Below are 137,669 nucleotides of genomic sequence, written 5' to 3'. Positions count from 1 at the left end.
TTGAATCCCAAGCATGGCTTTAGTGGCACTTATTTGTGACCTAACAACTCTCCTCTGACCATATTGAATGTGAAAAGAGCTTATCTGAAGTCGACTCCTCACAATGTCGGGTGTCTTTGGAGTTGTATCTTAATGTTCTGACAAATCAAATAACTTTGTATGATGATATCAAACTAGCTTGTGTGTTTTTAAAAAAAAAAGAAGCTCTAAGTAGACAACCAACTTTTTTTGGTATATTTCTATACCAAAGAGTTTGGCTTTATTTTTTCGAAGGCATTTAAACTTGCTGAAGTGCTTGCTATCCTCATTCTTTCACAATAAGAGGGACTTATTGCTGAAAGCGCAACACTGCGGTAAATTCTTTTTTTTTTTTTTTTTTAATGTACAGATTTTTTGAATGTGTGTGTGCGTTAAAAAAAAAAAAAAAAAAATCTCAACAATGCAGCATGACAGAAGAAAAAAAAAAAAGAAAAAGTGAATGACCAAACCACATAAGGAGCACAGCCCATGCTCAAATCTTTATGGAAACAACATCTTTGTATGATGTATTTGTACATTTTTACACACAATTCCTCTCAGGATGATGAACTGTTCTCAGGGAATTAACCAAAAAAGTGTATTTTATTCTTTTGGGAATCATCCACTGACTGACTCAACAAACTCTGTTAAGCAATGGTGAAGAGACGTATGTAACCGATTCATGTACTGATATTAGCAACTACCTCTTGAGTTATACATAGTTGTGCATTTCTTTTTGTTTTGTATATTTTTTGATGAGCTTGTATGATTAACTGTAGGTCTCTATTGTACTGAGGTGTTGTGTGAGAAGTTCCCTAGTGTTGCCACAGACTCCCTGGTCTTCCTTCCCAGATTTGATGAGTTTCTTTTACTGCAAAACTTTTTTTTTTTTTTTTTTTTGTTTACAGCAAAAGCCTACCTCATATGTGCTGTTCCTCCACAAACTCCTTACCTCCTCCCAGACCCCCTCTACCTCCTCCATGCAGTTCTTTGTTCATTAATATTGCCACTTGTCGCACTAGAGTCACGCCGCGTTTTTCAACGAATCAGCCCTGAAATAGCTCGTCACTTGTGACTCCAAATATCTTACAATCAAATCACGAGTTTTCAGAATGGGCGTGTTTGTCTCACACATCCAGGGTGAAGTTTTTCTGCCAGCTCTGTGTTATACCGTCAGTATACACTCATCACTCAGCTGCAGACAGCCAGTGAGTTTACCTCAAGTTTGTTGGGCTAGCTATAGACGTGTTAAATATGAAATATTTAACATATCCGTGTGAACACATTTTGAAAAGACATGGACTGTTGTTTTTTAGTTTGTAAGTATTTTATCATAACCGTTTTTGTAACCACTTCATGTGATGGGCTTAAGGTGGAGAAGAATAGGATTGTACTTCGCACAAGGAGTGCCTATCTCTATGTTTTGTTTGTCTGACCCTATTACCAAATAGATATTTTCCTCTCTTTGGGCTCCATGGTAATGGCCTTTGTCAGCCATTTTTACAGCCTCAGATAATCAGAAGTTGTGATGCCCCTTCTTGTTGAAAACTACATTTGTAGTTTTAGAGCGGCATTGTTAACAATTAACATGAAATCAGTAGATTTTGTACTAATGGTGGCATTGCATAGACGTCATTCTAAAAAAAAAAAAAATATGTCGATGAAGATGAATATTGTTAAAAGTACTTTTTTCTAAAACTAACTCATGAGATCAAAGATTGATTTTTTTTTCCTCCATCTGGCTGCAGTATTACAGTTCACTCAGCAGAGAGATTATGTTGCAGTAGGCCCACATATGGAACTGAATGCTTTTGATGCCAGTTATGAACAAAATACACAACCGCGGTAAAATATAGTGATATTATTGTTGTTAGTAGCTTTATATTTTCTTCCAATCAATGTATCTACTGATTGATCCCTTGTTTATTGTCCTGTTCAGTATCCGACACAGCCGAGAGAATAATCTCCTCAAGGTAGTAATAATGAAATGGTTATCATAGTCAAGGCTGCATGTAGGATAATAGTCAGGCGGCTTAGCTAAATAAAGGGGACACGCCGGACAAAAGCACCAAATTTTTTCAATTTTTGGTAGGAGCCACTTCATCAAGATTGTGGATCGGAGATGGCAGCCATATAAAGTCTATGAGGAATGCTATATCTTCTAAGCCACTTAGAAGGTCAATCTGGGTGTCAAAATCTACATTTTCTGGGTCAAGAAATCATTTTAAGCTATTGAGAATATCACTATCACGATTATTTGATCAAATAGATGTGTTCATTTTCACCCAGACTGGTAGGTCTGCAAGTGCTGCAGCAGGGAATCCTGAGTTGAAAATGTTTGGAGTCTATGTTCACGGGAGAGTGAGGATTAGCTGCCATGTACACTGCTAAAAAAAAATCAAGGGAACGCTTTCATCTCATGTCAGATCTTGATCAACAAATTATTCACAGTGAGTCATCTAGTGATATTCTCAATAGCTTTAAATTATTTTTTGACCCAGAAAATGTAGATTTTGACACTCAGATTGACCTTCTAAATGGCTTGGAAGATATATTGGTTCTCATAGACTTTATATGGCTGCCATCTCCAATCCGCAATCTTGATGAAGTGGCTCCTACCAAAAATTGAAACCTATAGTGATGGAGAGCATGTGGAAAAAATGTGGTGCTTTTGTCCGACGTGTCCCCTTTCTTCTTAAATCTGGTCCTAAGCCGCCTGACTATAACAAATTGTTAGAATAAAGTTATTCACATTTCCCCACTTGTCTTAAGTTTTGAAGCCTGCAAACATGAGACAACACAAGGCTCATCCATGCAGACGGTTTTACTCAACACCAAACATTAGTGAACCTGAATGCACCAGTTGTAACTCAGCATAAGTCTCAAACAAGAAATATCTAGAGTGGTCACACATTTATAGTTGTTATTTCCAAACGACTACACTGTGGCTTCTTCATTTTTGCATTTACGCCAATCTGAGAGTCGACACTGGTGCATTTCTGCCCCGCAAGTGGTGTTAATGAAGAAATTAAATGTCCTGTTATGCAGTGTTCAAAGGCATTGTAGAGATTATATCACTCACATGACACCGTGTTAGCAAAGATTGTGATATTTATTGCGATATACTGGGATAAATCAGATTAACTTTTTGAAAAAGATCTTTGTTTTAATCTTTGTTACTATTATTAATTAAAGGATAATTCAGGTTTTGTGGTCTTGTTTGCTTTGTTTAGTTTTTTTTTGCCTCAAAACAGAGAGCCAGAGTCACGACGTCACATCTGGGTTCGTCTCCGTTCTTTTAGTTTCTCAAAAAAATCGGCGTCCACTACAGCCAACACGTCCTCATGCCGAAACAACAGAATAGGTCATTTGCCAGTGACCAAATGTTATATTTCATGTTGTGAAACGATCAGTTTTAAAAACGTTATGGTCGCGTGAAAATTAACTACTTGATTAGTTTTAGGGGGTGAATTTCCTATGTTTGTTTGACCCATCCAACCAACCAATCGTCCTCCTTTTGCAGACTTTAAAGCTCTTTATACCTGACTTCCTTATTATAGCCACTAACAAAAAAAAGTACATATACGTTGTAATAAGCTGCTTCTACAAATGACCTATAGCAGTCTGCTTCAGCAGTTACTTTAGAAACTGAAGCTTTCATAACATACTTAACTCTTTGATGCAAAACATATTTTAACCCCTTCTAATGCACAACATGGTCAAAAATGACCCGCATTCATTTCCCATGTTATTTAATGCTTGCTTTGTGTTTCTGCCCTCTATCTTTTGATATTAACTTATTTTATGATTGAATATTCCAAGTATTCTTTAAATATCTTGTTTTTGATAACAATAGACCATTATTTCCATTTTGCCTCTCATACTTTATGAAGAAAAAAAGTTTTTGTATTATTACATAGCTAACTACTTGGCTAAGTAGCTTGCTAAGCTAACTACTTAGCCAAGAAGTTAGCTAAGTTGTTATCTTAGCAAGCTACTTAGCTAAAAAATGGATATGGGCCATTTATTACCCATGTTGTGCATTAGAAGGGTAGTGATACAAAAAGGGATTTTATTCAAAAATTAATAAAGAAAAACATAAAATTAGGATGTATGATGATTAAAAACAAACTAATTGAGGGAAACCTGGAATACTGAATGATGAAAATAATTTATTGCAAAGATATAGAACATAAAAACTCTATCGGGTCAGTTTAGACCCATGTTGTGCATCAAAGGGTTAAACGATAACTTTGTGCATAGAAGAAAACAGGACTGTTGAAAAAATACAGCGGCATGAGTACTTAATTCATGGATGTCCATAAAACTCGCCCATGCTTTCGTCTAAAGTATTTTTTTTCACTTTTAGTCATAAACTTTGCCGTATTAAAACTAGCTGACTCTTGGGACTTGCCTTCTGACATTTAGCCCGCGACTAGTAGGGCTTATGGGTTTGTTAAAGGTCACGAAAAATATATATACATATTAAAACTACCGTCCTTATCCTAACATATGAAGCAGGTAACACAACATACTGTTGAGATAATGCTCTGTTCCACTTTTTTAGTAATTAGCTTAGTTCCAAATGTCGTTGGGAAGTTTCAGGAACAGAACTTTGAAGTTTCGTTTCACTTTGGCTCTCAAAAAGTAAAAAAAAACAAACAAACGCAAAATAAGGTTTAGCTCTGTGAAAAAAAAGTATTTTCTTTTATTAAAAAGTATTTAAAATTGGGTCGGTGTTGCTTCTATCCAGTTAGAAACACATCTCCAAATTGCCTTGTTTAAAAGTAGTGCTTTAACATTTTAGAACATATGCTGACATGGTTTCTGGTTGAGGGTTAGGTGAGAAGATTGATACCAGAATAACTTCTTTCTGTTTGAATACACAGCTGCAGTTAGCTTAGCTTAGCTTAGCTTAGCTTAGCTTAGCGCAAAGACCGTAAACGGTGTGTAAAAGCTAGCTCTGCTCGGTCAAAAGATAAAAACAAATGCACCCTACCAGCACCTTTCAAGCTTTAAAAAATAGTGAACATGTTAGCATATTAGTGAATATATAACATGTTAATTAGTGTAGCACTTCCTGTGAGCTTTAGGTGCTAGAAGGCAGACCAAGCTAGCTTTTTCCCCTCCCTATGTTCTCCGGGTCCTATGTTCCCTGCTCTGGGAACATAGGACCCTTTTTCAGAAAAAGGGTCCTTAGTGTAGTGGACCTTAGCTAGTTAGTGTTAGCTTGAAACATGCAGGTTTGCCAACCCTGACCTAATCTTTCCTTGTTTAGGCGGTCAAACAGCCCGTAGGCCTACATAGGACTATTTACCATGGAATTTGGCAGTAGTAATGGAAAAAGTAACAGACTGGGGAACATAGGACCCTTTTTGGGAAAAGCGGGGAAAAAGGGACCTATGTCCTACGCTCGCTTCCAGCCTTTGTGCTAAGCTAACCGGCTGCAAAATTCTCCTATAATCCAAATTCCTGGGTTTTATTTTATGATGACTTTATCCTAATTTAACAAAAAAATATTATAGCCTAATTGAATGAGAAGTTGTGTAAACAGTGCCCACCTTTTCAGATTTTTAAGGGCCAACAAAAGGCTAAAATAAAACCATGCACATCTGGTCCAAAGACTACTTTAACGCCTAAGAATGATATTGAAAATGACATTTAGACCTTTTTATAACAAAGACAAAAAAAAACCTGAATTATCCTTAACATGTACCAACAGCCTCAGACAGACAGGATGTACTATGCCATGATCCCAGACAGGGAAACCTCAGCAGCCAGTCTCACTGCTCCCTCATGTGGTTGTTTAGTAGGTTTGTTGCCTTTGTCAGCTGCTCTGTGCTTTGCCTTGACTGGAGAAACAATGTATTCTAGTGGATGATCATTTATGATGTTTATTTTTTTAACTGAACTGTATTATGTCGGATTCATATTGTGTTTATGTACATGAAATCATACTGGAACATCGGACCTCGAAAAGGACCTATAAATCCAACCAAGGCAGTTAAAAGTGCAGATACCTCCTTGTATTAACTAAAAACCTCACATTTCTCATGTTTTTTTTATGTTTTTACTCTCTGTATCGTGGCCAGAGGGAGTCTTCTGTGCTCTCCTTCTCTGGAGAACGTCTAGAGCCAAGCACTGATTGCTTTTGAATGGGGAAAAATGTTCTTCTATGTGCATATCACTCATTATTTTAGCCCCAATGTAAGTGTACTGCCTTTTTTATTTCTGTGAATCTTGGATTGGATTTTTAAATATGTCTTAAATGTTTTACTTGATTGGAAAATAAACCTATTATATTGGCATTAAAGTATGTATAATTTCCTACTAGACATTGAAGTGGTTTTAATGCTTGCTTGGATATTCTTTTTCTATTTAGTTCAGATTGTTCATACACAATTGCACACACTTTTTTACTGCTACTTCTGAAATTCCCAACTCTGAGACTCATTATAGCTAATTATAAATAAATCATATTGAATTAGTTATGAATCGCTCTCGTTTTTACGTTTACAAAGAGACCCACAGAGGTATAATATGTGTTTATTTTCAATTAGGTTTTTTTATTAGTTTCATTCCCGGTTGGTGGGTTAACACACAAAAACAATATATTACAAAAATCCAAACGAATTAATAAAATCAGACATTTAGAGAAAACTTAACTGACTCCTTTATTACATTAATCTGCAACAATTTTGATAACCAATCAATGCCAAACACTTGCTGGTTCCAGCAGCTACACTGCAAAAAAGCCAACTTGTATTTTTTGGCCTAAAACAGTGATTTAATTTGGTAAAACTTGTACTGGTAAACTGGTAAAATAAATTATTGACATTTAGGGCAATAATGTAAGTTAGCACAACAAAGGAAGCCAGTTGTCTGCTCAAAAACAAGTTGGTGAGTTGTTGTTACTTATATCTTTAAGTTGGGGTTCACAACAAGGGACAATAGTTCTGATAACTCTTATTTCTTTGTTGTGAAATTCGGTCATTAGCGAAAGCTAGCAGCTAACTGATGCTAGCGGCTAACTGATGCTAGCGACTAACTGATGCTAGCGGCGCTGCTTGTTACAGCTACAAGAGTAGCCATTAGCGTATCAATGCTAACTAAAAATTGTGGTCACAACATTAGCTGACATTTCATAGCGGCGTTACAATCGTGCCAGAGAAATTCAGAGTTGAGCAAACTCAAAAACAAAACTTAAAATATTTAGTTTAATTGTCCAACTTAAAATTTTATCGAAGTTTGTTGCCTTGAAATTTTGAGTTCACCCAATTTTTCTTTTTTTGCAGTGTAGTAGTATGGTAAAACTGGAACAGATTTTGAATACTTTTTTTAATGGCATACTAAGAATTTTTTACAACATTTTTGACGTCTCTATTCTATGAAAACATTGTCATTTTTGGCATACTATAAGCTGACCGTTACAGTGACCATTATATTTTGGAAGTCTCATTTTTATTTTTTTTTATTTTTGGATAGCTTACTAGGCTATAACTGTTTTATGATACTTTTTGATTGCATACTGTACTTCCCTACAAAGTCTAACTGCAGTAACTACGCAAAAGATAAAACTGAGAAAACTGCTTTAAAGTTTTTTAACTGGCCAGCCAAATGGGTTATATCTAGATTAGTGATATGATATTCCTACATGTATTGATGATGTCATTTTTATGCTCAAAAATCATGATGATTTATTTGACCTTTGACCCCAAAAACATAGTTACTGCATTGCTGTAAAAGGATTTAATAGTAATGCAGAAACAGAGTAGGTGAATAAACATTTTCAAATGTATTTTGTTATCAGTTTATTTAAAAGTGTTTAACAACTCTATTCAAACATGTGCATATTTTGGACTAAATATTATAAAGAAATGTTATATTTTAGTCTTAATATAATTGTATCTCACTTTTTACTTAATCACTATCTCAATAACAATTTCACAATCAAATAAACTTTCTATTATTCTATCATTTTTATGTTTAAATTAGTATAAGTATCCAAAGCAGACTGTGGTAAGTGCAATTACTGCTTGGTTTTTAGTTGGATTTTGTGGAACACACCAACTTTTCCAGAATTTAATTGATAAATTATGCAGTTTAATGTCTCAGTGTACTCTGAAATTAATGCACATTTGCAACATTTAAAATTCTTGATTGAGCATGATAGTGTTTTGTAAGTTAAATAAAGATTCAAAATCACATTTTATGTTGGACTAAAGGACTAAAAAAAGACACAAAATGACAAAAAAAGACACCAAAAGACACAAAATGACCAAAACAAGACACAAAATGACCATAAAAGACACAAAATGACTAAAAAAAGACACAAAATTACCCCAAAAAAAGACAAAATGACTTACAAAGACATGAAAAGAATTCAAAAATGGACAAAATAGCCCAAGACTCCATAGAGTTAAGTTGTTAACCCATTTCTTGTTCCCTGAAAAAGGCCTACTTGTATAATTCTGAAATGTACATTATTTTTCAGTTTTGGTTAAGCTTACCTTTTTTTATTTACCTCTGGCAGTTCACCACTTACCTTTGGACCCTTTCAAGCTGTTCATTTGACTTGAACTGCTTGAATTTCAATAAAAAATTGGAAAAATTGGGGTGTATGTTGTATCCTCCTCCACCTGAGCCTCGTTCTTCAGGTGGGTTTCCTGTAAGAAAACTACTCCTGCAGCCTGCAAGGATCTGAGGTGAGCGAGCACTTTGCCTCTTTTAACTGACTCGTTAACGCCATTAACATTCCATGAGCAGAATGTTATATCATCCCTCCTGTTGTTATTATTATTATGCATTATGCAGGCTGGTTGCAGGCATCCATCCTTAGACTCTCTCCCCACTCTGTTGTATGTGTAATTATGAGTTAAATGACACTCCATCTGCCCTCCCACCCAAGACACAGATAAACAGAAAAACAAAAACATCAGAAATGCGTTTTATTCCATACTACCACCTTTATTAACAGAGTATGATTGTGCCATTTTAAGCCATAAGAACCCAGACCTAGTTATCCATAAAGGAAAGTTACGGGGGATATATCACAGACCAAGTGAACCATGCAGAACACATTTATGATGGTTTTTTTTTAGTCTTCTTTTTTGTCATTTTGTGTCTTTATTAAGTAATTTAGTTTTTTTCCTGTCATTTTGTGTCTTTTTTTGGTCATTTTGTGTCTTTTTTAAAGTAATTTTGTTTTTTTTCTGTCAATTTGTGTCTTTTTGGTCATTTTGTGTCTTTTTAAAAGTAATTTAGTTTTTTTCTGTCATTTTGTGTCTTTTTTTTTTAGTAATTTTGTGTCTTTTTTTGTCATTTTGTGTCTTTTTTAAGTAATTTTGTTTTTTTTCTGTCAATTTGTGTCTTTTTTGTCATTTTGTGTCTTTTTTAAGTAATTTTGTTTTTTTTTCCTGTCATTTTGTGTCTTTTTAAAAGTAATTTAGTTTTTTTCTGTCATTTTGTGTCTTTTTTTTCTAGTAATTTTGTGTATTTTTTTAAGTAATTTCATTTTTTTCTGCCATTTTGTGTCTTTTTTTTTTTTTTTTTTTGCAATTTTGGTCATTTTAATACTGCCTCAAGCAACCCCCAGGTAATTTGAGTTTGAGACCCCTGTTCAAGAAGATTTAAAGTGTTTGTTACACGGGTGTCACCGTGGGTTCTTATGGGTTAAGCATTTTTAGGGATTTTAACATTTGACCATTTTTTTTTTTTAAATCGACATGCTCTAGTATGGCAAGATATGTTGTTTTTCTGTCATTTCTGGCCATAATATTCTCCAATATGTATCAACAGACCATAATTAACCCATTTTTAAACATTTTTCGGCATTGTAAAATTTGACCAAGAATCTATATGCTACAATATGTATTTTTTTGTTTTTGTTTTGTTTTTGGACATAGCAAAACATGTTGTTTTTCTGTCATTTCTGACCATATTATTCTCCAGTATGTATCAACAGACTTAAATTGATCCATTTTAAACATTTTTAGGCATTTTTGATTACATTTTATTGATTTAAATTAAATGACAGAAAATGGTGCTATTATGGTCTATTAATGCATAATATACTATAGCATAATAGGTTGAAAAGTGACAGAAAAATAACAAAAAAACTAAATACTATAGTGTATAGTGTACTATTATAGTGACACACTGTAAAATGTGTTTAAAAGCACTTTTGGAGATAACATGCTATTATTATCATCCTGAATTTACTATTCTAGGGCTTTTTGAGGCATTTTTGCACAAAAGGGACAATGGCCTTTTTTTATTTTTTACTCCTATCAAAATACTAGATTATGGGGTTTGATCCATTTTAAACATGTTTAGGCATTTTTGATGAAATTTGATTGATATAAATTAAATGACAGAAAATGGCGCTATTATGGTCTGTTAATGCATACTATACTATAACACAATAGGTTGAAAAGTGACAGAATAATACCATGTTGTAGGATGGCCAAAAAAGTGATACTATAGAATGTTGAGGAACACTTTACAATAACCATCTAAGTGATGTTTATAGATGGTTTATAAACCAATTATCATTATTAACCATTTACAAAATTCTATACATATTTAATCTTTAAATGGTTTCAAGCAATTTCTTAAAGGTATATGAATAATTTTGAAATCATTTACATACTTAATATCATGTTAAAAATGTTATAATGAGTGTAAAGCTAATAATTATGTTTGTTTATGGTAAAGTAATCTATTTGGCATTTATAAATTATAGTTCAACATTATTACATTTTCTATTCACCATTCTAAATGGCCTATATACGGTTTATAAATGATGATTAAACATTAATAAACTATCTGTTTACCATTTATAAATGGTCTATTTACCATCTATAAATGATGGTTATTGTAAAGTGTTACCAATGTTGATTTTGGGGGGGAAAAGAAAAGAAGAAGGTAACACTTTACAATAACCATCATTTATAAATGGTAAACAGATTATTTATTTGTTTATTAATGTTTAATCATTATTTATTAACCGCATATAGACCATTTAGAATGGTAAATAGATAATTTATTAATGTTTAACTAACTAAATAATTTATAAATGGCAAATAGATGGTATATTAATGTAAGTTTATAGTTACTTTTCCATTAAGAAACAATTCAATTATAATTTTGAGTTTAATAATAGTTTAAGTAACATTTTTAACACCATATTAAGCATGTTAATGATTTAGAAAAGATTCATATACATTTAAGAAATTGGTTGAAAACATTTAAAGATAAAATATGTAGTAAATGGTTAATAATTGGTTTAAAAACCATCTATAAACACAACTTAGTTGGTGATTGTAAAGTGTTACCAAGAAGAAAAACACCATTTTTTGCAAGGTCCAAAAATTGAAAAAAGTCAGGCTTTGGCCTTTAAAAATGCTGTGTATGTGTCTTTTATATGTTGTTTTTCTGCTTGTTGTCCAGTCATTCAATGCCTTGCCTCTTTGTATTCTTTGACCTTAAATGAATCTTTATGGATTTTAAGCCGTGTGACTATTTCATAATCACAACACCTACCTGTCATTGAAAACTCAAAGTTAGAGAAAGGAAGAAAGCAAGGTTATAATAGTTTTGGATTTTTCATTAGTTTTAGTTTTAATTTTGTTGTGAATTTTTGTTTTCAAATTCATTTAGTTTTAGTTAGTTTTTAGAGTGAGTTTGCTAGTTTTAGTTTAGTTTTTATTTTTTGAAAATGCTTAGTTTTAGTTTAGTTTTTATTAGTTTTAGTGTTAGTTTTAGTTTTTTTGTAATGGGCTATGTGTTGGGTGCGAGATTCAAAGTGGTCATAATAAATTTTGCCTTTATTTCCTTTGGTTTATCATCTCAGCCCCAATAAGGTTATTAAATGTTTTGAATTTTGGTTCTAGTGTAAACATCCCAGTCTCAGTAAACATATTCACCATGTGTTGCATGTTTAATAGAAACACTGAATTATGAATGAAAAAAGTTGACAAAAACGAAAACTAAGGACATTTTCACTATAATTTTAGTTAGTTTTAGTTTAGTTTAGTAGTTCCACGAGTGGATCAGTCATTGCTGCATTAAAAAACTTCATATCAGCAGATGTATGATGTTGTGTTATATGGAAAAAATATGTATTTTGCATGTTTGAGGAAAAAGGAAAAGTTAAAAATGTTGTTGTTTGATGTTTTTGTTAGTTCAAGAAAAACAAACTGTGAGCAACAAATTGCACAAAAAGACCTGATGTATCAAATATGATACAAATTAGAATTCATATATGCAATTTGTTTATTTTTTAAAATTCGTCAGCAAGTTAATAAGCACTCGGTTTTTAAAAAAATTGAATTTTCTGGCAATTATTTCATGGTTCAGGCCTTATAGGGTTAAAAACTCTAGTTTTTATTTTTATTTCAGTTAACGAAAATGTTTTTGCAATTCTAGTTTTCGTTATTTCGTTAGTTTTCGTTAACTATAATAACCTTGGAAGAAAGAGGACAAGAAAAGAGTGAAGGGAATTGATTTTTTTCCCACTCAGTTCTTCTTCTGCTCCACTAGGGGGCAGCCTAGTGCTGCTGTATCCTCCTCCCCCTCAGGCCCATGAAGGACACAGCCACAGCAGATTAATCACCTCAACACATCTGACTCACCAAAGAAGCTGGTGTTTCTTCACAGCCCTCTCTCTATTCTCCCGCTCCCCTTTAATGGCCCAGCGCCTTGCTTTTTTATAACCAGCTGTCTCTCTCTCAGTCTCTTTGCTAAGCACATCCAGGCTTGAGGGGGTCCATTAAATGAACGCTCTTTGTTTACAGTTTCCCTTTGTTACCCACCATCCTTTTCCTATACGACTCCCCTTTTTTTTCGTATGCAATCTCTGGAGATGACTTTGTCAAGGTCAGCTATTTTTATGGCATGTGATATTGGAGGTATCACGGGGAGGCGGCGATAAGAAGAAGAAGACAGGGGAGAACGGATAGAGAGAGCTAAAGGATAAACATCGCTGGGCCTTGACTGCAAACAGTGCACTGACTGTGTGTTTTAAGGACGTCGGAGGGAAGCGGGCAGGCCGGAAGAGAGGAGAGGAGTACATTTCTTCTTGGGCTTTCTCTCTATCGTCCTATTCCTCATTCCTAAACTGCATGTTGACCTTTGTAGTACCGCCTCCAGGCTGTATGCTTTAACCTTTCCAGTGAGATAGAGGGGGCCCCTGCACTGGGAATACAAGATAAATCACAACTGCTGTCTGTTAATGCGACAGACAAAAACACACAGTGGCATGCAGGCATCGTCGTCCGGTCTCACAAAACCATCCTCGACCCCCCAAAACACACACACACACACATACATGTCTTTGTGTAGTTGTGAGGACCACCACTTCCCCTAGCCCAACACACACATTTCAGGGTTTACCATCTCTGTTAGGACCTTCCCTGAAATTCATACAGATGATTAATTAAGGCCTTTAGAGGCTATCCTAGCATTTTCTTTGTGAGGACTGGGAAAAATGTCCTCACAACTACAAATGTCCTCACAATGTTGGTATTCTGCCATGGGTTGGTCCTCACAACTATATGAAGACAAACACACACACACACACACACACACACACACACACATACATGTCTTTGTGTAGTTGTGAGGACCACCACTTCCCCTAGCCCAACACACACATTTCAGGGTTTACCATCTCTGTTAGGACCTTCCTTGAAATTCATACAGATGATTAATTAAGGCCTTTAGAGGCTATCCTAGCATTTTCTTTGTGAGGACTGGAAAAAATGTCCTCACAACTACAAATGTCCTCACAATGTTGGTATTCTGCCATGGGTTGGTCCTCACAACTATATGAAGACAAACACACACATACACATACATACATGTCTTTAATAGTTGTGAGGACCACCACTTCCCCTAGCCCAACACACACATTTCAGGGTTTACCATCTCTGTTAGGACCGTCCCTGAAATTCATACAGATGAATAATTAAGGCCTTTAGAGGCTATCCTAGCATTTTCTTTGTGAGGACTGGAAAAAATGTCCTCACAACTACAAATGTCCTCACAATGTTGGTATTCTGCCATGGGTTGGTCCTCACAACTATATGAAGACAAACACACACACACACACACACACACACACACACATTCTTGTACTTCTATCTTTGTGAGGACCCTCATTGGAACAGTGAATTCCCTTGCAAGGTTATAATAGTTTTGAATTTTTCTTTAGTTTTAGTTTAGTTTTATTAGTTTAATTTTTTTGTAATGGGGTATTTGTTGGGTGGGAGATTAAAAGAGGTCACAGTAAAATTTTTGCCTTTATTTCCTTTGTCTGATCCATCTTCATTACGTATGAAAAAAGTTGACAAAGACGAAAACGAAGGACATTTTCACTATAATTTTAGTTAGTTTTGTAACCACACAATACAGTTTCAATTAATTATCGTTATCATGTAACCTTTAACCCTTAAAACAAAGTCTGGAATCTAAAAAAAAGCCTTTAAAATAGTGAGGACCGGCCGAAATGTCCTCACTTTGCAAAAATGTCCTCACTCTGTTGGTTAAAAACGTGTTCCGGTCCTCACAATGTAGGAAGTACAAGAACATGCATGCACGCACGCAGATGGCCGTGTCTCCATAAAGATGTTCACAGCATCACTGGGCTATTACATCTACAAGTGCACCCTGAATTATTCATCCTTCATTAAAATGCACTATGAGTAATGATAGCCAGGAGTGTGTTTTCGGGTATTTTTTTTTTTTTTTTCAGTAAAACACAGGGGTCATTAGGAGTCATTTGTGGTCAATTTTGTATGATCAACCATGCTCCAGAGAAAGACAGAAAAAATCCCATTTACTTTCTGTGCATCGGGAATTCATGTTGAAAGAGATCAAAGGGGACAGACAAAGAGATGAGAGAATCGACATCTTCTCGTCTCCATTTGGCTCCCTACGAGAGGAGGAAAATTACTTTAAAGCTGCAGCCTTGATGAAAGAAAAGGGCGTTATGGCTGATGTATTCCTCCAGAGGTGGAATCAACAGTATGAATGACTCAAAGGCAGGGAGAGAGGGGAGCGAGAGAACATTTGTTTGAGAGAACCTAATGGGGGATTTTGGTGAGGAAAGAGAGTGCTATTTGACAGCAGTGAACAAAACAGCGATTCCCCTGTCAGGAGATGTGACTGGTTCAACACTCAACACTGTTATTTCCGGTGTGTGCATAAAAAAATATGCAGCAGATGTCATCAGATAGTGAGCTCATTTGCAGTGTCAGTCTGGGGATTTTTTTTTTTTCTTATCAGACAGAGCTCCATCAAGATGTCTATCGCAAAATGTGATTTGGTGTCATATTTAGCCCCAACCTTGTTTTTCACAGGACAAGTACAGAACAGGTCATGAAAATGAAATAGCCTCCAAACGTCCCATTAGTTTCTCTCACCTCTCCTCTAAGAGACAAGCAGCACTGTCATTTTTCTGACAGAGCTGTCAAAGCATTGAGCTCACCATCCTAGTTACACATAAAGCAAATAGAAATGAAAACATTGTCAGTGAAAAGACTCATGGGGTAACGGAGACGCCACGAGCAGGGTGAATCACTTAGCAAGCTGTGCTCCTCCATTCTGCAGCTGCCACCCACAACAACACATCTGCCACTGGGAAAAAAACATCCAGATAGAAAACAACATCCAAACAAATTGCTACATGACACAAAAGATCACTTCTTCAAATTGAAATTCATTTGCAGTCGAATCGGGGCTTGTCCCCCTGGGCACAAGTGTGTGACTGTGGAAACCCACATACAGGTGGCAAATGGTGCAGGCTATGCACACACACACACACACACACAGATAATACACTTAGTTCCAGTAAGGCCATTAGATTTCTTAGTGTGAGGCCACCTATGATATCTCTGGGCAGACACATGCCACTGCTGGGCAAGATCCTAATGCGTACCAAATCATCACTTTTCAACCAACAACGCCTTCCCAGCTCAGCCAGTTACTGCCATTCCCCTTTTATTGCATTTCCCCAGGATTTCATATTATAGATGCTGAACTCCACAGAAAGGAGTCAAAGCTCATTTCTACAGCTGAAATGTCTACAGAAGGAAAATCATCTACCGCAGGCTGAATATTGCACCAAAAATTGCTGCTAGCTTTGTTGATATGAGCCACATGGTTACAAATCATTCAATTATTTACACAGAGCACGCCAGGAATCTGTGATTTGCTTTAGGGAGGCTGGATAAAATGGTTTTGAATTATTGAGTTTCTGACGTTTTTTTGTTTGAAAGCAACAAGTGGTTCTGCAGTCTGCACAGTTTACTTTTAACTGAAACATAAGGACTGTTTACAGTAAAGTATCTACTATTTTACATCTACTATTTGGATTTAATATAACTGTGTATGACATACTATACAATGACCTTTTTATGACATATTATACTGCCCTACATGTTTGGTCAATTTGTGTCTTTTTGTGGTCATTTTTGGTCACTTTGTGGTCAATTTGAGTCCTTTTTTGCTTAATTTTATGTAATTTTTTGGTCGGGTAGCAAAAAAGCATCTTCTCTAAAAAAATCTAGCAGTCTTCATTTTTGTCTTTTTTGGTCATTTTGTTTCCTTTTTGATCAATTTGTGTCTTTTTTTAGTCATTTTGTGTCTTTTTTTTTGGCATTTTGTTTCTTTTTTGGGCCATTTTGTGTCTTTTTTGGTCAATTTGTGTCTTTTTGTGGTCATTTTTTGTTTGAAAGCAACAAGTGGTTCTGCAGGCTGCACAGTTTACTTTTAACTGAAACATAAGGACTGTTTACAGTAAAGTATCTACTATTTTACATCTACTATTTGGATTTAATATAACTGTGTATGACATACTATACTATGACCTTTTTATGACATATTATACTGCCCTACAAAGCCTAACTAAGTTACTACATGTATGGTCAAAATTGAGTTATAACTAAAAATGAATCCCTTGATGTCTGTTTTATCTTATGACAAAGTTTTAGATTTCAATTTTGCTATTTTTCAAAGAAATTATTATGTAAAAACCACAAAATCCAACTCAAAACCAAAGCAGTAAATGCACTTACCACAGTCTGCTTTGGAGAAATATACCAATTTAAACATAAAAATAATAGAAATTATAAGTTTATTTGAAAGGGAAATTATTATCTAGATAGTGATGAAGTAAAAAAAGTGAGATAAAATTATATTAGGACTAAAATATAACATTTCTTTATAATATTAAGTCTAGAATATGCACATAATTACAAAATAAATTTGAAAATGTTTATTAACTGAAAACAAAATCTAAAAGCTGAAAGAAGACAACAACATTCTAGTTACTGCACTCTGTTTATCATTGCTATTAAAACCTTTTACAGCAAACCCAGAGTGCAGTAAATGCATTTTTGGGGTCAAATGTCAAATAAAGCTGAATAAAACAGTTTTAAATGATTTTTGAGTTTTCTGCTGTTTTTGCTGGAAAGCAACAAGTGGTTCTGCAGTCTGCACAGTTTACTTTTAACTGAAACACAAGGACTCTGTTTACAGGCAAGATATCTATTTTATATCTACAATTTACATTTTGTATAATTGTTTATTTATTACTGTAATGTATGTAAAGGTTAGCTTTCATATCATTTGCAAATGAAACCAATTATAGATATTTAGAGGAGTGATATTTCTACTCTAGTTGTGTTTTTGGGTAGAAATAACAAACAACAAATACAAATACTACAAACAAATACAAATGCACTAACAGACCAAAATAGGGCAATTTTTTCGGGCATTTCCTGTCATTTAATTAAAAAGAAACCCCAACTAAACACTATAGTGTATTTTTTTGGACACACTGTAAAATGTGTTAAAAAAAACTTTTGGAGATAACATGCTACTATTATCATGCTGAATTTGCTATTCTAGGGCTTTTTGAGGCATTTTTGCACAAAAGGGACGACGGCCATTTTTTTTATTTTGCTTCTATCAAAATACTAGATTATGGGGTCTCACATACTGTAAGACAGTATTTTTTGTTTTTATCTTTGGAAATAAAATAGTTTTACATGTCAGATATTATCATATTATAATATAACTTCCTCATGTATTTTTTGAATATTTTTTTATTATGTTTATTTTCTGTCCGGACCGTGTAGTACATACTTGAAGTTTACATTTTATGAGTGAAACAGGTGAGTAATCCACAGATAATTTTGCATGAAAATAATTGTTAGCTTCAGCCTGACATGCAGGTTTCTGCTGCTATCAAATGTTCCATTTGTGTGTCTGTCATCACGTTCACCCTACTTGACTTTGTTGTCCTGCTGCTTTCATGTTTGGTATTCCTCGCAGAAAGATGCTTGAGATCCTGAAAGCCTGTTCTTGACCAGGTAACATCCCCTCGGAACATCACACGGGGAGCAAAAAAAGCATCTTCTCTAAAAAAATCTAGCAGTCTTCATTTTTGTGTATTTTTTTGGTCATTTTGTGTCTTTTTTTGATCATTTTGCGGTCAATTTGTGTCTTTTTTTAGTCATTTTGTGTCTTTTTTTTTGGCCATTTTGTGTCTTTTTTGGTCAATTTGTGTCTTTTTGTGGTCATTTTTGGTCATTTTGTGGTCAATTTGAGTCCTTTTTTACTTAATTTTATGGAATTTTTTGGTCGGGTAGCAAAAAAGCATCTTCTCTAAAAAAATCTAGCAGTCTTCATTTTTGTGTCTTTTTTTTGGTCATTTCGTGTCTTTTTTTGATCATTTTGTGTCTTTTTTTGATCATTTTATGGTCAATTTGTGTCTTTTTTGGTCATTTTGTGTCCTTTTTGGTCAATTTGTGTCTTTTTTTAGTCATTTTGTGTCTTTTTTTTTTGTCATTTTGTTTCTTTTTTGGGCCATTTTGTGTCTTTTTTGGTCAATTTGTGTCTTTTTGTGGTCATTTTGTGGTCAATTTAAGTCCTTTTTTGCTTAATTTTATGGAATTTTTTGGTCGGGTAGCAAAAAAGCATCTTCTCTAAAAAAATCTAGCAGTCTTCATTTTTGTGTCTTTTTTTGTGTCTTTTTTTGATCATTTTGCGGCCAATTTGTGTCTTTTTTGGTCATTTTGTTTCCTTTTTGATCAATTTGTGTCTTTTTTTAGTCATTTTGTGTCTTTTTTTTGGTCACCAAAGTACAAATGAGAGGCTGGGCACCAAAAATATCTCAGGAGATTTGGAATTGAAGGAAAACTCAAAACTAGGCTTGATGTTGGCAAAATTCAGAGGTTAAGATGCTGAGCCTTAGACTTTATTACTCTATGGTGCACATTTTAGTTGACTAAAATGTAAAAATAACATAAAATGTAATGTTGTATGTAAGCAACACATTTTTATAATTCAGGAATACAAATTGCTTTTGGCCTACCAACAATCAATGAAAATTCAAATGTAAAAATAATAGAAAATAAATTTCATTTGGTATAATTTTTGACATTTTTATGCCATTTTTTATGCACTAATATAGTATTTGAATGACATTTTCAAGACATTTTTGTTTATAACATACTTACTATGACATTTTTATGGCATTTTGTCTAACATACTATACTATTTCTGAAGTTACTATGGCATATATTTATATATATATATATATATATATATATATATAATATTTCTATGGCATACTATACTATTATAATTTTAGGATATTTTATACTATGACATTTATTTTATGCCAGCTTCAATATTGCATAGAATATTATGACATTTAGCTTTACATTGTATGGCATACATACCTTTTTTTTTATATATTTATAGGTGATCATAATATGACATTTTGTTTTGACAATTTGATTATATAATATACTATGACATTATAATGGCATTTTTTATAACATAATGTACTATTCGAATGACATTTTCAAGGCATTCTTTTTATTACATACTATACTGTGACATTTTCTGAAGTTTTTACGGCATATATATAGAAATATATTTTTTTTTTTTTTTTTTATATTTCTATAGCATACTATAATATTATAATTTTAGGATATTTTATACTATGACATTTATTTTATGCCAGCTTCAATATTGCATAGAATATTATGACATTTAGCTTTACATTTCATGGCATACATACTTTTTTTTATATTTATAGCTGACCATAATATGACATTTTGTTTGGACATTTTGATTATATAATATACTATGACATTATAATGGCATTCTTTTTATTACATACTATACTGTGACATTTTCTGATTTTTTTACGGCATATATATATATATATATATATATATATATGTATATATATATATATATATATATATATATTTATATATATATTTATATATATATTTAATTTTTTAAATATTTCTCTAGCATACTGTAATATTATAATTTTAGAACATTTTATACTATGATATTCATTTTATGGCTTCATAGACATGCATGACATTTTTATTCCATACTATATTACTTTTACTATACTTTTACATTTTTACGATACTGTAATACCGATATTACAGATTTTTTTTGTTTGTCCCATGCCCCTTTTGCTATCCTGCAGCCAGCCACCAGGGGGCCATCCAGATGTTTTGTCTTTTGTCTTTCGGGGGACCGGTCCTGCCGTCCATCTTCATATGCAGCCTATGCTCAAAACTCACACATTTGAATGTCATGGTGGTGCTAAAGGGAAACTCAGGACATCATGAAAGTTATTAGAATTTATCCCGAGGGGGACATTAATGTTTGTACCAAATCACATGGCAATTCATCAACTAGCTGACAAGATATTTCAGTCTAGACCAAATTGGCTGACCGGCCAATAGACTGACTGAATGTCTGTTTTATGGTTAATCAAGCTAATTAAATACGTGACAAATCAGGGTACTTCATCACACTGGTGCAAAAGTAATATAAAAATCTTGCCTCAAAGCAGTCCTGCTCATTGATTTGTACCACTGCCATTAAGAGCATAAATACCACAGTATATACTGTTGAAGAATCTTTGACAATAGATGCACTTCTAACATCCTATAGTACAGCTATTCTCAATCTTGGGGTCCCGACCCCAATTGGGGTCGTGAGATGATTTCTGGGGGTCGCTAAAATCATTTTGGAAGTCAGCTCTGTCTCCACTGTGTTAAAGTGTTCATGTGTTTTAGTCTTGTTGGTCATTTAATGTCTTTTTTTGGTCATTTTATGTCTTTTTTTGATCATTTTGTGTCTTTTTTTTAATCATTTTGTGTCTTTTTTTTGATCATTTTGTGTCTTTTTTGTCATTTTGTTTCCTTTTTGGTCATTTTGTGTCTTTTTTTGGTAATTTTGTGTCTTTTTTGGTAATTTTGTGTCTTTTTTTGATCATTTTGTGTCTGTTTTTGATCATTTTGTGGTCAATTTGTGTCTTTTTTGGTCAATTTATTTCCTTTTTGGTCAATTTGTGTCTTTTTTTAGTCATTTTGTGTCTTTTTTTTTGGTCATTTTGTGTCTTTTTTTGGTCATTTTGTGTCTTTTTTGGTCAATTTGTGTCTTTTTGTGGTCATTTTGAGTCCTTTTTTGCTTAACTTTATGTAATTTTTTGGCAATTTTGTTTTTTTTCTGACTAATCCCAAAGTAGCACAGACAGGGAGATGTTTAAGTTGTTCTCTGCTTCATTATTCATCCAAAATGTTGATGTCATGTTAAATTGGGGGTCGTGACTCAAAAAGGTTGAGAACTACTGCTGTAGCAGACGGTGTATCCATAAATCGACCACCCCTAGTGTATGTAATGACTTTTAAAGTGCATGTGCTGCTACTTGTTTAATGGAGAGAAAAAAAGTGGATTTACATGATTCTTAATCTGGGATCCTGAATTATTAAAAGCGCTGGGAAATGAGTGGAGGAATAAATTTCCTCCTTCACAATTCTGTCCTTGGCAGGTGCTATTGGCCTATAATATCAGTATGACAAACCAAAGTCACATTCAGAAAGCCATTTTCAGTCCACAACGCAATCCCGGCCATTAATTGCCTAATGAACAAGATGTTATCCAAGGATACCTTTCCAATGACCACTTAGGAAAAGAAGGAAGAGGACTTAATATGATGGAAATAAGTGTGACAGACTAAACGGTCCCTGCTGAACGCACTGACGCATGCTCTGACCTTCCCTGTCAATCTGGAGGGCAGACAGGGTGGCCATTTATGTTGTGGCGGCAGCACTCGGCTGCAGAAACAGTTTTCATCATTACTCCCTGAAAACCTTGTCAGAAACCCAGAGCTGTCTGCCTGCTGCTGCCGCCTGTGGGAGGGAAATAACAATAAACAATGAAAAATCAGAGAGTCAGGAGGCGTGGAACATTCTCAGGACCTTTTTGTCAGGCTGTGCAGTCTCCCGTGTATCATTGAGAATTCTATATACTTACGGTCATCTGGATTTCTGGGATCTCAGAGGGGCATTTCAAAAACTCGGCATCCCGGCACGCTGCCAGGTGGATAGATGGAGCGGCGAGCCAGTCAGAAAAATAGCTGCTCGACATGCTTACAATCTTGATTTGATTAACAATTTAGCAATTACCTAATGTATTCCTTTAATCAATTAGGAGAGGCTGACATTTCCGAATAATGCAAGTCATAATGCTCATCATTTTACTTAATGGCAGCGGTAAAACGAGTTACCACAACATATCCTGTCGTCAGTTCATTTGTTACCTCAAGAATATGGAACAGTCGAATGAATAAGAACAGGCAGAAGTACAATTATGACATTTTTAATGACATTATTTGTAAAACTTTGCATCAATGTCAAATTCCATGAGCTCATACTTTGTTTTCAATAGGACAGCCAAGCCTTTGGAGTCGTTTTTAATAAATGTTTCCAGGTATTCAATCACTTCAGCTTGCACCGCTAGATTCAGCTGTGTGGAAAATGACAAGCAACGCTGGTAGAATGCCAACGAGTCTCAGGATTACGTCGTCCCCGTCAATCGTTATAATGTGTATATGTGTTTTTTTTCTTTTTTTTTCTTAACAAGTCATTGACTAAATCCATTACTGTACAGCAGAGATGTCATCACTAGCACTGGCCCTTTTATTTTTTTTTTCTTTTGTCTCTGAAATCCCTGGAATAACAGATCCAATATTTAACTGGGTAGTGTAAGAAGACAGGGGCAGTGAAGAAGAAGTAACCTACCAAGTATGCTTGTCATTTCACAACATGGGACAGAGTTAACAGACAAGAAAGTGTCAAGGGGCCAAATGTGGTTTTGTCACTTTGTGACAAGAATCTGGAGACAATTAGTGGCTCCGCCCACAGGTTATCATCAACAACACGCCCCTGGTTCGCTCAAAGTCCCCTTCAGGGAATATGAGTGAAACAACGAGCTAAGGTGAGACATTTACTATGGTAACATACAGGAAGTGCCTAGAAGCTGCTGAATACTCTTACATCATATTTACTGCAGTCGTACTGTTATATATACATTCACAGGTCGCCCGTCTCTGAGGTTTAAAATTCATTCCTGCCCATGGAAACAGCAGTTGAGAAAACAATCTTGCCACTTGGTAGCTGTTCTGGAGCTTTTGACCATATCACATGATCTTCCTCAGCAGATAAGAGTTGCGTTTATGGTTTTTCCAACCTTCTTTGGACAGAAACATGCCGACTTTTGGAGCGTGTCTATGTTCCCCGGGTCCTATGTTCCCCGGTCTGTTACTTTTTCTACCATTACTGCCAAATTCCATGGCAAATAGGCCTATGTAGGCCCTACAGGCTGTTAAATGCACATATACAAATAGGCCTACACTGTAAAAAAAATCTGTTTAATTTACGGTAAAATACCGGCAGCTGTGGTTGTCAGCAAAAACTGTAATTTATACAGAATAATCCCATTACTTTTAGGATAATTGTTTCATCATGGTATTTCTCCATTAACTTTACATGAAAATTTTATATTTTTACAGCAAAACTGTGTGTTTTCTACAGTTTATGGCGGTAGAATTTAAAGTTTTATACTATTGTTTGATTTACAGTAATTAAAAGTATCTACTACGGTGATGTACAATGTTTAATTTTACGACCTATTTCTGATGCAATTTGACCGTTTTTTACTGTAATTTAAACAAACATTTTTTTACAGTGTAGACGACAACAGATTAGGTCAGGGGTGACAAACCTGCAGGGCTCAAGCTGCGTGCGGCTCGTTGGCTGCTCTGTTAATTATGTCACTTTATCTTGGACCATGGGATCCTTTCAATGAATGTTGGTTCAATCAGTAGTAATGACCCAGGAAACATCATAGGGATGACACCCTGACTTCTGGACAACAAAAGCCTTGGTGCTGCGTCAACAGCTGCATTAATTAATTTAATGTTGGTAACGCCACATATTAGACAAGTATCAGCTAGCTAGCTAGCCCACCTGGTCTCTCTGCCTCACTCCTGACACTGGGAGACTACTTCGCCGGAAAGAGAGCCGAGACAGCAGCTCCGAAGACAAACAAGCTAGCTAGCTAGCTAAGCTGCCGTCCGCTCTCTTCCCAGCAAAGTAACGTAGTCTCCTAGTGGCGGGGAGTGAGGCGAAGAGACCGTTATACTAATTGATTATGCTGGCAACAAAGCCGCTGTTTGGCTAATTTTGTAGTGTAGCATGAAAGCATGGGTGAAATTAGCCAGCTAAGCTAGTTAGCCAACTGCTAAATGAGCAACATTTAAGAACTTAATGGTTCTTCCATACTCTGACAGCATAGGAAAGCTAAGTTTGTAGTGTAGCATGAAAGCATGGGTGAAATTAGCCAGCTAGCTAGTTAGCCAACTGCTAAATGAGCAACATTTAAGAACTTAATGGTTCTTCCATACTCTGACAGCTAGATACCGCTAAAGTATCGAGGCAAATAGCACCCAATCACGGCAAAGTTGACCCTGCTTCCAGGTTTGGTTTTATTTATAATGGGTTTGAAAAACAACAGATCAGCCTGGTTGGAATTGTATAATCTTCCTTTTTTTGAGAACTTTAAGGATGCTATCCTTGTTGTCTTAAAAGTTGACAAGGAAAATAAGCAAAGAGTAACTGCTGAAGATCATATTATGATTGAAAGCTCCAGTACAGCTACTACTGTACCTTTTGTGTTGAGATGGTTTTATTCACGGCCAATTTTAATTTTTACCGCCATCCCGGATGCAAATATCAACATTTTTTGTCAAATATTTTTTACATTTTTTTTAAGTCTTCATTGCTTCAGGATTATTTCAACCTTTTTCTTCCCATCAAATCAACTATTTTCAGTAATTTTCTAGAACCAAGTGACATTTTTCAGCAGTTTTGCCTTATATCTTAGTATAAACAAGTATTTAGGACTTAATACTGTCATGTTTAAACCAGAATTGTTTGTAGCCTGGTACCAGTTATGTTTGCAACATTTGCATGTTTTACTATGTCTTTCATGGTGACTCATCACAGCTACTGATAGTCCACCACACTTATTGTCAGCAGGAGTTTGCTTACAGAGGCTCTGTTCCAATTTCCAGAATGAGTCACCAATTTTTTCCTACTTTGAGCACATTAGTTTACAGTTTCATTGTTCTTACCCACCAAAAACCACCACATTGTCCCCAGACGGTATGTACAGCTGGCCCCATGATACTGACAGACAAGAGACTGAATCTCTGATTGATGAGAGAAATGAACCCTACACAGCAGAGTTTGAAGCCCCCATAGCAGTTGACAAGAATCTGAGGGCTGAGTTGTTATCTGCTACATATTTTGTCCACAGGAGGGGCTACCATGATACAAAGTACTACAAAACTTCTTGTTCTTGTACAAAAACAAACATTTTTGTAGAAATCCTGCATTTTTAAACAACAACTGATACAGAGTGAAAACTGCAGACCGCGTGTAAGGACGGACATGAATAAGGACTTTGACAGTATACATTGCTTGTAGAGGCTTTGAACATAATAGTAGGCATGGTAAAAAGTTCTTCACAATGGCAGAACTTTGGCACAAGAAAGGCATTACAGAAGAAAACGATGAGTATTCGACAAGGTCAGCATAGATGAGTCCGAACTAAATATCACTTTTATACATCGGTTCATAGTAAACCATTTGGCACTGACTACCGTTCCCTTTGTTGTGAGATTAGTGTTTGTTTAAATCATTTGAAAGAAACTCAAGCCACTGACGGGAGGGACCGATGGGGTCAAACACACATGGAGGTAAGACAAAAGGGCATTGACATCAACAGAAAAACTACATCTGGTGTTACTGCCACAATAGAGTTTCCCCTTCTGCACAGGTGTAAAGTGTGTCAGAGGGGAATGTGTGTATATGTATATGTATATGTGTGTGTGTGTGTGTGAGTGTGTGCATATATGTGTGTGTGTTTAAGTCCACTTCTAGTGTGGACCAGACTTATGTTTTGACCCAAACCTGCTTGGATCTCTCTTCAATTTACATACTTTCAAGTCCTTCCTTTCAGCTCCCTTTCAAAAAGTGAACGTCACAGTGAGGTGACACTGCTCAGGCATCTATATTTCCACAGGAAACATCCATCTACATAAGCAAGTGGGTTCAAAAGGAGTCCTGTTTTGACTGCTATAACCTCAGTCTGTGGTTAAGTCAGTGGGGTTTTTTTTTTTTGACCCCGTCTCCCCTCCGTGGTTTTAAACGAGGGGTGCGTTTGGGTTTTTTTTTCCGTTCAGCGTTCATGCCATGGTTTCCTTTCCTGGGAGTCTCCTATCGTTGAATGTGTGCATGTTAATGACCTCCTCTGTCTTAACGATGACGGGCGGCTGAGGCTTCTGTTTGAGACGGCGTTGGCACTTCAGAGACACCCGCAGCTCATCCATCATGGCGCTGCAGAATGATCGCTGCAGAAGGCAACAGGAAGGAGGAGAGGAGTTAGATTTGGCACCATGCTGTTTGTCACGCCACACAAAAGCGATGAAACCATACTGTGCAAAATACAACCGTCATTATTTATTTTCATTTTCCCACAAGGAGTGTGCATTCATTGTTAACATTATGGTATGGCTGTCCATCTCAATACTGACTATTCTATTGTTTTAACCCTCTGTCACCAAAAGCACCAAAGGATGACTTCTTCACCACATCCACATATACCAAAAAAAATGGAGACAAGGTCTATATATATAGAACTGGATGTAACCCTGTTATATGTTATATTTGCAACCTTTGTTCACATTTGCAACATTTAAAATTCTTTATTGAGCATGATAGTGTTTTGAAAGTAAAAAAAAGATTCAAAATCACATTTTATGTTGGACTAAAGGACTATTAAAGACACAAAATACTAAAAAAAAAATCACAAAAACACACAAAATTACTAAAAAAAGACACAAAATGACCAAAAAAAGACAACAAATGACCAAAAAGACACAAAATTAGATGACAAAATTACCAAAAATAACACAGAAGACACAAAATGACCAAAAAAAGACACAAAATGACCAAAAAAGATACAAAATGACAAAAAGACACAAAATGACCCAAAAGACACAAAATGACCAAAAAATACACGAAAGGACCAAAAAAGACACAAAATGACCAAAAATACACAAAATGACCAAAAAGACAAAAAATGAGATGACAAAATTACCAAAAATAACACAGAAGACACAAAATGACTAAAAAAAGACACAAAATGACCAAAAATAACCACAAAATGACCAAAAAGACACAAAATGACCCAAAAGACACAAAATTATCAAAAAAAAAAGACACAAAATGACCAAAAAGACACAAAATGACCAAAAAGACACAAAATGACAAAAAAAGACACAAAATGACCAAAAAAAGACAAAACAAAAGAGACAAAATGAGCAAAAAAGACACAAAATGACAAAAAAAAAGACAAAACAAAAGAGACAAAATGAGCAAAAAAGACACAAAATCACCAAAATTGTTATGCTTAACACACAGGACACAAATAAAATAGAGTCCCACTAGAATAAGTTGGATGACAGGATCACACACAATCACAAGATCACATTTATGTTGGATTTTCTTTGTTTCTTTTTGGTTCAAAATGTTGATCCAGTAAGTCAGAATAAAAAAAAAAATATTATTAGGTCATATAGGTGAGGTTGTGCTGGGAAAAAAAATCCCAACGTGGCATTTAAAACATCTTTTAAGTGGTGTATACAGGCAGAATGAAAATGATTAAAAATGGACAAAATAGCCAAAGACTCCATAGAGTTAACATATATCTTCTTAAGGGGGGACACTGTGGGTACATAACGAACATGAAACTTCCCCAGTTGATTCTGAACATAAAAAAATAAATTGTATTAAAAGTTAAAAGATATGCAAATGAGGCATTATCTTATTAAGACATTTTCATGCTTTTCCTTCATTTATGTCTTTGTTCTTGCTCGATCATTTCTGTGTTGTATTTTATCTGTTTGTGAGGCACTTTGGTCGACATCTGTTGTTTGTGTGCTCTAAAAATAAACGTGACTTGACAACATTTGTGCTCATTTGCATAAATTTCCAATTTCCATCCAACAAAGGATAAAGCCGGTTCAAAAATCTTGTTTCATTTTGTTGACATATTAGAGTCAGAAGTTTTAACTCAGGGACTAGGGAAAAATCTCTTTTTTTATCACTCCAAATAGTAGAAAATACTGTCAACAGCCATTTAAAAAATACATTTTCATCATGTTTTTAGGAATAAACTCTTCCATTAATCAGGCTATGTGTGATTTATGAACAAACCCCCTCTGTAGAAACCTTCAGATTATAGATAGGACTGAAGATGGAAAATTTGGTGAATGTCAGTGGAGATTTATGGCTCAGAGTATACTACTGGTGACGAGGGTATAACAAATTTAAATAATTCATATCACCAGGAAACATCCTCAGTTGATTAATTACATTGAGACAAATGTTTTTTTGTATTACAAGTTTTCTGAAATTTGCAAATGAGGCAATACATAATGCAAACTTTTGTTGAATTTCAGATAAATCTACTGACACAATTTAGCAAAATAAACACCTAAATGTGTATCTTAGATGGATTATTTCTCTGGGGGATGAGTGTTAAAGTTATTTTACTTTAAATCAGCTGTTCCCAAACTTTTTTAGCCGCGCACCCCCAATCCCCCACACCTTCAAAATAAAACCAAAATGCAATAAGCTGTTTTATAGACATATTAAAGGCGGCATGTTTAATCATGCTCCAATGACCAGTTTTAGTTTAGTTTTTTTTTTTTAATGGGGTATTTGTTGGGTGCCAGATTCAATAAGGTCCCAATAAATGTTTCCTTTATTTCCTTTGTCTGATCCATCTCAGCCCCAATAAGTTTATTAAGTCATAAAACCAGATAGATGAAATAGATTTAATATCAACCAAAAAGGTTTACGTATGAAAAAAGTTGACAAAAACGAAAACTAAGGACATTTTCACTATAATTTTAGTTAGTTTTGTTACCACAAAATACAGTTTCAGTTAGTTATCGTTTTTTTTTTCTTTTTAATTCTCTTTAATTTTATTTCAGTTAATGAAAATGTTTTTTAAATTCTAGCTTTCGTTATTTTGTTATTTTTCGTTAATTATAATAACCTTGCTACAGGGCTCGGCTAACTGGAAACGGTTGTAATAAGCTGCATTGCAAGTGACACATTTTATAGCGTCTCGAAAAATAACCTAAGAAAGAAAAGTAAGAAAGATCCACAATTAATTGAAATATATATATTTTTTAAAAACACTAACTAGTGTCCAACCTCTTCGTTTGATTCCTAAACATTATTTTTGTAAACTCAGGCCTTCATTTAAAGGTCTGATGTGTCCCAGATTTTCCCCTTTTCAGCTTTACTGTCATTCAAAAGTCTGAATGCTGTTTCAGAGCCTTTTCTCACCCTGCCAAGAACTAAGAGAAATGTTCCACACTTGCAATTTTCTGGCGTGCAAGCAGAAAATGTAAAGATATTGAATAAAGGAAAAAAAATACATCCACAGATTAAATCCAAAAATATTGGTCCCTTCTTCTAACGCATCAATCACCCCCTCACAGAGTGACACATTCCGTGTGTGTTATGTAATCAATAATATGGGCCTGTTGTCACTACATTATGTATGTGGTGTGAAATCCTATAAAATGTCAATATGCTTCTGCATCAATGTTGCCAAGAAAAATTCCCATACATTCACTCCGTGATTATGCAAAATCTAATTCAAATTCTTCGAGGGTGTGGGAGGAGAGGAGATATAAAAGAGGACGGAGAGCAGTAACATATGAAGCTATTATTTTTTTGTTTGTGTATGTGCGTAGGTGTGTGAGATGGATATCTGTAGGTGGCTTATGCACCAGGTATTTTTGTTTTTCTCTCCATTTTTACATATATTTGTCTGGCGCATGAATGAGATATTTTGTATACTCGGTGAGATGAGTGATTACAGAAGTAGCGAGGGGCAAGACGGGGTGAGGGAGAAAGAAACGATGAAAAACAATGGGAGGGGATGATGGAAAAGAAAAGGAGAATGAAGGGGGAGAAAAAAATCTGGTGATGTTAGGGTGAGGGAGGTTGGCAGGGAAAGAAAATAGAGAAGGAGAGGCTTGTTGTCTGCATGTAAATTACTAGCACCTTGGCAGCCAAGAGATTGTGGCATTTGCAAATTATCTGAATATTGTGACCCAGTCTTGCGGCTCTTGATTAATGATTGCTGAGATGTGCTCTGAAACATATGCAGTCCGTAAAAAAAAGGCCAGAAACTAATTACTAGTGCAATAAAGTAACACGCCACTGCGCTGTGCTAATTCTGTAGAGGTAAATAATTAAAACATGCTATCAAAAGGACTTTCACAATTATGTGAAAACATCACTGCATGAGCTAAAGAGTACTAAAATACATACTCCACACTGTGATGAATCATGTGCACTCAGTACTAAAATAGAGCACAGATAGAACAGTCAGAAATATATTCAGTTTCTTGCTAGAAAGAAACATAACCAGAGGGGGAAGAAGAAAAAAAAAAAGCAAATATGCTGCACTGTATGCATGGTGAGTGTCGCTTTCAGTGAAATCTGGAGATTAAAGGATAAGTTCACATTTTCTTCAAGTCCGTATGAGCAACATGACGTGCAGTTTTAGGGCGCTGTAGTGATTCCTCTCATCCGTACTGGCTTGCAGAAATCCCATTTTGATGTGATTTCAAATGAGAGACAGGGAACAAAAACTACAGTCCTTTGTCTTTGCAAAAGTGCATTTTGAATTGAGGTTTTTATGAGCTAGCCAAATCATTAGCTACCAAAATTACAGTCTTTAGAGCACAAAATTATGCCATTTATTAATATCCCTCCACTGCAGCTCAACAAGGAAACACTGTCACATTGTGCCTAAGAGTCTAATAGAAAAACCACTTCATTTGGCTAATGCCTGGTTCACACTATAATACTTTTTTATTATTATTAGGGCCGGGACTCGATTAAAAAAAAAAAAAATCGAATTAATTAGAGGCTTTGTAATTAATTAATCGCATATAAATATTTAACCTGAGAACAGTGAGAAGTAATTTTTTTCACATGGATTTTTAGTATACCATTGAATAATGACTGAATACATAAGCTTAAGCAACAAAAATATTGTTTGTTTTTGTTCAAGTCCAACAGACCAGTGCAGTTTTTGCCATTAAGTGTAGCAATAGCATATTTAGAAATATAGTACATTTCATAAATCCAGGTAGCCTATAGGTAGGTAGACCTTCTGTAAACTAGAATACTTTAGTTTTTTAAGTAAAACACAATCCACGCTAGCTACCACACTAGCCGCTAGCTGCTATATGTTTAGCATTGAGGTGATACTTGAGGCTGGATGTGCTGCGGTGATATGTGAATTCCTTGTTGCATAGCAACACAACCATGCTCTTATGGACGCTTCCATCCGTTGGTTTTTAGTAACTAAATGTCCCATCATCCACGGGGCCAACCAAAGGTCTCATCAGCTTCTTCCTTCATGTTCACTGTGGTTTGTTGTTGTCTCAACTCATCAACGCTAGTTGGTGCTCCAGTATAATCGGTCCTCCTGAAACTCATCCAGTGAGAAACGTTCCGCGGTGCAAAAATAAGTGCGATTAAAATGCGTCAATTTTTTAACGCGTTAATTTTTGTGTAATTAATTAATCTTAATCAATGCGTTAAAGTCCCGGCCCTAATTATTATATATTTTTGGCCATTTTTAAGGCTTTTTTATTGATGTTGTGAGAGAGAGTGAAAGGGAGAGACAGAGATACACGCTCTACCTAAATAACTGGCTGTATGTGATGGTTGGGATGGACAGTGGGTTGCACAGGTAGACAGTCAACTCGTGTATTGTGCTCTTATTGGCCCTCATTTATCAAACGAGCGTACGACAGAAAGTGAGCGCAAAGTGGGCGTACGATCATTTCTACTCAATGCTCGGCATTTATCAATGTGGACGTGAGCGGAGCAGATCTCAGTCTGCTCGCAGCTCAATGCTGACAGCACCACTGATTTCCTTCCTTTTCACTTTTTATGCTGCAAAACAAAACCAGTTTGTTGTGTTGCAGCTGTTGGACATCAGCGTTTCACTTTCTGCCTCTAAGAAATTCCTCTTCTTTTGGGATTAAAACTTACATTAAAACATTTTTTACCTCCTGGCTGCAACTAAAAAGCTGTGAAAACGTTTAAGTCTGCTCCAAATGTAAAGTATTCACCGAACTTGTTTGAGTTTATAACTATAACTACTTTTATTTCATAAAACTCCGTCGCTGAGTATTTCTGTAAAATGTCTATTTCCTCCTGTTGTTATTTGTAACGGTGCACTTTGCTAATAAAGTTGACTTTAGGGGGAAAATCCTCTTTTTGGCCGTATTGCGTTCGGTGTCGTAAACTCTCGAGACAAGCCGTCTGAATCAGGTATATATTATATATATACTATATATATTAGGGTGTAGTATTTAAATGATGCTCGTTTGGAGCCGCCACATTTATCAACAGCCGATACGATCGGAGATACGATTGTTTGATAAATCACACATGAACCCTGTCGTAAGACGAAATACGCTCGTTTCTACGCTCGTTTCTACGCTCGTTTCTACGCTCGTTTCTACGCTCATTTTCTACGCTCGTTTCTACGCTCCTTTGATAAAGCTGGGGTCCCAAACAGGCTGTCCTAAAGGTCCAGAGATTTAGCCTGCTAGATACCTAGGATGGACTGGGATTTTAAATGTGGTTAACATTGTGAACTCAAACAAAAATACTTATTTCGGCAACAAATCCACATGGTTATGTTGAGGAAAAGGTCAGGGTTTGGGTTAATAAAACTAGTGGCTGCAGTTTCATTTAAGATTTGAATAAAAACAACAAAAACTACTGGAATAGTTACATACAGGTGTATCTCAATACATTAGAATATGATGTAAAAGTCCATTTCCAGTAGTTCAAGTCAAACAGCTCCAACCAAGTATTGAGTCATATAGGCGGCATACTTTTCAGAGGCCAACATTTCTATATTAAACAGACTTTTTAAAATTGGTCTTTTGTAATATTCAATTTTTTTGAGACACTGAATTTTAGGTCTTCATTAAATGTAAGCCATAATGATTATAATTAGAAGAATTAAATAAAAATTAAATAAATTAAGACATGGAATGTTTCATTATGTGTGTAATGGATCTACATAATGTGTTATTTCCACTTTTTGAATTGAATTACTGACATAAATAAACTTTTCTGTGATATTCTAATTTATTGAGATACACCTGTAGGTTACGCAGATTGTGATGTATTTACATATGGCGAGTGAGTTGGTATGGTAAGTAAAGCTGAAAGTCTGGTGCCTGTCCAACCACGGACTGTGTCACTCATGATACTGCACCAGCAGCAGCCCCTGCTTATGCTTAATGATGCTGAAAACACATCAATGTATTTGTGGTTTGGAGAAACGTACAATGCCAACATTTTTTCTGGCGACTGGGCGTGTGAACCAGGCATAACTCAGATGACTGAGAGCTCAAATTAGCTTCAGCTCATGGGATCTCTTCACAGCCAGTATGGACAGAAGGAACAATTAAAGCGACCAATGACTCATGTACAAACAGGCTAATGAGTATTTTTTCCCTAAACTCATGTAAAAAGGAACAAAAATGCAACCTAAAAACACACTACAAGAGTAAAATACAGCATGGTAACAACAAATGGTAACACTTTACAATAACCAACTAAGTGATGTTTATAGATGGTTTATAGACCAATTTATTAACTATTTACAAAGTGCTATACATATTTAATCTTTAAATGTTTTTCAAATAATTTCTTAAAGGTATATTAACCATTTCAAAATCTTTAATATAGTTAATATGGTGTTAAAAATGTTATAATGAGTGCAACTAACACTATTAATAAACTATTAATTATAATTTAATTGTTTGTTATTGGTAAAGTAACTATAAACTTACATTAATATACCATCGATTTGTCATTTATAAATGATGTAGTTAGTTAAACATTAATAAATTATGTATTTACCATTCTAAGTGGCCTATATACGATTTATAAATGATGATTAAACATTAATAAACTATCTGTTTACCATTTATAAATGATGGTTTGGTAACACTTTCTATGAAGAGTACATCTATAGTGCATTATGAGCGCATTCATAGTGAATTATAATGCTCATTATAATCAATCATAATGCATTATGACTGCACTATAATGCAGTAACGCCAACAATGAAACATCATGATTAGCTATACTGCATTATAGATGCGTCTATATGAACCTCACTTTACTTAAAGCATACATTGATCATTTATTTATACTTATGGCATCCTATGAGTCCTTATAACAATTGATTGTTGAGGTGTGTGCATAGAGGGGTATGAGTAGTTGTAATGTATTATAAGCCTCATCAGTCAGCCTGTAGTTTATAACCAGTCAAGAGCACTCATAAGACACTTGGATTTATAAGTCATTATAAGCTATATTTATAACTGTTGATATAGTGCATCATGAAGCTTTATATGTGTTTATGAGTGCAGTCATAATGCATTATGATTGATTATAATGAGCATTATAATTCACTATGAATGCGCTCATAATGCACTATAGATGTAGTCTTCATAGAAAGTGTTACCGTAAGAGATCTGAATACTTTTTCCACCACTGGTAACAACAAATCTTTAACACAAGGAATAAATGGCAAATGAATTGTTAGCATGCAGCACAGAAGACTCTTGTACCTTCTCCAGCTGGGCGTTCTGCTTAGACTTGTAAAGCACCTCCCCTACAGCCACAAACACTGACAGCACCAGTCCGGCAGCCAGCACGATGAAGATCCCGCCGATGTTCTGCACCCCCAGCGCGCTGGCCTCTTTGCTCTCCTCCTCGGGACATCCGTTCCCTCTCCACCACTTTTCCTTCATCATGTGCAGCTTCCCCTCCTCCTGCAGCTGCAGAATGGCTATCGTGATCTTGTCTCTGTACGGAGAGCCTGCGAGGAGACAACACCAGATTAGCGAGCGTGGATAATAGCAGCATACGATAAAACCCTGATTATGCGAATCGCGAAGTTATTGTTGAGTTTATGAGTGTGTGTATATATATAAAACCAGTGGTGGTGGGTGTATGAAACACACTCATGTGATCATATAACCTGTCATGTTATTGTTGGCTGCTTAGAGGGAGTTTTTTGTAAGTCCTCCTTCAAATCCCACTAATCCCTATATTCACAGAGAGATTCCAAATTCTCACTCCTCTCTGCAGTGTGTGAATTATAATGCACAGGGAGTTGGCAACAAAGACTTGGCTTTGTGTAGCGGAGCTGCTGTTGATTCTGACGAATTAGCTGCTGTTTGCACACGCTTTCGTATGCCATAAATGGCGCGCATAAATAGAAAAAAAACAGAGGAGCCCAATGGAGTCTACATTACATGGGTGCATATGTGTTTGGGATTAAATGTGGGTATCTGAGATAGGGTTGCTCTATCAGGGTGTTTTTATGCATGTTAATGTCATGATGAGTCAAAGAACCCAAATCCGCAGACAGTGGGAAGGCGCCAGAATTAGCGACAAGGCATTAAGGCGCAGCGGGTGCTGGCTTGATCAAAGGAGGAGTAATCGTTGCAGAGTACCCGAGTGGGGTCGTGTTCCTTTCCCATCCTCAGCGTGTGTGACACAACACACGGGCGATCGAGCCGCGGCGCACACTCTCTGCCCAAAGCAGGCCAGGAAAGATTAATACTTACTGTGAGCGTTCATGTTTCATTTATAAACTGGTTTAAAAGCTTGTTAGTGTATTTATATGATTACAGAACTCATACATAATGAAACCTGGTTGCACATTTCCATTTCCATTTAATGTGCTAAGTCAGAGTGACTTAAAAGGGATAACACACTTGTAGAATGTAAAATTTTTATAATGACAAACATAATAGAAATCATTTTACGAAACATGGGGAACATTTTGTGCTGAAACTCCAGGGGTAGAATGAACTCAAAATGGCCCCAGGTAGCAGGTAGCATCGCTTTGTCTGTTGCTCTCATACAGTTTTGCCTGTCAGCCCCGTTAGATGCATTCCCCCTCTGTCTCATTTATCATTTATCTATTGTCATCCATCATCCTTTCATCTCCGCGTCTCTGTGTATTTACACTGACAAAGAGGACATTTATACAAAAAAACTCTAAATTACACAAAGTGCATCTGATTTTTACTATAAACAGCATATCAGTGCTTTCTTCTTTGATCATAAATAGTCTATTTTTGTGAGAGTACCTGCGGCGGGAGTACGTGCTCCTCTTTGTGACATGCACACTCCAGTACATACATTCAGAGAACGTACAGTAGATATGCAAAGCGCCCAGTACGCAGCCCTGTATATGCATGTACACGTGCATGTGTAAAGCATATGCTTGCTTCATTTGAAGATGAGAAATCTATCAAGTATCCGAGTCCCCTGATTCCAGCTCCCCTCATATTTCAAATGATTAATGATGGCCTAACAAAGCAGGCCTTGGATAAATGCTAATAGGATGGGTCCTTAGAGAGGAGGATATGGAGAGCGGAGCCCGGGCAAATGGAAAAGCGCTGTGCTTGACACACTGTGCATACACAACTACCTGACAGATGTTCAACACCAGAGGACATCCATCACTCCCACACTGTCTGGCCTCATGTATTAATGTGATCACAGATTAAGTCGATAGCCGTAGATGACGCATTTGCGTTTTGGGAACAGGACGTGTGAAAACCGTCAAGCACTAAAAGGTTAAGACGTATTATAGGGCTTGCTCTGGTTTATGGCTGTAACAGCCCTACAGGGAACGAGCTGCTAAACAGTGTTGAGCAGGGCAAAAGTTATAGGCTGGAGGTTGGCTAGGGGTGGAGTCAACCATTGTAGACATTCAGGGCTCAGCCATGTGTGTATAAAGAGAACTGGATACAGCACTGGAGGCTGGGCGCCGCTCATTTCTATAAAAGCTGCACAGTGATGCATGAAGCCAAAAGTTTGACTTCCACGCTTTAAATTACTCTGATCTTTTAGGGCTCTTTTGCATCTGTGGGGCCCATTCAGCATGCAAATGAAACACATTCTGATAGTGAAACGAGTCATTTTGAGTGGATGTGATGTTTAAAAAATGGATCTGCTGATTTTTAGATGTCTATTTCTAGGGGTGTGACGAGATCTCGTGCCTCGAGATCTTGCGAGATTAAAATCGACAATATTTCTCGTTGTGTTAAAAATCTGTCTCGCAAGATTTGTGAGCTATCCAAACTTCTATTTGTGACCTGTGGGGGCAGTAAAAGGAAAAGAAGAAGAAGAGGAGAAGGAGGGGAAGCAGCAAGTAAGTTCTTATGATGGTACTGCATTACTGCATTCTACTGTATTTTCTGTAGTCAAAAGTGCCTAAAAAAAGGACATAATTTAGGAAGAAAACAGCCCCCCGTGGAGCCTATATCCTATTCTATGTCTTATTGTTCTCCAACTGTCTTCGTCATTCTGAAATCGTAACACAACAAATGGTGAGGATGAGTAATTTTTACTCTTGCCAACTAAACAGAGGCACAAACTGTCTGATGTAACTATTTTAAAGTTACATAACATGGGAAAGGTAGGAATTTGGCATAAACAACATGAAACCTATTTTGGTTGTACAATGCTGGAGTCGAGTTCACGGAATGAATGTTTAGCTGGCAAACATTTGAATCAGTGCTTGAATTGTAAATCAGTATGGCGACAGCTAAAATGCCGTTCTCCAGTGGAGCTGCACAATAAATTATTTCAGCATCGACATTGCAGTATGTGTGCACATTGCAATTTCAAGTAAGGCAAATTACCTCAAACACGTCATGCACACAGCATTTTTTCAGCCTGATACAAAGTAAAAATTCACGTTTCTCTTCTTCCAGGACCAGTTCAGTGTTTCCCATTGCCTACAGTATAGGTAGGCCCAGCACATAATATTTTTACACCTCAATGGACAGGGTCCAGGGAGTCCGCCTGGGGGATTAAACTTGCTAGGAGAGGGACATCTGCTTGGCGTGGGAGGATTTGCTCTTAAAGCACCACATTGATGCATTTTACTTTAAAATGTACAGATGCCCCCGAGGGTGACATGAAGGCTGAGGTCTTCATGGTGTGCAGGACAAGGAAACAAGGAGAAAAGCCACCATTTAAAAAAAAAAAAAAAAAAAAAAATCCTATTCTTCCAAGAGGGACTGCTGGCATGAAAACAGAACTCACTTTGAATTAGTGAAGCAATTAACTATCTCAAGACCTCTTCTATTAGAGAGGAAACATTTCAGACACTGTGATCAACTTTATTTCTGAAATATTGAGCCATGAACATCAGCGTTAGAGATTGAAATGAGTTAGAGGGCAGTAATAAGTTTGAAAGCGGACATTTTTAATCATCGTTTTTTAATGCATTAAAATACTAAACCACTTATCACTGAATTAAAGTGATTTGGGGTGTATTTTGTAGTCATATATTTGATCCACTATATCACCACATGAATGGAAACAGAGCGGATCCACGTACTAGGTCTTTGTGTCCATCTCAAGGGCATCAGTGTAAGTACATCTGCACTTATGGGGCCACAGTGGGACTATATATCACTGCATCACCTCAGCTTTGTTACAGCCACGGCAATCATGGCATCCCCGCAGATCCATAACTGCCCCATACTCATCAGCAGGAGCCCGGTCCAGATGTGGATGGCCAGAATTAATCCTCCATATTTTGATGGCCTTCATATCACTCATGATATATGTGGCTATTACAGCTGGTTGCAGTGCTCTCCGTGGCCTCGTCATGACCACTCTAACCTCTGTGACACCAGGATGGGAACCATCCCCGGCTCTATGCTAGGGTCCCCTGGAGTGTCAAGGTTGTAAGCTGCACGATTATTAACTCAGACAAAGAGTGCTTTATATGCAACAAACTGTTACCATAATACAGGAAGTTGAAATGGTTTTAGCTCCTCCGTCTCATCACGGGATAATGGCGCTTTAAAATGTCAGGATGCGATATTTTCCGACAGGAGCTGGGTCGAATAAGCAGGTGTGAAAAGTTCTTAGTGCTCGTTTTATACTCTCTGAAGTGCTTTGTTGTTGTGGTTTAGTGCTCAGACACAATTCAGACGGTGTCAAGTAAGTCAGAGGGAATTGCACTAAATTGACTTTCGAGTTGCTTTCTGTGATTGTTTCACTGTCTTGCACTCACAGCGTTATGTGACTGCAAAGTAGGCTACAACACACCATTAAAAGTATTGTGATTTCTTAACCCAGGTTGGCTTCTCTTCTCTGTAAATAAGCCTAGAATAAAACCAACCCCTTGCTGAGGCAGAGCTCAAACAGCGCCTGGTTCTTGAGCCCCGGGCACATTTTAACCTTATCCATAAATTCTACCTCTTCAGCCATTCGGTTTTCATTAAGATAAACCTTTTACACCTCGCGCTGTTGGACCATTATACCGGTGACCCCATCAATAAAGGTCAACCTTTTCGTTCTCAGAGCTTATCAATCATCCACACTATATACCTTTATCTGTCACACAGTATCTGCAGTGTTTCTCTCTGACCTAAAGCTTTTCAAATGTTTTTATAAACACATCAGGCAGCACACAGGCACAGAGAGCTTTGAGGTCATTTACCCATTGGCGTTCCCACTCCGTAGGCTTTGGAGTCAATGAGGCCTCCGATCTGCGTGAGGTTGCAGTTGCGCTGGGTGACAAACTCGATGGTGGTGGACTCCATGAGGAAGGCGTAATCAGAGGTGAGGACGCGCTGGATCCCCTCGTCCACGTTTTTGACCATCACAGACTGCCTCCTGCTATTCATGAACTCCCACATCTTGTCATAGGTGGAGATTTTTGTTTTCTATAAGACACCAGAGAAGTATTAGAGCTGTGTTACGAATAAATATAGTGGCCAACTCTAAATTCTGCTGCTATGATAGTCTACACTGCAAAAAAAGAAAAGTTGGGTGAACTCAAAATTTCAAGGCAACAAACTTCGATAAAATTTTAAGTTGGACAATTAAACTAAACATTTTTAGTATTGTTTTGGAGTTTGCTCAACTCTGAATTCAGATTTTTGTCAACTCAACTGTAAGTTGTACTAACTTATAATTTTACATTGTAATAACTTTTATACCTTACTTCTGCTAAATTCTGCAATGTGCTGAATTGTAACGCCGCTATGAAATGTCAGCTAATGTTGCAACCACAATTTTGAGCTAGCATTGATACGCTAATGGCTACTCTTGTAACTGTAACAAGCAGTGCCGCTAGCATCAGTTAGCCGCTAGCATCAGTTAGCCGCTAGCTTTCGCTAATGACCGAATTTCACCGATTTCCCGCATTTCACAACAAAAAAATAAGAGTTAGCAGAACTATTGTCCCTTGTTGTGAACCCCAAATTAAATATATAAGTAACAACAACTCACCAACTTGTTTTTGAGCAGACAACTGGCTTGCTTTGTTGTGCTAACTTACATTATTGCCCTAAATGTCAATAATTTATATTTCCAAGTTTTACCAACTTAAATCACTGTTTTAGGCCAAAAAATACAAGTTGGCTTTTTTGCAGTGTAGTGTCAGTGTGACTTTTTTTTAAATATGCAAAATACAAGCCTTTTTGGGAGAAATACTTTCATATTTCTATGACAAAAAAGGAAGTAAGAATCATTAAGATTTTAATTTCGAGCCATCTATTTTTCCAGCAACACATTTTGTAAATACATTTTCATATAAAAGCATCCATTGTTAATAATAAAATCCACCAATTCTGCTTCATGTAAGGGATTCACAGCATGCAATGCATCTATATAGTCCATGTGGCAACTTCTGCATCTGAAAAATGAAAAAAATGAGGAAGTGTCTTAAATTTGCATTCTTTCCAATGACCAGCAGGGGGCGACTCCACAGGTTGGAAAAAGAAGTCTGATTACATGAAAGTTTATTAAAAATGACCCGACTCCTCTGGATTCATTACCTCAGTAAGCATAATAATGAGTTCATGGTCTCAACTGTGAGTTTCTAGTCTTTTTCAGCATGATGTTTACTTTATAAATGACAAAAAATAGACGATAAAGCAACGTATACTTTAGGGCTTGTAAAGCTAGCTAGACATTATTTTTCATTTTTCATTCACACTACTAGTATTTATATTCACACCTTTTGTTTCTGTTTTTGCTCTGACAAGTGAATTTCCCCATTGTGGGATCAATTAAGTATTATCTAATCTAATCTAATTTATTGCTAGCATTAGCTAATAATTTAGCATCCTCCTCCCCAGCTCTAGTCTCCAAATATGGTAATTTTATGCTTTCAGTTTTATCTTGTTGATATCAACCCTTACTTCTGACTCAATATTATTTTCACATTCTATCATGTTTTTTAATCGTTTCCAAGGTTGTTACAAAAACCTTCAGGGATGCTACTTTTAGCCACTATGCCCCAAAAATATCAGAAAACTCTGCCTTTAAATATTACACTTACTGACTCAGTGGGCAGTCTGAAATGACAGCTCAAAACATATCTTTTTAATATCGCCCCAAACTAGCAGCTGTCTGTTTTAATCTTTTATGATGACTCATTTTCTCCCTTCATCCTTGTGAATGTTTACGGGTTGAAAAATGTTATCGTTTGTTGCTAAATTGTGAAGTACTTTGTGTTTGTTATGCCTTCTGTGCAAAAAACCTGCTTTATTAATTAAGTTGAATCATTTTATAAACCAGCTACCTTGAAGAAGGTCATGGTGGCACCATCCTCCACCACACCGTACAGGATTTTAGTTTGCTTGGCCAGGTCGTCGGCTGAGTCTATGGGCGACTCCATCCTCTCCACAGTGAGGAAGGCAGCCAAGTTGGCCGTATACGAGGAAATGATGATGAGGGTGAAGAACCACCAGATGCCTCCCACTATTCGAGTCGATAGAGCCTTGGGCATGAGCTCTGAGCCTGGTGTGAGGGAGGTGGCAGGAGGCATTGTTTATTTTTAACACGTAAAAAAAAACAAGATAAGATTAGTTCCTTTCAAAACTTGTTTTTCGAGAACTCTCTTCAAGTTTTCATCTGAGGCTGATGCACCGCTCGCTTCCAGATCAAATCACTTGAGAGAGCTCGCTAAACAACACGATTGTTGAATTTCAAACAAGTGAAATTATCTTGTCTCAGTCACAAGCGAGTGCTTTAAATAATGCAGGAAAAAACAGAAAAACACTATTTAAAAATGTCCCCTGAGAACAGGCTGTTTGCATAAATCAATCCCAACAAATCAAACACATTCGATATTGATCGTTGAGAACAGCTTGGAGAAGTGACAGGCTGTTTGGGCCAGAGAGTCATGTACCCAAGGTAACCTCACATCCTGACTCCACACCCCACTGATCTCTAGGTGCTGATGGGCCAAGGGCAAGAGGAGAGCACACTGGGTGTTATAGTACTATCATTACTATGATAAAGAGCATAATAATGTACTGTATATTATTTGAATAAATCTCAGTAGTCACGCTATTTGAGCTGCTGTTTTAACATTTACATTTCTTCAAATTATAATGTCTAATTCAACATTTTATAACAAGGTTAATTTGATTTTATTCAAGTGCATGGATGGATTGCTGAACAGGCCAAATAGGCACAGGAACCCAAAGTGCTGGGCCCTCTGGCTTTCACCTACAAAACGTCTCTCAAGGAGACATGTAATGACCAAGATTCAAAATGACCAAAAAGAAACACAAAATGACTACAAATGGAGCCATTAAAGAGGGCAAAAGGACAACAAAGAGACTCAAAATGACCACAGAGCTACGGAAAGATACAAAACAGCTGCAAAGAGACCACAAAAAGGCTCACGGTGAGTATGGAAATAGGCAAAACAACTACAAAGAGACACAAAAAACACTACAAAGAGACTTAAAATGAACACAGAGAAATAATATCTATGAAAAGATGCAAAAACAGCTGCAAAGAAACAAAAAAGAGGCTCACGGTGAGTATGGAAATAGGCAAAACAACTACAAAGAGACACAAAAAACACTACAAAGAGATGCAAAATGAATACAAAGAACAAAACGATACAAACAACTACACAGTGACTCAAAATGACTGCAAAGAGACACAAAACAACTACAAAGAGACACAAAAAAAACACGACAAAGAGATGCAAAATGATTACAAAGAGACACAAAACAACTACAAAGAAGCACAAAAACACTATAAAAGAGATGCAAAATGACTGCAAAGAGACAAAAACACTACAAAGAGATGCAAAATGACTACAAAGAGACACAAAACAACTACAAAGAAGCACAAAACACTACAAAGAGATGCAAAATGACTACAAAGAGACACAAAAACACTACAAAGAGATGCAAAATGACTACAAAGAGACACAAAACAACTACAAAGAGACACAAAAAAACCTACAAAGAGACACAAAACAACTACAAAGAGGCACAAAAAACACTACAAAGAGATGCGAAATGACTTCAAAGGCCAAAACGATGTAAACAACTACAAAGAGACACAAAACAACAACAAAAAGAGGATAAACAACCATAAGGTCTGTATGTCTTGCTCCTATATAAGAGAGGTGGAGGAGCTTTTTCTATGTCAGTGCCCAGGGTCCTATTGTCTCATAATCCACCCACGCTCAAGTGGAATTCAAATATATCCCTCTTATATACGCATTATAATCCATGTTCCTATGAACTAAATCGATTGTATTAAAAAAACATTACATGCACATTTAGTCTTCCTGGCAGTGGACCCCCCCCCCCCCAGAGGACTCTGTCTCTCTCTGTTGCCGCTGGCTTGGACAAAACAACCCAACCCTAAGAGACAGTGGGATACAGAGAGCTCCAGCTCCACAGAGCAACAGCAGCCACAGGCTGAGGCAACTACCTTGCTGCATGAGAGCCCCAACTCCAAACCAGAAACTATTGAGCAGCGTAAAATTGTTTTCCACCACATCTGAGTCAGGGTTGCATGGATGCGGGTTGTACCACTCGTAGGGGCTAAACCTATAAAGGGAGAGAGCACAGAGACATGTCAGCACAAAGGAAAGAACAGTGTGTTCCCAGCTGCAGATTAAACGGCACATAAAACATACATTTTAAAACATTGAGAGCAGGAACAAAGGGAATGTAAATGTGTGGGAATCCTGTGTTGTGGCCTCCGGGTCGGAGCTTCTGCAGAGACCAAAGCAAATCATTCTGGCTTTCGCCAGGATCAACTTATTGGCATATTCAAATGCCATCAGTTTATTGTGAGAGCAGATCAATAGGCTGGGATAACACTGTCACTGGTGATAATGTCCAAGTGCGTGATGATCTTTGGAGCTCATTTGGATTCACTGACTCAGGAGCCTTTATGTGTTTCCCCAAGCAACTGCATTAGCTGCTAGTCTGCGGTTGCCTCGTCCTCCTTACACCCTCTACATCTTTTTTCTTCTGCTTTCTCATCAGCCGTCTCCATTCCTCCACCCCCTTTTTTCCCCCTCACACCTTCATCTCTTTCATCTCCAACAACCTACACCTCATTTCCCCCCCCGATTGCCTCACCTCCCCTATGAACCTCCCCTTTTACCCTCCCAGCGTCCCCTTGACTGCCTCAGCTGATTGTCAGCGTCTTCAGGTCAGTTGTGGACATTTCTCATTTATTATCCTAAGCAAAAGTGGCACGGCATTAGCACAGGGTGATTGGGTTAGTGTTAAGCATCAGGAACTGATTGAGTTTGTGCTGAAGTGGGTGATAGTGGGAACATTGCTTATGCAGAGTTGAGGGGGCCCATCAGGTAAGGCTGTTTAGCAGCTTTTCCCCCAAACATGCTGCATGCTAATAAGCCCGCAGGCTGAGTCTTAAAGGTTCAGACTGCGGAGAAATGTGATGCCATTCGTCAGCTGTAGCTTTCAGAGACGCGTAGGGACATTAAAATATATATACTGTGTTTACAAGACGCGGAGCAGCATTTCACATTACACAACCAAATGTTATATGATGGCAGTTTTATGGCGGCACTATTTGCCGCCGAGACTGCACGATTGCTTTAGATCCACATACAAATATGTCATTTGATCGCTCTTTGTTGCTGCAGCAGCCTAATTACAACCTTATTCTGCAAGCATCGTGAACATTTTTGTCATGTTGTTTTCCTTTACAGCTATTTTCTATGCCGTCCCCTTGAGAATCATCTACGTGGACACGGTTGTGATGACACACTATAATTCTTCCTGTCAACCCCATCAGGATGTCTGATTTGCTGGAATGTCAATGAGCTCAGTCTCCTTGGAACCAGAGGCAACAGAAACGGCACAATGGCCTTGTGGAGCTGTGCAGAATGCAGCGTGTGCGCTCACATGTGTTGGTATGCGTGTGTGTGTTTTATGCCCGTGTGTATCCAGCCTCTGGCGCATGAATGTTTGCGCATGTGCCTTTTAGATCTGTGTGGGTGTGCATTTGTCTGCGTGTTTGCATTCGCTTAATCAAATCCATCTCAAAGTCAAACATTTTTTTCTCTGATAATTTATAGACGTTGCATGTAATGTTAAGCTGCAGCCCGAGGCTAATTGTGGGCGATCTGATAGGTGCCATAGGTGAGCTTCTGTAAATCTGTGTTAATCTATACAACACGCTGCTGATTGGATTGTCCCGCTAGGTGTCTACATGTGTATTCTGTATGCACCGTGCCCGGTGGCTCCTCTGTGTGACCTTTGCCTGCAGCCGGCCTGTATTCCTGTGGGCCGTGTTCTGCACACCGATCACCAGGAAGAAGGGGACGTGGAACATGCGGACGTAAGGTCACCTCCTCACACCGAGCATGAGGGACATGTCGAACTGCACGCTGAATTCTAAAGCGATTCCCCCCGTCTCCCGTTCCTCTTCTCCTTCGCCCGTCCCCGGCCACAATAACACAACACGCTCCCTCCATTAACTGTCTGTTGGATTCAATTACTCTGGCTGGCGTTATAGATCTGCTGCCTTTCTTCTCTCAAGCCAAGTGAAGAGGCTGTGCCGGGGGTGTTAAAATCATAGGCGTCTGGGACTTGGACTGCAAAACGGCGACTTACTATAATTACATGTTTTGTAATGTAATTTAAATCATCCATTGTTCCTGGCAGGTGGACATTTTCTACGCTGGAAAAGGTTTCGAGATCTGACAGAATATCATTTCTTTTGTTAATAAAGAGAAGAACCAATTCAACCACAAACAGAGCTGGAAGGAAGCACTGAGTGAAATGTATTTCTCTGGAGCTTGAAATGAGATAGCTTATTTAGTCAGAAAAAACAACAACAACTGGGTGTGTGTGTGCGTGTGAGTGTGTGTGGGTGGGAAGCAGTTCAAAGACTTGAATCCTTGGTGAGATTGAGGTGTTTAGTGTTTTATTGTGCAAAACCAGGACTTCATAAGCTCACTCCACTCACTCTATTTGCAGGGGATTAAAGAAAATAATATACTCTGCATTTGGGGGATTGACCAATCAATCGGTGGCCGTGCAATCAATACTACAATTATGAGAGAACTAGCTCAGCGAACTGGAGAAAAAAAGAAAAAAAAAACACACTGTACTTCAGATTTCAACTTTGCTGAATGTTTTTCCGTCACATAGTGAGAGGACAAGCACTATTTATTGCCAGCGTGTGCAAAAAATAGAAGAAGGCCCAGTGCATGCACGCAGACAAGAGCATTATAATTTAATAAAAGTACCGAGGCCATTTCATTACAACCAGAAGAATATCAATATAATTGCATGCTAATCACTTACCCTGACGAACCGTGGAAACAAAGGGCTACGGCTATAATTTGCATATTCTGAACTAACTTAGGTGACAGTTGCTGCTTTTCCTCTCGTGTGATCATTGTGCCGGTAACATTTGATGAAATGTGCATTAAACCCAAACCTCTCAGGATGAAAGCAGAGGAAGAGGAGCCCTGGGGTTAACACACATCTCTCTCCATCAGTCATGCATCGAGGGTTTTAAAGGGAGGCGGGTTCATCAAGATATTTGTAGGAATTGTACTTGTACCATGTCAGCATTGTACTTGTACATTTCCTACAGCAGATTAAGAGATATATAACGGGTAGCTGCTTTTACAGTTGCTGATGCTTGTGCTAAAATGCCCGAAATAGGGTGAGGAGTCAGCTGATTTTAACGACCACACCAGTGTTTTTCCTTGTTTTAGATAATTTCGTCCAAAGTACAGCGTTTAGTAAAATCAGAGTAAACATCTTTTTATTATTATTTTCTTCAAAGCTACTTCATCAGTGCATTGAAAGGACGCTAAAACAGAAAAGTTTTCTGGGTGGTGAGTTCAAGGGCTGGTGGGAGAGTCTGAAATCTGAACTTTTTTAGTTGGTTTTGCCACAAAAACCTTTTGGTGGCCACAATTTCCACCCCACGAGGCTAAAATGTAGCAGAATTTGTGAGAATTTGTGTGCATAAACGCGTGGATGCACATGCGTTCATGGAAGTAGCTATTGCAAATTCATCCTTGCTCCCACTTTCAGTCAGTGGCGGTTCTACACAGGGGCCTCCAGGGGCCACTGCCCCTTTAAAGAAGCCCTTGGCCCCTGTTGTGGCCCCTGTGTCAAATTAATAATAAAACGATCAATTTATAACGATGAACGACGGAACAATTCTAACCTTTTCTTTGTTCAAACAATATCTCATTGTACACAAAAGGAACCCAGAATGTGTACATTGTATTATAGTTTAATTGTGTAATAAAAGCTTGTGTAAATAAAAAATAAGAAAGATCATTCTCACTGTATTGCACTTTCAAAATAAAATAAAAAGTAATTGGTCACAAAAATGAGAAATGTAGAAAAATAACTTATTGTTGGTGAGTCTCATTGTTTCAATCAATGTATTTGTATCTTCCAAATATACTTATTTGATATTTTTGAATAAGCCAAAATAAAGGTTTCTGAATGCTTAAATATCATATTTGCCGTTTTTTAATGTGCCCCTCTGATTAAACATCGGCCCCTGCTTGGCCCCCACAGTAAAATTAGTCTAGAACCGCCACTGCTTTCAGTCATATATTAATCATATGTTAGTCCCAAATAAAGAGCTGCAGGAGGCTTTGGGAAATGACCAACAATAGTCCAAGTATAAGCACCCATGTAAAAACACTGGTATGGCCCTTTAAGGGAAGGTATTTTGAATTAATATTCTTTGCTTGTAAACCATATTTACATCACTGAAGTCATCTAAGAATGAAGAGGCATGGGCTGCCTCTTGCAGGAGTGCGTTTTGCAATCAGTCACAGCTTGATAATTTTCTGTGAATAAATTCCCCTCTTCAGGCCCGGAGGGAGCAACTGCTGCGTGTGTTAGTGAAAGCAGGCAAACAGGTAGGGGGGGAGAAAGGAAGTAGAGGAAGTAGAGGAAGCAAAGAGGAAGAGAAAGAGGGTAGGGGGTTGACATGTTACCTGGCTATGACAAACAGCACACAACTGACACCCAAGCAAGCCAGCAGAATATACATCCAGATATCGGGTGAGAGGGGGTTGAGGAAGGAGAAGACCCCGGGGTTGGTGCCGTTGGGCTTGCGGTACAGGATACTTATCCCCAGAGTCATGTAGGGCTTGGAGAAGTCGATGACCTTCTCTCTGACGTAGGTGATGGCCAGAGGAGCCACTGCCAGGTCTGCTTTCTGCAATGAGATAATGACAGTTGAGTGGGGGGGAGGGTGGTGCGTGGGGGGGGGGGGGGGGGGGGGGGGGGGCGGGGGGGGGGTAGGTGTTCCAGTCAAGCAATGAAAAAAAAACCCCAATTGAATTAACATCTGATTCCTGTCGACAGCTGGTCCGGTCAATGCGTACAGGAGGAAGAGCCATGACAGAGGAGAGAAATTAGCCAGGGTCATTAGTTCAGCTGGATTAGCAGGTGGGAGGCTGGCTGAGTTTTTCTGGAAATTACAGGTTATGTGTCTGATCCCTCTTACAGGTGAGTCACTAGAGCAGCAATTCTGGGATTAGATGAGTCTGTGACAAATTATCCTTGTGTTCCCCTCAAATGTAAGATTAGCCGCCTGGAGCTTGGAGTTATTTTTTGCAAAAACCCCTCCAAGGAACAAGTTATTCATCAAACAGTTTTTTGTTTTTTTTCTTCGTTTGATTTTAAATTTTTGAGGTTGTGTAGGTAGCACTCTTTTATGTTTCTGTTGCAAACCAAGCGGCAATCTCCGGGGGAAATGAAGAAATGATGACGAGGTGGATGTGCCAAAAACTGCACTTCCTTAAATGGCCACTTGAGGCTGGGTGCAAGATTGAGTCAATCCCCATAGACCCCCATGTTAAAATTCTCAACTTTACAGCAGAAATAAACATCTTTACAGCCTGGTAACAAACCAGTTTTGATCTCTATAGTTGGGCTGGGCAACATATACCAATATAAAAAATATATGGATATATTTTTAAATGTGACCATTTCACATATATGAATATAGTTCAAAAACTTTTTTCTTTCTTTATATATAATTGCTTCTTTTGTCATGTTCATTATTCTTTTCTCATATAAATGTATTTATTTCAGAAAAAGTTTAGCCTATTTTATTTCATAGGTTATTTTTATTTAAGATATTTTTATTTAAATGTGCACTTTATGGAGCTTTGTATTTATATTCACTTAAATTCAATAAAACTACTTGTGTCACGTTTGATTTTGATTTGATTTTAATACTAGCTAGCTAGTAGGGCTGGGCGCTATTAGCTAATAGCTAATATCACCTTTGTAACAACAGTAAAAGGGGGGTAAATATTTACATAACGCATTTGTTAAATTTTTATCAACGCTTTAATGTATCCATAATCAACAGTGTGGGTGCTTTGAGTGACAGTTGTGGGCCGTTAATGATGGCATTTGGCAAGTCAAGCACCACACTGAGCTTCACTTTACAAACCTATTGGTGCTGTCATAGGGACTAGGGCTTAACAATTTGAAAAAAAACATCTAATTGTCATTATTCTGACTGATATTTGACTGATCCTAACATGGTAAAATGTTGCAGTTGCTGCTGCTGTTTAGTGAATATATACTGCTCCTAATCCTATTTTATTTTCCTTTTTTCCTACAACCTTTTATACTACTTGTACTTGTTTAATTATATTGTACATTTACTGTTATTCTTTGTTTCCTGCCCAAGGACAATAGATGGAAATTAGCTTGTAGCTTACTCTAGTGCAGATGTGCATTGTTGCTGTCAAATAAACAAATAAAATATATTTTGTCTGACTGATATATATATGAAATGCCCTGCTTATCCTGCTGCCCCCGCGACCCGGCCCCGGATAAGCAGATGAGAATGGATGGATGGATGGATGACTGATATATTATATCATATTAAAATTATCCTGTTGTGAGTTTTGTGAGAGTCTGTACCAAGCATACTAATGTAGAACACATTTATCGGCAGGGACATCTTTTCAGCACCACAATAGTTAATTCAGAATGGTATTTCGCCTTAAACCAATACTGTGTCTCTTGCCATTTTGATATTGCATTAGTCCATATTGCAATTCTGATAAAATCCTGATGAATTGTTCCGCCCAAAGGGGGAGAGACTACATTCATGTTTTATACAATCCACGATGGCAACTTACAATCATTAGTGAAAATTAATCGCCTCATCATTATCATCATGTCTCTGCATGATTGGGGCATTTGGCTAGTAAATGCAATAAGTGTTTGTTAATCTACTTTAAGAGAATTATGGGAATTTCTGCATTTTCATTTGCTGCATCTCATGTGCAGCCGTGGTGATGTGTTTGTTGACTCACATGGTCCATTAGCTCCCGCACCATGCCGTTCCATTGGCCCGTGCTCTCATCCAGAGCGCCATATTTGCCGTCCTCCACTAATCGCACCTCATAGCGGAAGCCCAGGATGCCGGAGAGTTCCCTCAGCAGGTCGATGCAGTAGCCCTCGAAACGGTCGTTCCCATACAGCGGCTTGTCCGACTTCTTAAACATCACATATGGCTCCTCCTGTAAAGTAAGTTTAGTCTGTGTGTGTTTTTACTTTCTGTGTGTATTTGGTGGCTATGTGGAACCTGGTCTCACAGAAATCCGTGAAATAGCCACGGATTTCGCTTAACTCAAAATCCGTGGAATAGCCACGGAATGGCTCAAATTTCCGTGAAACTGACACGGATTTCGCTACAAAAAGTTAATGACAGTCATATCCCGCGGCTATTCCAACATACAAAGTGATTATGTACATTCACTGAGTGAAGATTTAGAAAATAAAACATATATTTCTCGCTAGAAATGTGATCAAAATCCATTTTTATGCAGAAACTCAGTCAAAATATTGATTTTTCACTAAAAATGGCTATTCCATGAATATTTGTTCCTATTGGTTTGTTCCAAGTCACGTGACTTTCAAGGTCCTGGCGGTCAGAACAAAAAACATGGCGGTCAGTTCTCTCATTTTTAGTGAAAAAAAATCAATATTTTGACTTAATTTCTGCATAAAAATGGATTTTGATCACATTTCTAGCGAGAAATATATGTTCTATTTTCTAAATATTCACTCAGTGAATGTACATAATCACTTTGTATGTTGGAATAGCCACTGGATATGACTGTCATTAACTTGCATTGTAGCGAAATCCGTGTCAGTTTCACGGAAATTTGAGCCATTCCGTGGCTATTCCACGGATTTTGAGTTAAGCGAAATCCGTGTCAGTTTCACGGAAATTTGAGTGATTCCGTGGCTATTCCACGGATTTTGAGTTAACCCATTGAGGCCTGAAAAACTGCTGGGCGATTTTAAAATAAGCCTCTAATTTTCTGGAAATTCTGGAAAAATTCTGGAAAAAAAAGTGTCAACTCTTCTACTAAATAATAGATTTTTCAGCCTCTGTAGCAGATAGAAATGAAATTCAAAAAGTATTTGAGAGCTTATACAAATACTACAAAACGACGTATCCGCTTTCCAGGCTTCAATGGGTTAAGCAAATCCGTGGCTATTCCACGGATTTCTGTGAGACCATGTTGCTGTGTGTGTGTTGGTGTGTGTCTGTCTACCAGTATGGTGGATACACGCAGGGATTTGTTAGCCAGAGAGTCTGTGATGTTGGACGTCTTGCTTTTGTGAGACTCTGTCATGTTGAGACCACTGGGAGGATCCCATGTTCCAATCTGTTGAAACAGTTCAGTGTCAAGTTTATATCACCTTGTCTAGCGATAGGAAAAGTGATGCTTTACAGCAGGGATGGGCAACTGGAGGCCCGGGGGCCGCATACGGCCCGCACGCTCACTTGAAGTGGCCCTCAGTACAACTACATTAATTTGAGCATGCAATCTTAAAAGTGCAGTTAAATAAATCTAAATTAAAGAAATTTTGTCAAGGTAAATTATCTGTCCATGCAGCGAGATCATTTCCCTCAGATTTAGTGTTTTTATCTTGTTTTTAGACAAACCTTTTTTGCAGTGTGCATACATTTGAGCAGAGGTGGGCAGAATAGCCAAAAAATGTACTCAAGTAAAAGTACTGTTACTTAAGATTATAATTACTCAAGTAAAAGTAAAAGTACTCATAAAAATAATTAAGTAAGAGTAAAAAAGTATGCAGTGAAAAGACTACTCAAGTACTCAAGAGTACAAGTACTGCGTTTTCTCCGGATTTATTTTTGAAAGCAACACAAACGGTATAAAATAGTAGCAAACAACATATAAAACAGCAATCTTCAAACTAAAGATATATTGCCATAAGTTGCAAAGGGTGGACCGACATCATATTAAACCCTATGGATTAAGAATGGGATGTCACTTTAGTTCATATGTGAGTCAAGGCAGGTGACGGACCGTTAAAAAGTGCGCCTTCACTGTTGCTATGGCTACGACCAACATGACAACACTTGTCATCTGACCCAAGTAGCTGCATTTGATTGGCAAGATCATTTTCTAATGTTTTTTATTGGTTGAAAGCTGAAGACGTAGAAATAGATCTCGCATGTAATAAAAAAAAGATTAAAAAAAAAAAAAAAAAAGTAACTACCATCACGTAGCCAAATAGAACGGCGTAAAAGTACCGTTCCTTATTCAAATATATACTCAAGTAAAAGTAAAAGTATGGTCCAAAAAAACTACTCCTAAAATTACAATTTATCCAAAAAGTTACTCAAGTATTTGTAACGGAGTAAATGTAGCGCGTTACTACCCACCTCTGCATTTGAGCATGAAATATGTTAAGTTACTGCACTATAAACACATTTAAAATTGCAGTTTCATCAAATCTGGTTAAGTGCATGGTCCTATATGTGGCCCTGTGGTAGTGCCCATGAAAAATTGTGGCCCCCTCCAGTATTTAAGTTGCCCATCCCTGCTTTACAGGATTCAGACCCACACTTCCCTGTTTTTTTAACCCTTTGATGCACAACATATAAACACCTTCTAATGCACAACATGAACATGAATATTTTTTTTATTATTAGAACAGATCATTATATCCATTTTTCCTTTAATACTTTATGAAGAAACATAGTTTTTGTATTATTACATCAAGTTTACACACATGGGTCTAAAATGACCTTGTGCATTAGAAGCGTAGTGATACAAAAAGTGATTCACTAAATTAACAATGTGAGTATATGTGTAACTATATTTGTCTTATTTTGAAGGTTTAACTTTAAAAGAGTTGTTAGAACCACCAGATTACATTTTTAAAAATCACATATTTTAACATTTGAGACTTATTAGAGCCACCAAATAATCATTTCCATTGGAAAAACACCAATTTAACAAAATAGGATAGTTAATATTTATGTCTTCTTCGTCAGGTTTTAAATTGGTGACAACATATAAACACCAACATGGGTCAAAAATGACCTTGTGCATTAGAAGCATAGTGATAAAAAAGGGTTTTTATTCAAAAAGTAAGAAATGAAAAGAAAAAAATAGGATGTATGATGATCAAAAACAAGTTATTTGAGGAAAACCTGCAATACTAAATGATGAAATTAATTTATTGTAAAGATATAGAAAATTAAAACTTAGTCGGGTCACTTTAGACCCATGTTGTGGATCAAAGGGTTAATCTCCAAGACCCAGAAGTCACACATCATCAAGCACACCAACGTGGGACACACCTTTTCCAGCCCTTCCTCTTTCAGACTGATGACATCCAGGTCGAAATCTGTCCTCAGCCCATTGGTCTTGTTGAAGAGAACACGTCCTGTCAAGCCGTCCCAGTGAGCCTGCAGACAGAAGCACACAGCATAATAAACCAAAACCCTCCGCCCGTCATCCCATTAACCTTAAGATATCGTCTTTCTCAACAATATCAATCTAACCGCTAACCGCAAAACTTTTTCTGTCCCAATTATGAATTTCGTCTGACTCTCCCCTCACTGTCTATCTCAACAACATAACAAGAAACAATAAAGCAGCCGGAATAGAAGCAGGTTTGACAGGTAAGAGTTCATTATGCATGTGGTTCATTGTGCTTGAAGTTTCACTTCAAAGCCATTGGAGGAACAGACGGGCATGGAGAGCGATAGCAGACACGGGAGGAGGGGGAGGAAGCGCCAGATACTACAATGGCTCGTTCCGAAAATTACCTGCAATGATACCATCCACAGAATGAAAGAGCTTTGTAGAACAAAGCAAATGGCTGACCCCGACTACAGTTAAGGAGACACGCAGAGGCTTTGATATAAACACGGGAGGAGATATGCACGGAGAGAAAGTGGAAGACAGAGAGGGAAACATCACAAAAAAACATGTAGTTGCTGTGAATAATGTGATGGTTATTTAGATTACATTATCATGGAGATTATTGGGGAACATTAAGATTAAGAAATTTGGTAACACTTTACGATAACCATCTAAGTGATGTTTATAGATGGTTTATAAACCAATTATTATTAACCATTTACAAAATTCTGTGTACAAAATTCTTATGTTTAATCAGCATTTAGAAACCATATATAGACCATTTAGAATGGTAAATACATCATTTATTAATGTTTAAACTACTTAATTCATAAATGACAAATAGATGTTGTATTAATGTAAGTTTATAGTTACTGTAACACTTTACAATAACCATCTAAGTGATGTTTATAGATGGTTTATAAACCAATTATTATTAACCATTTACAAAATTCTATACATATTTAATCTTTAAATGTTTTCAAGCAATTTCTTAAAGGCATATGAATCATTTTGAAATCATTTACATACTTAATATGGTGTTAAAAATGTTATTAATAAACTAATAATTATGTTTGTTTATGGTAAAGTAATCTATTTGGCATTTATAAATTATAGTTCAACATTATTACATTTTCTATTCACCATTCTAAATGGCCTATATATGGTTTATAAATGATGATTAAACATTAATAATCTGTTTACCATTTATAAATGGTCTATTTACCATCTATAAATGATGGTTATTGTAAAGTGTTACCAGAAATTTTTATTTTAGGTTGATTTTATTTTATTTGCACAGTTAGAATTACATAAAATGACAAAGAAAGAGGGAGAGGCAGAAAACCTAGATGGGCTTATTTATTTAAAGCCTCCACCTAAAATTTCATAGTTATTAGAAAGTAATGAACTGATAATAGAAAAAACACATGTATAACATCAACAAGTTATAATGACAAGAACAAATACAATTAAAAACAAAAATGAACATGTTATAAAAGTGTATTTGTGTGTGAATTAGAATTTTAAAACAGCAGTTAAATGAGCTTTTAGACATCTTTTGACACATTTTACAGAGATGGAGTCCTTTGCCAGATGGGAAAAGGTATTTCATAATTTGGTCCCCCTAAATTGAACAACAAATTGACGTCTGCATGTCAGAAATCTTGATGAAGATCTAAAGATTGACGCGTTGAATAAGCGTGAATCTGAGAAGTCTTAAAGTGCTTTGGAAAGTTTTCGTGATCTGAATATACCTTAAAAATAAAAAGAATTTGGAGTTTCTATGGAGTGTAGTAGGAAAGGTGCTTGCCCAAACTATATTACAATATGAAAGATATGGATAAATTAAAGTATAATAAAGTGTATGAAGACAGTTTGTAGTTACCAAATGACTAACCCTCTTAATTATACCAATAGATTTGCTTATTTTTTTGCTAACCCAGTGTATTTGTGCTTTCCAACTCAATATAAATAAAATAAAATGGTAACACTTTACAATAACCATAATTTATAAATGGTAAACAGATAGTTTATTAAAGTTTAATCATCATTTATAAACTAAATACATAATTTATTAATGTTTAACTATCATTTATAAATGGCAAATAGATGGTATATTAATGTAATTGATTGTTACTGTACCATTAACAAACAATTAGATTATAATTAATAGGCTAGTTTATTAATAGTTTTGCTCTCATTATGAAAATGTTAACACCATATTAAGTATGTTAATGATTTTGAAATGATTCATATACCTTTAAAAGATTTAAAGATTAAATATGTATAGCACTTTGAAAATTGTTAATAATTGGTCTATAAACCATCTATAAACATCATTTAGTTGGTTATTGTAAAGTGTATTGTAATTTTATTTATATTGAGTGGGAAAACACAGATACACTGGGTTAGCAAAAAAATAAGCAAATCTATTGGTATAATTAAGAGGGTTAGTCATTTGGTAACTACAAACTGTCTTCATACACTTTATTATAGTTTAATTTATCCATATCTTTCATATTGTAATATAGATTGGGCAAGTACCTTTCCTACTACACTCCATAGAAACTCCAAATACTATTCATGACATCAATATTTCTCAAATATGTCTATTCTAAATGGTCTATATACGGTTTATAAATGCTGATTAAACATTAATAAACTATCTGTTCACCATTTATAAATGATGGTTATTGTAAAGTGTTACCAATAAAATAAAACTGTGAAGGGTGTTTTAGGGGTTTTATCGCACAAGAAAAAGACAGTAAAGCAAAATGTGCAACTGCAAAAAAGAAAATGCTTGCAAACATGTGAGTGTACTGCTCAATATGAGGCGAGCTACAGCGCTCAGCAGATTCCAGGGGTCAAAGGTGAACCAGGATGCACATTGATAGCTCTGATGGCCTTGTACCTCTTTGATGAGGCTGATGAAACGACCACCGAAGCGCCACGGCTTGTGGCGGTTACACTGCAGAGAGCTGACCGTGATCTGCTGCGACTGCTGCACCGCCACCGCCACCACGTGCACCGCGTCGTACATCAGCGCCGCGTCCGTCTGCAGGACAGGAAGGTTACATCATTAGACACTTTTACAACACCTGCCAATACGTCTGTCCACGTGACCTTTCGTCTGTGCATTTGTTCACCTGCGGAGGAACATAAGAAAGTGTGTGAAGCAAGGTTATAATAGTTTTGGATTTTTCATTAGTTTTAGTTTTAATTTCGTTGTCAATTTTTGTTTTCAAATTCAGTTAGTTTTAGTTAGTTTTCAGAGTGAGTTCATTAGTTTTAATTAGTTTTTATTTTTTGGAAAATGCTTAGTTTTAGTTTAGTTTTAGTGTTAGTTTTAGTTTTTTTGTAATGGGGTATTTGTTGGGTGACAGATTCAATAAGGTCACAATAAATGTTTCCTTTATTTCCTTTGTCTGATCCATCTCAGCCCCAATAAGTTTATTAAGTCATAAAACCAGATGGATTAAATAGATTTAATAACCAAAAGAATTACGTATGAAAAAAGTTGACAAAGACGAAAACTAAGGACATTTTCACTATAATTTCAGTTAGTTTTGTAACCACAAAATACAGTTTCAGTTAGTTTTCGTTTTTTAAAAAACTCTAGTTTTTATTTTTATTTCAGTTAACGAAAATGTTTTTTCAATTCTAGTTTTTGTTATTTTTCATGTTTTCGTTAACTATAATAACCTTGGTGTGAAGTCACGGGTGACTTGCTTTATTCTTTTTTGTCGGGATGAGAGAGTATAAATGAGGAGTAATGCCAGCAGTAAATGCCCCGCACAAATGGCACGGTGTCTCAGCCTGTTAGTAAAAATACCCGACCAGTGTCTGAGGCAAGGAGAAAGCTCCGCCAGGGAGAGTTTCTCAGTGGAAGGCCGGCCTGTCACTGTGAAGACTAATGGGTCCTGATGGGTGTGCCTGTTCTCTGGAGAGAAGGAACGCAAAACAGGCACCAGCGCATAAGGGACGGCTCTGACTTAGTGATACATGCTAAGTACACGACAGGAAGCACAGCTGGGACACATGCAGCGCTGCACCGGAAAACACGTCTGTTCTCCAGCTAGTAATAAGTCATCCAAGAGCTCAAGATTAAATGTTTTGCAACACTCTGAACAATGCATTATGCACATACTTGTATTATTGCTCTATACTGTAAAAAAATGTCTGTAGATTTTACGGTGAAAACTGCAAAACCATGACAGTAAAAGACTGTGAAATGATAAATGGGTTAATTCAGTTTCACATTAAACATTTTTTAATGCATTATGGGAACAGGCTTTCAACAACAATGTCATAATATGACGAGCAATTCTAAAGTATTAATCATAAAATGCTTTACATTTGGTTATTATTATTGTTATAAAGCATTTTGAACATAACTATAAATAAACAGTGCATAAGCAGATCATAATACATTATGGAAGTGTTTATAGACATAGGCTTCATGGAAAGCGTTACCGTTTTTATAATGTCTATAAAACAATCTAAAGATGCTTATGATGCCTGCCCTAACCTTTATATAACTACATTATAATGCATTATAAAGATATTACATCTATGATCCTTTGAAACAAACGAACATAAGTGATCAGCAGTTATGAAGTTTAATGATAATTGACCTTTTGTGTTTGTAAAATGTTTCATACTGTGTTATGTTTATTGTTATCAAGCATTAGGAATATTTAGTGAATGCTGAGAAGAGTGATGACACAGTATAGAAACAGAATATAATGCATTATAAGTATGTTTATAATGCATTATAGACAAAGGCTTCATGGAAAGTGTTACCGTTTTTATAATGTCTATAATACAATCTAAAGATGCTTATGATGCCTGCCCTAACCTTTATATAATTAGATTATGCCCTAATTATAAAGATATAATTTACCAAGAATATGATCCTTTGAAACAAATGACTATAAGTGATCAGCAGTTATGAAGTTTAATGATAATTTACCTTTTGTATTTGTAAAACGCTTCATACTGTTTATTGTTATAAAGCATTAGGAATATTTATGAGTGCTTAGAAGCAGAATATAATGCATTATAAGCATGTTTATAATGCATTACAGACATAGGCTTCATGGAAAGTGTTACCGTTTTTATAATGTCTATAAAACAATCTAAACATGCTTATGATGCCTGCCCTAACCTTTATATAACTACATTATTATGCATTATAAAGACATTACGTCTATGATCCTTTGAAACAAACGACTATAAGTGATCAGCAGTTATGAAGTTTAATGATAATTGACCTTTTGTGTTTGTAAAATGCTTCATACTGTGTTACGTTTATTGTTATAAAGCATTAGGAATATTTATGAGTGCTGAGAAGAGTGATGACACAGTATAGAAACAGAATATTATGCATTATAATATATATATAATGCATTATAGACATAGGCAAAGTGTTACCATTTTTATAATGTCTATAAAACAATCTAAACATGCTCATGATGCCTGCCCTAACCTTTATATAACTACATTATAATGCATTATAAAGATATTATAATTTATTACTACTATGATCCTTTGAAACAAACGACTATAAGCAGTTCAGCAGTTATGAAGTTTAATGATAATTGACATTTAGTGTTTGTAAAATGCTTCATACCGTTTATTGTTATAAAGCATTAGGAATATTTAGTGAATGCTGAGAAGAGTCATGATACAGTATAGAAGCAGAATATAATGCATTATAAGTATGTTTATAATGCATTATAAACATAGCCTTCATGGAAAGTGTTACCGTTTTTATAATGTCTATAAAACAATCTAAACATGCTTATGAAGTTTAATAATAATTGACCTTTTGTGTTTGTAAAATGCTTCATACTGTGTTACGTTTATTGTTAGAAACCATTATGAATATTTATGACTCCGTAGAAGCAGAATATAATGCATTATAAGCATGTTTATAATGCATTATAGACATGGGCTTCATAGAGAGGGTTACCAAATCTCTCACATTGACTGTGAGAGGCTGAGATTTATCTTTCCTTCCTGCCCGGCACACATGAAGTCCTTTCCTGCCGTCTGTCCTCACAGTTTGAGACACTCTACATTTACCCAGGTCAAGCCATTACAGCTTAGCCCAGATCCTCTTTCCATGGTCCCACACAGGCTGAAATACACTGTGGTGATCTCATTTGACAAGTCCTGGATGACCAACCTGCGAGGGAGTATGAAAAATGACTTTGAGAGCTCAAAGTATCTGCAGCTATAGGGTCTCTGCTGCTGTCAGAGAGAATGAGCGAGGCTTCGGCACAGTGAGACGCACAGCAGGAGACCAGACGTTCAGCTACGAGCTCCCTATGTCCTCTCTATAGGTGCAGTGGAGCGGGAAAGCAACGCAGGAAGGGTCAGAAATGATGCTGCATATACAGCAGGGATGGGCAACTGGAGGCCCGGGGGCCACATATGGCCCGCCTGCAGTGTAAAAATGCACAAAATTGTTAACTGTCATTAACTTGCATTGTAGCGAAATCCGTGTCAATTTCACGGAAATTTGAGTGATTCCGTGGCTATTTCACGGATTTTGAGTTAAGCGAATCCGTGGCTATTCCACGGATTCCTGTGAGACCATGTTGAAAAATGCTCAAAATGACTTCTTGCAGTTAATGTTGGTCTGCTGTTCTTGCACTAAAAAAAAAAAAAATCACAGTAAGTGGTTATTTTTTATTTGCTTCAAACTAGGGGTGTACATTGGCACTGCCCTCACAATTCGATTCGATTACGATTCACCAGGTAACGATTCGATTCAATTCGATTCTACGATGCATTGCGATGCATCACAATTATTCTGCACACAACAAGGGACATTTTTCGTCAGTCATGAGGCAATACAAGCAGTCAGATAGGCCTAATAACAATAGATTTTATTGGCTATATTTTGAAAAGATGGCAAAATGAATCTCCTGCCTGAGTTCATCTCAGAGTAAAGAAAGAGAAATGCCTCCTCCTGCCATAAAAAAGGAACCTGCTGAGGAGAAATTTACATCAGCTAAATGTCGAGCCCTTGTCCCTGAGGTAGGGAAGACGTTAGCGCTATCCCACCTAGCTAGCTATCGCTAGTTTTCATGACGCAAAAATGTAACGTTAATGAGTTTACTTTAAATAGGCAAATACAATGGTAATTATTGTTGACACCACTACTTCAAACCTTTTGTATTCCTATTTATATTGTTATACACTGCAAACTATTTGGTTCTTAAGATAAAACAAACTTAGATCTAGAAGTGTTTGATAATTTATCTTGTTTTGAGAGCTAATTTCTTATTTTAAGCGGTCAACATGCTTGTTTCTCAACCTGGTCTCACAGGAATCCGTGAAATAGCCACAGATTTGCTTAACTCAAAACCCGTGGCTATTCCAACATACAAAGTGATTATGTACATTCACTGAGTGAATATTTAGAAAATAAAACATATATTTCTTGCTAGAAATGTGATCAAAATCCATTTTTATGTCAAAATATTGATTTTTTCACTAAAAATGAGAGAACTGTCCGCCATGTTTTTTGTTCTGACCGCCGGGACCTTGAAAGTCACGTGACTTGGAACAAACCAATAGCCACGGGATATGACTGTCATTAACTGAATGACTATTCACTACTCAAATGGCTATTTCACGGATTTCTGTGAGACCAGGTTCTTATTTCTAGATTTAACAATCTTAATTAAAGAAATCTTGTCAAGTGAAATTATCTGTCCATGCAGCAAGATCATTTCCCTCAGATTTAGTGTTTTATCTTGTTTTTAGACAAACCTTTTTTGCAGTGTACATGCATTTGAGCATGAAATATGTTAAGTTACTGCACTGTAAACATATTTAAAAAATAGCAGTTTCATCATATCTGGTTAAGTGCACGCTCCTATATGTGGCGCTATAGTGTCCATGAAAATCTGTGGCCCCCTGCAGCATTTAAGTCCCTGATATAAAGTTTATCCAGCCCATATTTATAGTCGCAGGTCAATTAATAAAATATATCTTCCAACAGAGAAGTTAGACAGGAAGGGAGGGTGTGTGTGTGTGTGTGTGTGTGTGGTGTGTGTGGTTGCAGCTGTGGGCAGATTGTCAGTTTTTAGTTTGTCCCCCAGTTCTCTTGTGCTTTAGGAGTTTGGTGACTGCTGATGTCAAAAGCAGCAGCAGATCAGAGGATGGGAGACCCAGCTCTGCTCGCTTTCATCCATATTGCTTCCCTGGGAACGGGGACAGCTACTGCAATATCTGCTCTCAGTGCAGGCAGTGTGTGTGTGTGTGTGTGTGTGTGTGTGTGTGTGCTCATGGCAAATGCTGATTACGGAAAGAGTCCGTCACTCTGCTAATCTGTTTTGTAGAATAGTGGGGAGGAGTTTTTACATACAGTCAGTATAAACACTATTTTTCTCCACTGAAGGGGAAATTCATTATATCCAATCATCCAATTGTTGGTTATAAACTATATACAAAGGCTTATAATATTTCATTTTTCTACAGATGGGTTTACAAAAGCAGCCGCATCTGATTGGGTAAAAGTTGTAATAATCACATTCAGTTTCAGTCCACTTCTAAAGCACATTTTGAATTCATTTATTCAACAAATTCACTTTGAAAATGTTTTTTAGTTTGAAAGTGACTGGGTTGAATTCATGCAATTCAAATAAAATCTGTGCTGTGCCTTCTGCTAATCTTTTTTTTTTTAAATATATAATAAATGCCTGCCTCTTCACTTTAGTTTTTGCTTTTGACCTTTCACAACATTGACTCTTTTCCTTCCGAAAGCAACCAGTATCACATCCCTTCTCAACCCCTAGAAACTTTTTATTCATTTGGGTCAAACTACAGCATGTGCAGCATTTTCAAATGAATCATTATACCTATAAATATATTCAGTGAAAAACACTTCTGGGAAAAGGAATCTGACAACTTGTTCATTAAAACAGATGCAGTTTCAAAGTTCTGCTAGGAAGTTTATTTTTTACTCGACTTTTTATACGGACTAATGCCCGAGTATTAAATCCAGCTGGGATATTTTAGCACGACCTTGATGTGTGAATGAAGACTCATAACCCGAGAACTTTATGATGAATTATAAACTGCATGCCGGTATGTGCTGTATCTTTTCCCAAAATTAATACTTTAAAAAAAGCCTCAAGGTACAATAATAATTTTATAGCGCTCTAACTGTGCATAGGGGAGACCGGCGGCAATCGGAACAGCACACTCCAATCCTCCAATCAGGAATGAGCCACAGGGATGACACGTACAAACAAACACAGACAGTTGATGCACGGCTAAGGCTGAATAACAAACATATGTAATATTGTTTTAAAGAGAGAAAACATTTTGACTGAACTGAAATGACTTTCTGTTGACTAAAACATATTTTTGATTTAGTCTTAGAATTTATGGTAACGCTTTATATTAATGTCCTTGTAATAACCATTAATTAACAAGTAATAAGGCCCTTGTAAGTCCTTACAAGATGCTTATTAACATTATTGTGTGTTTATAAGCTTATATAAGTGTTAATAATGGCATTACAAACACCCATGACCCACCCATTATGTCTTTGCCATGCCTTTATTAATCTTATTTTGTTTGCTTATTGATATTAAAATATACTTTATTGCTCATCTATTATAAGTTAACTGTAAGTTAACTATGCTTTTTGCAACTACCGGATCTAAAGTGAGAACAATGCCTTATTACTTGTTAATTAATGGTTATTAAGGACCTTATTATAAAGCGTTACCGGACTTATTAGTTGGTAACACTTTACAATAACCAACTAAGTGATGTTTATAGATGGTTTATAAACCAATTATTAACCATTTACAAAGTGCTATACATATTTAATCTTTAAATGTTTTCAACCAATTTCTTAAAGGTATATGAATCATTTCAAAATCATTAGCATACCTAATATGGTGTTAAAAATGTTATAATGAGTGCAACTAAAACTATTATTAAACTATTAATTATAATTGAATTGTTTGTTAATGTTAAAGTAACTATAAACTTACATTAACATACCATCTATTAGCCATTTTTACATGATTTGGTTAGTTAAACATTAATACAATTATGTATTTACCATTCTAAAAATAAAAAAAATAAATAAAAAAAGTAAAAAAATATATATATACATACATACATACACACATACATACACATACATATATATACATACATACATACATACACATATATACATATACACATATATACATACACATACATATAAAGTATATAAAATAAAATAAAAAGACTAACTGAATGCTTTTGCACCTTACGTAGACATTCTTCCCCAAATTTCATCATTTAATTCCATATTCAACTCATCTGCCCATGCCTGTTTATACACCTCCCTATCTACCAGAACTCCATCATGAAGCATTCAATAAAAAACGGAGATCGCCCCCCGGGAGCCCGGGTCAAATCTGTTAACTGCCTCAATGTTTATTCAGAACTTCAAAGTTTGGTATATTTTTTCAAACAAGGTCTCTAATTTGCAAATATCTGAAAAAACTTTCCCCAAACTTTTCCCCAATATACAAATCGTCTATTGATTCGTTTAACATTTTAACGACAGCTCAAATCAGTCTAACACAGATTATTAAAATACTTTCACTCTAAATGTTTACTCTCTTTAAACCATTTTGTCATTCATTTTGTCAGCTATTTTTTAATTGTGTCTTTGAGTTCTGTGTCAAATATCCTTGTCAGTTTTTATCATATAGAGGGAATTCCTCAATCATTTATTCCATTGAGGTTTTAGAAGATTATTATACAACCAACCTGGAACCAAGCAAAACAACTACGAAATAAATCAGAAACAAAAAACATTCAGTAAAGCAAACTCACTAACCGCTCTCTGTTATTCCACGTTAACAGTGAGCTTCATTAATCTGAGATGTCGCTGCTACATTTTAGGATTGTGGGTAACGTAGTACTTCTAAAAAAGAAGTTATCATATGAATTTGTGGCTTCTACACGAGCAAATACCATAGTTTCACAATCTCAGACTACTGTGGATGATTGATAACAGTGGTGGAAGAAGTATTCAGATCCTTTACTGCAGTAAAAGTACTAATACCACACTTGTGAAATTACTCCACTTAGTAAAAGTCCTGCATTCAAAACTCATATCAATTTAAATGTATCATGATTTTATGGTAAATCTCGACCTGAAAAAGCTGTCAGCTAAATGTAGTGGAGTAAAAAGTACAACAATTGCCTCTAAAATGTAGTAAAGTAGAAGTATAAAGTAACATATGTGGAAATACTCAAGTTAAAATTGTACTTAAAGGAACACTCCACCGTTTTTTCATATTAAAACATGTTATTCGGTCAAGTAAGACGAGTTGATACAGACCTCTTGCGTCTCAATGCGTGCACTCAATCGCCCTGGCGCGCGGCGCCACTTGGCTAGCACTTAGCTTAGCCCAGTTCATTCATTAGGATCCAAACAGATGGACAGTTAGAAGCGACCAAACTCCTCCACGTTTTCCCTATTTAAATACAGCTACACGAGTAGTTAAACGACCAAGTATGGCGACACAAAATAAAACGTGGCGCTTTTCTAAGCGGATAAAAAGGAGAACTATAATGTATGGCGGAATAGCACTTGGGAGCACTTCGACTCGGCGCAGTAATATCATCACTCCTGACGGAAGTGAGAGGGAGCGGAAGTGATGATATTACTGCGCCGAGTCGAAGTGCGAAATAGGGAAAACGTGGAGGAGTTTGGTCGCTTCTAACTGTCCATCTGTTTGGATCCTAATGAATGAACTGGGCTAAGCTAAGTGCTAGCCAAGTGGCTCCGCGCGCCAGGGCGATTGAGTGCACGCATTGAGACGCAAGAGGTCTGTATCAACTCGTCTTACTTACCCGAATAACATGTTTTAATATGAAAAAACGGTGGAGTGTTCCTTTAAGTACAGTACTTGAGTAAATGTACTTCGTTACTTTCAACCACTGGCTGTTAATCAAAATCCTAATTCAGATTATGAGCCCCAGAACATCACTGTCAGCTCTGTTTAGGCCTTAATGTCATCACTCTAGCTTGTTCCTGATTGGAGGAATAGAGTCTCCCAACATGCTCCAGCAGCAGCAGTGTAAAAAGCATTTTTCATCGAAGCAACACAAGAGACAGGAATTTGTTTATTGTTACATAAAGATCGATTTTGGCTGCAAGACGTATCTATTAAAAACAGGATTTATTAGTTGTTTTACAGTGTAAACACAGTTGTATATGCTGCTGTGTTTGCACCGTGAGGCCAAAATACCCTGAATCCCCCCAGCAGCCTCTTTGTTTGAATGATTTATGTCATTCTATTAGCCTCTTCTCTGACTTAACAACCATTCCTGGAAACATTTCCTCCATCTTTTAACTTTTGATTGCCGTGATATATCAAATATTGTCTGGCTCGGATGATTTATGTGGCAAAGATCTTTTTCTTATTTGCCTTTGGAGCAGAACAATTCCTGAAAAACCTCCTTTGTGATGGAAACAAAGAGGCTGGCATCAAGTGGAAGAAGGAGAGATCAAGGGGGGGGGGGGTATAAATAAAAAAAAAAGTGAAATGATGGCTCACAGCTCTGGCAGATTGCATTCAATTTAAAAACAATCCAAGAGCGATCTTGATATTTATTTCAGAGCCAAGCGTGGGTCCTGCATGGTGTTTTAAGTGCTTTAAGTGAAACCAATCTTGAACCCCTGGGACACTCAGACAGAGAGGGGAAAGGGTTTCAAACAAGATGCCCAAAACCTTTGTTGCCTTGTCTTTCTCGCCTCTCTCCGTCTCTTATTTTCACTCAAACACCCACATAACCATCTGAAATCACACGGCCTCCCTCTGCTTCAGTAAAAGTACCAGCCCAGATGCCCTTTTCCTTCATTTAATGACTCATTTTCTCCACGCCTTACATCTTCCTCTCTAGCCTCTTGATGTCTTAGTTCATCTCCGCATGTTCCCCTCTCATAAACATGACACGTGAGGACCATGCGAGTATTACAACTAACATGCGGGAACCAATTAGCTAGATGTGTGTACGCCACACACACACACACACACATACACACATACACAAAAAAATGGGAATTCAAGCAGACATAGTGACAAACCTAGAGCTTCCCAGAGGCATGGCTCATTTGTTGTAGTTGCATGCAGTTTCCTCATTTAGAACAGGTGAACTGCAAACTCCACTGAACTAGCTGCTGTGTATGTCTATGTGTGTGTGTGTGTGTGTGTGTGTGTGTGTGTGTGTGTTTACACAAATATATTCCTCTTCACTGCATCAGTATTCACACCAGCTCTCCACCTGTGCATAATTCCATAATTCCTCTGATAATGTTGCACCCTGAAAAACGACATCTCTTTTTCTCGTCTCGCCCCATCTCAATCAGCCATCCTCTCTCCAGCATTCCTCTAAACACACACACACACACACACACACACACACACACACGCTACCTGTCTGTTGATGGACGTGCAGTGTGGCTGCCTGTGTACAGTAGAACTCCACTGTTTATACATATCATATACATCTGATTAGCCCTAATGAGATTAGCACTGACCTGTTATTCACCATGCATCACTGGGCCGCAGCTGCCAGGCACAGAGCAGCAACACACACACACACACACACACACACACACGCTCACACGTACAGATATGCACTCAGACACACACACACACACACACACACACACACCGGCAGCATTGCCATCAGCATCAGAGTCACAGTGTCAGCGGGAGAGGGAGAAGCTCATTGTTTTCTTGGAGCCGAATTCACTCTGCCCTCAGATCACAGACAGACCCATGGGGTTTGATGATTTGATAGAAGAAGGAGGTAATTATTCATTTCATTCCATAGTTTATACGTGTTTGTGCTGCTTCACTGCACAGGCGGTGGAAGCGTTTGAGTCACAATTTCTGCTGTCAAATACATTTCTGCATTCTTAAACTTTATTATGTTTAGCAATTAAATCTTCACCAGTCGACTAGTTTTTCTCTAAAAACTACAGCATGATTTACATTTTCTGCTTCAATCAAGAAATCTCATCCACCCCCCGCTGGGCGAGACGCTGCATTTGTTTTATTTGCCAGGATTAAATTCTCATGAGGAGGATGGACACTGATGGGAAATATCTGTACATAATTAGTGATGAGTTTCAGATTTAGCATGAATAAAGGGCCTCTTAAAGCCACACTTTGGGGTTTTCTGAAGTGGGGTTGTATGAGGTACTTATGCATATTTAATGTGTTACCTGCAGGAGGTGGGGGTTGTTGGCACGCCCCCAGTTTACAGGATATTTTCGCTGCTCTACCTTGCTTTCAGGCAGCTCTTTCTGATGGGAAAATGAAGCCTTTCTATACTCTCTTCAAAGCCACCAGACTCCTTTGACAAATACAGGAATTTTAGCTTGCTGAACACAGGATTTGGGGGTCTACTGTACCTCGACTGTTCAGTTATTTTGGTGTTTTAAAGGGATAGTTTCACAAAATGGGACTTTTTGACAATGAATTAAGCTCCATTAATCCGTCATTTTAAACAACAATGAAGATTTTGGGAGATGCACTAACAGTGGTGGTTCTACACAGGGGCCTCCAGGGGCCACTGCCCCTGTGAAGAAGCCCTTGGCCCCTGCTGTGGCCCCTGTGTCAAATTAATAATAAAATGATCAATTTATAACAATGAACAATGGAACAATTCTAACCTTTTTTTTTGTTCAAACAATATCTCATTGTACACAAAAGGAACCCAGAATGTTACATTGTATAATAGTTTAACTCTATGGAGTCTTATAGGGCTATTTTGTCCATTTTTTAATCCTTTTCATGTGTTTACGTGTCTTTGTAAGTCATTTTGTGTCTTTTTGTGTCTTTTTTGTCTTTTTTTGGTAATTTTGTGTCTGTTGTGTCTTTTTTTAGTTATTTTGTGTCTTTTTTGGTCCTTTTGTGCCTTTTTGGTCATTTTCTGTCTTTTTCAAGACATTCAAAGATTTTGAATGCTTAAATATCATCTTTGCCATTTTTTCATGTGCTAATGTGCCCCTCTGATGAAACACTGGCCCCTCCTTGGCCCACCACAGTAAAATTGGTCTAGAACCGCCACTGTGCACTAATTTGCTAGATGAGAAGACTAATACCACTTTCATATCTGTCCATTTCATATAAATCTGGAGCCAGAGGTCGATTAGCTTAGCCTAGCATACAACTGGAAACAGCTTGGCAGAGATAACAAAAACTATCATGTTGTGGTTTCACTATGGCTTACGTGAATTTTTTTAATTTTTTTTACAGATTAAACAAACAAAATATGTTAATTATTGAGCTTTAAAGGTGCTGGCAGGTGGACCAAACAATGGCAGGTGAAGCTTACATAGAAGTGCCTTAAACCTGCATTGTTTCTAATGGCCAGCAGGGGGAGACTCCACTGGTTGCAAAAATAAGTGATTTTGTGTAGTAGTCTATGAGAAAATTTCACTTTTTCTCACTTTATTTATTACCTCAGTGAACATTTTCCTATTTCATTTATAAAATGAATAGTGACTTTCATGTCTTCAAGTCAGAAAAGACATGCGTAGCTCCAAAAAAACAAACTCAAATGTCAAACGTGAGGCTTTAAAACAGTATTCTACAAACCAATGGGTGATGTCATAGCGGCTACATCCACTTCTTGTACACTACCGGTCAAAAGTTTTAGAACACCCCAATTTTTCCAGTTTTTTATTGAAATTCAAGCAGTTCAAGTCAAATGAACAGCTTGAAAGGGTCCAAAGGTAAGTGGTGAACTGCCAGAGGTAAATAAAAAAAGGTAAGCTTAACCAAAACTGAAAAATAATGTACATTTCAGAATTATACAAGTAGGCCTTTTTCAGGGAACAAGAAATGGGTTAACAACTTAACTCTATGGAGTCTTGGGCTATTTTGTCCATTTTTGAATTCTTTTCATGTCTTTGTAAGTCATTTTGTGTCTTTTTTTGGTCATTTTGTGTCTTTTTTTTAGTCATTTTGTGTCTTTTGGTGTCTTTTTTTGTCATTTTGTGTCTTTTTTTAGTCCTTTAGTCCAACATAAAATGTGATTTTGAATCTTTTTTTTACTTTCAAAACACTATCATGCTCAATAAAGAATTTTAAATGTTGCAAATGTGCATTAATTTCAGAGTACACTGAGACATTAAACTGCATAATTTTCAATTAAATTCTGGAAAAGTTGGTGTGTTCTAAAACTTTTGACCAGTAGTGTATATAATGTATGTTCTGATCTTTATGCTAAGCTATTAAGTTAGCATCTCCGGGCTTGATATTGACAAAAAACATACAGTTTACATCAGTTTCCTGCATTTAAATTGTCTCAATTGTATCATGTTGTTTTGTATGTGTTGTTCTGCTGTGCATGTTGAATTCTAATGTCAGATATAAGCATGTATTTTTGGCACTGGTGTGTTATATGAGACCCTGGGCGCCGAAACTGAGTCAGTGCATTTAGAAATGTGCAAACTTTCACTTTCAGGACAAAAATGAAAAGACAAGAGTTGGAAAAACACTGAAATGTGACATATGTGATTTATGGGGCATATTATGGCTGTTTCAGGCCTCGTAGCAGAGGAGGGAAAGCAGGCAGTGTCAGATCATTTCGGTGGAGAAAAGGCCCCTCGGGTGACTGCAGCTCAGTATAGTGCCATCTCTCTCTCTGTCCGCGACTTTTCCACTCTGTCTCTCTTGGTCTATTTCTTTCTGGCCACCGATGTTCTGCCCGTCTCTCCTCTCTATCTCTTCCTCTCTTCCACCCCCTTTTGTCTCTTTTTCTGGCGTCCCTCTGCCTTCCCCGGTTGCTCTCTACAGTATTTCACTGAGCTTGTTGCTTAGTGTGGGTATACGTGGGGCTTTGCCAGCGCCGTCACTGTCATTTCTCCTCTCTTTTTTTTTTTTTTTTTTTTTTTGTGTGTGCGTTGGAGGTTTAATCCCTTTCTCACATTGCAATTCCACATGCTGAGGCAACAGAGCAGCCTTGTTGCATTTTTTTTTTTTTTTTTTTTAAATGAAGGAAGTAAGACTGGCTTCTTCCGACGAGGACCCCTGGGCAACGGATCCATTGATGGTGCAGGATTTATGTGAAAGCACATTCATGGTTTTATTGTAGATTTAAGCACACTTTAAAGGGGGATAAAGGACTACACTGCAGATTTTTTTTGTTTAAAAGAAAGGGTCTTGTGGGAGTGGAGCGAGAGTGAGCTGAACTCTCGTTTGATGTACGTCTATATACATTTATTCAGTATTGATGTGGTGCTGTTAAAGTACCCTTATCTTATCAAACACTGACAGTTGCTTGACAGAGCCTCCACTCTGACCTTACACTGTACTTTTATCAATGTCTAAGGGATCTTTTTAAGAATAACTTGCCTCATCACTTTTCTTTTACCCCCGTAAAGCCACTAAATATTTGACTGTTGATAAAAAGTATGAAAGGGAGGGAGAGTTAGTGACCTTATCAAACATTGACAACAAACAACTTGTATGCAAAGCTAAATGGGCGAAGCAGTTCAAACATGCACAGACTGCTGGTTCTAACCACCTAGTCCCTGTTCTGTTTGCTGCAAACAAACCACTGATGCTGCTGCCACAATCACTTCCTTGCACACCACATTTTCCCTATAAAAATGTGTCTAATTTTGGACGAGAGCTAAAGCAGTAAGCATTATATATTCATTTGGTACATAACAAGATTAAGAGTGTACAGCGTAGTAGCAGCTCTGTCAGAATCTATTCATGAACAGCTTTGAGCTTAAAGCTAATATCAGCACGCTAACATGAGTCTTATGTTGAGCAGGTATAATGTTTACTATGTTTACCATCTTAGTTTAACATGTTAGCGTGCTAACATTTGCTAATTAGCACTAAACACTGAGGCTGATGGGAATATTTAGTCATAATTAAAACTAAATAACTAAATTGAAAGGTTGTTTTTTAGATTTTCTTGTCTGAGGTGCAATGTAGTTAGTGGGTTTTCGACTGTAAATTTAAATGTAAATATCAGCAAAAATTGTAATTTAGACTGAAAAGTCCCTTTATTTTTAGGGTTATTGTGCCCTTTTGACAATATGGTGTTTCTCCGTTGATTGTACATTCATTTTTTTCATATTTTATATTGTTACATTAAAACTGTGGGTCTTCTATAGTTTTTCAAAAGTTTTGTACTATTCCTTGATTTACTGTAATTAAAAGTGTCTGCTACGGTTATATGAAATTTTTTAATTTTACACCCCGTTTCTCATGCAATTTGACAGTGTTTTACTGTTGCTTGTTTGTCATCATAACAAATTTTTCCTTTAAATACAATATAGATTTGTGTAAAAAATACATTTTAACTTAAAATATTGAGTTAAATGTCAATATTCATTTGAGTTAAGTCTTTGTTGTCTTGACATAAAATTATTTCGCAGCATGGACACTCAAATATTTAAGTTGAAACAACAAGTTGGGTTTTGTGTAGAGGGGTTAAACAACACAGGACTTTGACCTCAGAGGCTGGTGTTCGTATCCGGCTTGTGTTCCGTTTAAAACAAAAAATTAGCTTTTACGTATTTACACGTAATTTTTTTGCACATCAAGATGTATTTTCCTAATCCTAACCAAGTGCTTTTGTCACCTAAACATAACCAAGTAATTCTGTTTCAAAGCTATCACTAACTGCAACCTTTTCAAAACATAACAACAATCATATAGTCGTTGGGCTACACAAGCTAGCACTTTCGCCTCATAGCAAGAGGGTCATGGGTTTGAATCTGGCTTGCAGCTTTTTTTGTGTGTTTTGTGTTTGTCAGCGTGGGTTTTCTCGGCTTCCTCCCACAGTCCAAAGACATGCAGCTTAGGTTTAATTGGTGACTCTAAATTGCCCGTAGGAGTGAAAGAGAGCGTGATTGTCTGTCTCTATGTGTCAGCCCTGTGATAATCTGGTGAGCCTCCAGGGTGTACCCCGCATCTCGACCAATGTCAGCTGGGAGCCGAGTTCAGATAAGTGGTTAAGGATAATGACTGAATAAATATGTTGTTTTACGAGTAATTTGAAATCAACCTATTCTGTCAGTGTTGGTTATAAATGGGATAATGTGTAGCTTTAGGTCAAGGTTTATTTTACTGAACCTAACCAAGTGCTTTTGGTTAAGAAGTTCTGTTTCAAAGCTATCACGTTTATAACTGCGACCGTTTCAAAACATAACTACAACGATTATATAATCATTGGGCTACACAAGCTAGCACTTTCGCCTCATAGCAAGAGGGTCATGGGTTTGAATCTGGCTTGCAGCTTTTTTTGTGTGTTTTGTGTTTGTCAGCATGGGTTGTCTCAGCCTCCTCCCACAGTCCAAAGACATGCAGCTTAGGTTTAATTGGTGACTCTAAATTGCCCGTAGGAGTGAATGAGAGCCTGAATGGTTGCTTGTCTCTAGCTGTCAGCCCTACGATAGTCTGGCAACCCTTCCAGGATGTACCCCGCAACTCGACCTGAGTTCGGATAAGTGGTTAAGGATAATGAATTAATAAATATATCGTTTTGAGAATCATGTGAAATGAACCTATTCATAAAAACAGAGCGCTGTGCCATCAGTGTCTGATTTATTAAACTTTGGAACTGATAAACATTGATCGATAAGCATTGTATTGTGAATTTCGCCGACACAACAAATACATTTTTGGCGCGACGCAACTTGATTATATCATGTGGTGTGTCCATGTGAAGTTAATACTTCATCTCCTCTCTGCAGGAGATGAAGTATTAACTCTGACTTTGGAGAAGCAAATGAAGGCAGCAACCAATCAGGAGGCGGATCAGCAGTGGTGTCAACAATAATCGATTCGGCGTTGCATCGCAATGCGGGGCATGCACGATTCAGCATCGATGCGGCAAAGTGCCATAATCGATTATGTTTATTTCCTGTCCTCCAGTGGAAAGTTGTGGGGGACAGGGTGGGAATTTCACACTCTGGCCTTGATGCCCTGTGAAAAAATGTTCAATTTACGTCCAAGGTGGCCTTTGCGCCCCTGTCAAACACAACGCTAACCCGACCCACTCCCCTTCCTTCGAGATTGTGCGCATCAACACATGGCTCATTTGAATATTCTAATGAGCCATGCGTTGATGCGCAGCACAGGTAAGCTAGCGGGACAAGCTGTTTTGATATGTTGTGACTGAAGTATGTGGTAGTATTTGACAGAACTTAACATTTACGTTTTTATAGAAAGTACTATTGATAGGTAATTACCATTGTATTAGCCTATTTAAAGTCGAGTCGTTAACGTTACATTTTTGCGTCATGAAAACTAGCGATAGCTAGCTAGGTGGGATAGCGCTAACGTCTTCCCTACCTCAGGAACAAGGGCTCCACATTTAGCTGATGTAATTTCACCTCAGCAGGTTCCTTTTTATGGCAGGAGGAAGCATTTCTCTTTCCTTACTCTTAGATGAACTCAGGCAGGAGATTCATTTTGCCATCTTTTCAAAATATAGCCAATAAAATCTATTGTTGTTAGGCCTATCTGACTGCTTGTATTGCGTCATGACTGACGAAAAATGTCCCTTGTTGTGTGCAGTATAATTGTGATGCATCGCAATGCAACGTAGAATCGAATTGAATGGAATCGTTACCTGGTGAATCGTAATCGAATCGAATTGTGAGGGCAGTGCCAATGCACACCCCTAAGGATCAGTGTCCAATATGTACCTACCCTTTCCATTTTGATGAATTGCTGGTGTGGTTTGCACTTCAGGGCCACCGTACGTAACACACTCACTGTCCTGTATTATCCTTAACTTATGTTATTATATTTCACTCTAGACCACACTGGAGGACCAACTGACTGACAGACCTATATTGTCCATAGGGCCATGCTGCTGGAGGAGCTAAAAATAGATGGAGGAAGAACACAGATGGTTATTTTAAGTAAGTGCACATGAGAAACACCACATACGACACGTGCCTAACTATTTTATTAAGTCTGACAAAAGAGGTTGTGAATGCTCCGAGCTGTGGCGTCCCACCAGACCCTTCAGGCAACAGCATGCTGTTGGCAGCATTGTCCACTTCAGAGTCCACCCTAATTAGCACCACGCTGCCTAACCTACATCTGATTAAGTGGCTGTTTAACATGATGGCCTTTCCTCATATTTAATCAGCCTCCAGCCACGTTTAGCTAAGAAGATAGTAGGTGCCGACTCCACAGGTTTTTCCCCCTCCCCACTTCATCAGCCACATACAGTTCCCAAAATTATTACAAAAGGTTTTTTACAATTCAAAAGGAATTAGGTAACATGTTTGGTGTTGTTGGAATTTGTATTGAACTGAATTCTCTTTCGGTGTTAACATGCAGACAATAAACAAATGAGACTTTAAAGTAAAATGTGTTAGATGGAGCAAGAAAAAAAAGATAATAAATCTCTTTTTCTAAATTCAGCCTCTCCATCTCTCTCCTGCTGCCTGTTTTCGCTCACAAAAGCTTCTATGGAGCAAGGGAGCATTGGTGCTAATAATGTTGAAGCTGTGCCAAGCCCAGCTGGTGGTGCCCGGCACAGGGCATCGAGTGTCTGCTCTCCACAGTTGCTGTCTTTAAAAGGCTCTCTCCTCTGCCAACTGGGATCAGAGGGAGGGAGATCACATTGCTGTAATGGACGCAACCAACCTGTGAAACAGTGTGGAGTGCAGTCTGTTAGTTCTGTATATCAAATACAACATCACAGCATCGTGTTGCTGCAAGAAATATATGTGTGTTATCAAAGCACCACAGAGCAGGTTTCAATAACATCTAATTAGAGCCTCTACAGCAATTCTTATGAAGGGTTCTCGTGCAAAATCAGATATCTCAGATTTCATTTATTTTCTGACATTATGATGTGTTTTATTTTGCGTGCAATCCAGGGAAAACCAATCAAACTCATGTTGGGTTGTTTTGATAAGATATCTTATTTTTTTATTATTCATAAACCTTTTTTTATCATGTGCACTCAAGGGAAAATCAGTCAAACTGGTGTTGGTTTATTCATTTTAAGAATGGCTTTTATCTGTTCTTGTAGCTGAAATATTCATATGTATTTCATATATATTTAAAAAAAAATCCATAATCATAAGAAGCGTATAGGCTGATGAACTTATAGTTTTAATAAAGCCAATTTAAAGGTGGTTATTCATTAAGTGTAACTTAGATATTACTGATCTTAAAACTTAAAAAATGAAAAGACCTGGAGTACAAATGATATAATTGCTTTTTTACAGTTTTTGTTCATTTACACAAAATAAGTTTAAAATGACACAACATATAAACATTCAATAGAAGTCACTGAAGCTTAATACATCTAAAAACACCAATATACAATCAGATATTCAACCCAAGGCTGCACAGATGCCACTATGGGGAAGCCAGTCAATTATTATTTCCTCTACTGTGAATATTTACTGTAAGCTTTTCCAATGTACTGTAGAGCTTATTTAAGCTGGTGAAAACTCAATTTCAAACAAAGGAAATGACTCCCAATATACCGGATCTAATTCCCAGTAAAGTTTTATTCCGTGCAGTGATTCATATCAGGCTGAATGATAGAATGGGTCCTCTATTCAATATCATATTGACTGGGGAACTCCAGATTTGGCTCAGCATCCACACCGAGGACTCTCATTTGGTTGAGATGCTGTACGAATGAAGCTCACGCGGGAGAAGGATTCATGTGTCGATATTCTCTTTCTATTGTCACATTCCAGGCAGCCGTGAGCAACCAAAGCCTGAGCCAAGTCCTGCCCTCCGGAGGAGCCGTCGAACGTGGGCATCTTACAGTATAGAGCTTCAAGGAACACTCCACCGTGTTTTCATATTAAAACATGTTATTCGGTCAAGTAAGACGAGTTGATACAGACCTCTTGCGTCTCACGTTTTCCCTATTTAAATACAGCTACACGAGTAGTTAAACGACCAAGTATGGCGACACAAAATAAAACGTGGCGCTTTTCTAAGCGGATAAAAAGGAGAACTATAATAAACAGTAATATCATCACTCCTGAAAAATCTTCTCCCCTCAGGAGTGATGATATTACTGCGCCAAGTCGAAGTGCTCCCACGTGCTATTCCGCCATACATTATAGTTATCCTTTTTATCCGCTTAGAAAAGCGCCACGTTTTATTTTGTGTCGCCATACTTGGTCGTTTAACTACTCGTGTAGCTGTATTTAAATAGGGAAAACGTGGAGGAGTTTGGTCGCTTCTAACTGTCCATCTGTGTGGATCCTAATGAATGAACTGGGCTAAGCTAAGTGCTAGCCAAGTGGCGTCGCGCGCCAGGGCCATTGAGTGCACGCATTGAGACGCAAGAGGTCTGTATCAACTCGTCTTACTTGACCGAATAACATGTTTTAATATGAAAAAACGGTGGAGTGTTCCTTTCACACTTACATACAGAACAAGTAAGTGTGTATGGGTATACACCTTCCAACCGGAGCTGTTATCTAGCAGACTCCTCTATCGGGTTATTGTTGTGTGGGTGGCTCCTACTCTACTCCCAGCAGTGCTTGTTAATGCAGCAAGGTATCTGTTCTCTCCCCCCTTTTTCTCCCTGCCTGTCTGTCCCCCTGTGCATTTCTCTGCAGCCCTTCTTCCTCCCTGTTTCTCTTCCTCTGTAAACAGTATCCCCGATGTGAAGGAAAATATACATGCTGCGCTTCTACAAAAGCATAGATTTTAACAACACGATCTTTAATTCTAACTTTAACAAACCATTCACCCCTTGAAGCTAAAACATTACATGAAAAACCTGTTGATTTAATTCCAGCCTTTATTGATCTGGTGGTTACTGGTAGTACCCAGCAAGTGTGATTTAATAACACGGGTCCCAGAGTTCAGTTCATAATTATGTGTATCGACCAGTGAAGACAGCAAACACACCTCGAGTAGCCGCTCTGTCAAGAAAAAGTGAAGCAGCCCGGCTGTGTATTTACAGTGGAAAAAATTAAATCTGTTGTAGAAATTCCACTGGACTCATGATCAAATGCTTCTGATTTTGCCTCGAGAAAAACATGCTGAGATTTTCTCTCCCAAAAAAAAAAAAAAAAAAAAAGCAATTTGCGAGCAGAGTTTACATGCAGACTGCAAGCGACGGCACGGTCACGTCTTCACAAATGACTGTCACTCACAAATGCAGATAAATCTGCGAGGGATCTCGGATGCTGAGACACGCACCGCAGGTACGGAGGTTGTTTTGATTAGTGAAATGTGTCAGGATTGACAGGGGAGGAAATTAGCTCACGTTGCAAATCACAGCTTGCATGTTGCAAATTTGGAGAAATGGGACTCAGCATGTGCGTGCATCTCTTCCTGTCAATCCCTCGTGCATGAGTATACACTTTGCATTAGAGGTGGGCGATATGGCCCTAAAAGAATATCACGATATTTTAGGCTATTTTTGCAATAACGATATTCTTGACTTAATTACAAAATACTTAAAAAGATACAGAAAATATGTTTTTTTAGTCTGTATAAATAAATAAAAATCTAAAATGTAGTTTGAAGTGCAAATTTTAACAGTTGCCAAATACAAAAAAAAAAAAATACTCTTGACTCTTGAGTATGAGCAAATAATAAAAATAACCATTTAGGGTTTTTCATATTTTCATGACACTTTATAAAGGAGAATAAAGGTTTTATTTAAGGCATCTTATTTTGACAGTCTTCTTGCAAGTTCTGTGGAGGATTCTGTTAACACACTGTGCTCTTATTTTGAAAAATGCATGTGTTTAACGACAGAGAGTAAGTAGCTTTTTGTGATTAAAACAACTTTAATTGTTAGCTAATGTTAGCTCGTGGGGCCAGTGTTTAATCAATCAGAGGGGCACATTAAAAAAATGGCAAAGATGATATTTAAGCATTCAAAACCTTTATTTTAGCTTATTTATAATCTCATTGAAGTAAATTTGGAAGATACAAAAACATTGATTGAAACACTGAGACTTAATAACAATTATTTTCCATTTTTGTGTGCAGAAGTGCAGTACAGTGAGAATTATCTTTTTTTGTATATATATATATATATATATATATATACACACACACTTTTATTGCACAATTAACCTATGATACAATGTACACATTTTGTTTACAATGAGATATTGTTTGAATAAAAAATAGGTAAGAATTGTTCAGTTGTTCATCGTTATAAATGTATAATGTTATTATTAATTTGACACAGGGGCAACATCAGGGGCCAAGGGCTTCTTCACAGGAGCAGTGGCCCCTGTAGGCCCCTGTGTAGAACCGCCACTGGGTTTGACTGACTGGTGACAGACACTCAACCTTATGCCACTACATCAAGAAGTAGGAATGTTGCCAATATGCATTTTTTTTAACCATAAAAAAAAATACCGATATTATTGTGAACGATACGATATGGCACACCCCTACTTTGCATCCCATGGAGGAGAAAGGCAGACTGCCATTAATGAGTGTATAGGGAGACAGTTACACAATGCAAATACATTGTCTAGCTATTTCTGAAAAATGCTGGCCATGAACAGCATTATATGGATATAATCCTGAAGAGTTCCATTGTATAAATGTGAAGAATCTGATTTTTGTTGCGTGCATCTGTCTCTCTTTTCCTCTTTCATCATCTGTATGTCACCAAAACAAGCTTTCTTTGTGTACTAAGAGCAGTCAAACTGTGTTTTTATGCCTGGATAGCTTTTACAGGGAAGAGAAAAAAAAGGCAATTTACTCCCTCCGTGTTTGGGAACAAATGCTGCGTTGTTGTTATTTTTCAAATCATTGTCATTAGCAATTATTTACTGTACAGTTTCCTGGGAACATTTGCTGAGCATGCTTCTTCTTGTGCTGATTTGATCTTAAGTGTCTTGCTCAAGGATATCTCAGCAATATCTGCTGATGGAAAGGGAGAGAAAAAAATCACTCACATTCGCGGCTTCTCTTTCCCAGTTTGTCACTATCTTAACTGTCTTTATGTGCCTGTTGTGCTTCTAATTCATCTCGTGCTACGCTAACATGCTTTTTAGTGTCCCACAAGCAGCAGCCCCATCATGTTACACATGTTACCCAAACAACCACTCTCTATTAATAAGAGGGTCATTATTATGAGCAATTACACCAGAATTGCATTGATGACACTAGAGAACATCCCGCCCTCTGTTGTGGTAATTATAGCTCAGTGAAATGTAGACATAAATGAAATGATGCAATGTAAAAAATATCTGGCCCTAAAGCCTCAGTGAGGCGTACAACTGGGAAACTGTTTTTTCTTTTCCTCAATTAAATCCAAGCGTATACTTAGCTCTGTGAATGGGGATTTAAAAGAATGCAAATTACAATGAAGCATTAAAACCAAATATCTCATTAGCTGAAGGCAATAATTATACACAGATGGGACAAAATGCTAATTATATTATCTATCTATCTATCTATCTATCTATCTATCTATCTATCTATCTATCTATCTATCTATCTATCTATCCATCCATCCATCCATCCATCCATCCATCCAACCATCCATCTACATCTCTGTATCTCTATATCTCTATTTCTATCTACATTTCTATGTCTATAAGTCTATTTCTATCTATATCTCTGTATCTCTATATTTCTATTTCTATCTATATATCTATTTCTATAACTCTATTTCTATCTATATCTCTATTTCTATAACTCTAATTCTATCTATATATCTGACTGTATCTCTATATCTCTATTTCTATCTATCTATCTATCTATCTATCTATCTATCTATCTATCTATCTATCTATCTATCTATCTATCTATCTATCTGTCCATCCATCCATCCATCCATTCATCCATCCATCCATCCATCCATCCCTCTACATCTCTGTTTCTATCTACATTTCTATGTCTATAAGTCTATTTCTATCTATCTCTGTATCTCTATATTTCTATTTCTATCTATATATCTATTTCTATAACTCCAATTCTATCTATATATCTGACTGTATCTCTATTTCTATCTATCTATCTATCTATCTATCTATCTATCTATCTATCTATCTATCTATCTATCTATCTATCTATAACTCTATTTCTATCTATATCGCTGTATCTCTATATTTCTATTTCTATCTATATCTCTATTTCTATAACTCTATTTCTATCTAAATCTCTCTATCTCTTTCTATCTATATCTCTATGTGCATAACTCAGTTTCTATCTATCTTTCTATCTATCTATCTATCTATCTATCTATCTATCTATCTATCTATCTATCTATCTATCTATCTATCTATCTATCTATCTATCTATCTATCTATCTATCTGTCCATCCATCCATCCATCCATCCATTCATCCATCCATCCATCCATCCATCCCTCTACATCTCTGTTTCTATCTACATTTCTATGTCTATAAGTCTATTTCTATCTATCTCTGTATCTCTATATTTCTATTTCTATCTATATATCTATTTCTATAACTCCAATTCTATCTATATATCTGACTGTATCTCTATTTCTATCTATCTATCTATCTATCTATCTATCTATCTATCTATCTATCTATCTATCTATCTATCTATCTATCTATCTATAACTCTATTTCTATCTATATCGCTGTATCTCTATATTTCTATTTCTATCTATATCTCTATTTCTATAACTCTATTTCTATCTAAATCTCTCTATCTCTTTCTATCTATATCTCTATGTGCATAACTCAGTTTCTATCTATCTTTCTATCTATCTATCTATCTATCTATCTATCTATCTATCTATCTATCTATCTATCTATCTATCTATCTATCTATCTATCTATGTGGGTTTCTAACTGCTGTTAATTCACATGGAGATGGAGGGTTTGCAACAATTTGAGCTCTAAATGACTCTAGGGATACGGTTAAAGAGTCGGCACAAACAGACGAGATCACACACACACTTGCACGTCCACACACAAATGAACTGGACTAATTAGCATCCCGGCTCTTATTATGCATCCCTCCACGCCAGAGATACCTCTGACAAACAGAGTTAAGAAGCCGGGGCCGAATGTGTTTGTGGCTGTGAGCCTGCCGGGGCCAAGGAGGGACTTCTCATTATGCATCCTTCCCCGAGACAACACTCGGCCTCACCCAAGGCTCCCAGTGTCACTGTGATTATACACTGCTGCGCATTAATGCGAGCCTAGTGGCGTGATAAAACATCGCATGCACCTCAGGGTGCTCGTAACACCCCCTGCCTCCTGCCCGCTCTACTCATCCTCATCAACACCCCTTCTGCTGCCGCCATCTCACCTTCCCTCCCTCTAACCCTCCTCCTCCTCCTCCTCCTCCCATCTCAGTCAATCAATCCTTCATGAAATCACAAGGTGACACGGACGGCGTTGTCCTGGCAACCATCGCTACACAACTGTTGCCTGGTCACCGAGCACAAACAAGCCTCAGAGCCCAGCGAGGCTTCTGTGTTGCAGTAGAATGAGAACAAGGTAGGAGAGAGAGAGAGAGAGGGGAATAAAAGGCTGCAGGGAGGGTCGGGGGTGGAAGGTCATGCACTGGCTGCTGCAGCCCACTTTAATTTAATGATACCCTTCAAGGTGGCTTCTCGGCCCACGGCGCGGCAGCATAAATGTCAGGCAGATCCACAAATTAATTAAAACGCATTGGAGTTGCAGAGAAACCAAATATTATCCTAATTCATACATTTCCAAATGTAGGTATACGGGCTATTTTTCAAAATCACCAGCAGAACTGCTTCTCCATTATTCCTTTATTATACCATTAAAATGACAATGTTTTTATATTCATGCTGGTGTTTCTTCATTGACGCATTATAAAGAATCCTCTTAGGGCGAAACACTCTAAAGAATAAAATACATCAGAGCCGGGATTTATAAATAGAGCACTCTAATGAAGTACTTTATCAAGCTTGCATGAGCCTTTGGACGCATTATTCATTATTTAACTGTGGTTCTAGTCCAGTGAGATATGTCAATATGTGGTATAGGATCTGACAAAATGATTCATGCAATGCTAATGAATCAATTCAACATTCTGCACTAATATCCATTAATTTCCGACGGAGGAAAAAACATCAAGTGATTTAACCTCTTTGTGCATTGCATTAATCTTTTTGCATACATAGAGTAACTGCTTTGCTTGTGTTTGTGCACTCGGCTGCGACGTAAGAATAAGAATACGCTGCTATTTGAGGGAAATAAAACAATATACGTCTATAATTACAGCTGTTTATCCTGTAGGTTTCTGGCAAGCCATTATAGTAAACTAGTATGTTTGTGTGGCTTTATTAAGGAACATAAAGAAAAAATGCACCTTGATTTCTTCAGGTGATTGTGTTTTTCGTCTTTCCTCACATGTAAGTGTTAATAAAGGCTGTGAAAAGGCAAGAAGAAATAAAGGCAGGCTGAAAGCCGAGGAAAAAAAGGTGTTCGTCTGCAAGGAAGGTGTTGCGAGGGAGGTGGAAAAAACTCACTGTTTACAACAACACACACACCAACAGAGGGACCTTGAATGTCCATGGCGAGCTCCATTCACTTTCAAATCACCTTATCCCATGATTTTTTGGATGCCATCCTGAAAAACCAAGGCCATAATTTCCATCCAATTTGTTCCCTCTCTCTGCATGAACACTGACAGATTGTCATATTTTGGCCACGCTCCCAGAGGAGAGTTGTGAGAGGCAGGAGGGCAGATAAACGGCTATTACCATTCACACCGCCTCATTACGGAGCATTTAGACCCAGGAGCACCAGCCTGAAAGCACCACGCAGAGGGCGTTCATGCTGCTCCCCGAGCCCACCCCAGGAGCACCATGCCGTGGAACTTGTGATTGACAACTGGTTCTCGTTTATCTGTCTCGAAAACTATTGTGCATTTCAAAACAGGACATTTTAAGAGTGTACAGACACCTTATTTCGTGAGGATTATTCTATATACATGTATATACAAGTGCCATGGATGGTTTATAAGGCACAGGGCTTTCACCTACAAAATGTTAATAAAAAACAACAGGAAGAGATTCAAAATGACCACAAAGAAACAAAAGAGAAAAAAAAATACAGGGCATGCAAACCAGTGCAAAGAAGCACAAAGAGACTCACAATAACTATGAAAAGGGTTAAAAAAACCCTATAAAAACAAGAAACACAAAATGCTGACAAAGAGACACAAAGCAACTACAAAGATACTCAATTTGACCACAAACAGACTTAAAATGATGACAAAGAGACACAAAATTAAGACAAAGAGTCACAAAGTGATCAGAAAGAGACACAAAATGACCACAAAGAGATTTAAAATGACCAAAAAGAGCCACAGAATGCAGACAGAGACACAAAATGACCATAAACAGACACAGAATGGCCAAAAAGAGACATAAAGCACCTACAAGGAGACTTAAAATGACCACAAAGACACTTAAAATGACCAAAAAGAGCCACAAAATGCCAACAAAGAGACACAAAATGACCACAAAGAGACACAAAATGACCACAAAGAGACTTAAAATGACCACAAAGACACTTAAAATGACCAAAAAGAGCCACAAAATGACCACAAAGTGACACAAAGTGATGACACAGACAAATGACAAGAGGGAGACAGAAAGAGACTAGAAAAAGGGGCTAAATAACGAAAGTTATACAAAACAAACTACAAAGAGACACAAAGTTACAACAAAGAGACACAGTGCAACTCCAAAGAGACACAAAATGATTACAGAGAGACACAAAACTTATCTTAAGAAATATAAAGTATGTGTGACTTGGAAGGGTCTGTCCTGTGGCTGCAGCATAAAGCTGCCGTTACATTACGTTGGGCTGGAGATTGATTTGGCTATTTGCACGTACAAGAGTGAAGTGCAGCTATAAGCATGTTTTTGCAAACACAGCATAATGAGTGCATTACATAAGCAGCATAAAAGAGGTTTGAGCCTACCGTCATGAATCCATCCAGCAGGCCTGAGTCTGGTTTGGGCGGGGCTTGTAGCCGCTCCATTGACCACTTCTCGATGATTGACGACACCTGAGAGTTTTCTGTGTTGAGGATGCGGAACCCGGTCATGTTGACTCCACTGTAACGATACGGCTCCATGTCGAGGGCAAACAGGTCCTGGATGCATACAGATGATAATCTAAATGTGTTTGAGCTGCAGAAATAATTAATTTCTCGTGTTTACTGTACGCCTCCCATCTGTCCCGCATAATTAAGCGGTCATATGAGTGGCAGCTTTAGCGAGTGAGAGCACAAGGGTGCAGTTGAAGGTATTTCAGGAGTTATTTTATCTCATGCTGAGGCAGCAGCCTTGATGAAGGCAAGGCTTTCAAGGTTACCGGCGGCCTTTTTGGTGGACTGCCATCTATCATGTGGAAGTGAAAGGACAACCCAATCGTCCTGGATACAGCATGTCTGGCATCTCACCAGGCAGATGTCTTTGGGATGCAACAACACAGTTGACAGAGCAACAGCAGGTGATGGACGCAGAATGGGGGGTGCCACGGTCAATGTTTGCCGTCCTATTCCAAAGGCAGCGTGGATGGCTCGCGACCAGTATACAGCAGCTTTGGCCGGCGCAGTGGCCTCCAACCGGCCAAACGCCGGCTGATGTTAAAAGTAGGCATGTTTCCACCCCGACGAGCAGCAGCACGCCGCTTCCAAAGGCCTATAATCACTACTCTCTTTGCTTTCCCAATGACATACCTGCTGTCACTCACTCCCCTTTCATCTAGCCAGGTGCTTATGTGGACACACAGGGGGTAGTTACATGCCCCCGTCCACTGGTAAATGTCTTTTTTTAGGTCAGTTTTCTGCAACCTTTCCTTCACACTGTCCAATTGTGCTGCAAACAACACAGCACGCCATTTGTTTGTTAGCTATAATGGAGCGAATGGGTGACAGTTTCATCTGCTCAGGGCTATTATCTGAGCTCTCACTCTTCTGTTCTCCGGGCTCAGTGAAGATGTGCTGCTGTTCATCTGCAGCGTAGCAAGGAATCTTTGTAGTGGCTAGATCAAAGAACTTTGGAGAACTTCAATCGCTGCCGAAGTCAGAATAAAATATATCCAACTGCTTTTGTTTTCTACGCTCAGGGTTGTGGACAGCCACATGGGGCGAAGAGGCTAGTGCAGAATTTAGAGAATAAACTGAAGTTAAACTTTCACAACTGATACTTTACAATGCAAAGAGTGTATTTTTAATCAACTACATGACAATGAGTCATCTTTTTAAGGCAATCTATTTCTATCGGTGCATATTCAGGTTGCAGTTCAGGTTCATAAAAGGAAAATAATAGAATGTTTTCCTTTGAGTGGCTCCAGGTTGAGTCATATTTCATTTTTATTCTCAGAGAAGAAAAAAACACTTTCAGACACTTAGACAGATGGATGTATTTTTGCACTGTAAGAAGCCACGACAATAAAAAACAAACCACGTGCATTTCCATGAGGATAGTGCTGTAAAAAAAAAAAAAAGCCAACACTGTATATAATTGCATTTTGTAAACATAAAAAAGTGCCAGCGTACTCACCAGGGTAGTAAAAATATAATGGTAGTACTCTGTCATCATCCCCATGGCCAGGGCCTGCAGGGAGAAAATAACACTGGGTAGTAACTAAAATCAAAGATTTATGACTTAATGAGCTTAATACTCCATTCATTTAATTTTAATTCTTCATTTAGCTTTAATTTAACCTGTATAGTCTGACACTGACATATCCTCACTGGCCAGGAAGTCAGCTGATAAAAGAAACAGTTTCACATTTAGAGACCAACAGCTTGTCGAGGCCATTCTGACCTGGGGGGCCAGGAGGGGCTGGTGATTGATTAAAAGACACATTGACTTTCTATTACACTTACAGTCAGAAAACACTGAGCGGCCATAAAGACAAATATTGCAGTTAATGGAGAAAAATGTTCACTCCAACTTTAAAGGGATGGTTCAGGCTGTTTGAAGTAGAGTATTCTCTTCAGTAGATGGTGGTCAGCATGGCCCCAGTTTGGAGCAGCAGGCAGCTAATAAATGTATGTAATGTCTGTGAAAGGGGGCAGCAGCAAGATGTATTTTAGATGAATCAATATCAGTTTAAATGTACGCTATATTCATAACGTTTTCACCACTTTACTTTGCCGTCAGACAGTTTTGTTTTCGTGTATGCAGTAGTGATGCACGGGCCCCAGGCGGCAACCTCCGTGTCTGAGCAGGGAGGCAAACCAGGAAGTGCCTTAAGCTGCATTCTACCGAAAATTCCAGCAGGGGGCGCTGAGTTTGGCTGCAGAAAAATCTGCCCATTCATTTCAGTGCAAAATTTAAAAACTTCTCACTTGATTTATTACCTCAGAATTTTTTTTCAGGACAACACTATGGTATCAATCGCTAGTAAAAAATCTTCTTCAAGACAATCTGATGTTAATAGTATAAATAATGGCCCCATTTAGAAGAAAATAGAAGATAAAGAATCGCATGATTTGGGGCGGGGCTACCTTTGATTGACAGGTCACTAACAAGGCGAGCCGTCATCAGGAGAGAAGCAGAACAATGCGTATCCACGGCAACGTGTCAATAAAGTTATATATAACGTTATATAGATAGAAAAGTTGACATTTACTGATTTGATCTCATAACTTTGACCCTTTCACTGTATTTTCACTTAATGACAGTTTATTTGAACGTTTTGTTCATTAAATGTCTTGTTCAGTGTTTGGTTGGACTATCAGACACTCCAAGGAGTCGCTGCTCAGTTTTCTGAGGTAAGTAACGTACATTTTGTTTTTGTTTTTTTGCTAGCCAAAACTAACATCCCAGTTAATGCTAACATGAATTAGCAGCAGCTTCCTTTCAGTCAGGTTGAGGTGTAGAGAGGCTGTAGTCAGTGATCAGACACAACAAACCAAAATGAAAAGAGTTAAAAGAAAAGAAGGCGGAGCTGCTAAATCTCATGTTTGGGACAGTTTCTGTGAGGTAGTTAGTGCAGTAGACGACAGCAGCATTGGCTACTTGAAGTGATGAGCTATACAAGCATGAGGGCCACAAGACGTGTATTTAATAGCGGCAGGGCGGGGTGAGGCGGGTTTTGAAAATAGATGCGGTTGTGCAGGCGTGATGGAGCGGGTCAAATTATTAAATAAATGCTGGACCGTCGGTTGGAAAAAAAACCCGACCCGTGCATCACTAGTATGCAGGAGGAATGTTTTTTCAAAGCCACCAGACTCCATTAATAAAAACAGTAATTTTACCTGGCAGAGCACAGGTCTACCAAGCCTGTTCTCCTGTCAAAAAGGTCAATATAGGTCATGTGTACAGGCAGCGAAAAATTAGCAATATTAACATATTTCACCAACCGCTCTAATGTGCCCACTGGCATTTTGCTGACGTAGTAGCGATTGACGGTGAATCGAATTTAAAATTCGGTTTGAGGTGGGTGTGGATGTGTCAAACAAACGGCAGATTCTCACCCAGGACAGCTGGGTTCGCATCCCATATGAAAACAAAAGCAAACCATTTTTTAACTTAAGTTACGTTGTTTATGTAAGTTTTGTGAATTTATGTTTTTTACGTAACTTGCGTAACTTAACTTTGTATCTACTTCACTTCCGACATTTACGTAGATTTATTTATTGTTTAAACTGTCTTTCACGTCTTTTTGCCCTAAACCTAGATCAGTGGTTTTACAACATAAATCCACAGAAACTGCAGCCTTTTTAACAACTGCGGGCCGAACATGTGTGCTATTATAGAACGCGCTGCTGTAACGCATGATAGTTCTGATATAACGAACATTTAACTCAGTTAAAAATTGAATCTAATTCCTGTAGGATTCCCTTCATTTTCTCTCGTGTGTGACCAAAGTTGAATTACTTTTTATTTTATTGTTTTTCTCTCTTGTTCAATCTCTTCTTCTTCTACTGTTTACTGACGGATTAGCCTACAGCAACACATAACACTGCCATCTTCTGACCAAAGTACGCTACTGCAGCTTTGTTTATTCGCTCTAAGCCAGTTGATGGAAACGTTCCTTTAATTTTGCTTCAAAACTCAATTTGACTTTAAAACACGGTTACTGTCTCTATCTTGTTTGTTTGTGTTATTGTGTGACTTAAGTGAAACTTAACTAACTCTTGTAACCAAGTTACACAACAACACAAACAAACAAACTAACCAATTGAGGCAGCGAGATAGCAACTCCTGCATTCTGTGAGGTAAAAATAATGTGTTTTATTCCCAATGGAGTCTGGTGGCTTAAAAGAGAGCACAGAAAATGGCTTCATTTCCTTCAGCATAAATTTAAATGGGCTGTCTGACAGCAAATTAAAGGGGCGAAAATATTCTAAATATAGCTTACACTTAAACTGATAAAGATTTTTTAGCTCCTCTTTTTTTTTTAGCCGGCCTGCTTCTTTAAACTGGGGCATGCTGAGTGCCATCTACTGTAGGACATAAACTGACTAAGACTAAGTTCCTCATACAACCCCATTTAAAAACCCCATACCATCCCTTTAAGCCAACAGTATTGAATTGAGCTGTTGACATGCAGAATATGTTTTGTCGTGCCTACGAAGTATTCATCATCAATAATCATTCTCGTTGCTTCCCGTAGACTTGCACCATTATATGGGATTCAAGCAGTGTAATATCCTTCTGAGAAGACTCCAGTTCAATAAGAACCCCCACTATTCTCATAAATTATGTGCCTCTGTAAAATGAATTTAACATGCCTGTGAGCAGAATTAGACTTTCTAATTAAAAAACCTTTATTGTGCAATGGAGAGCTTCCATTATGACGGGTCAGTAGTAGAGATCTAATATTCTACCAAGAGATTAAAGATGCACGGAGCAGAAAGTAGGTATCTGAATCATTTGCATCACTGCTTAAAGAGAGAAAGAGTAATAAAAGGAGCACATACTATATGAGCTTATTGTTTTACTGAATATACATAATGAATAAACTATAAGTCATGTTTTGAGTACTGAGAATGGTTCTATAAGGGGAAGTTAAGGACATTTTGGGACTGCAGTTAAATCAGTCTTAATTTAATTCTGGAGAGGCTATAATAAAATCTCTCATTTCATTCACAAACGTAGCAGATTGTTCTATTAACATAACTGCCCGTATTGTTTGCATATTGAACCTAAAAGTGAATAGCATTGAACCCCAAAGGGCTCAATATTGAATAAATAAAAGACATAATGAAATAAATAATCAAGAGCAAATCTGATATGAGATATATAATGAACAACACTTTATTTAAATAATTGAAGAATTATTAAAACACAGCATATCAGCTGGAAATTATATTTCATAACGAAAAAATGAATAAAATTTAATAATTTTATGTTATTATTGATCATTTCAAAAGTCTGCTTTTTCATATTTGAATTTTTCCCTCATTAAACTTTTGAAGCTTGATTTTATAATGTAATTTTTTACATTCCAATCATGTTCCCCAGAATAACTTTAACGTTGTTGTTGTTGTTGTTGTTGTTGCCCCGGGGATGCTTGTTTAATAAATCTGGGGCATGTTCAATCTGTGTGCCGTGTTACTACAGTTTCTAGGTTAAATGAGATATCGACTCAAAACGGTGTTAAATGGTGTAAAACAGACTTTGGGGTACATTTTCTTCATTTAGTGGGTCCGTCAGAGGTGCTCCCTAATCAGCAGTGATGTGTATGTAAATGTAATTTAAGAGGCAGCGTGCTTGCATACACAACAGGCTACACCTTCACTGCAAAAAAGGTGTTTAGTCTAAAAACAAGATAAAAACACTAAATCTGAGGGAAATGATCTTGCTGCATGGACAGATAATTTACCTTGACAAGATTTCTTAAATTAAGATTGTTAAAATCTAGAAATAAGCATGTATTGTATGAACGCTTAAAATAGGAAATAGCTCTTATAACAAGATAAATAATGTAACACTTCTAAATTTAAAGTTTTTTTTTATCTTGGTAAGAAACAAATAATTGTCAGTGCACTCTGCTCGGGCCAGTTCAGCTTTAATTTATCTTGTTTTAAGAGTTAATTTGTTATTTTAAGTGTTCAACATGCTTATTTCTAGATTTAATTATCTTAATTTAAGAAATCTTGTCAAGTGAAATTATCTGTCCATGCAGCAAGATCATTTCCCTCAGATTTACTGTTTGATCTTGTTTTTAGACACAACTTTTTGCAGTGTTCTCAGTTCAAATAGATGTTTTGCCACCAATCCTCGAGGCTGGAGAATCTTTAGAGGCACGTGATTGGTCCAAAGGTGAGAGGGCAAGTGAAATAAAAACTCTTTGTCTTTTGAATTGAACTCTTTGTTAAATGCTGTTGTTATAGGATTTTTAATAATTTAATATTATTTCATAATACAGTAACGAGCTGACGTTTAACAGGGCTGATTACAATGCATCAACACATTTATAATTCACATGCTATTAGATTTAGAGATTTGGTGAACTGTAAAACTACAGAATTCATAAAGTTAAAAAAAAAGATCTTCATCCAAAACTTATGCATGTCTACAAAAATAAAGATTTGAACACATTTAAAACAAGGATGTATGAGGGTCAAGGAATTAATTTGTAGAAAAGTTTTTAAAAGGAAAAGAAAATGTCTAAAACACAACAGATTTAGAAAAATATTAAAAAACAACATTAACATTAATCACTCTGGAGCATCATAAATAGTATGTGCAATGAAGTAAAATAAACAAAAAAATAAATAAAAAACTAAACCAATAAAGATAACTTATACTTTTTAAAATATATTTTACAAAGTGCATTAAAAGTATTATGATTATGTATTTAAATTACGATTAAAAACATTTATATAATAATTATTTATATATATATATATGTATATATATATATATATATATATATATATATATATATATATAATAATTATTATATAAATGAATAAACTGATGTATATTGGTACTGATTTGCTGATTATTAATTCATTTTTTTTCATAAAACATTAATCACTCACGAGCGTCATAAATAGTCTCCCAGTTGTGGTATGTGCAATGAAGTAAAATAAACAAAAAAATAAATAAACTAATAAAGATAATTTACTTTTAATTTACTTATAATTTTACAGTGTATTAAAACTATTATGATTATGTATTTAAATTACTATTAAAAACATTTGTACAATTATGATACAATATGTTTGTATCTGTATATATATAAACTGATAAACTGATTTATATTGGTACTGATTTGCTGATTATTAATTCATTTTTTTCTCCGTATAACATTAATCACAGTGGAGCGTCATAAATAGTCCCCCAGGTGTGGTATGTGCAATGAAGTAAAATAAACTCTGATGGCTCATTAAGCCGAGTCGGTACCTGCTTTAGGATCCAGGCCGCCATCTCATGTCCGCAATCAAAGATGACATGGAACTCTTTTGCTTTCTTCATCTCCTTCAGAAGTGGCTTGGCATCCTTGGTCTCTGTGGGCAGCTGTCGGATCTTCAAACGAATGTTATATCGTGATGGTGCCTTGATCAGCTCCTGCAGTCGAATGAGACCTGCAGACAAAGAGGACACATATAGCGTGAAAAAAGGAATTTTTTAAAGCTGCATCTACATGGCGTGTTTGATCTGCTGCCATTCTGAAGTATCTCCGATGGTGAGGAGGCCACAAAAAACACAACTGGATTCAGGTTTTCTCAGCAGAAAAAAAAAAAAGGCTCATATGCATGCCTTCCTAATCCACAGTCTATTGATCCTCCTACTCATGCTTGGCAAGCAAAACAGGCTGCTACAGACCTATCAAGAGAATTTAACACCAACCCAGCACATTGCACTCTTTTATACCAAAAGCACAAAATGGAAAGAGCCTCGATCTGCGCCCTCCTACTGAAACTTCCAATCCCACAGAAGCCTCCAAAATGTTGATTCGCTCTCGTCTTCCATGATGCCGTACAGCAGCATGGAATAGCTTCAATTTTACCCTGATGGAAAGCTGCGGCCAATCCTGCCTCTCTGCTCTCTCTCGCACACACTTCAGATGTGCTCTGATGAGAGAGGCTCTGTTTGCCCGGCTTGTACTTGCCCCTAGGGAGCCTGACGCCACCGTCACATATTGAGCTACAATCTTCACCTTTCATTTCTCGGCCACACACTCAGGTAGAAAGCTCTCCGGGAGATACTGCGATGAGATTACAATGAGTTTCTCCCTCAGTAAAGAACTTCAGAGTGCAGGGATGAAAGAGGCTGGATTGATGGGAGAGATGATTACTTGTCATGGGTATAAAAATGGATGGAGCAGCGAGGATAGTTTGAGAGGGAACTGGAGAGAGATAGGATTTTTTTTTTTTTTTTTTTTCGTGGAACCACTTTAAGATAGCTCAGCCTATTTTTTATTTTGAAATGAAGTGCTGTGTGAGCAGTTTAATGGTCTTACTGTGAGTGGGGCTGGGTCTCCCTGAGGCCTATAGAAAGATTGGTGTGAAATAGGAACATGCAGGTCTTGTTGTGAGAGGCACCATTGTGGGGAGGAGTACCCAACCACCTAGAGCTTTCCTCAGGTAATCCCAATAGATCCCTACTCTAGGGCATGTCCGCGTCTCCCTGTTTTTGTTCGTACCGACACTTTGGGAGGTGTTAAGCAAAAGAAAAAAAACCTGTCAAGGGAGCTCAACGTTTGGGAAACACTGTCAGTGTAGATGTTTGTGGGCTCTGGCTAATGCCTTCAGACTTTCCCCCTGGATCTTCTAACGGCTGTGTGTGAATATTTTATCCCCTCCGATAGTTTTTCCTGCCAGCCGTCAGATAGGCTCCAATCAGCAGTGCGGGGCCCTGGAGCATGAAGCTGTGTGATTACAGCCTGGGACCAGGTGGAAGCGGTGGGGGGAAAGCAACGCGGCTATGCAGCTGTCACACTTTTCAGGGCGTCAGGTGTGTTACAGCAGAAATGCTCCGCAGAGGAGGCCCCGACAGAGAGAGAGAGAGAGAGAGAGAGAGGCGAGAGGTCACCTTTTGGCATCTCACTGGGGCAGTTTTGCTGGAGAATGAGGGTGTTAACGTACCGAGCTCCGAGGCAGAGAAGCGAAGGGAGGTCAAGGAGATGAGTTAGAATAATGTGGCAAGTGGGACAAGTCATTGGGATTTTGTCAGAGAGTAGCGTACGGGTGCTAGTACGCTGCAGGATCGGCTGCTTCTGGAAATCCCAAGGCGGTTCCATTCCCAGACTTGTCACACACATGGAAGGACGTCTGGTGAGGACCCCTCGGTGTCACTTTCTGACACGCTGCAGCCTGTCACGTTGAACTGTAACGCTCCACTATGGTCACAGTAGGGCTGGGTGATATATATCGATATAAAAAATATATCATCAAGTTATTTCTTTGTTTTCCAAATATTTTTTCTATTGAAACTGTGTCCAGGAATAACATTTAGAAGTAGTTTTACGTTTTTTCCCAACCTTAACAATGTAGTAGGGCTGGGCGATATATATCGATATAAAAAATATATCAATATATTTTTAAATATGATGAGGAATTAGATCATATCGTATATATCGATACAGTTTTTGAACTGTAACGCTCCACTATGGTCACAGTAGGGCTGGGCGATATATCGATATAAAAAATATATCATCAAGTAATTTATTTGTTTTCCAAATATTTTATCTATTGAAACTGTGTCCAGGAATAACATATAGAAGTAGTTTTATGTTATTTCCCAACCTTAACAATGTGGTAGGGCTGGGCGATATATCGATATAAAAAATGTATCGATATATTTTTAAATATGATGAGGAATTAGATCATATCGTATATATCGATATAGTTCTTTTTTTTTTATTCTTTATAGATAATTGCTGCCCTTCCCTCTTCGGAATCTAAAGTTTCTTAAGTTTTAAGTTAGCAAGTAAACTAATGAGTAAATACGCCACATTCAAGCTTCATATAACCTCCAGAATTGCATCCAGTCATTTCTTTTTTTTCTCCAAATATTTTATCTATTTAAACTGTGTCCAGGAATAACATATAGAAGTAGTTTCATTTTAACCCAGGTCCTGACCTTATTACCAACCTTAACCATGTAATATGGCTGGGCGATATATCGATATATTTTTTAATGTGATAAGGAATTAGATCATATCGTATATATCGATATAGTTCTTTAAAAAAAAAATCTTCATATATAAATGCTGCCCTTACTAGAGTTTGTCATATTTAGTTCTTTTGTAATGCTCGTTATTCTTTTCTCATATAAGTATATTTATTTCAGAGGCTATTTTTATTTAAGATATTTTTTTATTTAAATGTGCACTTAATGGAGCTTTGATTTTAAGTATATGGTACTCTTGTTGTTATACAGTATTTATGTTCACTTAAATAAACGGTTTCAATAAAACTACTTGTGACATGTCATATTTGACTTTGACTGAACATTTGCTCTCACTTTGCGATAAAAATATCGGTATATAAATCGTATATCGATATTCAGCCTAAATATATCAGGATATGACTTTTGGTCAATATCGCCCAGCCCTAGGTCACAGTGGAACTTGTGGTTAAACTATTTGGTTATGTTGAGGGGAAAAAACTACTTGGTTAAGGTTATAAAAAAGAACCTGGTTGGACTTATAATAAATAAATTTGTGTAAAGTGTGGGAAAAAGTGTAAATATGTAAATATATCCTACTGCTCCTTCTTGGTTACATTATATTACTGTGGCGCCAAATATCAACGTTTTTTATGAAAACATGCAGACGCTCTAAACAAATTGCGATTTGAATTGCCAGAGTCACTATTGCATGACTCCTTGTGGTGGAGCTTATTAAATGAGGGTAAAAAAGAAGAAACTCAAAAGAGGGAAAGAAGAAGCAGAGAAGAAGAAGAAGAAGACCTCAAGCAAAGAAAACATGCAACCTTTTAAAAGCTTGAATAAATTCCCTGACAGTAAATACAGTGCGCTATATAGGAAATAGAGTGTGATTTCAGACACAGCCCATGATTGTCTAAATTGATTTTCTGTGTTTGTCTCCAATCTTAATTGAAGTTAATGTTCAATCACGTATTCTGTGAGCTGTTACACCACACAGTCAATAAAGCATTAAACACTGACTGGCAGAAAAATGTTGCAACCAAGTTTTGGATGATTTTTTCTCCTGTTTTTGTTCTCTTTCATATCAATGTTGGCAATTTTATTATATTTTTTGTTTATGCTCATTTTCGGTTCATGCTCGTGTTTGGCTGAGTGCTTTTCTCTAAACTTAATTTACATCTATTGAACATTTTTTGGGATTGATAGCACATGTTTCAACCAGTGTGTTTTAAAGTGTGTGTTCATCTTAATTGACAAATTATGTGAAGCTGACAACAATGTAGTGAATAAACACATAATTCCTGCTTTTTGCAGTTTTGGCGGCTTAGATATCATGATGTTTCATGGACAGTGAATTATATTTTAAGTACAATTTTAAGTACTTGTTTCAAGTTTTAACATGAAAAAATATGATCAATTTAAAACAATTACTCAATTCAGTAAAATGCTACTTACATAAATGCATTAAAAATAATCATGCAATAATATATTAAGTGTATATATATATGTAACAATCTAAATGGGTCCATTTTGCATAACAAGTGCTTTTAGTTTAAATACTTGAAGTACATTTTGATTCTGATACTTTTGTGCTTTTAGTATGTTTAGTTTTATTTATCCAAATAATTCTGATATTTTTTAAGCTGACTATATTTCTGGAAGTTAAGCAAAATCATTTTTTACAATATGTAACATGTTTTATAAAAGAGTGTAGATAAATCAGAAAGCTAAGCAGTGTTATGTTTGCAAGTACCTTAGCTTGCTAACACATAGCTAACGTTAGCTTCTCCTCTCTGGTAGACAGGGACAGGGTGCTACAATAACCCTTTGATTTGCTTAAATCTAATGGTATTAGGGTAGATTTGAGCATTCTGGTCGCGTTTCAGCCCTTGGTTAGTTATTGCGGTGCTGTAATTTTATGCAACAGATAGAGATACTGAAAGAAGCATCACACTATTAGTCGTCCAAAGAAACAGAAATGGGTTTAAATATCTATTTAGTGGCACAATTTAGGATGTCAACTACAAGACAATATTCATTTGCTCAGAGTTGGGAGTGAATTCATTATAAAAGCTGTCTAAAATCTAAACCTCCTCTCAACTCTGTCTAATTTACCTACATTAAGCTGTCAACCGCATCATGCCAAATAGCTCATAAATTGCGAATGAGCATTTGAATATTGTTGTCTTCTCTGGAGCGATTACACTTTAAAAATATCACTGCGCTCCAGCAAAAATACGACTCGTCTTTTTAAAATGCACATTATGAGGCACTCCACAGAAGCACATGATAGACAAAGTGGCTCACAGACACATGTGATAGCCACCCTCAGAGATCAAGTGTCTCTGTGTGTTATTAATGTCGGTTGTCAGCCTCCACATACTACAGTTCTGCATGGCATTAATCTGAAGAGACATTGGGTCATTCTGGGTAATGTGGTTCTCTTTTTTTCTATGTTGCTGCTCACTCTCCTGGAAGACTGACATGGGCAGCACCTGCAGGACTGAAGCAGAACAGTAAGCTATTGATTTCTGAATTAACTTGACAGGTTACAAAGCACTCAGTGAACTCTGAGCGCTCACTGCTGCTTTCTGTAGCTCACCTGGTACCTCGTGTTCTTCTGGACATTTTAAGGTGTAAATGCTGCAGGTTTTAAACAGGCGGTAACCTCCGGGTCTGAGCAGGGAGGCAAACCAGGAAGTGCCTTAGCTGCATTCTACCGAAAATTCCAGCAGGGGGCGCTAAGTGTGGCTGCAGAAGCATTTGGGTCCATTCATTTCAATACAAAATGAGAAAAATTCTCAAAAAACACTATGGTCTCAATCGCTAGTAAAAAATCTTCTTCAAGACAATCTGATGTTAAAAGTATAAATAATGGCCCCATTTAGAAGAAAATAGAAAATAAAGAATCGTATGATTTGGGGCGGGGCTACCTTTGATTGACAGGTCACTAACAAGGCGAGCCGTCATCAGGAGAGAAGCAGAACAATGCGTATCCATGGCAACGCTTCAATAAAGTTATATATAACGTTATATAGATATAAAAAAGGACGTTTAGCGGTTTGGTCTCATAACTTTGACCCTTTCACTGTATTTTCACTTAATGACAGTTTATTTGAACGTTTTGTTCAGTAAATGTCTTGTTCAGTTTTTGGTTGGACTAACAGACACTCCAAGGAGTCGCTGCTCAGTTTTCTAAGGTAAGTAACAAACTTTTTTGTGTTTGTTTTTTGCTAGCCAAAACGAACGTCCCAATTAATGCTAACATGAATTAGCAGCGACTTCTCTCGAGTGTAACGCTGAACTCGAGGCTTCCAACGGGCCACAAACCAATGGGTGACGTCATGGTGACTATTCCATTATTTATATCCAGTCTATGGTTTTAAAACACTGTCACATACACGCCATGCAGAGCAAAAGCAGAGAGATTAGGACAGACACCGACTGTACCTGTACCTGTGCTGTCGTCGTACACCACGGTGACGGTCCTCCACTTGAAGAAGTGCACCAGGTCAAGGATGGCTCTGCTGAGGGAGGAGAAGTCAGGGTACAGGCTGACATAGTACGAGTCCCTGTTGTCGGAGACTTGATGCTTCCACTTGGTCTGGATGTGGGGCACTCCCAAAGCATTGCAGATGGATTGGACTGCGTTGGCCGACGAGCTGTGTGAGGGGCCAAAAATGGCCGCCACCCCGAGGGAAAGCTGATCACATGCTGGTAGGATAACAAGAGAAAGAAGCAACAAATTAGTTTTATTTTGTATTTCCATTTTTGCACACATACACCAGCACAAAATGGAGCCAACATGGAAGTGCCAAAAGCTGCAAATGGCCACTTTTGTATTGTTCCAAAGCAAGTCAATCGCCATAGACCCCCGATGTTAAAACCCCCGACTTTACAGCAGAGATAAACATGTTTACAGCCTGCTTTAAAAAGCGGTTCTGGTCTCAATAGCTAATTTCCCAGTTCATTGATTTTATACTATCCCGCTGATCTATAGGTGGCTGAATGGGCCCAGCCAGAAGAAGACCTCTAGCAAGGGAAACATGAGTATAAAAATGCAAGACTGAACAAATCTTTGTTTATGTAGCAAACTATTTATCAATTTAACATCTTGCTGCTGTAGACAGTTCAGCCTGTATTTGTGTTCGGTTGGTGTCAGACTTCTACCCTATACTATCTCTGTATAGTTCATAATCCTGAATAAATTCCCTGACAGTAAATACAGTGCACGATATAGGAAATAGAGTGTGATTTCAGGCGCAGCCCATGATTGTCTAAATTGATTTTCTGTGTTTGTCTCCAGTCTTTGGAAGTTAATGTTCAATTCACAAATTCTGTGAGCCGTTACACCACACAGTCAATAAAGCATTAAAATTTGACTGACAGAAACTGACTGTTTTTTGTAATCTTTCATAAAAAGAGGCATTTTTATTACTTTTTTGATTATGCTCATTTTAGGTTCATGCTTGTGTTTTGGGTTTCTACTAGAACATGTTTATATGCTTTAAAAACACATTCATTTTCTCATACTGTGTTCCTGAATATATCTATATTCACCCTCTGTCTGAAATACTATGTCTCTTTAAAGGTTCTTTACAAAATAAAAACACTTCTTACATAAAAGCATCATTACAAATGATCTGATAATATGATTAGAACATATGAAACAATCAGAGTGGGTCCATTCTGCATAACGAGTACTTTTACTTTTGATACTTTAAGTACATTTTGATGCTGATACTTTTCTACTTTTACTTCAGTAAGTTTTGAATACAGGACTTTTACTTGTAGTGGAGCAATTTCACAGTGTGGTATTAGTACTTTTACTGAAGTAAGTGATCTGAATACTTCTTCCACGTCTGAGAAGTATAAAGTTACAAATGTGGAAGTACCTCGAAGTTGTACTTAAGTACCTGAGTAAATGTACTTAGTTACATTCCACCATAGGAGCCATATAACAAATCAATGAAATGCTGCAACTACAAAGATCTAGACCAGCTATTCTCAACCTTGGGGTCCCGACCCCAATTGGGGTCCCGAGATGATTTCTGGGGGTCGCCAAATCATTTTGGAAGTCAGCTCTGTCTCCACTGTGTTAAAGTGTTCATGTGTTTTAGTCTTTTTGGTAATTTAATGTCTTTTTTTTGTCATTTTGTGATGTTTTTTTTGTCATTTTGTCTCTTTTTTGGTAATTTTGTGTCTTTCTTTGGTCAATTTGTTTCTTTCTTTGGCCATTTTGTGTGGTTTTTTTTGTAATTTTGTGTGTTTTTTGGTAATTTTGTGTCTTTTTTGGTCATTTTGTTTCTTTTTTGGGTGATCTGAACTGTGCGTGTGAGCGGGGGTTGCGGACAACATGTATATTAAATTGGGGGTTGCGACTCAAAAAGGTTGAGAACTACTGATCTAGACAATGAAAATAAAACAAGCCCCTACGGTTCGTTTCTGCTAAATCTCCTCTCTCACCTTTCCTTGAGGCCTCAAAGCTGTCGAAGATGTTTATTCTCTGGATGTCATAAGTGAGCGTGGTGTTGGGGAGCAAGGTGCGGTTCCTGTTGATTGTGTTCAAGGCAAATTTAAAGGCTAGTTCCTCTGCTCCGGAAGGGCCGCTCTCAATGGATTCAAATATTCCTCCTGAAGAAGAAGAAAAGAAAAAGACAGATGAGAACAAAACCTGTGAAAAGCCACTTCCCTCTCGCCGTAATTGCAGCAGATTCCTGAACACAATTGACATTCAAGTAAATGATCAATATGATGCAATTACGGCTTGAGCGCAGCTTTCATTTTTAACACCGATGCTATTGTGCCGGGTGCTTTACACAGTTCTGTCAGACGCTGGAACAGATTCACAGGGTTTATTGTGCGTTGTGATCGCAGCTGATTTGCATTCTGTGGCAGTTGTTGCTGTAATTATGGGCAATTAGTTACATTGGAAGGTGAGTTCAGGGGTGAGTGCCCTTCTTTAACTCCCTCGTTCAGCCTTGACAGAAGGGTTCACTCTTCCACTTTGTCCCATTGATTTCAGTGATTCTCAAATGAGAGGAGAGAAACGAGAGCACAGAGAGCGGGAAAAAACGAGGGCGAAAAGACAAAAAGGTAGAGGAAAGGAGAAAAAGAGCCATGGGAGGAATCAGTAAGATATTTAAAGTTGTGTAGAAAGAAGGGCACAGCAGACAGACAGGAGAATGCAAATCAAATCTGAAATGAAGATTAAACATCAGGAAGCTTTTAATTACGCTCATTAAATACAAATCGACTCAGAAGTTCAAATGATTATCTCTGCATCCTATGTGACTGTTACTTTGGTTGATTTTTAATGGGTGAGCGTCCTGATGGGAGTTTCATGCTGTGCCCGCCTGGGAAATCTTGTTACCTTTTGGATATATGTGAATCACACCTCGAGATGCTCATTAATTGTCAAAGTAAAAGCTTCAACACAAAAATAAACAATAGACGCTGTTTCACCACGCCGCACGAGCCAGACAATATAATTACCGCAGCAAAGTAAGGTGTTGTCAACTTAAAACAGCTCCCTTCACACTTGTCAATTATTATGAGCCAAACAAAAACCGTTAAGGCTCCAGATGGTCCGTCAATGTGGTTCAGAATCCCAAACAAAGGGAGGCAATGTTTCAACCAACCCGCAACAAATGTGTCTCATTTCAACATTATGTCGGGACATAATTTACCTGCATTTATTTGACAATCGACAAAAATGCACGTCAGTTCATTTGACCCCAACACACATAGACATAATGCAGTGACAGTCAAATACAATCTTTAAAACAATCTACTTATTTAGTGCAATATAATAAGTACAACAGATAATTCATGGATGGTAAGAGCTGCACTGTCAAAAAGAAACTGTAGTTTTTACGGTAAAAACCGGCAGCTGTGGTTGCCAGAACTTTACCGTGATAAATACGCTGTAACTTTTTCTAATTTTACGGTAAAATGATATGATATGATAGCACTGTTTTTTCACATAAAAAAAAAAGTTTTTCCATCAAAAGAAACGCTGTTCTGCCACATAATTGACAAGAAAACACTATACAAATGCTGCATATATTAAAGATTTTACCATTAAATATTGCTGTATATTTCTGCTAGAGATATGGTGTTTAGTACATTTAACAGTGAGAAAAAGTATTTTTACAAAAAAGAAATGCAAAAATTAAAGTGATGGCTTGTATATACACTATATTACAGTATATTTTTGTTACAAACACGGTGCCAGTGTATTTGTCTTTTTGGTCATTTTGTTTCCTTTTTTTGGTCATTTTGTGTCTTTTTTTGTCATTTTGTGTTTTTTGGGGAATTTTGTTTCTTTTTGGGGTCATTTTGTGTCTTTTTAGTTCAATTTGTGTCTTTTTTTGGTCATTTTGTGTCTTTTTTGGTCATTTTGTGTCTTTTTTAGTCATTTTGTTTCTTTTTTTGGGTGATGTGAACTGTGAGTGTGAGATTGTGTTCAGTGAGCGGGGGTCGCGGACAACATGCATGTTAAATTGGGGGTCACGACTCAAAAAGGTTGAGAACTACTGCTCTAGCCAACCCTTAACGGACTTTATCAGTACTTATACCTACTACATCACTTTGATTCCTGCTTCACTCATCATCATCATAATCCGTAGCCAAGTGGCAGTAGGTGCACTACGATGTTTTTCACCAGTTCTTTCCATTTTAATCGATCTTCTGCAGTTCTCATTGCATTATATGGTGTCATATACGATTTCATCCTGCGATGTAATGGAGGACGCGGTTGGTCGACGCGGTTGTACGACCCATCCGGTATGAAGTTGTCTGGTGTAATCATCATAGACGAGATAACCTGGTGGTGCCCGTCTCGTCTCCAGATGTGGACGGCCGCTGGCTCTTGATGAGCTCATCTGCACTTTCACAGGTCTTATTTTTTCGTCCTGCTGGGTGTCCACCCACCCTCCTCATCAAGTTAAACCTGATAGGTCTGACTGTTTAGTCGCCGACAACTAGACAAGCTATGCAAGGCAAGGACGCTTACTGGGGCTTTCCACCGGGCGTTTGAAGGCCGCGGAACGGCAGCGTAGTGAGCCAGCCGTATACATGCGAGATAAAGAGAACACGCGATAATCCTGAACGTACGGGAGATCGCAAGATCCCGTGATAAACTGTGTATAAAGTAAACAACAACAACAAACTATTCTATAGATGTTCTACACCTTTGTATTTGTTTTGTTTAAATTTTGTTTGTATTTTTTTATTTTCATCTAGCTATGTAATTTAAGTAAAGTATAGTTACTTATAGGTTTAAGAGGGAGGGTCGCGTATATAAGCCCTTTGGGCTTTTTGATCTTTCCTGCATTTTCTTTTACTGTTTCTTGTACTGTTATTTCCTAACGATTGTATGTTTTTTAAGTGCAAACAACAATAAATAAAAAAAAAAAAAAAAATAAATAAACAGCTTACTTTAGTTCTCCGACGTGGAAGATCTGTTGATCTGACCATCTATCCTTATAAAAATAATATGTTATGTCATAAATGATTATATGCTGTTCCACTTCAACAATCAGTCTCTCGTCGTCCGTGTCTCGACCCTCTGAGACCCTTTGATTGATTGATTGATTGATTGATTGATTGATTGATTGATTGATTGATTGATTGATCGTAATGTTGATGTGAAGTAGTTTTAGGCTGCATAAACTGCGTTTTGTGTTTTATTTTTGAAAGGGGCCAGAAGTTTATTACGTTGATTCTGTGTCGGATTTGTTAAACCAGACAAATGAGCTGATGTCTGTTCTACTCTCACTCTATTTCTATGGTCTGGACTGAACTTCATTTCAAGTGTAAATGGGGTCAGTGAGATTGATGACGGTATTTCCACCCATCCATCATTAGAAAGATGTTGTAGGTGGTGCAATACGCCGGAGTATGTTCCATGTTACACTTTCAAAGAGAATATTTCGATGTCCAACAGCTGAAACAGCTGTAGGGTCATGCAACTCCTTTCAACCTTCAAAATAAACATATATATATATTTATTTAAACGTTACGAAAGCTGGTACACCTTTGAGGATGGACTAAATCCTGAGAAAGCTTTACAGAAATCAAACTTAAAAGAGAGTCGATGGTAGTGGGGGGGGTGGAGGGGGGACTGGGGAGATGAAAGGGGGTTGTGAGAGCGGCTCTGAGAAAAACTCTCCGAGTGGAGAGCAGAGTTCACTAGTCCATCCATCCTCTCCGAGGACAGGGAGTCGGTTTGACGAAATCCAAACTGAGAAAAAGTTTAAAGCCTGTTTATCGATTCAATTACAGAGCGAGCGGGGGGAAAAGGGAGAAAAAGACAGAGAGAGTGACGCATTTATTTTAAAAGAGCGAAGAAAGAGCGAGAGCTGTACAGTAACTGACACGCTGGCTATAAATAGCGTCTGGCCGTGGCGGGGAGTGATAGAAAAGGAGTGCAGGAGGGCAAAGAAGATGTCATTAACTTGAGCTTTATCATTGTCACCATGGCACACCCATATGTTGTGCCTCCTTACTTTATGGTAGGGTATTTTCTGTTATATATAGTGCAGCAGAGAATTGAAAAGCGGAGAGGTAAAGGGGAACAGATGCTGCAGTGGAGTAAACCTTAAAAAGGCCATTTGGGCATGTTTTGTGCTTCACTGTCACTGTCTGTGATAATAATGAGCTTCTCACACGTTAGTCCTCCTGCTGCACAGCAATGTGATGTTAACATGCTGCTATTCATGGCATTTCATTTCACTGAAATTGCACATTAATCTGCAAAGGAACGAAAACCCGAGAATCACCATTAAAGATGATTGGAATCATGTCAGTCCGACCTAATAGATAATTATTACACTCTTGCCCTGAGGGAGCAGACGGAGCTCCACTGGCCTGTTCAACGAGTTTGAAAATGAACATAAGGGTATTAAGTTATGCTCATCGGATTTCTTTGGCACACTGTATGGCTTGGACATGCCGCTTCAAAACCAATCATATACCTCTGAGAAACGCTGGGGAGCAGGAACATTAAATTAAGTCCACAAAGGGTTACATTTAATATCTCCGAGGAGATTTCAAGCATTACATTACAGAAAATATTACAATAAAAAATATTGTTTGATTTAATGCTCCTTGGAATGTAGTTTGTTACTTAAGAATGTCTCCTCGTGGCTTCCTTTATCACACCCATGCCTATAATGAATTATAAACGTACTTATAATGCATTTTATTCTGCTTATAGGACCGTATATCATATATTTAGGCACTCATAAATGCTTTTTAACAATCATAAACAGAATATAAAGCATCTTACAATGACTTATGTGTTCAAGTATCATTATAATTGTTGATTTTTCACCTTTTTTTGCAAGGATTATACTGTGTAAGAACTGCCATAGGTGTGATTCACTATATTACTGTTTTTTCAATGCATTTTAATCCGTTAAAATGCATTATAATGTGATTATTAGTGGTAATTGGGAGCTTTTAATCAAGTATTGGCAGATGTTATACATTACAAGCTGGTTATAAGTCATTATAAGGAGAATTATTTGCTTTAAGAAAAGTAAAAACTAATAAATATATGCAAGAACAACACACAAACCAATGTACATTAAATGTATTTGTTTCCCTGCATTAAAACAATTATTATGATACATTATAAAATGTTTAATAATGCATATTAGTATATTTATTATAGATATTTTGTTTAATATACTACTTGCAAAAAATGTCAATGAGTAACCAGTCTTATTAAGTTTTCTGATATTTGACCTTATAAGTCATGATACAATACTTTATAATCACATCATAACAGTGATTAATATGCATTAGAAACAATTATATATGTATTACACCTATGACAGTTATACTAGACTATAATCCTTGCAAAAAAGTGAGCAATAATAATGATACTTAGAACATTTAAGTCATTGTATGATGCTTTATAATGTGTTATGATTGTTAAAATGCATAATGAATATTTATGAGTGCCTATAACTATAATTACAAAGTGCTATAAGCAGATTATAATGCATTATAATTATGATAATAATGTATTATAGACATGGGCGTCAGAGAAATCAGTGTTGTTTCCACTGAAGATTAAGATTTCTTCTCAAACTGGATTTTGGGAGCACTCGTTTGTTTTGGGCGTAACATATATTAGACTTGCATGAAGTCGTATCATCTGTCTCTCCGTCCCCGTCGCACTAGTTGGTGTTGTGGTCCGTCTGATTGCAGGTGTGTGAGTTACAGCTGAGATAATCAGTGTGTGTGTGAATTATGGTGGCGCCATCATCGAGACTAGTGTGAATTATAGTGCAAATGAAAGCTCTGAGTGACTTATGAGCTGGATAATCACCCTGACGAGAAAACAGGCCTGCTGATCTGAGTGTCTGTGTGTGTGTGTGTGTGTGTGTGGGAGAGAGAGTGAGCAGAAAGTGGAAATGAAAAGGCATGAGCCGGGAGGGGAGGGCGTCTCCTCTATGTAAATTTCCCTCCCTTTTTTAATGTTTGTTCAGGCGCATTTCGAACTGAACATTATAAACTCACTTTGTCGTCGTCTTAATTTATAACAGAAATTAAATACATCTGAAACGAGCTTCCCTGAAAGTAAAACAAATTTATCACAAACAAAGGTAATGGACAAACCTTTGCGATTTATGCACAGGTGATAAAAACTGTGCACTCTCTAAAAATATGATCCTGCTGCTCACATGCTGCCGTGAAAAGATACAGAAGATTAAAAGTGACACCACATTTGTGTGACTTAGCCGCAATTACTTGCAGCGAAAGACAGAAAGAGAGAAAGACAGAGAGAGAGAGAGAGCGTATTTACCACTAAAAGAAAAAGGCTTCTTTGCTAAACCATGAATGAAAAATACAATTAGCCCTCTCTGCTCAAGGATGCTCTCGTACGCCAGGAGATGGGAGTCAGATATGTTGCCATGGCGACTCATGCGTCTATGCTATGGCTGAGAGGCATCGGCAGTTTCGGAATCCGAGCGGCTGATTGGTGGAGGAAGGGCGTTGTGATAGTGTGGACGGCCTGTCTGTGTGACTAATGACCGCCGGTGCAGCTGCAGGATAGTGGTGGGCTGTAAGGGTGGCTGCCATGGCAACCAGCGTGCAACCCTGTCGCCAGGCCAAGTGGCCCAGGTATGAACGCTTCAGTTAGGATTTAAGACCTCCACCCACCACGCCCTGAAAACCCCCCCTGGCCTGCTTCTGCACTCAAAAAAATAACTTGGGTAACACTTTACAATAACCATCTAATTAATGTTTATTGATGGTTTATAGACCAATTATTAACCATTTACAAAGTGCTGTACATAATTAATCTTTAAATGTTTTCAACAAATTTCTTAAAGGTATATGGATCATTTCAAAACCATTAGCATACTTGATATGGTGTTAAAAATGTTATAATGAGTGCAACTAAAACTATTAATAAACTATTAATTATAACTTAATTGTTTGTTAATGGTAAAGTAACTATAAACATACATTAATATGCCATCTAGTTACCATTTATAAGTGATTTAGTTAGTTAAACATTAATAAAAATATGTATTTACCATTCTAAATGGCCTATATACGGTTTATAAATGATGATTAAACATTAATTAATAATGAATATTTATGAGTGCCTATACCTATAATTACAAAGTGCTATAAGCAGATTATAATGCATTATAATTATGATAATAATGTATTATGTCCAAATGTCCAAAAACATGCACTTAGGTTTAATTGGGGACTCTAAATTGCCCGTAGGTGTGAATGAGAGTGTGATTGTCTGTCTCTATGTGTCAGCCCTGCGATAGTCTGGCGTCCTGTCCAGGGTGTACCCCGCCTCTCGCCCAATGACAGCTGGGATCGGCTCCAGCCCCCGCGACCCAGTTGCGGATAAGCGGTTAATGGTAATGAATGAATGTATTATAGACATGGGCGTCAGAGAAATCAGTGTTGTTTCCACTGAAGATTAAGATTTCTTCTCAAACTGGATTTTGGGATCACTCGTTTGTTTTGGGCGTAACATATATTAGACTTGCATGAAGTCGTATCATCTGTCTCTTATATGTTTAAATGCATATTTGTGTATTTTTTTAAGTGTGTCTCCTTTCAGCCGGTGAGCTGCAGCACTCAGAGCCAATCGGCGAGAGGCAGGAGTGATGGAAGCGCTCCGTAAATATCCCCAAAATTCCCGATGGAGCGCTCCCTGACATGTTTGGCGGTGAATGGGACATGATGCATGAAGGCCTGCAGAGAGTCGCCGCCCCTGGTCATTAATCTGAAGCTCCCTTGCGGTAGACTGACCTTCCTGCGCTGCACAAGGGCCAATTGTCTCTCTCTTGCTGAAAATCCCCAGAATTCTGACCGGGGCACGGGATACATCTACCGCCAGCGTCTTCTAATATCACACAAACAAACCGTCATCAGTGCAGTCTGTATAAAATTAATCTGAAAGCTATTTTCAAGGATAAGTCCTGGTGTGTGACCCCCATTTCCCATAAAAATCCTTTTAAACATGATTCGTTTGCCGAGGACTGACACTGTGTTCTCTTCTATTCTGCAGCTTTAATACTGTAAGTAACAGAGGTGATGCATAACAGCATATTATTCGTCCAGCTACATCTTCCCTGGCCTTGGCTCGGAGATTATATCTCCTGGAGCCTTGGCGTTGGAAGAGCAAGATAAGGACAGCAGTAAACTCAGTTAACAGAAGTACGTTTTCACTGAAGATACTACATAGAGATCTTGGCATGTACTAAACTTGTTTAGCAGCCAATTTTGAGTGTAAATCAAATTTAGAGAAATACCAATAAAGTGAAATACAAGTATTAGAATTAGACTCCAACCAATTTCTTAGGTGGATGATTTTATCTACTCGTTTTCCTTTTTTTCCTTTTTTTTTAACAGAACATACAGAAATATGCTTGGGTTGATTTAGAATTTTTTTATTTATTTATTTATTTATTTTTAAATGGTCAGCAATTGGCAGATACTGAACATAAAGTACTGGTGTTTATTAATCTATTTAATGCATTTATTCTTAAGGTTAATCTCTAGAATTGGTTTAAAAGTCATACTATGTATATATAAAATGTACACACTTGCCCATAAAGTTGGAATATTTTGTTTTTAAGACACAATCGTCAGTTAATTGTGGTTTCATTTGCATTGTGATATGTTTGGAAGAGAATGATTAATAAAGTTTTGAGAAGATATTCACTTTATCTGCCAAGAATAAATCACATTGTCATAATCATTTCATGGAAAGAGGTAAAAATATATATATATATTCAAACTTTATAAGGGACCATGTATATTAATGTTAAATATTCTCTCTTAACAAATTAATTTATTTTATTAAGTAGTCTTTTGAGTGCGTTTGCAGAGTCAAATGAGTGCAATTTTTAATTTTTAATAATTTTTTTAATTCACCCTACACTGTAAAAAAAAATGTTTGTAGATTTTACGGTGAAAAACTGCTAAACCATGACAGTAAAAGATCATAAAATGATAAATGGGTTGATTCAGTTTCAGTAACAATGAAACACTGTAAATGTATATATCAGCATATATATAATCATCATATTGAACAATACATTACTCCACTGTAAAATACACTGTAATATGTATTTAATGTAATATATATATAAGCCACCACTGTAATTTCTGCATTTATCTTTTGTAAAAAATGCTTTTTCTCACTCTTAAATGTACTAAAAACCTTTTCTCTAACAAAAATATACTGTAATATTTAAAATTTGGTAAAAAATCTTTAATTTCTGCATTTCAGTTATAAAGTATTTTCTTGTCAATTATTTAGCAGAACAGCGTTTCTTTTTATGGAAAAACATTTTATTTATACAGTAAAAAATAGACTAAAATGGCAATCTTAAACGTGAAATCAACAGTGCTAATATCATATTACCGTACAATTAAAAAAAGTTCTACGGTATTTATTACGGTAAAATTCTGGCAACCACAGCTGCCAGTTTTTTACCGTAAAAACAACAGGGTTTGTTTTTACAGTGTATCATACACACTGCAAAAAAGCCAACTTGTATTTTTTGGCCTATAAAAAAGTTGGTGAGTTGTTGTTACTTATATCTTTAAGTTGGGGTTCACAACAAGGGACAATAGTTCTGATAACTCTTATTTCTTTGTTGTGATATTAGGTCATTAGCGAAAGCTAGCGGCTAACTGATGCTAGCGGCTAACTGGTGCTAGCGGCTAATTGATGCTAGCGGCGCTGCTTGTTACAGCCATTAGCATATCAATGCTAACTCAAAATTGTGGTCACAACATTAGCTGACATTCATAGCGGCGTTACAATCGTGCCAGAGAAATTCAGAGTTAAGCAAACTCAAAAACAAAACTTAAAATATTTTGTTTAATTGTCCAACTTAAAATTTTATCGAAGTTTGTTGCCTTGAAATTTTCAGTTCACCCAACTTTTCTTTTTTTGCAGTGCAGCATACCAGTCATCTGTACATTTTCCCCTCTAAAACTGGTATTGGTCTCAAAAATGCCCTCAGTCAGGCTCTAATTAGATTAGAATATAATAGCTTAGTAGGAATTCAGGTTTTATATGCCATAACAGCCAACAAATACAGCGAGTCAGCAATCAATCAATAAATTATTCACTCTGTTAGAGTCGTGGAAATGGAACATAAAGCCGTTAGAAAGCAGCTTACGTGAACAACAGTTTATCTGACTTGTTTGGCTTGTTGTGTGTTTTTTCTCGGGGATAGAATCACTCCTGTCACCCTAAAGCCTCTTGACACTGGACTGGACTGGCACCTGCCACTGCTCGACGCTAAGCCTCGGGCTGACTCACACACTCAAACATACTTGTGCGAACACACACAATCACGCACTCCTGGAGATTGAGCTTAAACAAACTTGTCAGGTAAGAAACAACTGAGTCTGGGAGAAAATGTGACTGATGTGGGAATTTAAAACCGAAACGCCCGCGGCATTTAGAGATACCTAAGTTCAGTTACACTCATAATAATTAGCTCTACAGTTGCCAAAAGGTCAATTTCATCAATCTCTTGTAATGAGTACACACACGGCCTTCAATTAGAAATGTGTGCCACCACCCCCGTCCCTGACCCAGCTCCAAGTAGGAAACCAGTGATCATATAACATGTATTAATTCTGAGCGCTGGCAACAGATGTGCTAATTTGCCAGGCTCTCTCTATTCATAATAATGTGCCAGCTCCCTTCTCAAAATATGTGCTAATTTGCAAGAGCTCATTGTGGATGTGCTAAACTACCGGCTGACATTTTGTGTGCTAATTTGTCAAGCAGGGACCCCTTTTGGTACTAATTGTGCCAAACTGTGAGTACACTTCCACAGGCCTTGAATTGCTGAAGTCCCAAATGACTTCTGTCTGCTCGCCGTTTTCCAACCTCTCCACTGCTCTCAAATTGCGTATGCAACTGAAAAGAAATACTTACCACTGTGAAAATAAGATGTATGAGCGCTAAGTGCACACGCTCGCCTGCACACACACACACAGACATGCAACACATGCACACACACACAACACTCACACAAATATGTGCCCGCTCTCGAGATTAGACGAGCTCCTTTAAGAAACATAGGTGCGCAGTCGAGTCAAATGGTGTTCTGTAGTATCATCAAACACACGCTGTACAGAAGAATCTGCCCGTTTCTGAGTTTTAAAAAGCCACTACAGTAACAGAAGGTCACAACGGGAGTTGACTGTAAAGACATGCTTTAAAAGGAACTCTTTTGCTGAAATATTCCATATGTTTATGTGTATTCCTTGCAGTAAATAGCTACATGTGCAATTCAGAAGAAGAAGTTCAAGTACCTGCTCAGACAAACATAGAAACACAGTGTGAGGCCAGTTCACTGTGTTCTACTGTCAGTAAAAACAGGTTTTTACACGGAGAAGGGTTTTTTTTTCCCCTCCACAGAATTTTATCAATAACTGGAAATGATAATTCGACTTAGAGCTGCAACTAATGAAACAATGTTCATTACTGGCTACAATTATTATTCATTGTTGCTTTATCTTGGCTCGCACTGATCCAACTCTTCCAGTCCTGATACTGATACCTGGCTTTGGCCGATACCCGGTAGCAATCCCATGCCAATTAACTCTAATTAATTAATTAATTAATTAATAAACTGTATGCGTCACTGTGTGGAAGGAAAAAGGAAACATCAGGCAGGACTTGAACATAGCTTTCCTAACCCTTTCAAACTAAATGTAACAAATATATATATATATAATTCAAGTGTAAACATTTTAAATACAGAAACAAGTACAAGAATTAAAATTGCTGTGTATAATGTCAATAGTATAAATAATAAACATATACAAACTGAAAATAGATCTGCTATTTGAGTCAGTATCAGCTCGATATCTGATATCAGAAATAGCATTGGTGCATCCTTTGTTTAATCTACCAAATATTTATTTTTGAACGACTGATTAATTGTTTATTTTGTAAAATATCACAAAAAATCCATCAAACATAAAGTAGATAGCTACTATTTATTATTACACAGCAGATGGATCTTGTTTTTGCTTGAAGTATGATGATTAAATTATCATCATAACAGTTACCACTTCAGTTTGTGTTGATAATCTAATCGATTAATGACTCGTTTCAGCTGTAATTCCTTTTCAATTCTCCAGTAAACAGAAAAAGCTCCAAGGCGCTCTGATTGTTTGTTAAAAAATCTTTATTAAGACATGACTGTCCCCATGGATGAGGTAATAAAACAAGGATTTTAACTGACGACCAGACCACCTTGGATGCTTTTTTTACACTGCCAACTAATACTATGAGCCTCCATTAAAACTCAGAGGGAATCATTATTTTTTTACTACGACTACTTGCTTTCTTTGAAGGGCACCTGATTTTTTTATCTCACCAGCAGCAAGTTTCTTGACCCAGTGCAGCACTTCCTACTTTTTCTGTCAATAACCCTCTGGAGTCCATCTATTTATTGAAAATACACTGAGTTGTTTTATTAACAGTGATAACTTTATTTCATATGTAGACCAGCTGAGAAAGCCAGTTGAAAGTGCAATCATACGAGTTTTCACAGTGTGACATTTATGTTTCTAGACCATTTTCAAAATGTGAATTTTCTTTGTACTAAACTAATTCTGTTTTTAATTTACATGCAAATAGACATGCTGTTGATGTTTTCATAGTTATTCATTTATTTGATTATTTTCAGCTGTTTTTGTGTGTATAAATACTGAAAAAAATGGTACATTTCCATAAAAACCTATGTCCTTTGTTTGTATTTTGTGTTCCTTGCAGCTTTATACTAAAAAAAAAAGAGAAATCTGACTGATAGCCAAACTTGTGTTGAGAAAAAGACGCCATGCATTTAAGGACAGACTGAAAAATGTCTAACAGACTGAAATTAATGCATAGGAAGTTGACAAATTTGAACCAAAATCTCCTGGACTTCAGAGGTTTTTAACTACTATAGCATGCAACATGTGCAAGTCAATAACTACTTTTTCCAAAAATGCGATTTCCTTTTGTGGTAAACATTTTGTTGTTTGTGTCTCTGAAACATGCATTCAAGAAACCGTATACACTTTAAGTGACTAGCGAGCATTTTGCAGGCCTAGAGTCACACCATAAAGACAACTGTGAGCTCCGTGCTTGCAAAGGGTAAAAATATATTAAAGCTTCTGATGCACAGAATCCAAAAGAGCAGAAGACAGACTGCAACACAACATGCAGGAAGGCGGCAAGGCGTTTTGAGCTCCACCTCGGGCATCATTCAGCAATGCCTGAGGAAGAGCAGTCAAGCTTCAATAAAGAGTTTCACTCTTTGCAAGCAAAGAGTTTCCGATTGTCTTTATGTTGTTTCTCTGTGAGACGCTTTGGAAATATTTTCCCTACAGTTCCTGACAGATACCAAAAGCTAAAAGCTTCTGGTTTTGATTTTTGAATGCTTTCCACCTGCCCAAATATTCCAGGGTATAACATGAAATATTCAGAATGCAACCATGGAAACAAGATTTATACAAATCGCAGGCAAAAATGCCTTTTAGCATATAACTGCCAATGTTATCATGCTTGTCACAATAGCCCACATTATGTAAATGTCCCACATAGCAAATAAACACCACGCAGTGATGATGTCCTGTAAATTACAGCTGCGACATGGTGAAAATAATCTTATTATTTGATTGACGCACATGCATTTTGGGGGGAAAAAAACAGTGACTTTCACACACTGTGGGTTTTACGAGCCTTAGAGCTCTCACACTTTATATTTGACTTCCAAGTATAAACACGAGTATTCCCAAAACTGCCGTCACAAGGTTATAAAGTTCAAGTAAATAACACAAATCCCCAAACTGCAGTCAGGAGCTTTTTCCTGCCAACACAGAAAATATGTGATTTGGCTGTAATATACAGGCCATAGGGAGTGACTGGGACTAGTTATTGAGCAGAATGTTTCCTGATGCTTCATGCATCACCCGTCTCTGCCGTTTCTCTTTCTGCACCCCGTCTTTTTCTCTCCTTTATCATGAGGCCACACGCATACACACACACCGCCTTCCTCACTCCCACTGACTAGAGTACGTCTCACGGTGGCCTCGGCAGGTGACAGATGGCGACCTCACAGCGCTGCTCACTGTAAACTGAGTTTTAATCAAGCCTAAGCACGTGTGAGAGATGCTAATTACCCACTGCAGGCTCAGAGAGGCAGGAGCCTGGAGAACACTGGAACTATGCATGTGCATCTCTGGTTTGCCATCACTTTCCCCCCTTTGTGATAAATATATTATATATATATATATATATTCAAACTTTATAAGGGACCATGTATATTAATGTTAAATATTCTCTCTTAACAAATTTGTTTCTTTTGTTTCAATTTTGAGAGATTGAGAGATTGATTTTCTTGTTTTAATTTTGAGTGTAAATCAAATTTAGAGAAATACCAATAAAGTGAAATACTAGTATTAGAATTAGACTCCAACCAATTTCTTAGGTGGATGATTTTATCTCCTTGTTTTCCTTTTCTTTTTTTCTTTTCTTTTTTTTTTTTACAGAACATACAGAAATATGCTTGGGTTGATTTAGAATTATTTTATTATTCTATTATTTTATTATTTTATTTATTTATTTATTCATTTATTTATTTATTTTTAAATGGTCAGCAATTGGCAGATACTGAACATAAAGTACTGGTGTTTATTAATCTATTAAATGTATTTATTCTTAAGGTTAATCTCTAGAATTGGTTTAAAAGTCATACTATGTATATATAAAATGTACACACTTGCCCATAAAGTTGGAATATTTTGTTTTTAAGACACAATCATCAGTTAATTGTGGTTTCATTTTCATTGTGATATGTTTGGAAGAGGTTGATTAATAAAGTTTAGAGAAGATATTCACTTTATCTGCCAAGAATAAATCACATTGTCACAATCATTTCATGGAAAGAGGTAAAATATATATATATTTTTTCAAACTTTATAAGGGACCATGTATATTAATGTTGAATATTCTCTCTTAACAAATTCATTTATTTTATTTTATTTGAAAGTAGCCTTTTGAGTGCGTTTGCAGAGTCAAATCAGTGCAATTTTTTATTTTTTATTATTTTTTAATTCACCCTACACTGTAAAAAAAAAAAATGTTTGTAGATTTTACGATGAAAACTGCTAAACCATGACAGTAAAAGATCATAAAATGATAAATGGGTTAATTCAGTTTCAGTAACAATGAAACACTGTCAATGTATATATCAGCCAAAACAGTATTTTTTTTACAGTTTTGTTTTTTGAACAATACATTACTCCACTGTAAAATACACGGTAATATGTATTTAATGTAATATATATATATGAGCCATCACTGTAATTTCTGCATTTATCTTTTGTAAAAAATGCTTTTTCTCACTCTTAAATGTACTAAAAACCTTTTCTCTAACAAAAATATACTGTAATATTTAAAACAGGGGTGTCAAACTCTGGCCCGCGGGCCAAATTTGGCCCGCTGTGTAATTTTATTTGGCGAGGCAATACCAAATTATTATATTATTATTGTGCTATAAAAGCTGACCCGCCGGTATTATACGGCGCATTTACCGCTAATACTAGATTTATTATTGTCATTTTATTTTTAAATGTATTAACCTGTTGAAAAACTTTATTCTGATATTTAAATCAGAAGGATGCAAATAGAAAAGAGGCATACGATTTTTATTATATTTTTATTTAATAAATTAATGACATTGATGTGTTTTTTGTTTGAAATTTGATTTTGCATGTCTGCACTATTTAGTTATATATTGTATGTTTATAAGCGTTGCTGGCTCCATATTTAATGTTAAAGCAAAACATGTTTGGTATATATTAAAAGGTTTATTTGTTCAATGTTGGCCCGCGATTTTATTCAAGTTTTAAATTTTGGCCCATTGTGTATTTGAGTTTGACACCACTGATTTAAAATTTGGTAAAAATCTTTAATTTATGCATTTCAGTTATAAAGTATTTTCTTGCCAATTATATAGCAGCACAGCATTTCTTTTTATGGAAAAACTTTTTATTTATACAGTAAAAAATGGACTAAAATGGCAATCTTAAACGTGAAATCAACAGTGCTAATATTAAAAAAAGTTCTTTCTTTTAATCAAGTCTAAGCACGTGTGAGAGATGCTAATTATCCACTGCAGGCTTAGAGCGGCAGGAGCCTGGAGAACACTGTAACTATGCATGTGCATCTCTGGTTTGCGATCACTTTCCCCCCTTTGTGATAAATTATTATTCATTTATGGCATTGCAGCTGAGAAGGCTGGTGGACTGGATGTCTCCAGCATCCCTGGATACTCCAGCCCTCAAGCTCTCTCGCTCACCAAAATAAATATAGATGAGAACTTGACTAACAGTAATCTTAAAACAAACCCTCCCAAAGTCGAAAAAAAGCAATGGAAAAGCACTCTGAAAAGCAGTGGGATTTCCAACTGTCTGTCAGCATGCTCGCCAAAACAGTCACACTATTGTGGCATGAAACCAGCATTTCAATTGTGGCTCTGAGGGGGGGACAAGAGGGGGCCAGAGCCCCTGTAATATTGAGCCAGGACCCCCCTCCAGCCTCCCTCAGCAGACTGTCTTTCAAACGCTGTAGTGGGTGCCTTTTAGAGCTAGTATGAATATATTGGTATCATCTAAAACTAAATCCATTGGCACCAAACATGTAAATTAAAAAATAACTGCCATTGCCATTACCAAGGGGTCCCTTGACCTCTGCCCTCAAGATATCTGAATGAAAATGGGTTTTTATGGAGACCTACAAGTCCCATCTATGCAGCTATGTCCACTTTATGCAGTTTTGTACAGAAATCATGCAGTTTTTTAATGAAGTATAGTTATTATTTCAACCTGGTCTCACAGAAATCCGTGAAATAGCCATGGTTTTCGCTTAACTCAAAATCCGTGGAATAGCCACGGAATCGCTCAAATTTCCGTGAAACTGACACGGATTTCGCTACAATGCAAGTTAATGACAGTCATATCCCGTGGCTATTGGTTTGTTCCAAGTCACGTGACTTTCAAGGTCCCGGCGGTCAGAACCAAAAACATGGCGGACAGTTCTCTCATTTTTAGTGAAAAAATCAATATTTTGACTTAGTTTCTGCATAAAAATGGATTTTGATCACATTTCTAGCGAGAAATATATGTTTTATTTTCTAAATATTCACTCAGTGAATGTACATAATCACTTTGTATGTTGGAATAGCCACGGGATATGACTGTCATTAACTTGCATTGTAGCGAAATCTGTGTCAGTTTCACGGAAATTTGACCGATTCCGTGGCTATTCCACGGATTTTGAGTTAAGCGAAATCCGTGGCTATTTCACGGATTTCTGTGAAACCATGTTGCCACTTTATGCAGTTTTGTACAGAAATCATGCAGTTTTTTAATGAAGTATAGTTCTTATTTGGTTATTTTCGCCTATTGAATTTGAATATATCTGCATACTTGGGTTGCTAAATAGTGTAGGAATTGCATAAATTGGGCATCAATGGAAAGTTGCGACTCTTGTGGATTCAAATAGCCCAATTTCATGAAAGTGTGATGATATTAGCCCCCATAGTAGCATTTCGTTTTTTTTATTTTGAAAGGACGGGAGAGACTTCCTGTTGATCGTAAAACTAACTTACGTGAGGTGATATTGTAAAGATAAAGTCAAGGAGTTCAATGTTTTATGTTTTATGAGGTTAGTTTTCACAGTAATCTTCATATTTAAATGTGTTTTGTGTACAAAATAACGAAAACTAGAATTTAAAAAACATTTTCATTAACTGAAATTTAAAAAGAAAACCATAACTAACTGAAACTGTATTGTGTAGTTACAAAACTAACTAAATTTTAGTGAAAATGTCCTTCATTTTCGTCTGTGTCAACTTTTTTCATATATAAACCTTTTTGGTTGATATGAAATCTATTTCATCTATCTGGTTTTATGACTTAATAAACTTATTGGGGCTGAGATGGATCAGACAAAGGAAATAAAGGAAACATTTATGATGACTTTATTGAATCTGGCACCCAACAAATACCCCATTAAAAAAAACCTAAAACTAATAAAAACTGAAATAAAACTAAGCATTTTCCTAAAAAATGAAAAACAATTAAAACTATAAAAATCACTTTAAAAACGAATTAAAACTAACTGAATTTGAAAACATAAAATCACAACGAAATTAAAACTAAAACTAATGAAGAGATAAAATTAAAAAATACACAGATCGATTAAAAATTCCACGTGATTGACCAAATTCTTAACAACCATTAATCAATCATCAATTAATTATTCCCATCCCAAATACTGGGGATAGAGTGTAGGAATTGCATAAATTGGGCATCAATGGAAAGATGAGACTCTTGTGGATGCAATGAGTCCATTTTTATTACACTGTAAAAAATGTTTGTAGAAATAACAGTAAAACACTGTCAATTTGTTATATATGAAATAGTTCGTAAAATTAAACATTGTACATCACTATAGCAGATACTTTTAATTACTGTCAATCAAAGAATAGTAAAAAAACTTTAAATTCTACCGCCACAAACTGTAGAAAACACACAGTTTTGCTGTAAAAATATAAATTTTTCATGTAAAGTTAATGGAGAAATACCACGATGACACAATTATCCTAAAAATAATGGTATTATTCAGTATAAATTACAGTTTTTGCTGATATTTACATTTACATACGCTCACTGTATTTTTTACAGTGATGTTCTGGCAACCATAGCTGCCGGTATTTTACCGTAAATTAAACAGATTTTTTTTTACAGTGTAAAGTGTGATGATGTGAGTCCCCATAGTAGCATTTCTTTGCAGTGAAAGCATTTTTTAAAACTTTTCCTCACTCTATAAAATGACCTCTAGGATAATCTCAGCCTTAACGACACTTTACAACCACTAAGTACCCCTAAAAACGCCTTTCAAGCTTATTTTAAATGGCCTACAGCCACTGCAGCGCTTCTATCCAGTGTGATAGGGAGGATAAAGTTACATTACAACATATCTACCATGCATTTAACATATATCATACACGGCCGACCTTGGACTAGAGCTAAAAAGAAGTTTAATTTATAATGTTGCAATTAGGTCACAGCAAATTAGACAAGACTCTATCGTCTTCCGCACTCCCTCGGCCGCTCTCATTCTAATTCTCACTGTTCTCCCGCTCATCAAAATGGCCCTGTATAACACTCCATCCATTGTAATTTTGAACAAAATGGCTGTAAAATTAGACTTTCTTTCTTGTAGAAGGGCAGATGTTATCTCAGTCAGAGCCAAAGGTCAAGAATTAATTCAGGAGCCGGCTCTTTAATGCTCACAGCTGATTTTTTTTGCAGGGCGGGTAGAAGGAGAGGAGGGGAAAAAAAAAAGACGTTTTACTGGATTTCAGTAATCTGATTATACTAATACTTAATCTTTGAAACTTTGCACAGAAGGTGGTTATTATTTTCAGATAGGTGATGAAACAGAAGCTGCTAAACCCTGGCTTTAATATGACAAAAATGTACTGACTAAAATATAAATATATACAGTAGATCAGGCAATACTGTTCTTATACTGACACATTTAATTACAATCAAGAGAGCTATTGCTTGTGGCTTGCAATGCATTAAAACTGGAGTTCTTTCATTACAGTAAATCCATATGGTATCTATATTGTCTCATCAAAGCTATTTCTGCCTTGAAAGGAAATGGAGACTGCAGAGGAGATAATATAAGAGCTGGTTTTAAGCCTCGAGACAAATGAGTATTGTGTATATAAAGTATGTCACAGTGATAAAAAGCTACAGCACTGTGTTCTCTTCCAGGATTGGGGTTAGTTCAATGGAAACCTGGGACTGAAAAGGTATTCTTTTGCTTTGAAATTCAAAAGGTACAATAAGAAATAGAGGTTTGGAATGTGTATGTCATATGAGGATTCGCGCCTTTTGTGTGCAAGGACACTGAGACCAGGGGAAGAGGGGAAGCAGGGCTGGATGATAGCGAGGGAGAACAAAGTGGAGGGGAAGGACCAGGAGACAAGCTGCGAGCCGAAGGGAGACAAAGACGACACGGAGGAAGGACGGCGGAGGACAAAGGGAGACAAAAATGGGAAAAAAAGGCACGAAAATTGGACATATTTTTGCGCGTGTGGCTTCTTTACATTGATTTGATGCTTACAGGCTGTCAGATGTGTTTAGAAAACAACAGGTGACGTCTAAAGTCAGAGAGAGCTGTAGGACACAGCGTGCTGTCAGACGACTGAGAAAGAGTTTTGAGACAGACACGAGGAGGAGGGGTCGGGCATAGGGGAAAAAAATAGATGAGCGAAGGAAACGAAGAGAGAGAAATGGAGAATAAAAGAGGTCACTGGAGGCAGATAAAAGACACTCAATTAAACGAGTGAATGGATGGCCCATTAGACCTGAACGGACACCTGCATCCTCCCCCTCCTCTCCTTCAGCCACAGGGCAGCAGAATGTCAGCTCCTGGTTTGGGTTCATCAGCCTCCCATCAGCCACTGCTGTACACAAGCTAGCTGATAATCGGAGCTACAGGTACAAGTCAATATGCTCCACTTGGCTGCAGAGGTGTGTCAATTTCTCTTGTTTGCTCCACAAACACACAGTAGCAGAGAGAGAAAGAAATGGAAGAGGCATGCAGCAGCACAGTTGCAAGGGCTTGTTTGTTTGTTTGGAAGCTAAAGTTTTTCAAGTTTGAAATTTTTTTTTCAGCAGAATGTCTTTGAAACGCAGTAGTGGGTGCCTTTTAGAGCTAGTATGAATATATTGGTATCATGTGAAACTAAATCCATTGGCACCAAACATGTAAATTAAAAAATAACTGCCATTGCCATTGCCAAGGGGTCCCTTGACCTCTGGCCTCAAGATATCTGAATGAAAATGGGTTTTTATGGAGACCTACAAGTCTCCTCTATGCAGCTATGTCCACTTTATGCAGTTTTGTACAGAAATCATGCAGTTTTTTTATGAAGTATAGTTATTATTTGGTTATTTTCGCCTATTGAATTTGAATATATCTGCATACTTGGGTTGCTAAATAGTGTAGGAATTGCATAAATTGGGCATCAATGGAAAGTTGAGACTCTTGTGGATTCAAATAGCCCAATTTCATGAAAGTGTGATGATATTAGCCCCCATAGTAGCATTTCGATTTTTTTATTTTGAAAGGACGGGAGAGACTTCCTGTTGATCGTAAAACTAATTTACGGGAGATGATATTGTAAAGATAAAGTCAAGGAGTTCAATGTTTTATGTTTTATGAGGTTAGTTTTCACAGTAATCTTCATATTTAAATGTTTTTTGTGTTTAAATACGTTTTGGATCAAATTAAACTCAGTAATTCATGCTAGCAAGGTTTGATACAGTAAGATAGTTTTGCTCCAATTAATCCTCATGATAAAAGATAAAAGAAGAAGAGGCATGCAGCAGCACAGTTGCCAGGGCTTGTTTGTTTGTTTGTTTGGAAGCTCAAGTTTTTCAAGTTTGAAGTTAGCAAGTAAACTTTTTTTGGTAACACTTTACAATAACCAACTAAGTAATGTTTATAGATGGTTTATAAACCAATTATTAACCATTTACAAAGTGCTATACATATTTAACCAATTCAACCAATTTCTTAAAGGTATATGAATAATTTTAAAATCATTAACATAATTAATATTGTAGTCACGTGACCCTTGTAACTACTTCACTTCCGATATTAACGTACATTTATTACATAATAAACTGTCTTTTATAACACCTTATCAGGAGGTTTTTGTCCTAAACCTAGGTCAGTGGTTTTACAACATAAAGCCACAGAAACTGCAACCTTTTTACAACCGCAGGCCGTACATGTGTGCTATTTTTAGAACGCGCTGTTTTACCGCGAGCCGCGATACGTACATATGTGTTGTAATTAGTTGTTCTGGCACACGACCTCTCCAGCTGTTTATGTTGGAGAACTGTCTCTAAATGGGTTCATACAGAGTTTTGCATATCCCATTACATGTGTTATTATGATGTTTTTTAAATTTTATTATTTTTGATAACCTCAAAGCAGACAAAGGTTCGTGCAGTGATGTGATCTCTGGCAGACTCCAGGTTGGGAACCCCTACTATAAAGTATGACTGGATGCTGCTTTGAACATGTTAATTTGGGGAAATTCGGGACTTAGTTACCTTCTTAAGGTTAGCAAAAAAGAACAGGGTTAGGGTTATAAAAAATGCAACATGGTCTCACAGAAATCCGTGAAATAGCCACGGATTTCGCTTAACTCAAAATCCGTGGAATAGCCACGGAATCACTCAAATTTCCGTGAAACTGACACGGATTTCGCTACAATGCAAGTTAATGACAGTCATATCCCGTGGCTATTCCAACATACAAAGTGATTATGTACATTCACTGAGTGAATATTTAGAAAATAAAACATATATTTCTCGCTAGAAATGTGATCAAAATCCATTTTTATGCAGAAACTAAGTCAAAATATTGATTTTTCACTAAAAATGAGAGAACTGTCCGCCATGTTTTTTGTTCTGACCGCCGGGACCTTGAAAGTCACGTGACTTGGAACAAACCAATAGCCACGGGATATGACTGTCATTAACTTGCATTGTAGCGAAATCCGTGTCAGTTTCACGGAAAACTGATGTCTCCAATAACACTTCAGGGTTGACATTTTCGATTTCCAGGAGTGCTCTATAAAGGGTTAAAAAACCCGTATTGTCGAATATGAACATAACTTGCGATAAGGGAACATGAACACCAGTCTCAGTCCTTTAACATTATGTTGCTTCATCACTAACTGATAGCAGGGCATTGCTTTTCACAGAAAACAATATGACAGTTCATGAGAACAGCTTGCTGTGGTTTAGAAACGTTGAGATTCAATGTATCTGTGGTTTGCAGACCTGCACAATGCCAGCATTTATTCTGGCAACAGAGCTGCCTGTGCGGCTGTCTTCAGAGGGGAAAATAGCCAGAGGCTTACCAAAGTTCCTCAAAAATAATTGCTCATTTTTCTCAATAAATAAGAGCATGATCTATAGAGGATGAACGTTAAGAAAAAAAACAATAGAGGTGAAATTGGCGGGGAATCAAGAGCCCTGTTCTAATCATTCTTATGATCTGCAGTCTGCTGTTTATTTCACAATTTCTCACATTCATTCACACCCTGCTGGTTAGGAAATTCAGCGTCTTTTGTCATGTTCGAAAAGCAATGGCTGGGTGCTTCTCATCGGTAGCTGTGCGAGGGGAAACGGAGGCAATTGGCTTCATTATGTCTCCTCAAAAATCTTAAAACAGATTGTGCAAGATGGGAAATCAATCCAAGGCTGTTCCAGTCTGCCGTAATGGTTTGTGTGTGAATAAGGGATTGGAGGGTCATATCAAACAAACGGGGAAGTGCGTCAATTTGAGTGTGGGCGTCTGACAATAGAACCCCGGCGGAGGCCACTGCAGCCAAACGATGTAGTTAGTTTTGCATTACAGCTTGTTTTCCATAATTAGATCAGATTGTTTTAATTCTCCAACTAAACACACTAATGCTCTTCTCTGTTTCCATTAGCCGGAGCAGTCACAAATGCTTTCCTTCCTCTGCATAATTCTCCTTTTCTCTTCACCTTTTCATGCACGAATACCTTCAAAAAAACACACACGAGAAAAACCCGTGGAAGACAGATTTAGTGAAAGCTACACAAACACTTAAAATCCTCTAAGCGGAAGAAAAGGAAGGACAGAAAAATGAATTTCAACGTAGCAGGGGGAGGCGTTTTTCATAGCCCCGGTGGAACGTGGACAATAAGAGTGTCACGCTGATTCAAAGAACATGATTTTAGGTAAGGCTGCCTCAATACGTCCTCCCACAGAGCCCATTTCCCCCTGTGTCCTTGGTTCACACAGAGAATCGTTCATACATCCAACCGGCTGTGCTATCAACGGGAGCCCGAGTTCTGCCTTCTCTCTTTCAGTCAGTCGCTCACCCTCCTCCTCCTCTTACTTCTTTATTCAGCTGGCTGGAGATGAAGGTGAATCACAACATCCTAACCTGATCGGTGCCTCACATCACAGCAAAACACAGGAGGGCTTTCTGTAATCGATTGACTTCTGAATCCTGTGTAGTTTGGACGTCAGTGCTTTCATTTACACTGTGCAGCCACATATCTGGACTTGCTATGCATGCGTGCTTGGAATTCACTCAGAAATTGCTTGTGTTTAAAGGACACTTTGAGAAACAGTTTTAAATGGTTGCAGCATGCGTGAAATTACATATTTATCACTGAGCGCTATAGAAACAAGCACATCCAACAAATGACCTCCCGCATGTATTTATTATTGAAACACATACACAGTAAACATTGACTCTGGCTCCAAATCAAAAACTATAACCAGCTTTTATAATAAACCGTTGACAAGCCGTGTTTGTTTCCCTCTATTATGCAAACACTTAATAGTTAATTAGGACAGTCTAGCTCCAATGACGTATAAAGTCTCACATGTTACACCCACACACCACACCACGTATGGCGCCATATTACATACATTATAGCCATAGACATATAGGGATATAGAAAGAAATACAGATATAGAGGTAGATAAAAATAGTCATAAACATAGAGGAATAGATAGAAATTGGGTTATAGAGATAGACATATAGATATCAATAGAGATATAGAGATACAGAGATATAGGTAGAAATAGAGATATAGAGATACAGAGATATAGATAAAAAAAGAGATATAGAGGTAGATAGGAATAGTTATAAACATAGAGGTAAGGTATAGATAAAAATTGGGTTATAGAGATAGAAATAGAGATATAGAGATACAGAGATATAGGTAGAAATAGAGATATAGAGATACAGACATATAGATAGAAATAGAGATATAGAGATACAGAGATATAGGTAGAAATAGAGATATAGAGATACAGAGATATAGAGATACAGAGATATAGATAGAAATAGAGATATAGAGATACAGAGATATAGATAGAAATAGAGATATAGAGATACAGAGATATAGGTAGAAATAGAGATATAGAGATACAGAGATATAGATAGAAATAGAGATATAGAGATACAGAGATATAGATAGAAATAGAGATATAGAGATACAGAGATATAGATAGATTGTATTAATTGAAATATAGACAGAAATAGAGATATAGAGATACAGAAATATAGAGAAAAATATAGTTATAGAGATACAGAAATATAGATAGAAATAGAGATATAGAGATACACACACACACACACACACACACATATATATATATATATATATATATATATATATATATATAAATAGAGTTATAGACAAAGATATAGAAAGAAATAGATATAGAGATATAGATAGAAATAGAGATATAGAGATATAGATAGCAATAGATAGATAGATAGATAGATAGATAGATAGATAGATAGATAGATAGATAGATAGATAGATAGATAGATAGATAGATAGATAGATAGATAGATGGATCATATTATTTAGTTCAGAACAAGTATCACACAGAGAGTAAATGAAGGTGTCAAACTGATTTTGCAACGTGTCAGATCTTTGTTAGAAATGTTATTATGTCTACATCAAAAACCATATCAGCCTAAAGTAGCCCCGAAAGACATCATTAATTCACGCTAACATGCATTATTGATCGTATCTCACACATCATTCTTATAATACACGTTTGTCCTTTCTTTTCCTTTTTTTCACATGTTTGCATTCTCACAGATGGTAACCTGTGATAGATACACACAGGGGGGGGCCATCCGGGACTTGGCACCGGTTACCTGCTTTGGTGCCAGCTTCTTCCTTTTTTCCAATTCTTCCTCTTAGCAATACAAACATATTGATTTTTATTGATTCCCAACCACTTTGCAGTCTGCTAGAAGTGGAGACAGCCAAATATGTAATGATACAATATAGATAAGTTCATGTGATCTTAATAACAATACATCTTGGTTTTAGCTCCCTGAGGGGCCTGTGAGGGTATTTTTGTAAGCAATGTTCCAGTAAAAAGCTATTTCATGCATATCTGTAGTCCCGGCTTGCTAATACAGTGCTGCTGACATTTATTCACAGCTGCAGTACATGACTCCTGGCCTCCCACTACATTTCCACAACACACTCTCCTGTCCTTTCTGTCTCTCTTCACAGAAGCCATCAGAAAACAGTAATAAAAGACCACAACTGAGAGTGGGCTGAGAGTGGACTGCTCAGAGGCAAACTAATCTATCTTTACTTTGTATCTGCTGGCCTCAACACTCACTGTTTTTCTTCTCGCTCACACGTTTCACAGACTTCCTACCGTCCTCTCTCTCTCTCTCTCTCTCTCTCTCTCATTTTTTTTTCCTTCTCGAACAAACACTCTTGTTTTTCTTACACCTCTCATTGACTTCAAATCCTTCACGTCCTTTAGTGGGATTGTGAAACGGACATCTCAGCATGTGTTAAAACTCGGGGTGTAAATCACACAACTTTCATTATGATACATTGATTTTTTTTTTTGACAACAACATAATATATGCTGCTGATTTTTTATTTAATTTAAACTTTACAAAAAGCTATTAAAATATGTTTGACAATTCAATTTCTGAGCTCTTCCTGATCATTCAAATGGAAATTCAGGTATTTTTTTTCACAGGATGACTGGAAACTAACAGAGTTAATATCATTGAGCGTTTTTAATTCCAAATTGAGAATACTTGAGGACAATTCTATAAAATGTAGGGTTTTTTTTTTATAAGCTGTTTGTAAATGTAATAATTTTTGCTTTTCTGTTCATCCTTGTTTTGTGTTTTAACTGTGTAATTTTGTATCTGTTTTGTATTTGCTGCTGCCTCTTGGCGAGGTCTCCCTTGATCTCAATGTAAATTCCTGGTTAAATAAAGGTCATAATTCATAATAATAACAAAAATGTCAAATAAAGCTTTATATCTTAAAGATGATGATGATATGTATCGATATTTTCACTTTGCATGGATGATACTGGATTTTTAATCATTGAATTTTTGCATCAATCCAGATTTTAGCATTGTTAAAGCCAGAGTAAAAGCATGCAAAAACAAAAAAGAAAAGGATTGGTTGTGAGCGATCGCAGCTCTGACCTTCAGGCAGCTCTGAGCCAGACAAGCAGGCAGCAAGACAGGCCTTTTCCCAGGGGACAGTTCCACAGAACAATTGCACATATAACCCCTAACCCGTCTGATATGCAGGGAAATGCCTGAGTGACAATGACAAGGAGTGATAGGCTGTGAAAGTGTAAGCCCATGCAGAAATCAAGCCTTCCACGAGCCACCAGAAGAATACAGGACTCAGATGTTTTTGATTTTTGTATTTTAGAAATAGAGGATATATCAGAAGAGGCAGTTATGCTAGAACTGGTTACCCTGCAAACAAGGTCAATCATCTAAAGCCTCCTTTATGCAAATAATCTTTTCCATTGCAGCTGGTAAATCTCAAAAATTGACTAAATGCTAAGCACAACAGGAAAACTAATTTCATACCTCACAGATATTTTCCATTTCAAAATGCCAAGAAATCTGTACCCTGAATTAATCACCATTGAGCCTTTTGTAACTGAGGCATGACAGCAAGACCTTCAAAGTCTAAGGAATGTAAACATGTTTAAGAAATCCATCTAGATAGTTCCCTGCTTCAAGCCCAATGTGTGGTGCTGCATGCTAATGTAAGACAGATCTCCTTTTTGTTCTTGAAACCCACGGTGGGTATTTTTAAACCGTGGAAATCATTTGCCAGTAGAGAGGAGATAGTTTCATATTTCTATAAGCTACAGCGCGGCCAAGTGACACATGAATATTTTAAGCAGCTTTGTGCCTATTTAAATGTGTTTGCTGCGAACGTGCTGGCAGAGGGCCAGGGCACAGGGTGTTATCCTTAATTCCTGCAATCCCAAACTAAACTCCATGCTGATAATTCAGGCTGGCGGAAAGCAAAAGCAAATAAAGTCAATTAACAACAAACTCCCCTTGAATTTGTTCCCTGTGCCCTTGCTTGTTCTTGACAACCTTGTAATTTCGCCACCACAACACAGTCAAGGGAATGAAAAGAGCGTTGAACATTAGAAATGCAATAAAAGCGCCTTCATGGTGCCGCAGCATTGTGGAAGTAGTTAGATAAACACAGCGTTCACCAGAGGCGATAGTGTCTTTTGCCAGAGGACTGGAAAAGAAAAGATTTGATTTCCAAAAAAAAAACAATGTTTTAGTTATAAATATTCCCAGGCATGTCTGTATTGGGAAAAATATAAACATGGAAAGGAAATAAACAAACAAAATGAGCATCTCTGAGTCAACAGAGCTTTCAGCAGCAGTTGACAGCCCAGGGACACACTGCGTCTGCCAATGTGGTTTGAAGATGGCGGTGATAATGTTATCACTCAACCTCACAGCCGCACACAAACTATGGTCATCGGAATTAAAACAGTCCCCGTTTCATTGTTGATTTTCCTTCTGTTTAACAGCTTCCCGGGGCGTGCCGTAAATTACACATCCGTCTGTAAGTAAAACTCAATTAATGCTGATGGAATGGCAGCTGTGATGAGTCATTGCTGGAGTGACTGTGAATGTGTTATTGGGAGAGATAAATAAGATCATGAACATATAGCGCTAGTTCGACGGAAGAATGTTAAATAAGCTCCTTTTATTTGAGCGCATTAGTTAGCTGAAGCTCAACACTATAGACTTTAATCCAACCTTGAATTTTCACCTCACTGAATTCCAGTTGAGGAAGAAGTATTCAGATCCAGTACTTAAGTAAAAGTACTAATACTACAATGTGAAATGACTTCACTGCATGTAAAAGTCCTGCATTCAAAACGTACAAAAGCATCAAAATGTACTTAAAGTATCAAAAATAAAAGTACTCGTTATAGTAGATTATTATAATTATTGATGCAAATATTTAAGTAGTCGTTTATTTTCTCAAGCCAGGGCTCATTTTAACCACTAAATGTATTGTTATGTGGTTTAATTTAATAAAAAGTCTAATCACTTCAAATGTATTATGTTTTTCATGTTAAATCTCAACCTGAAAAGTAACTAAAGCTGTCAGCTAAATGTAGTGGAGTAAAAAGTCTAATATTTGGCCTCAAAATGTAGTGAAGTAGAAGTATAAAGTTACATAAAATGGAAATACTCAAGTAAAGTGCAACTACCTCAAATGTGTACTAAAGTACAGTACTTGAGTAAATGTACTTAGTTACATTCCACCACTGCTGAATTCTAACTTAATTAAGTATAACGCCTTATCAATATTTATAAAGATAAATATTGTCCTATTTCCTAAATCCTCCATTAAGATATAAAATCCTGTTGTCTAATTTGATGAAAACAAACACGTACTAACATAAACTGGACTCCACCTTCCTGGCACAAGCTTATCCAACTTTTAAACTCCATTACCCAGAATGCAACAGTGCATACAGCTCAGTGTCAGGATTTACTGCATGGTGTCCAATATGGCTCGATATGAAATAGTTTTTACATTTTTAAACATATAATGCAGAAAACAATGGCGTAAATGGTCATAAAGATATTTATTTTATTTTTGTCTTGTTTATTAACTAACTGATACTGAACACATGGCACTAATGTTTATTTAGCCATTTATCGTATTTTTATTGATTCCCTATTTTCTCATTTCTGGAATTGGTTGACAGGGTAATGCATTGTATGTATCATTTATAATATTATTAAATATTTAATAAAGTTATTTGTTTAAAAAAAACAAATATGTACCTTTGCATCAGTGCAAAATTGGTGGACAATCAACACAGCTGCCATATTGGTAGCCTGTCATGTTCCCCCTGTGTAATCAGTATCACTCTAAAATTTATGGGAATTAAAGGGAATTAAAGGCAATAAACAGGGAATTTACAAAATTCAAGGTTGGCCGTTAAAAGGGAACTAAATATAGTTGGGGAAATATATTTTAGTATAAAACAACCAGATCATGCAATATCAATAACACTTAAATATCTGCTAGTCCTCAATTACAATTACACCTTATGCACACAGCTTACTGCAGGGCTACTTAAGCCACGCCCCCCATTTGGGTCACGCCCCTACTGGGACCACGCCCCCTACTGGGGCCACGCCCCCTACATGCACTGTACATTCCTCCATCACATGGAGGAATGTACAAAAAATGTACATGTTGAATGGGATTTTTTTTTTTTCATGAAAAATGTAAATAGGACATTTTTGGGATTTTTTTTTTACTAAATGTTTGAATGGGTGGGGTCGGGGGAGGGGTGCGTAATATTCAACTCATCATGTTTTTGTTGTTCAATGAAAGAATTGATTGTTCAATAAAATAATTAAAACTTGATAAAGTTCTACTTACTTACAAATAAATCTGTTGAAATGTCAATTTTTTTTTTCCCCTTAGCTATAATTTCTGTAAATTTACCAGGAATTTACTGGAAATGTTCCACCCCTTTGCAAACCTAATCCTGACATTATTATTGGGATATTAAATCGCCTATATCAGGATAGGGGACTTGGGTAATCACCCAATAATCACCCAACCCTACATCTGTGGAACCTGATGGCAAAAAATGAAGTTATCCAACCACAGTTCAGCTTGAAAATTCAAAACCAAGTTCTGTTCTTCTTGCCATGAAACTAACCTGTAACATTTCATGCCTGAAGTGGACATTTCCCATCTCTTTTCAGCCCACATTGTGCAGATGGACGTGGAGAGAAAACCAAAGGACCAGTTGAAAAAAAATGCCTTTTGTTCTGGGAAACTCTTAGCAGTACGAGTAGCTACAAAGTCTGTTTCAGTGCTCCCAAAAGACAAGTGTAAACTTACTATAAAAAGAGAATCTGATCTCAAGCGTATCTTATTACACCATGTAAGGGCTGCACTGGGGCCATTTCAGTATGGAACTAAATGAATTACCTGTAAGATTTATAAATGAGGAATGTTGAACACAATAATTCATTTCGGCGTAAAAAATTAGCTCAGCATTTTTGCCTGCAGCTGGTGGCCAGGACACTTTTTTTTGTCTTTTCCGTGACACTTGTCGCTCTACACGGTGAGCACAAAGCTGCTGCGAACACAAAAGGGCTGACGATGCTTTGGTGTTACAGTGTGTGTTGTGTGTGTGTAAAGGTCCCAGCCTGACAGGAGAACAGTGGTTGTACAATGTGAGCTGCCTGTCTGGGCAGAAAGGAACTTGGGGCAGGACGGGAACAGACGCACCCAAGGGAGCTGACCTCCTCATTTAGCCAGCCTCCTGCAGGAGCAGCTGGGATTATCTGCTGAGCAAGCACATCTTACAGGACAGGAAGTGCACGGGGAAGAAGGGACCAACCATTGTCTCTCAAGGCATTTATGTATTTTTCCTCTATCTCTCGCATCACTTTACACACACTGACATACATTTTTCTTTTGTGATAAAAATCACCCACACACGAGTCTATCGTCATCTATCTTTCTCTTTTTGGAAACTCCTTTACAACAAAACACAGACAGATATCATCTTTTTCTAAAGAGAATGAATTACACTACACCGAATGGAGCCATGTTACAACACAAAGATGTGAAGTGGCTGCTACTTGAATGACAGAGATAATGCTCTGTAAAAAAAAAAAAAAAAGATTAAAGCTTTCACAGAGAAAAAGTATATTTCTTTGTCTTCAGCAACAGGCAGCAGGCCGCGCTGAGCAGCCAGGCTCGCTGTCCGTGGTGCTGAACCGGTCAGGACCACGGACAGCGACGCGTCTTCTCTTAAACTCTCATTTCAGGACCTCGGACAGCTCCGTGCCCTTTTGGCCAGGTTACTGCCGCTCCGTCCACATCACTGGCACCAGAAAAACAGGCAAAATCAAACATAAGCTTCACCTCGGAGCAAAGATCTCACTGACATGAATCACCTCTTATCTCGCATGGTTATGTCTGTCGTGCTGCTGATGCCAGATGCCTTGCAGATCCAGGGTGTCAGCACAGGCGACATATTGGGTATTGCGAGGACTCATATATTATTTGATATAATCAGATCACCACGGTGTCAATTACCAAAATTCCCTCCAAGGTGGAGCAAAATATCGCTGTTTCTCCAGGGAATAAACTCGTTATACGCCGGCATGGAAACTTTCGTGTCAAATGCTATTATGCAGGGAGGGAGTTTTTTTTTTTTTTTTTTTTTTTTTTTCGTCCCCCAAGGATTGCTTGAATAGACGCCGGGCGACTGTCAGACAACGTGTGAGACGGGAAATCGCTCATCGGGTTTGAGGATGCAGCAGGAAGACAAGCACATCCCGTTGCCATAGCGGCGGCTCTCGCGGACGCGGCCTGACTCTTAAACAGGACCCTCGGGGGGATTGGGGATTGTAAGGATGTGTTGTCAACACTTGATGACATCCGCTGTCAGGGGGTGGGGGGGGGGGGGGGTGGGGCTCCGCTGTCACTCCAAGATGCTCTCTGTACATTTAACAGAAAGCGGGCAGCCATCCTGAGACGCCTCTAATTAAGCAGGAAACCTCATGAGGCCGTGATTTAGAGGAATAGACGCGTTAATAGCACCATTTTAAAGTTGTGAATCACTGTGGTGGCAACTGTTGAAGAACTAATAACCAACATTACTTATAGAATTCCCCACATGGTGGTAATCTATAGTTAAAGAAGTGTTTTTTTTTTTAGTTTTAATATATTTGCTTGCAACGTGACTCAGCCAAACACCACTCAGAACCGGAACTATTCCATCCAAGCCAATAGAATATAATAAAATATATGCAAAACCACGGGGATTCCCGTTGGATAGCTCTTCACTTGGATTAAAGATGAACTGCCCGGCCTATTGATTGGACCTTCTGACAGATCAGAGTGATTGATCCGCACGCCGGGTGTAATGTTTACATGTAAACATTTACTGCAGAGGACATGTTGGGGTGTCAGCAGTTTAAAGGGCCGTGGAGAGACAAGAGGGGAGGTCTGTCAGCGGCTGAACTGTTGCATAGGAGTGCTCCTTCTCTTAGCTACAGTGGGGGCTTCTTTCAAAGTTACTGTAACACTGGTTCCAAAGGTTCGTGGAAAGCACCGTTCATGGTCCATGGAGGGTGTCGGTAAAGAATAAAAGCCTTCAAAATACTGTTACGAGGCATTATGAGATTGCAAAGTTACAACTGTGAAGTATTCGCGAACAAATCGGATTCTTTAGAGAGCAAATGTGCAACTACAACAAGGCGAGAGTGGGACAAAATGTCTCGATACGTCTGCTTTTGCATCCGGTGAATGCATTCATTTCTCTGTCATATGCAGCTCGTTGTGATGACACATCGGCACAGATGAGATCGTATTATAAACAAACAGATTCTTACCGAATCTTAAAACGTGTGGCATCCCGCGAGAGTAACCAAGAAACAGCAGCAGAAGCGGGATCAGCCTGAGGTTGGACCTGAAAACGAGACTGCTTATCATCAGATGATGGGAGGTAATCTTCATGTTGTTTTTAAAAAAATGCACAGTGGTTTAATCCCCCCTGGTGCGCGGGTTCAATTCCCCCGTAATTCTTCTACGCTCGTTGGGCAAGGCAGGGTGACGGCGGCCCTGGATGCGCAAGATCACGGCATGGTCACTTGCGCTTTCCCTAAATCCATTAGCAGTCCCGGCATGATTCCTTCCCCTTCTCCTTCTCCTCCTTCACTGCGCCAAGCAACAACAATCCTCCGGGTCGAGGGACGGCGGGACATCCATGTCGAAGGGTACGGATCCAGTGGGGAGGGGGGAGCCCGAGGAGCATGGGCTGTAGGTAAGATACTGGAGAGAGGGTTTGGAGTGGGGCGAGAGAGCGCCGAACAGAGGATACAGCAGCGATATACAGCCCCCTATGAGGCGCTCTGGGTTGCTTGCGCTCCCATTATACTGCACTGCTGCACAGGCTCTGACGTCGAGCCAAGGTTAGTGTTGTGAACGCGCACCAGAGAGAGGCAGAGAGAGAGAGCGAGAGAGGGAGAGGGGGAGAGAAGGGAGATGGATATATAGATAGAAAGCGATGAAAAGGAGGGGAGGTTGGGAATGTAGAGAGAGGACGATGGATGGAGGGAGTGAGACAGAGAAATAATGGGGAGGGAGGAGAGGGGAAACTTTATTTCAGGCTGTAGCTCTCTCTGTTTCCCCCATAACTTGCCGCCAAGCCTGCATGAATTTAGAGATGTGTTGGTGAAAATTCAATCTTTCACACAGCAACAGTAACTTCAGCATGAGCTCTTATCCAAATTAGCCCCAAATGCATATCCAATCACATAAGCAAATCATAATTCTATATGATTGTGGTGCGAAGGTTATCATGCAATTGCTCATTTATGAGATATGGGGCCACTGCAACCTGGTTTTTTAAATAAGAAATATTTTTTTTTTGTAAGAGCGGGATCTCTATTCAGCACCATGGACAGCAACCCATCAAACCTGCCAGAAAGCAATGAGAGTCTGAGAGTAATAAGAATCTTTCAGAGGGTTCAGACAGTAATCATTAAGTCGATTCTCTCTCAGGAGAATGTTAAAGCCTTAGGTAATTCTAGAGGCATTCTGCACAGGTACAGAAATACACACTGCACTGCTGCACACAATACCTCGCCAACCTCTGCACACTAGCGATATCATCTCATGCCTACAGGATATCAATGCATTCTTCTTTCTCTCCCTCCCATAAACCTGAGTAGGATATGTAGGCTCACTTCGTCATTCACAACTTCTCTTTTTCTAAACCTCTTTTTTTTTTGAAGCAACAACCTTTTCAACAATTTCCACCATCATTCCAGAAATGTGGGAGGAGTGGGATGAAAGGAATTAAAATTGGCAGAACAGCAAATCCGCAATATCGACAGAAGCGGCTGAAAGGCGCGAATATTTAACCTATGCAAATAACTCCACTTTAGACTTGAAAGCCTTCCAGCAACAGACCGTTTCTTGAGTGTGAGCCATTCTCCGACGTGAAGGTGTGTGTGTCATATACACACAAAGGCTCCACTGCTGGTTAAATTTCATGGGGGAAAGACATGCTCTTGAGATTGCGAGAAGGCCTATCGCTTCCTATCTGATTAGCGAGTTCATACGAGGCTGTTTCCTATAGGATGTAATGCAGCGAGAAGATGGAAATCTGAAGCTCTTTTGCGAGTCTACAGTACATGCTATTGATTTAACACTACATGCACCTTATCAGCGTCCACCCCCAATGAGCAGCTCTTCATGGCCCAGTGCGTAAGCTGGAGTTGGAGCTATAGGTACAGTGGTGCTCACCCCCCACCGCCCTAAGAGGGTGGAGGACGATTTAATCCCAAAAGGGGATGTGAAAGGAGGTCTTTGATCGGCGCCACCAGAGTCCAAAGCCTGGATGAACACAGTCATTGTGTGACTCAAGTGTGAATGGCTGGCCTGTGTGTGTCTGAGTGTGTGTGGTGTAGAGCTACTCCAAAATGAAGTCACTACAATATTCCTGCACGGCCTTACGGTGCATTTAAATATATCTTTAGACTGACCTGGGCATGCTCGATTGTGTATTTATCTCTTGTGATGTCACTAAGATATTCTTGAAGTGTTAGATTGCAGTTAAAAGGGATGATTTGGAGGCTTTAAAGTGGGGCTGTATGAGGTACTTGTCCACAGTCAGTGTATTACCTTCAGTAGATGGCAGTGGACACGCCCCCGGTTGGGAGAAGCAGGAAGGAGCTCAGCGTTGTATTGCTGGGGACAGATAAACATATTGCAGCCACCTAAAAAAACAAAAAAGTCAACATCATTTAAAGTGAAGACTTGATTTAATTTGCAGTGCTTTATCTTGCCATCAGACAGCCGCATTAGAGTTTACACAGGGGGAAAGGAAGCCGTTTCATGCTCTCAACAAAGACACCAGACTGCACTGAAAGAAACTGTAATTTAACCTCACAGAACACAGGAGTCGCTGCCTTGATTGTTTAGTTTGCTTGTATTGTTTTGTGACTTTTCACGAATCACAAAGCAGCACGAATAACTAAACGATCAAGGCAGCAACTCCTGTGTTCTGTGAGGTAAAATGACTGGATTTTTCAATGTAGTCTGGAGAAAAACGTGGCTTCACTTCCACTCGAGTAAACTAAAAACAGGACTGGTTCATGGCAAGGTGAGGCTTTTTATCTCGGCTAAAATAGGTTTTACAGTTGTGCTCATCCACAGCACTTCACTTGCCTGTAGTCCTGCCTGTTTCTTCAAACTAGGGCCACGCCGACCGCCATCCACTGTAGCTAATACAATGTATAAGTACCTCATTCAGCTCTGCCTCAATAAATCCAAGCGTTCCCTTTAACTTCCAGTGTGTTGTGTCTTTATTAGATGGCGGAATAGTGAAATTAAAAGTAAATGTGTGGATAAGCATACGGACGCGCTCTCTTTTATTGGAGTGCTACTCCATAATACATTACCAGATCTGTCAAATCCCCATTCACAAATAAAAGCAAATGC

At 37.4% G+C, this 137,669-nt stretch overlaps 1 protein-coding gene across 2 annotated transcripts; it reads right to left on the bottom strand.

The window, feature by feature from the left end:
- Positions 1–24,530: 24,530 nt before the first annotated feature.
- Positions 24,531–135,049, bottom strand: LOC131990630 (glutamate receptor ionotropic, kainate 2-like). 2 transcript variants are annotated; one of them, XM_059355708.1, is made up of 16 exons: positions 134,555–135,049; positions 101,124–101,291; positions 99,108–99,371; positions 92,946–93,127; positions 87,138–87,191; positions 85,550–85,723; positions 57,515–57,658; positions 54,537–54,644; positions 52,474–52,587; positions 51,223–51,429; positions 48,874–49,097; positions 44,343–44,461; positions 42,181–42,398; positions 40,090–40,315; positions 35,177–35,427; positions 24,531–26,821 (listed from the first exon to the last, which is right to left on the bottom strand). In XM_059355708.1, exons 1-16 carry the CDS (start codon positions 134,676–134,678, stop codon positions 26,657–26,659), a joined length of 2,742 nt encoding a protein of 913 aa, XP_059211691.1. In that variant the 5' UTR covers positions 134,679–135,049; the 3' UTR covers positions 24,531–26,656. The 2 variants fall into 2 exon arrangements, with proteins under 2 accessions (XP_059211691.1, XP_059211692.1); XM_059355709.1 differs by having other exon boundaries at positions 99,114–99,371; positions 134,555–135,048.
- Between the last annotated feature and the right edge of the window lie 2,620 nt (positions 135,050–137,669).

This window comes from Centropristis striata, chromosome 18 (genome assembly GCF_030273125.1).
Source record: "Centropristis striata isolate RG_2023a ecotype Rhode Island chromosome 18, C.striata_1.0, whole genome shotgun sequence".
NCBI classification, from domain to species: domain Eukaryota; kingdom Metazoa; phylum Chordata; class Actinopteri; order Perciformes; family Serranidae; genus Centropristis; species Centropristis striata.
This window is presented reverse-complemented; position numbering and strand designations above follow the sequence as displayed.

What these genes read in the sequence shown, in the direction of transcription:
- LOC131990630 (XM_059355708.1), bottom strand. Translation starts at nt 134,678, where the DNA reads ATGAAGATTACCTCCCATCATCTGATGATAAGCAGTCTCGTTTTCAGG. An exon ending in GCCACACGTTTTAAGATTCG is followed by an intron (nt 101,292 to 134,554) that starts GTAAGAATCTGT and finishes CTTCTTCTTCAG; the next exon opens with GAGGAATATTTGAATCCATT. An exon ending in TGCGTGTATCCACCATACTG is followed by an intron (nt 51,430 to 52,473) that starts GTAGACAGACAC and finishes CTTACTTTACAG; the next exon opens with GAGGAGCCATATGTGATGTT.